Source organism: Salvia splendens, chromosome 13 (assembly GCF_004379255.2).
Source record: "Salvia splendens isolate huo1 chromosome 13, SspV2, whole genome shotgun sequence".
In the NCBI taxonomy this organism is placed as follows: domain Eukaryota; kingdom Viridiplantae; phylum Streptophyta; class Magnoliopsida; order Lamiales; family Lamiaceae; genus Salvia; species Salvia splendens.
The window spans coordinates 31,038,767-31,178,493 of NC_056044.1; the positions used below are offsets into that span (position 1 = coordinate 31,038,767).

Consider the following 139,727-nt stretch of genomic DNA (forward strand, 5'->3'; position numbering starts at 1 on the left):
AAAATTCTATCCCATAACATATCATTTCACCACCACCAATCTCAATCTAAAAAAAATCCAATCCTATAACATATCATGCCACTCTATACTCCAAGCTTCTATATGTGTCCTCTTTGTTCTCGCGTTTCCATTCTCGCGTTTACTATAAACACATGGGTCCTCTTCACTTCTGACAAAACCAAATGATTTGATTGTTCGATCAAAATAAATATTCCAACTCCTCGAAGCTTGCTTAAGTCCATAGATGGACTTCTTTAGCTTGCACACTGCATTCGGCCTTTCTTTCGATACAAAACCTTCAGGATGTGTCATATAGACATCGCCTTCTAATTCTCCATTGAGAAATGCGGTTTTGACACCATTTGCCAAATGTCAAAATTGTAGTATGCAGCAATTGCAAGTAATATCCTAATGGACTTGATCTTAGCAACTAGCGAAAAGGTTTCATCATAGTCAATGCATTCGTGCTGACTATAACCCTTTGCCACTAATCTAGCCTTGTAGGTTTGTACTTTGCCATCTGCATCTCTCTTCTTTTTGAAGATCCATTTGCAACCTATGGGGTAAACCCCATCTGGCAAATCAACTAGTTCCCAGACTAAGTTGAAGTACATCGAGTCCATTTCAGATATCAAGGCTTCAAGCCACTTCTCTCGATCGGTGTCCGACACCGCCTCGGTATAGGTCTTAGGCTCGACATCATCTAAATCAACTTCATTATCTTGGTTCTCAACAATTAGATTCAGTTGCACAACGAATCCTTCTAGGCCTATTGAGTTGGTTTTCTTCTGGCTCGGGATGTTCATTCTGATTGTGAGTAGGTTCAGGAATATCACTATGATCTTCTTCAGGTAGAGGTGATGCAACTATTGTATCATCTTGTCTTTGATGCATCTCATTGTCTTGAGGAGGTTCTTCGAGAGTCCTTCTAAGGTCTCCTCTAATAGTAATTTCCCCTCCCAATAGATCATCAAAAACTCCCACTGAGTTATTGTTCAAACAATTTGACAATACCTCATTCTCAATGTTATCTTGTGGTTCTTGAATTTCTTCAAGATCTACAATGTTGTGACTTTGTTCCTTTAAGACATAATTGTCTTCAAGAAACTTCACATTCTTAGAGATTATCACCTTGTGATCACCAAGGCAGTAGAATTCATATCCTCTAGTTTGTTTAACATATCCCACAAAGTAACACTTCTCACTTTTAGATTCCAACTTATCAGTCATTTGTTTCTTAACAAAAGCTGGACAACCCCAGGTCCGCATATAGTTAAGACAAGGCTTTTAGCCATACCATAACTCATATGATGTTTTCTCAACTGATTTAGATGGAACTCTATTCAGAATGTAAATAGCAGTCAATAAAGCATGGCCGCAGAGAAACAAAGGAAGAGTAGCTAAACTCATCATGGATCGAACCATATCTAATAATGTTCGGTTTCTCCTTTCCGATACTCCATTCATTTGTGGTGTACCAGGAGGTGTCCAGTCTGACTAAATTCCATACAATTTCAAGTAATCAAGAAATTCTCGGCTCAAGTATTCCCCTCCTCGATCTGATCGAAGAGTTTTGATACTTTTCCCAAGTTGTTTCTCAACTTCACACTTAAACTCTTTAAATTTCTCAAAGGCCTCAGATTTGTGTTTCATAAGATACACATATCCATACCTTGTCAAATCATTAGTGAAAGTAATGAAGTACGCATAACCACCTTTTGCTTGAGTTGGAAACGGTCCGCACACATCTGTGTGGATCAACTCTAGCACATCATTAGCACGCATCCCTTTCCCATAAAGTGGCTTATTAGTCATCTTTCCTTTGAGACAGAATTCACAAGCACCATATGATTTAAAATCAAATGAATTTAGATAGTCTAACTTTCTCAATCTCGCTATCCTTTTCTCATTGATATGACCAAGTCTACAATGCCAAAGATAAGTAGCATTATCCGTATTGCATAGCTTAAGTCTTTTATTTTGCACATTGAGAATATTCCGTTTGCATTCAATCATATATAATCCATTCTCTAAAGAGGCATTTCCATAAAATAATCCATTAATAGAAAGCGAACATCTGTTGTTTGCAAAATGGAAGGAAAAACCTTCGATGTCCAACATCGGAATAGAAATAATATTCTTTGAAATAACTGGAATAAAATAACAATTATGTAAATCTAGTCTATGTCCTGAGGGAAGATCTAATCTATAAGTTTCCACGCGTTCGGCAGCAACCTTTGCTCCATTTCCAACACGTAGGTCTACTTCTCTAGGCCTCACTTTTCTGGTGTCAATTAAACCTTGCACATTATTACAAATGTGTGAACCACAAGCGGTATCCAATATCCAGGATTGTGAGTTATTCATAGACATATTTATCTCAATGACAAACATAGCTGAGCTCCCACTCATTGCACCTTGTGCCTTGAGTTTTGGGCAGTCTCTCTGCCACTCCGTGAAATTTGACCTAGTCAATTTGTTTGTTTCCATCATACAATCATAAGATAAGTTTGACATATTATCTGAACAGAAAATAAAATGAAAAGCAAATTAGAAAAGCATACAAAGATCACATTCGCATCACTAATCAAACAAGGGTTTATTGTATTGATTAGCTCCCACTAATTTTAACATATATTATGCCCCCAAACATAAAATATGAATTTATATCAAATAAAAATTTTAGTGGTCCAAGATCCAAGTCTATATAGTTGTAGCCTCTGCGAGGGCTGATGACTACGATAATATCACCAGGTAGGCCTCCAAGCTAATTGTAACAACAATTTTACAATTCTTGGTTTATTAATCTAATTAATATTCGTCCACAAATCATTTGGTTGCGGGGGCTACTCAATATAATTTAAGCAAGTCAACCCCATCACATGATGTCAACTATGCATCTATGAATGAGCCTTAACCTTGTGGATTTAAAGTAAACGCGAGGGCGCAAAACTCGTGGTCAAAAAGGCTAAGAGCATCAAACAATTGTGATGGACGACGCGTTTGTTTCAAAACAAGACTTATATTTTGTGGGGAATAATTTTGTGATACTAATTGTCAATTTAATATCTAGTATTAAAATCTTAAACAATTACTGGGCGCCGCCTACCCAGACATAGTATAACACGGACTACAAATACTGAGCGTCGCCTACCCAGACATAGTATAACACGGACTACACATACTGGGCGCCGCCTTCCCAGACAATAAAACCGTCTCTAACTACTATAGTTAAATAAATAAGCATAAATCAAATAGCATGCTTATTACATAGGATATCAAATAATGCTCAATGAATAAAATCAAATTTTATTTTCTAATTAAATGTGGATTTAATTATATTAATTCTAAATTAATATAATTATACATATCTAATATCAATTCTAAATTAATATTGTGTTGTGGAGTATATATTATCATTTCCAGATGATAACTATGTCCCAATTTGTTAATCTAATTAATGAATTAGTCCAATCTATATTAATTCTAAATTAATAAATTTGTAAATCAAGTAATAACTCCAAATCATCATCAAGCACATATATTATTTATTATTCCAAAATAATAATATTAACAAATTCTCGTTCATTAATCCATTAATCCAATTAATAAATTTATCATCTAATCTATATCAATTCCAAACTAATATAAACAGATATTTAATATTAATTCAAAAATAATATTAAAACACATTTCCTATTATTATTCAAAATAATGATAGTAAATAATTTATTGGCTTGATTAATATTATTAATTCTAAATTAATAACGTGATTTACAGTGACCAAAACCACGATTCGGATCCGACCCGGATCTTCAAAACCAGCTAGAGTTCTGGGAAAAGAACATATGCCCCTCCATGGCGCTGCCTTCACGCCGTATTCACTCCCCTGTTTCCACCACCAATGGCCGCCAACACCTCCGCCCTGCCTCACGACGGCCTCAAATTCTGGCAATTCATGATCGCCGGCTCCGTCGCCGGCATGGCGGAGCACATGGCCATGTTCCCCGTCGATACCATCAAAACGCAGATGCAAGCCCCAATTCCCTCATCTCTCACCACCCTCCCCATGTAGTCCCACACGCCGCGGTAGGGGCTGCCCCTCAACTGGAGCCGCTGCTTCACCACATCCATCAGCATCAGCACCGCATCGCTGGCCACGGTGGCGCACACCCCCGCCGCGGCGTGCGCGGCCGAGCTGCTGCTACGGTTTCTGCAGGAGAAGCTCCGCTTGCATGCCTCATAGACGGAGAAGTAGACGGCGTGCGCGGGGCCGACGTCGATCCCCATGGCAACGATGCCACGGTAGAAGCCGGTGGCGCCATCTGATTTCAGGATGAAACGGATGGCTTGATTAACGGTGGCGGAATTGATCGGGCAGGAACTTAGAGCTTTTTTTCGTCTCTTATAGAACTACTGTGGTGATGAATGCGCCCTTCACGGTGGTGCATTTTGCGACGTATGAGGCGGCCAAGAGAGGGTTGATGGTGGAAGAATTTTGAAATCTTATTTCATAATTTTGATTTCCAAAATCATCCACAAATTAGGAAACAAAATTAATTATGAATCAACCCATGGGCTCGATACCACTGTTAGAAATTCTTGTATTCATTTAATGAGCGCAGCGGAAATTGCAAACAAGAATAACAGATCTTGATTCATAATTATATTGTAAGTTGGGCACGTAATACACAACAGAACTAAATCTTACTTGTTGTGTTGTGTTCTTCTACGATTGTGTCCTGCAAGTTGAATCCACTACTATCGACATCCACGTGTATTCTGATCCGATGCGGGAACAATCCCTCGGTACAATCGCTCAGTAGAAGAAAGCTAGGAAATCTCTTGTGAACGTAGCGCCGCTTTTTTCTCTTAGAAAATTAGGTTTTCTGTATCTTTTGTTCTCTACAATAGAGCATATATAATAGAATAATTGTAACATTGGACCAATCCCAATAAAATTATTTCCTATTAATCTAATCTAGCCCATTAATCTTTCACTATACATAGAACACAATAATCTCCTCCAACTCCAACACTAACAAGAAGAAGAAATAGCAAAACAAAAAAATGTTAGCTCTTCACGTCCTTATTCTCTACCCCATCCTCGCCATCCTCCTCTCCCTCCTCCTCCGCAGCTGGCACGCCGCCGCCGCCACGCCTCCCTCCATCCCCCCCAAAGCTCCCCATAATCGGAAACCTCCATCAGCTCGGCAAACACCCCCACCGCTCCCTCCACTTCCTGTCGAACCGCCTCAGCCCGCTGATGCTCCTCCACCTCGGCTACGTCCCCGTCCTGGTGGCCTCGTCCGCCTCCGCCGCCCGCGAGATCATGAAGGAGCAGGACCTCACCTTCTCCAACCGGCCCAGGCTCAGCTGCCCCGACCGCCTCATCTACGGCTCCAAGGACGTCGCCTTCGCCCCCCATGGCGACTACTGGTGCCAGATGCGCCCCGTCTTCGTCCTCCGCCTCCTCAGCAACAAGCGCGTCCACTCCTACCTCAGCGTCAGGGAGGAAGAGACCTCCCTCATGGTGGAGGACCTCAGGCGCCTTTCGTCTTCTTCCGCAGCTGTCTTGGTCAATTTGAGCCATGTGTTGGTGTCGTTGACGAGCAATGTGATTAGCAGGGTGGCGTTGGGGAGGAAGTATGGAGATGGTGGAGAAGGGAATGTGTGTAGAAGCTTCTTTGAGGAGCTTCTAGAACTTTTGGGGACTTCTCCTGTGGGAGACTATGTTCCTTGGGATGAATTGGATCAATGGTTTTGATGCGAGGAGGGAGAGGGTGGCGAAGGGTTTGGATAGTTTTTTGGAGCATGTTGTGAGAGAGCATAGGGAGAAAGATGGTGATGGAGGTGGGGAGATGGATTTTGTTGACATACTCCTTGAGTTTCAAAGGAGAGAGAAAATAGCTCCCCTATTTGAAGATGATGTCATCAAAGCTCAAATCCTTGTAAGATTCTCGTTACATTAAGTTTTTCTGTTTGGTTTGTAATCGTGGGTCAACAATTTGGAATGGTGGTCTGACAAAAAATTAGTAGTGATTATCGATGATTGCATCTCGTAACTTGACAAATTACTAATTCTGATCGATGTGGTCGAGATGATATATTGAATTTTATTTATTATTATTGTTTATGGCAGGACGTGTTTTCTGTTGGAACTGATACCTCGTCCAATGCTTTGGACTGGATGATGGCGGAGTTGATGAGGAATCCATCGGTGATTAAAACATTGCAGAATGAAGTGAGAGAGGTCGCCGGAAGGAAATGCGACATAGTTGAAGAAGATCTAGTGAAAATGCCCTATTTAAAAGCCGTGATGAAGGAGAATCTAAGATTGCACCCGCCAGTGCCGTTGCTAGTGCCACGTGAGTCGACTAAAGACACGGTAGTACTAGGTTATGATGTGGCAGCCGGCACTCGTGTCTTGGTCAATGAGTGGAAGATAGGAAGGGATCCGACATTGTGGAAGGACCCTGAGGAATTTCGTCCAGAAAGGTTCCTTGAATCAAGCATAGACTTTAAAGGGTTTCATTTCGAGTTGTTGCCGTTCGGGACAGGGAGGAGAGGCTGCCCGGGCATCGCGTTCACTACGGCGGTTTACGAGCTGGTGTTGGCCAAATTGGTGTGTAGTTTTGACTTTGGATTGCCTAATGGAGAGAGGGGAAGATTTGGACATGACGGAAGACTTTGGGATTACTATACATAGAAAGTTTCCTTTGCATGTTGTAATCTCTCCGCGTGTTTGATTTGTTCGTTTGTTTTCTGTATTTCAAGTGATCTTAGTCATATAATGTGCTTGTTGATGCAGTCTATATTTTTAAATTATCAAGATATTAGCAATTAAAAAATAATTATACCATTAAAGAATAATTATACCATTGAGGAGAAAATAATTATATTTTCTCCTCACTCGTCGCTTCGGTTGAGGAGAAAATATTCTGAATGGAATTGAAACGAAAGATCCAAGTGTAAGGCCTATCTATATGATATATTTTGCTACAATATTTATGCAAACTCAAGACTGGCCCATGTAATAAAGGTGGGCTGGGCCGTAGATATTTTGGATAGTAGTATAAAAATACAACCCCTTTGGTTCTACAAGTAATTAATTTTCCTTTTCCACTTTTCAATAGGAGCGATCTTGGACGTTGACCACCATTTTCATTTAGGTACCGTACCACGAAAAAGGAAAAAAGATGAAGAAATCAAATCAACTTCGAATTCTTTATCCAAAAAGAACAAGAATCAACTTTGAAATCATGCCACCACTACCTTAATATATGCGACTTTTATGATTCCCCAACATTCTTAGCTAGTAGTGCTTTCTCATAGAGTATTAAAAAAAACTACATCACTTTAATATGACAAATTATAATAATGACATATTCACAATTTAAGAGTATATAATATATAAAATAATGAATTCAAGATACTTTATTAATATGAATATAGTGGATTCAATATATATATGTTTGCGACTTTGCTCTGAATTGCTTGTGCAAATATTTCAATAATCCAATATACCAAACAAAAAACAGAAGAATAAAAATGGAGGAGAGAAAAAAAGATGGAGGTGTTATGATTTAAATTAATGCTTGAGACTTATGGACCTTCAACAAAACAAATGAACACAAAATAATGAACACAACCCAAAGTAATTTTCACCAAAACAAGAATCTAATGACTCCACAAAACTAACAACATAAGAATTAGAATTGCTACATTAACCTTTAATTTAAGTCCGACAATAAATTGAAATGCAACCACAAAGGATTTTGATAAAATCTTCAAAGAAGATGGGTGCTCATATTTGAGTATTTGTTCTACAATATCGTTCAAAGTTGTCATGGAAAAACCCTAACATGGGTATTTATACTAGAAGTCTAAAAAGAGCAAAATAAAACAAATTTTGGTAAAAAAAATGAGCCCTCTTGGGTAAATCGTCAGACCGGGCGTTTGGCCAGTTGCCCGACACACGCCCGCGCGAACTTTCTGGACAAAAATTGGACTCGCTACTAAAACACTGATACGAGCCTTCATCTAGTTAGATATATTAGGGATTTGAATATCTTTCCATATATTATTTTCTTGTTTGGTAAGTTAGGGTTTAGTATTATAAATAGGGAAGAATGTAATTATTTTAGCCAGTCAATAAATCTATGAAAATATAATTTTGGCTCAAACGACTTGTCTATCAAGAAACATCGTCACCGCTGCCGACGAGGATCTCCCTCGCGCTCAGCATCCCTCCGCCGTCAGCCTTCGCCGACCCAAATCTCTTGGGCGCTCGACTGCTACGGACTCATTTCTTGATTGTTTCACGGCTCGAACGAATTAAGGAAGATGATGAAGGCTCGTATCAAACACCGACTGGGTGTTTTCTGTTAGCAAATCGTCCAGCCGTGCGTTTCTTTCTTAACTATGCGACTTTCATAAAATGACCACAACTTCTTCCTCCGGTCTCCAATTGGGGCGTGCAAGATACTCACGCGAAGCCCCTTTGAAGACAAAGACAATGGTGAGTGGTTGTAGAGTCGAATTTGAATATCGTTTTGATTGACAAACTACTGTTTGAATCAGACTCCAATTTTATTCAACTCCTTGTCATATGTCTACTTCTTCTCGCACCCTAATAGCCTTTAATATCATTGTATTCTATGATCCTGAAACATCCAACTTCACGTCATTTATACTAATATTTCATAATTAAAAATGGGCAATAGTATTAATATTTCATATGCATTGACTGAAGTGAGATAAGACTGATGGCCGCCGCCACCGGTTGCCAATTATACATTTTCAACATTAAATTTTTGCCCCCACAATATTCTCTGTCTCTCCCACTTTAATAAATTGAATTTGATTCCAATCTATATACTCATTTCCTTTTCAAGATTCTTGAATATCCAAAATTGCTATATTCATACACCATTTGAATTTGTACTTTTCTAACACACAGAATCAACTTAAAATTATTAGTTGGAGAAAATCTTTTAAATTATTTTCTATTTTGATTAAATAAATCGAATCTATATTTGGAATTAATTCATCACCTTTCTTTTTGGTCGGCCCCTTCACAGTCCACTATTTTTGCTCTTTTGGTGCGTGATTGGCCGCTTTATCACCACCGCCAATTCTTCACCTCCTCCGCCTCCATATATCCCCACTTTCTTGTTTCTTCCTCTCCATCGCCTCCCACCTCCGCCGTTGCATACCTCACCTCGCTTTTTTTTTCGGAGCTAAAACGCAGGAAATCAGTCAGACCTTTCAACAAACAGTTGGTGGGCAATACAAGCTTGCTTGATTGGTGCGAAGGATGGAAGCATCAGCCATTTCAATGAGTGGCGTCTCTTCATCGGTCTTCTGCAATTCGATGAGCCACATGCCCAGCCCTAAATTCTCCTCGCCGCCGATTGTTAGATGCATCAATTCGCAGAGCTGGAATCTTAATTCGTGTTCTCCACTGAAATCGATAGCAAGAACCGATTTTTCTTGCTCCGCCGTGACCTCCGGCGGCGATACGCTCACCACCGCCGCCGCTAAAGCGAAGGTGCAGATCCTCGTTGAGGAATTCCAATCGCTAACCGATCCGGTCGAGCGCGTGAAGAGGCTAATTCACTACGCGGAGATCCTCCCTACATTTGGCGATTCGATGAAAATCGCGGATAATCGCGTTCCCGGCTGCACGGCGCAGGTGTGGCTGCATGTGGAAATGGACGGCGGCGGCAGAATGAGGTTTTTGGCGGAGAGTGATTCGGAGATAACAAAGGGATTCTGTGCGTGTTTGGTGTGGGCGCTTGACGGCGCCACGGCGGAGGAGGTTTTAGCCTTCAAAGCTGAGGATTTCGGAGCGCTGAGCGTTGCGGGTTTGAAAGGAGGAAAAGGTGGATATTCGAGCAGCAGATCGAATACTTGGCATAATGTGCTGATAAGCATGCAGAAGAGGACGAAAGCGTTGGTGGCCGAGAGAGACGGCTGCCCCCGTGGAGAGGCTTTCCCGTCGTTGATTGTGACTGCTGACGGAATTCAGGCGAAAGGAAGCTACGCTGAAGCTCAGGTTAAATTTCCTTCCTTCTTTCCCTTGTGTGTTTCGTTTTGTTGGAGCTACAGTGTGATTAATTAAACTTTTATTTTTGTTTGTTACGTGGAAAGATTAGTTGACTATATAAAGATTGTTTTTTTATCAATGAGTTTATTCATGTAGCCATGTAGGGTATGAATCATAGATTTTGCTGACAGTGTGTGTTTAAGGAATAAAAAAAGTTGGGTGACTGACAAGATTGTTTCATTGACTCTCTTTATACTGTTAGGCATTTGCTAATATTTGATGAAAATTGTGGAGCTTACTGTTCAAAATAAGTTGTTGACTACTCCCTACGTCCCACAGTCACATTTTGTCATTTCGATCCGTCCGACTCATTTCGATCAGTCCGACAATAAGAGTCACATTTTACTTTGACCATAAATGATAAGTAGTCCCACGTTCTACTAACTCATCTCATTCACATTCTATTAAAAAACCAATATAAAAAGTAGACCTCATATTCCACTAACTTTTTCAACCCACTATTCTTTGCATTTCTTAAAACCCGTGCACACACCAAATGTGGCTCCTATTGTGGGACGGATGAAGTACTTATCAACTAGGAATACTATGTTACTCGGATTTTTTATCCTTACTTTATTGATTGATAGATGTGTAGGTTTGGAATAGCCAAAAATATTCCATATTACTGGCGAGGTAAGGGAGTAATATCAGTCAGTAGGAGAATAAAAGTGAACCATCACAAATCACAAAAACTAATAAAAATGGAGTTTCTATCCATATTCAAAAGGATAATTAAGGGAAAGGTTATCATGAATGGATATTGCAGCAATCAGCAGCCAAGGAAGGAAATGATTTTCTTGAAATGAAATAGAGAGATCCTAATTTTATTGCTGAGAGTGCATACAGGTTTCTCTTTTTTACTATTTCTTGTTTTGCTTGTGCCTGATTATTACAATCCAATGGCTAATTAGATTACATATTGGCTTGATTCCATTCGCTGTTATTACTTGATTTATGGAGTCATGTTTATTTGGTCTAGATTTAGTCTAGCATATGTGATGACCAGAGAATAAGATCCTAGATTGTCTCCGGCATTCTGAGAAATCATGCAGTGTGCTGTATTGTTGGTTCAGGTGTGAAATTTTAACTCGTAAAAAGCCTAAGTTTGCATGTAGTTTATTGCAGGCTAGATTTCTTGTTCCGGATCAGGTAAAAGTTCAAGAGCTAGTGAATTTGCTAGAGGAGAAGAAGATTGGTGTTGTTGCTCACTTTTACATGGACCCCGAGGTTCAAGGCGTTTTAACTGCTGCTCAGAAGCTCTGGCCTCAAATTCACATATCTGATTCACTTGTCATGGCAGACTCTGCTGTCAATATGGCTAAAGTTGGCTGCAAATTTGTAACTGTTCTTGGTGTAGATTTCATGTCAGAAAACGTTCGTGCTATCCTCGATCAGGCCGGGTTTCCCGAGGTACTGCATCTCGCTCAATATTTTTTTCGTTAGTATGAGTGTTGTCATTGTTTTTTCTTTGCCCTGTCATAATGATTGTGTGACATATGAACGTTATTTAGGTAGGGGTATACAGGATGTCGGATGAGCGCATTGGATGCTCCTTGGCTGATGCTGCAGCAAGTCCATCGTACATGGATTACCTTGCGGCAGGTGCATCTTCTGTTTCTTCTCCCTCTTTGCACGTTGTGTACATTAATACCTCACTCGAGACAAAAGCCTACACTCATGAAGTAGTTCCAACCATAACTTGCACTTCGTCTAATGTCGTGCCAACCATTCTACAGGTTGGTGATTCTCATGCTTCATTGTAATGTGGTATTGCCTAGTCTTTTGACTTCATCTTCTTTAAGCTATATCGTGTTTTTCCAGGCGTTTGCAGAAATTCCCGATCTGAATGTATGGTATGGACCTGACACCTACATGGGTGCAAATATCATGGAATTGTTCAGACAGATGACTGAGATGAGTGATGAAGAAATTGCCAGTATACATCCAAACCACAACAGCAGATCTATAAAATCTTTAATGCCCCGTCTTCACTATTTTCAGGTAAAATCATCGTTGCTGAACGAAGTTATTCTTGGTTTGAATCTTCAGCTGTTTGTTAGTATGAAAACTGATTATACTTAATCGATTCGTTAAGTCCCTTAACATGACTTGACAATGTTTATTTTGGCAGGACGGAACATGCATTGTTCATCACCTCTTTGGTCATGAAGTTGTTGGCAAAATAAACAAGATGTACTGCGATGCGTTTCTGACTGCACATTTTGAAGTTCCCGGTGAAATGTTCGCCTTAGCAATGGAGGCGAAACGAAGAGGGATGGGAGTGGTGGGTTCCACTCAAAATATATTGGACTTCATTAAAGAGAGAGTACTAGAGGCATTAGATAGAAAGGTCGATGAGCATCTCCAGTTTGTCTTAGGAACCGAATCAGGAATGGTGACCTCAATTGTTGCTGCAGTACATGAGCTCTTGGGATCCGGGACACCCCAAAATGGAGCTAAAGTAAGCGTAGAGATAGTCTTTCCTGTCTCATCAGAGTCGATAACTAGAACACCAAGCTCATCACTGGACCTCCCAATAATACCCGGAGCTGCAAGTGGAGATGGCTGCTCTCTTCATGGAGGCTGTGCATCATGTCCTTATATGAAGGTTAGCTACACCAACTATATACTATGTTAGCAGCGAAATGGAGTAGATATTTCTACTAAAATCCCAACTATCTAATCTTGGTTTCTTGATTGATTTGCTAGATGAATTCTCTTGATTCACTTCTCAAAGTTTGTCACAATTTGCCTCGCAACAAAGATGATCTTTCGATGTATGAAGCTGGGCGGTTCAGTCTGCAAACCCCAAACGGGAAGCTGATTGCAGACGTTGGCTGTGAGCCTATTCTACACATGAGACAGTTTCAGGTCTGCTTTCGACTTCCAGTTCAGCACTATACATATAACACTTTTCCAGATATAAATCTCAGTCTGCACATTTTCTACAGGCTACAAAGAGATTGCCGGAGATGCTAGTCCAGCAGATCCTCCACAATCCTCACAGCGGAAGATAAAGCTTGCAGCAAAGCAAAGATCACATATCGATCCATTTGAAAAGTGGGCAGACGCGGAGCTGATGGTTTTTTGGTAAGAAAATACGCGTCAAAAGGAACCTTATACCGCGAGTCCTGATGGTTCCGTCATCCACATTATACACAACTTCAATGTTATGGATGCTCAACATAATTTATTTTGTTTTTCGTTTTGGAATTGATATTTATGACAATAGGATGTTAGAATTAGTGGTGCTCCTTGATTGTTCTTTTTATATCTTGCAACTCTACATTCTAGATATGCTGTAATAGAAAGAATGTGATGTTAGTTTGTGACCGTGGAAAGGAACAGCTCCATTTAAGAATAAAAGCTCCATAATATTGCTTGGGAAATTATAATTCCCAAGTTAGAAATTTTGCTACATTTGTTGTACGCTTCGTCACTAAATTTCTCAAACATCACTAAATTTTTTTCAATCATTATATCAGCTTTTAATCAGCAAATTAGCAAATGTACGTAACAAAGTACAATCATAAGTGTCATGACGAATCCATTTTTTAGATACTGACATTACACCCACTTTAATAAATGTACGTAACAAAGTATAATTAAAATTACAATAAAAATCATTTATAATATAATTATGATAATTTTTAGAATCTTACCAACCAAAACATATGGTCATCGTCAGAAGGATTTCCCACTTTGTCTAATTGTCTTCCTCTTTCTATCTCTAAAGAGAGACGATTGGAGCAGAAGAGTAGAGTGTATAAAGAGGTAATGACTTTCGATTCTCTCCACTAAGTAAAGATTATTGCATGCACTGTTAACAAAATCATGCTCTTGCTTTCTGATCTCTGTAGCTCTGTTTTTAATTCACGCAGTATTAGGAAAAAAAAACAAGCCTTTCTCATCGCTCGATAATTGGTTTCAGACTGGGACTGTTCAATTTAGTTCAAGGATTTGCATTGTTTTAGCCAACCTTTAGTAGATAATTATTCGAAATTTGAGCTTGGAAAACTCAGTTTACCACAAGGAAAAATGAAATTGGGGGTGGGAATGTTTAATTTGATGCAAGAATTTGCATAGATCGCTTCCGTTTTCATTATTGGCTGCACCTTAATCTCAATTACCAAATGCCTGTTTTAATTGATTTTCTAAATTTCATGACATTACTGATTTTAGGGAGAATTGTATGAAAATTTGAGCTTGGGAAACACAATTATTACTACTAGTAGCTGATTCATTTGTTCAGATGTGAATTTACTGGACTTTAGGGTTACTGAATTGCATAATTTAATGTGAATGAAGATTTAACCTGTAGTTATAATCTGCTCCATTTCTGCCCAATTGTTTAGGGTTTTTAGGTTTTGCTTCTCAATGAGTTATGGGAATGTGATTGTTAATGCACAAGGGAAGCAGCCTCTTGTTTCCTTTGGGGTGATATCAGATGTACAATATGCTGACATCCCCGATGGCCGCTCGTTTCTTGGCGTTCCACGCTACTACCAGCACAGTCTGCTCGTGCTGCAGCGAGCAGTCCGGAGTTGGAACGAGAAGAAGGTGAAATTCGTTATTAACTTTGGGGACATCATTGATGGCTTCTGCCCAAAAGAGAAATCTTTGAGTGCCACTAAGAAGGTTGTTGGTGAATTTAGCAACTTCAGTGGCAATGTATATCACATGATAGGTAATCACTGTCTTTACAATCTCCCCCGCGAAAAATTGCTCCCTTTGCTGAACATTGATGGCCACGCGTACTATGATTTTTCCCCGGTGCCAGAGGTCCGGTTTGTGGTGCTCGATGGGTACGACATCAGCTCCATAGGATGGCCCGAGGGTCATCCGAACAGATTAAAAGCCATCGACATTCTTAAAGAGAAGAATCCGAATGTTGACAAGAATAGTCCCGAGGGACTTGTTGGGCCGCCTAGGAGGTTCGTTCAGTTCAATGGGGCTGTTGGGGAAGAACAGATGGAGTGGTTGGATCGCGTCCTTCAAGATGCGACAAAGTTGAACCAGAGAGTCGTGGTATGCAGCCATCTGCCTCTGGATCCTCGTGCAACGTCTTTTGCTGCGTTGTTGTGGAACTACGAGGAGGTTATGGAGGTGGTACACCGTTACAGCTGTGTGAAGGTCTGTCTGGCTGGCCATACTCATAGAGATGGATACGTGATGGACTCACATGGCGTACATCACCGGGTTCTTGCTGCAGCCTTGGAGTGCCCTCCTGGGACGGATGCATTTGGCTCGGTTGATATCTTCGAAGACAGCTTGTTCGTGTCTGGCACGGACAGAATGGGAGATCAAGAAATGGTTTTCAATTGATGCATTCATTGTGAATATCTGCTGTTGGCCCTTTGGCTTGGCTGCAGCATAGAAATTAAGAGAAACAAATTCATTATGAAACTCATGTCTGTAATCCCTTCTTTGGTAATGAAGAAGTTGGTCGAATGATGAGATGTCTTTCTCTGTGTTACAAACCTCTCTAATTTTGCTATTGCAAAAGTTAATATCATGTGTAGAAAGAACCAATTTTCCAAGAGTACTATCTAAAAAGTTTGGATTATTAAGTAATTCATTATTAGAGTTGATTACTCCAAAAGATAGGACATATAGTATTAACTTTTTTTAACTTCAATATTTTTTAAATAAAAGTTAAATTTGATTCATTGTATTAGTAGTAAAATTTGCTTTTGTATAAAACATCATCAAGATAACATATTTTTGTTTATGGTACATATTGAGATTAATCATTAATATAAATTCTTTTTCTTAATACAAATGTGAATCTCTCTCTCCCCCGCCAGCCTCTTCCGGTTCTTTTCCAAGAACTTCATTAGAGAATTAGATTTCTCCACTCCAATTTAAGGTACTAAATTTCTCATCTATTTAATGTTTTCTTTTATACCAATTTACTTGTGCGTTCTTGGTCTGGGAAGTTTCAGTAAAATTCAGAATCAAATTTGATTTTATCGTTTAAGCTGTGGAGCTGATAAAGTGGGTCTTTTTTGAAGTACGTAAAGATATGATCTTGTATTGGTTTATGCTCTTTGTTGCGAGTATATAATTCAAATTTAGAACTTGGAGAAACTGTAATTGTGAATGTGATCTGAATGAGAATTTGGAAAAACAACTTTTTGCAACACTTATATTGTTAGTTTCAACTTATCTGATTTAGTTTTGAGTGTGATCTGAATGAGGATTTGGAAAAACAATAATTGTGATTTGTTATCCCAGAGTTTACTAGGATTTGGGTTTCTTGCTCCTCAATGAGCCATGAAAATGGGATTGTCACTGCACAAGAGAAGAAGCCTCTTGTTTCTTTCGGAGTGATAGCAGATGTCCAGTATGCCGACATTCCAGATGGTCGTTCGTTTCTTGGTGTGCCTCGCTATTACAGGCACAGCCTGCTCGTGTTGCAAAGAGCAGTTCGGAGTTGGAGCGAGAAGAAGGTGAATTTTGCTATTAATTTTGGGGATACAATTGATGGCTTCTGCCCAAAAGAGCATTCTCTAGCTGCCATTCAAAGAGTAATCGATGAATTTGGTGCTTTTGATGGCCCCGTGCATCACATGATTGGCAATCACTGTCTCTACAATCTCCCCGCGAAAAGCTCCTTCCCTTGTTGAACATTACTAGTCAAAACAGCCGCGCCTATTATGATTTTTCCCCAATACCAGAAGTCCGATTTGTAGTCCTCGATGGTTATGACATCAGTGCTATCGGATGGCCACAGGATCACCCGAACACCATAAAAGCTGTGAACTTTCTAAAGGAGAGGAATCCGAATTCAGACAAGAACAGTCCAAACGGGCTCGTTGGTCTCGAAAGAAGGTTCCTCATGTTCAATGGAGCAGTCGGGGAAGAGCAGATGGAATGGCTAGACAACATTCTTGAGGATGCTACGAAGTTAAACCAGAACGTCGTAGTTTGCTGCCATCTGCCTTTAGACCCCGGTGCATCGTCTATTGAATCACTGCTGTGGAATTATGACCAAGTGATGGAAGTGATACACAGATATAATTGTGTGAAAGTGTGTCTAGGTGGACACGATCACAGAGGCGGACACTCAGTCGACTCTCATGGCGTGCACCATCGCGTCCTGGAGGCAGCGTTGGAGTGCCCTCCCGGTACTAATGCTTTTGGATGTATTGATATTTTCCATGATAGATTATTGCTCTCTGGTGCAGATAGAATGGAGAGTCGGGAGATGGTTTTCTGTAGTTAGATTCACCCTAAATTGTCGATTTCCGACGCCTGTTCTTAGCTGTTCTATATATTTATGTGCAATCAAGATGATTGAAGGCTTATAACTGGTTATGTCGGATTGATGAATCTTGAATATATGTGAATTTACACAGTTCATTTTGTTGTGTATGATTCTTGATTGAAATAAATCAAGAAACTGATTCTGCTTTTCTGATGTTACTGAATTATATTCCTCTTTCCATATAAGATATTTATTTTGTCTTTTTTCAAATAAATCTACTAAAATGTTGCTGCTTGATGTATGAAGAGTTACTTTCTGAAGACTTTTGTTTTATTTTATTCCTTGATTATATTTTATTATACTTGAAAAACAGACCATTTTTCCCATCCTTGTGTGACTGATTTTGATGCATATCTCTTTCTTGCAGTTTACTTTCCTTTTTTTTAATTAATGCAACGCAGAAAAAAATCATGTAGTTTACTCATTTTATAATCCATTTAACAGTGAGGAGAGTTGAACTTGAAATAATTAAGCAGCTGATGAGTGATGACTGCAGAAATTTTAGGAGTGATCTTGATCTGACATAGCTGGTGACAGCATTGGGAGGTGAGATAATATTTTTTTAACAATATAAGTCAGGTTATTAAACTCAATTTTATATATTTCTGGTCAGCATTCAGCAAATCCATATGATAATTTGACGTTTGGAAAGTGCCATGCACCTCTGTGGCAAAATAAATATTGTATGAAATTTCAAATTTTTTTCTTCCATACATATCACATTGATAAAATAAATATTATTACCAAAGTCCGTATCTTGTCTTTTGTTCATCCGTACATATCACATTGATGATAGCAATCAAGAACTTGATTGGAGTCATCCTTGACATCTATGCATATCTTCCTGATTTTGATTGGAAATTCTGTGAAATAATAATGGTCGAAGAAAAGATAATAAAACAAAGATAAATTGAGAGCATTTCATTTGATTTCTTGAAATCAACAGAAACCTGGTAAATCATATTCATACATGACCATATCCATATGTCCTTATTCCTAGGCCTCATAAGATTCTTGTCTAGCCAAATATGGCATATTACATAACTCTATCTCTTGTGTATCTTAAAACAGACAAGAATCACAACTCAAACATTGCTTGATCATTTTGATGGCTTGCCCTTCCTCTTGTCCATGAAGAAGAATCCAAGCAAGGATAAAATGGAGAAGGCAGAGAAGCAAGCAGAGGCAATGTCGAGTGACACATGGCGTCCGATGATTGCCTCAACCTCGAACAAGTTGGCCGTCTTGTGAGCATCGGTGGTTTGCCCGAAGGCTACCTCCCTACCTGCAGAGTCGAGGGCATAGGCTCGGACAAAGTACGTGGCACCAGGAACATCCTTCCTCACTGTCCAGGTGAAGGTGGTGTTAGAAGAAGTGTATGGCTTTTTGACAATATTGTGCTGGCAAGTCTTGTCCTTAGCCAACTCGTCGACCGTTTTTCTCCACCCGCGGTCCTTCTGGCTGATCGGAGCGTAGCACAGCTCTACTGTGACGTCTTTGTAGGAGTCAGTCCCGGATGGGAAGGTGGTGTTAAGGGACCATGTCAGGGTTATGTTGTCCTCTCCGGCCTTCAAAACTGCGTCGTATTGTGGAAAAATAAGACTAGTTAGACGTGTTAGGTTTAGGATGAGTGAGTTATGTCTCGTATTTTATTTCATCAGTGCATATGAGATATTGAGAAAGGGGAGTTCGTTGGTTACCTTGTCCGGCTTGAGGTGAAGCCGTGAGGATGATAGTTCTCTGGAGAGAAGAGAAGGTGGTGGCATGGCTAGTGGCTAGCAAACATGAAATCCATAGTGAAACGACGAGGCAGGCATTGGTCGCCATTAATTAGACCGTTGAAGAAAGATATGAGTCGAGTCGGGTTGAGCTGAGATGAGTATTGGAAATTGTGGATGGTCTTAAAAGGGAGATTACTTGTGCTTATATTGAGGAAACAAAGGAGTAAAACATAACAAGTGGCTGATTTTTCTAAGCAGACAGCTCTTGCAATTGTTTTTATGTAATGGGAGAGAAATGACCCAAAATTGAGCTCAGAGGGTGGGGTATGTCTCCGTCCCATTAAATATGCAACATTTGGGAATCGGCACGGGTTTTTATGTAGTGTTGTTTTGTGAGTTAATGAAGAGAGAGTAAAGTAAGAGAGATGAAAAAGTAGAGATAGAAATGTTTCCATTTTAGGAAACGTTTCATTTTTAATGGGACAAACTAAAAAGGAAAACGTTTCATTTCTAATGGGACAGAGGGAGTATTTATTAGGTTTATAGTTGACTTGTCTTATTACATTCTTGGATAGTTGTATGTAGTTGAAGATTCAGAACTACATATATTTCTGTATTCATGTCCAGTTTGACACTGTTTTTATAGTTGTGACTTGTGAGGCTATGATGTTGGAGCCAAATGATTGTAGTTCAATAATAGCCAAATGATTGCCTCTTCACAAGATGGATTGTTTTTATCCACTGCTGTTTATTGAAATACTTGAAGTATTATGTTTGGACATTTTGAAATCATTTTCTTCTTCTGTCAAAGTTGATTCCACATGATCTGGATAGACTTGTTCAAGCAAGACCTATGCAAGCATGTTGAATTTCTTGGCTGCAAACTGCAATCATATGGAGTAGTAATACAATCAAAATCAATCACACGAAGGAGAGATCCGCCTGCGTTTGTCTAACCTTCTTGGTGGAGATATGATTGATGGTTTAGTTGTGGTAAAAGACTTGATCATGTCTGTGAAAGAAGACCTTGCAGTTTCTGGAAAGGAGTTTGGTGATTCGAGGAGTTTTTCTCTGCATTTTGATGTTGATGCGGGATCAGCTGATAGGGAGGAGACTTACTGTGCCAAATTGGGTGCAAGTTCAGCGGTCTGCAGACTATGTTGATTTCTGAATTCGATAGCAGTGCTTACCTTTCGTTGAAGTGGCTGCTCGTTTGGTTTCCTAAGCTCATAGCGATGGTGAAGCTTACGGAAGTAGGGATGACAACCATTAAAATTGCTTCCATGAGGACACGGAAGCTTAAGGGGAAGGCATGTTGCGATCAACGAGGCGAAGATGAAGGGCGGAAGAAAGAAGAAAGAAAGGCGGCAGAACAAAGACAGTAGAAGCTGAATCTGTTACTACTGTTTTGTTATTGCATTCTGTTAAGACAGCCACAGCTAGTTGTTAGGAAAGGTTATTTAGTTGCTTTAGCTTGTAAAACTACTTCTTTGTAACAGAATTAAGGCATCCAAAACATGATGATGAATGAATGCTGGGTTTAGTGAGCTGTTCTCAGCAACTACAGCAGTTGAAAACTGCCCTTTTCCTACTTGCTCATCTTAGCAGCAAGGCCAGTCGTCCACGAATGCCCGATTTCAACAGAATTGAGGCCGGATGGATGAGATTGTGCCTAGTGTCCACAGCAAATCTGCACCCGTGTTCACTGTCCTTGCCTGGATTGAGCAAGATGGCTGATGCATTCATCTTCAAATGGCTTAGCTGCTTCGTCTTCCTTCCATATATCTGCTTTGGACTATGTATGAGAGTCTGTATATGTTCCATAACTTGTTGAACTTTGCAGATTGAAAGAGAAGATAACTTATAGAGAAGAGAGATTCAGCTATCAGTATATAAAATGTGAAATGCTGCAAAAAAGATTAACTGGCATAAATAGTTAAGTAAGTAACCAGTCAAAAAAATTACTCCACATAGCTGGCAAAATGGAGAGGTGGTTGTATTAATTTTATTTCTAAAAATCTTGTTAGGAATATGAGAGAATTGATTACGTCACTGAGAGAGGGTGATGAAGTCATGGTGACGTATGTGATGGTCGGCTGGCGCATTGAATGTGTGGGCCGACGCGGATTTAATGGCTCGCCGAGCCGTCATCGGTGGGGTGGGGCCCGGCCCACTCATTCACGCTTCTACCAGCTAAAAACACGCCAGCTGTGTCAACGCCAGTCTTAACCCGCTCAGTTTTTGACTTTTGCCGCCCAATTTTTCTCTTCAAACTTTATCCTATTTTTCTATTTCCGTCTCCCATAAAATTTGTCTCATTTTACTTTTTATTATTTTTAGCAATGAATCTTATATTTCATTAACTCATTCTTAAACAAATTTTATTATAAAACTAATATATAAAATATGACTCACATTCCACCAACTTTTTCATTCACTTTTCATTATATTTTTTAAAATATGTGCTAGATCAAAGCGGATTAATATTTAGTACTCCCTCTGTCCCATTAGAAATAAAACGTTTTCCTTTTTAGTCTGTCCCACTAAAAATGAAACGTTTCTAAAAATGGAAACAATACTCTATCTAGTCTTTCTTCTCTATTACTTTACTCTCTCTTTATTAACTCACAAAACAATACTACATAAAATCTCGTGCCGAAAAGCAAATGTTGCATATTTAATGAGACGGAGTGAGTAATAATCTTATCCATTTCCCCTTTTTCTCTTTTCTCTTTACTCTTTATTTCCCATCTATTAATTGACACCTGTCTCCACTACATACCTCACATTTTCTTCTTCTTTCCCTATAACTTCTTCCAATTTCTCCCACTATATCAAAGGAAACTCATCGACCAATTTAGAGACGAGACTACTGAAGCCGGTGCGTAGATCAATTCTATATTTAAAACTCTAGTGGTTACCACCAAATTCAAGGTGATGCACTAAGTTAAATTCACCTTGAAAAATATAGCTGGATATCTACATCACTTCAGTTAGTTATGATAATACTAATATCTTGTAAATTAACTACAAGTTAAATAATCAAAATAATTGAAATTTTATGTAGTATTTGCAGAATTAATAAAAATATGTATTTCTACATAATTATTTTTAAAAAAATACTATCGTTGAAAAGAGAAAGATGAAGCTAATCCTACTAATACTACTATACAGTAAAATATCATTACATTTTTAATAACACAAGAAAATTTCTATAGGAAAACACAATAAATTACTTTAGTAACCAGATGATACCTTAAACCTTACGTCGGCCAATTTCGGACATTTACCAAAAATATCATAAACTTTCGAGAAAAGAAAAACAAAACTGAAAAACGACAACTAAAACAGAACTATGATCTATCTTTTCCATAAGCAGAAATACAACAAATAAATAAAACTAAATAATTTTTTTAAAAAAAAACAAAAAAGGTTGACTTGGTAAAAGCTGCAAGCCATAAAAACCACAGCTACTCAACTCCTCTAACAAATGTGGGATTTGGATCACCTACGGTGCACAGCACTGCTGTGCACCTCACATGACAATAAAAAAATAATTTTTTTTTTATTATTAAAAAATTCTCATGTGAGGTGCACAGCAGCAGGTGATCCAAATCCACAAATGTGTCTTCACTTCAACTAACAACCGACTCACTGCTCACAAATCATAACCAAGATTAGTGCGTGCTGATTACGTGTGTTCTACTGCGTGTTTCCAACATTCATGTTTTCGTATCCCATAATAGTGTCTCAAGAATTCGACTTTTGAGTCTGGCAATCTTTCCACACACGGCACCACCAAGACTCAACCATCATTGTTTTTATCTAGAGAGAGAGATGGGAAGAATTTAATGAGAGAAAGCTTGAATGGTGGAAAATTAATGGAAAGCACTCGGCGTTGAAGAAAAGGTTTTTCCTTTTTTCGTTTCCTTTTTTTCTTATGAGTTTCTTTGACCTTATTTCTCAATAGCTTCTTCTTTTCACATACTTTGACTCTTTCTTTCTTGATTTTCACTTTATTTAAGCTTTTTATTTCCTCTTCATTACAGTTTGCATTCTTTGGTATTTGTGGAGAGGTGGATTTCTGCTAAATCAAGGTGTGGTTTCTGAATTTTAATGAAAATTTTGATGATTAATGAGTTGATCCGTTTACACTGAAACAGGTTTTGGTTTGACTTTTAACAGAAGAATTTATTCATTCCTTTAACTGCACTGTGAAGTTTGAAAGCTTCTCCCTTTTTTTCTGGGGTTTGTTTATATTTTGGTGTGAATGTGAGTTCTTGGTTCGAATATATTCGGAATGAAATTGAATTTGTTTTCTTCCCATTTTGAAATCTATGGATGAATTTACTGTGTTTTAGATGCTTTTTGCTGTTTAAGCTCTAGTGGTTTAGGTGCATAGAATCTATGCTAAAGATGGATCTTTTTATAAAAGTGTGGTTGTAACTGGATAGATCTGTGATTGTGGAAAGAATTTGGCTGTTTGCTTTTCTTGCTTCTGCTTTCTCGAGTTCTTAAGGCCGAGAGGGCAGACGTTGTGTAAGAGATATTGTTTAGAGAAGTTAACAAAATCTATCTGAAGATGCTTTAGCAGAACTTATGTTTAATCTGCAAACTGTTTCTGAAGATTGTATTGTCTTTCACTGAAGCCTTGTCCTTTTTTTATGCTTTCATATGGTAATACGTAGTGTGTGCTTCGTCGTTTGTGGGACAGAATACCAAGATGTCGAACTACACCATTGATAACTTGATATGAACACACATCCTTTGCTGTCACTTGCTGTTATCATAGAAAACCATATAGTTTTTCTTATCTCAATTGCTGGTAAATTTGGATTCTCGCTTTTAGATGTGGCCTCGTTGTAGTCCTGTGGTGGTGTGATCTACATTCTCGTTGTGTTCTGAATTTCAAGGAAATATTAGGCAAGAACCAGTAGCTTATATACAAGTACAACAGTTCTTATGCCCCTACAGAGTTCGAAGTGAACTTCCCATGATGTTTTAGTCGGATTACTTGTAGCTTCCTTGTGTTCAGAGTAAGCAGAGATTTGGAGTTATCTTTCGTTCGTAGGCATAAAGTTGTATTCATGAGCTTTATATTTGCTCGGGGTTTGAAGTATCGCACGTACATAATATATGTTCTTTGTTTTCGCTACAAGTATTTTGGTCTGATTTTTATGTATAAATGTTTTCTTTGTATCAGAATTTGTTTTTTTGGCACTGTGACCGTTCGACTGGAGTGAAGTACCGGTGAAACATGACTACTCAAGGGAACGTACAAATTCGATTCGTTAAATGCCCAAGGTGCCGGAAGATTCTACCAGAGTTGCCAGAGCTTCCAATGTACAAATGTGGAGGGTGTGGTATTACTCTCCAAGGTAAATGTTACACATATATTCTACTCATATATAGGTGATTCTCCTTGTTAATTTACTTACATTCCTCCTGTGATTCATTGTACGCAGCTAAACGACGAAATCCGGAGACTAACCACACTGAATTACCCTCACAAGAAACAGTTCCTGCAGAAGAAGGCCAACAGGATAATGTTTCAGGAGAGATGGAAGGCAGAAGCTCAAATGCTGATTTAACTGATTCTCCTAAAGTTGAATCTTCGCCAGATGAAGGCGAGATACGACGTCTAGATGATTTTGACAACTCTGTGAAACTCTCTCACAGCAGAGATGCTCTCTCTGGTTCACCCGACATTACTAGTCCTCGGGATGAAGGTTTTTCCTCAGAAGTTCGAGCATCTTTCAGAAACAGCAGAAGTGCTGAAAGACATCGAGGCAAATCTGAAGATGAACATGTCGACTCTGTGGAACTCTCTCACAACAGAGATCCCTCCGACTGTCTTCCTGGTTCACCTGACATTACTAGTCCTCAGAGTGAAGGTTTTTCCTCAGAAATTTTCAGAAACCTCCCGTTGGACAGAAGTCCTGAAAGATATCGAGGTAAATCTGAAGATGAACGTGACGATTCTGTGGAAGTCTCTCGCGAAAGAGGTGCTTCGGAGGGTCTTTCTAGCTGTAAAACTTCTCCCAAAGAAGTTAAAAAATCATCAGAAAAAACTCCTTTAGACAGAAGCCCTCAAAAACGTCGAAGCAATGCTGATGACCATGAGGAATGGACTGCCGGTTCAAACTCTTTGGATGGACTACCTAGCTCGGGTGAGATCAGTCTCGAGGCTGAAGTAGCATATACCCTGGAAGCCAGTGAACATGTAGAGCAAATGAAAGACGGAGAATCAGACCAAGTTTGGACAAAAGGCGACGGCCTTGTTGATGAAGTTCAGAATTTGCCTGAATATGAAGGTCAAGAGAGTGGCTTGACGGAGAGGATTGAGGAAAACAATGCTCTGCCAGAAAATGAAGGAACGACTCGGACCTTCTTAAACGATGAATCTAGTGGCGAAATTAACCATGTCGGACCAACTTTGCCTTCTGCGATGATATCTCATGAAATCAGCATTGCATCAACATCAGCTGAGGTAGCTGGTGATGGCTCCAGAGGCCTTCCTGTTCCTAAAATCCCAAGTACTGAAAGGAGCATGAGTCCTAAAGCCAGTGCTCCGGTTCACGCTCCTAGGAGCCCCTCAAGAGGGAGTCTCGTGTCATTCTATCTTACGACTGATGATGAACAGCTCGATGGTTCTCCAAGAGAAGTTGCACGTACGTTTGAGAGATTTAACTCTACAGACACACTAGGAAGTTCACATCTCGGTGACCATAGCTCCGAGCTCAACTTTAGGCATGGACCCGCGGCTTTTTATCAGAACAGCAGGAGCTACTATGCTTATGATGGTAGTGAATCATCTTATGATGGAATTGATGATCAAGTCCGCGAACATTTTTCACATCCCTCGAGAAAGGCTAACGATGTGGGACATATCCGAGCCAGAGAAAAGCTCAGAAATGGTGGATTTAGTGGGAACAGCGTGGCGAAGAGTGAAGCTGAGAGGGCTTATCGGGCAACTAGTCCCTTGAGCCGTGAAACGCACATCCCTTGGCACAGAGGTCAGAATAGGACGAGACTCGATTCACAAGGAAATGTCTCGAGAGCGCCATTCCCTTCGAGAGATCACACTGCTGGCCGCAGACCTCCAGTTCATCGGCATAATTTGCTTCCACCCCATCCAGCTTTCAACTTACCCGAAAAGTCTTCATACACGGATCCAGAGAAAATCGATCTGTTGAGAACGGTACATCATCTGAAGGATCAGCTTGAGAGGATGCAATTCAATGCTCTTCCTTACTTAGCAGCTGAGAGGGAAATGTATGCAGATGTGAGTCATTCAGGCCCATGCAACAGACGAAACGATCATGCCAAAGGTTATGGTGAAAGATACAACGAGCGAAGAATGGCTTTCTCGGGCGAGGCTGCACATTTTCGACACCAGGCTAGCTGCTCTTGTTTGCACTGCAATCAGCAAGATTGGCAATACCGTAAAAATGGCCACCGTGCCATCCACGCTGACCATAACTGCTGCGGTAGCTCCAACTCCTCGAGCCACCACCGTTACGCCAACTCTGAGCCCTCCTCATGGGGCCGTGAGACAAAGCCTGAAAGGCTTGATGAGATCAGACGGTTGCACTTGAGGGAGAAATACAGCACAGCCAAGAGGCGCCTCCGTCCCATAGCCGGTGGAGCCCCGGTTCTCACTTGTTACCATTGTTCACAACTGCTCCAGCTGCCAGTGGACTTTCTCCTATTCAAGAAAAGGTATCATCAGCTGATGTGCAATGCTTGTCACAAGGTTATGAAGTTTTCGGTCGTAAAGGGAAATCATCTCGTTCCATACGTTGCTGATGCCCGTGCGCCTCCCCCTAGTGAGGCCGGTGACTACAGTGGTGGTAACATCCGGAGAAATATGGAACCGGTGCCCCAATCTATCTCCTGCAAACATGTTGAATCTGTATCGTACTCTGATGAGTACGGGCGGTCATTCTGTAGAAGCTGCTCCACCGAGGGAGAGGCCTCAGCTGATGGAGCCAAGGGAGACTCGTACGACAGAAAGATGTCGTCTGGAGGCGGTTATTATGAGGATCGGAAGCTGAAAGGTGTCTCAAAGGAAGGTGGTGAATCAGCTGGTCCTTCATCAAGAAGTGTGGCTTGGAGGAATGCGACTACATCGGTCTCGGAGATTGAAGAGCTGCCGCCATTGTCGAATTCTCCACTGCATCGGCTAATGGGGTATTCGACACCGAGCAAAGTGTTCAAACGAGGATGAGTGTGAGCTGCTATGTGATGTGTTGTTTGTTGGCTATATTGCTATAGTGTGTTTGAGTCATACTAGTATAGTTATGAAATTGGAGGGATTATGTGTATATGTTTTGTCTCTAGTATATTGCATTATTTATTTATTTGTTTCTCTAGCACATAAATGGATTTAATTAGTATTTCATTATAAATAGTAACAAAGTGAAGAAGGTCGTCGCCAACTCGCTGATGTCGACCAAATACTAGAAAAGAACATAAGCCCAATAGGAAAATGGGAATGGATCCCCTGCTGTGCTCCCACCACAGCAGGGAGTGCTGCCTCTCACAGCCTAATTAAAAAAATAAAATTTAATTAATATTTTAATATTTTATTTTACTAATAAAATATTGTGATGTTAGAGGGGCAGCACTCCCTGCTGTGGTGGGAGCACAGCAGGGGATCCATTCCCTAGGAAAATGGGCTGCTTTTTGCTGAAAGCGAAGTGATAGCAGCCCATTTCCAAAAGAACATAAGCCCAATAGGCGGAGCTATCTGCATCGTCGTAAGATCAACAACATTTTCAAAAGCCGAAACTATACTAGTGAACTTGCGTTCGATCCCCAATCCCATCTCGCTTCATCACCGGACCGGCCAGCGAACCGGTGTCGTTACTGGTTCACTGGTTCAACCGGTTCACTGGTCGAACCATTGGTTGAACCGTAATACTGTTTATACATATATATTTATTTATTTAGTTATAAATAATAAAATTTAATTACATGTTTTATCAATAAATATTATAGTATTATACTTTTAATTGTATTATTATAGAAAACAAGTCTTATATTAGTATATTAGAATATTTAATGACGTTAAGTTTGAATACAATAATAAACTATAATACACAATATTAAAAACTAGTATTAAAGTCTATGTATAATTATAAACTCCTATATTGTAAAATATAGTGATTGTAAAAATATAATTAAAATAAAAGAAATATATTATAATTAACAATTTCTTAAAAGAATATAGAATTAAAATGAATTATCTTAAAAGAATATAAAATTAAAATGAATTATCTTAAAAGAATACAAAACTAATATGAATTATTAGTTTTGGTGGAAAAAGAATTTCAGATTTAATGTATAAGGATAATTAATGTTCATAATATTTCAAAATGATCATGTGGTGGAGTGGTAAAGAAGTTGATATTTAGAGATGAGGTCATGTGTTCAAGTCTTAGCAACAACAAATTTTAAAAAAAAAATTTTTTGAAAAATTGAACAAAATTTAAAAAAAAAAAAAATTGAAAAATTGAAAAACCGGTTTCCGGTTCGCGGTTGGACCGGTCCGACCGGCCGGTTCCACCGGTTCGCGGCGATTCAATGTGCTAGTGGTTTTTAGGGGTGAACCGGACCGGACTGACTACCGGTTCGCGGTTGAACCGGTCGAACCGGCCGGTCCGGTCCGGTTTTTAAAACATTGCTGGAAACTTTATTGCTTCATCCGTGCACAAAAAATATAAATAATTTTGTTTTCATATTTTTGTCTATACATCAAATTTTGATTTTATCTATTTATTGTGAGTTTATGTATGCAAATTTTTTACTTTATTAAATTTACATTAAAATGGATTTAATATTTTTGCCACCGTAACCGCCGTACCGAAAAAGAACGGATTTAGTTAGGGATTTGATTCGTCTCCAAAATATTTACCCAAATTAACGAACTCTAGCTAAATTTCTAGGTTTCACTCAAACTAACCTTTGCTCCACACACACACACACAGAGTTTGTGTATGTGTATATCACGAATTCCTGATATTTGTTGGATTCAATGCTAAAACTGAATTCCGCTTATTCCACGCCATTCCATCGAAGCTTCTGTTTTTATGCTGTTGAGTAAGTGATTGAGTGTTTATTCGTATTTATTTTCTGGCTGTGGTAGTCATGGGTAGGAGGAAGCAGATTCGGCCACGTAGAACTGGGGGAGCGGTAGAAGCACCGCCTTCTGAATCAGAATTCAACAAAGATGGCGCAGCGCATCACGGAAAGGATGGATTGGCTGCAGCTGAAGAACCGTTTTTTGTCGAAATTGATAAGTCTAGTTGGGGTTGTGTGGAGCATTACGATATCTCTGAAATTGTTTTGATGAATTTGGCGGTGAGTGAGGAGTTTTGCGGCTATAAGCTGTCTGAGGAGTTTTACAGCGATTCTAATTGCTTCTTGAGGTTTAAATTGAGCAATGTGAATGAGCATCTCGTTCGTATGAAATTAGGGAATTGGCCGGTTTTGCGGGAGAGTGACATATGCCTGCAGTTTGTGATGAAACGCACGGTTGAGGAAGCGGATACGGATGTGGTGGTGGCGTCCGGAACAGTTGATGGGAGTGATGAAGGAGTTACAGGGCTTGTGCATTTGGCTAGTTTGAAATACTTGGCAGTTAGGCCGGTTTTAGGAGTTGAGTTTTCGAAAGGGTTGCCATCCGTGTCTCTCCGGGTTGAGATTCTAGGGAGTGTGTTTGATGAGTGTGAATCCCTCCTCGATAATACGAGGCAGCTCTGGAAGAAAAGTATGATGAATGTTATGGCGTGGCTGCGGCCAGAAGTTATGACTTCGGAGGCTAGATATGGATATAATGGTGTTACGAATATGGAAGCTGACGAGGTTCTTGTCTCTGATGGTGATGCTCAATCATCAAGACAACAAGTAAAGTTTGAAGTCTCTAGCTTTTATGAAGCTATTAAGCCATCAAAGTAAGTATTTACTGGAAGTTGGACTTTCCTTTTATGATGGTTGCAGTACATCTTTTCTGAAGTTGACCTGATTTATTTTCTTGCAACAGGGACGCACCAATGCTGGAGGATAACCTTCCAGGCTTGCTCCCTGAACTACGACCATACCAGCGTCGTGCAGCTTACTGGATGGTCAAGAGAGAAAAAGGTGATTTTGAGCATTTAGGTGGCAAAGAAAGAAGTCAGATTATAGCTCCTCTATGTATGCCTCTAAATTTGATCGACACATCCAGAAGAATTTATTACAATCCTTTTAGGTACGTTCCTCAGTTCCTCAAAGAACATGTTTGTTTTTGTTTTTGATGCCAATAATAACAAAATCTCGTGATTTCGAATTTTGATTTGCCACAGTTATTAGGCTCTGCTAAATTGTTTTCTTCTTGTTGTTAATAATACTCCTATTATAGTACTAAACTTATTACTATTGTTATTATCCTTATCATTGCTATTACTATTACTACTAGTTATTACTACCACTGACACCCAAATATTAATTGCTGAGACTTAGTAGCCAATTCGTACCAATTCGTACACAGGTGTAATTTGAGTGGGTTTTGTTTTCCCAATCTTTGTATAACTAAATGTCAGAGACTTAAGGATTTTAAAACGTTTGATGCAAGTGATCTCTATATTTGTTAATGTACTACACATGTAATGAATGAGAGATGTTATATTATGCAGTGGAAACGTCTCATTACATGGTACCTGCTCCCCATCATATGTTTCTGGAGGGATTCTCGCTGGTATGTTGACATTCTCAAATTGTTAAATCACAAGATGAACTAATGCTTCTTTACTTCAGTTATGGTTTATAATTTATTTGTTCTTTACTTTTTCATTTTCTTTCTTTACTTTTTTATATGATAACCACACTCCCTCTGTCCCATAAAAATAGCACAATTTGAAATGACATGAATTTTAATGCGCAATTGCTAAGGTAAGAGAGAGAAAGAGAAAAGGTAGTAAAAGTAGTGTTTGTGGATTGTGGGGTCCGCATTATTAGTAGTGTTTAGTTGTTCAAAAGTTTCCTTCTTTCGAACTAGTCTAATTTTAAGGGACGGACCAAAATGACAAAAGTAGTCTATTTTTATGGGACGGAGGGAATACCAAATTACCTATAACTCAGATGAGTTATTTTCCAGATACTTGTAATTTCTGTAAGAAGTTGCCCCCTTGGCCCTTACATTGAGAATTTAAATCCTTCCTCCATTCTCATTCTCTAAAGAATAATATCCTTCTTTTCCATTCATTTATGTATTTTACTATTTTAGTGCTCAATTCAAAATCTGTATGTTTGTTTGGAAAATAAGAATGACTAATGGGTCTGCGCTTGTTGTTGCTAATCCTGAAATATAGATGAGATGGGCCTTGGGAAAACTATTGAGGTGCTCTCTTGTATATTCGCTTATCAAATGCCATTGTCTGAAGCTGCTACTAATTCGGATAACCCAATGCAAGTTGAAAGATCTCAAAAGTGTAACTTGAAAAGACTGAAAAGGGAGCGGGTCGAGTGCTTATGTGGTGCTGTTACGGAGAGCTACAAGTATAAAGGCATGTGGGTGCAATGTGACGTTTGTGATGCCTGGCAACATGCTGATTGTGTTGGGTATTCAGTTAAAAGAAAAGGTTCAAAATCTCGAGGAGCTGATGCTGGAGAAAAATGCCAGGAGGTCTCAGTCGGAAACTCGAGGAAGAGTAGGAAAAGAAAGAAGGATGCTGAAGTAGTGGAAATGGATAAAGAGCACATATGTCAGACATGCTCTTCCCTGATGCAGGCCATAGAATCTCCAATTGCTGCAGGTGCAACTCTTATCGTTTGTCCAACTCCAATATTGCTCCAGTGGCATGCTGAAATTCTTCGGTAACTGTTTTGTTCTTCGGCCCGTGTATGTATTTGAAGTTTGTGCAAAATAACTGCAATTTCTGGGTTATGACTTAATTATGTGTGTTAACGTCACACATTTGTTCTGAAAATGATGCGGTTTACATTACCTAAATTTGTTGCGACACGTTTTATGAGATTTAAGAGTAGTTATTCTTGGTACATGGATGGATGTCTTTCATGTTGAGAATCTGCTTAGTAATTATCCTTTTCACAGGTATGGTTTATGAAAAATGTCTTGATTTCTATATGTTCAGAAAGGTTCTGTTCATTATGATAGTAGCAAAACTTACTAATATATAGAACTATATGTTGGTTCTGCATTTTATTTGTGGCTTAATTGGACGAATTCGTCAAACATTCTAATTAAAAGAAGCTTGGTCTTAATTTTTCTTTCTCATTCTCTAATTTATGTTCATTCAAGTATGCTAAATGTGGATTATTGGCCCTTTTTATCTTGCTTAACATTTAGCTTTGACATTCTGTTTTGAGTTTTACCATTGCTTTGAATTTAGGTGAGCACTTTTACTGACACTTAGTTTGATCCACACTGACTTGCATATATACATATATACTCCACAAGCCAATGTGATTTGATTGAAGTATGGCCTTTTGCCCATGCTAAAGCCAAGTGTATATACCATACACTGAAATCGCCTGAACTGTTACTCTAATTAGTTCAAAACTTAAGTTAATCTTGTTCAATCTGTCTGGTATATCCAAAACTCCTTGGAGCCTGGTCTTCTATAAAAGGTAATGCTATGTGTTGAAGGATTGGGCTGTTATTTTACTCTGCAAAGAAACTGAGTCAGGTGAAGATGTGATATTTCATAATATAACCCATCACTTTCAATATTACTTATTCATAATCCTACTAATTATGAAATACATGCTCATGGAGTTTTAGGATGGTGTACTAGTTTTACTCAGATGCAGGATAACAAAAAATTTCAGGCAATTGATTGTTAATTTGATTTTATTTTGTTTTATGTTGTTGGCTTATGTTCTATTTTGTTGTCTTCCATTGCCTGAACAGACATACAAATCCTGGATCTTTGAGAATATGCATATATGGAGGAGTTAAACAGACATCCTTCTCCGATGAACCTGTTATTGACTTAGATGAACTTCTAAGTGCTGACATTGTCTTGACAACTTATGATGTTCTAAAAGAGGATTTGCCACATGATTCTGAGAGACATGAAGGGGATCGGCGCTTTATGAGATACAAGAAGAGGTAATTTATGGCACAATACTCTCTTCTATGGTAGCATAACCACATTCGAGAGTTTATCTGAAGCTCTATTTCAGTTCCAGAATGTACCAATCCATGTTAACCAACTTAAATGATCTATGATGACATCATCTTGTTGCTTAAAGCATTTATTGCTTAGGATGGTTTTCCTTCTCAATATATCCCAGTCCAGGCCCTCAGCCTAAGAAAATATATTTTCTGGTACTCGTATCATTGCAAGAGGGTGCTATTAATCTTTTGTTTTTGGTAAATAATTACCATCCAATATTCCACCTTGGCCTTCCAAAGTTCCAATACAACCCTCTCTTCCTCTTATTATTCTACCTAACGGCCAATAAGTAAATTTTTATATCTCTCTCTCTCGCTTGCTCGCTATTTTATTTTTCAGAACAGCCTGTGTCTTCTTTTCTGTGTTTAAGATTCCATCCCCATGGCATTACAGTTTTGTTGATTACGTTATTGGTTGGTTTATTTCACAGATACCCAGTTGTTCCAACTCTTCTGACCAGAGTTTTATGGTGGAGAATATGTTTGGATGAAGCTCAAATGGTGGAGGGCAATGCTGCTGCAGCAACAGAGCTGGCATTACGTCTACATGCAAAACATCGTTGGTGCATAACAGGGACCCCCATACAACGGAAACTTGACGATCTATATGGGCTTTTGAGATTCCTTGGATCAAGTCCTTTTGATGTTCTCCGATGGTGGACTGATGTTATATCTAATCCATATGAGGTATGAAACATATGGTGCTTATTCTTCTCAATGAATACTGTTGATATGCGTAACATTAATGCTTTTCCCGTGTCATTCTGGCTACACAATATTTGACACAGATTAAAAATTACTTCTAGATATTTTTAGTCACATTAATAATGCTCATTTCTTTTTTCATGTGTGGCCTTGTATTGTGCTTGGTAGTGTGTGCTTCTTGTGAATATCTCATGGTAATTGTTGTTGCTAAATTGTTTAGTTAATTTTCTCTAATATTGCAGAAGGGAGATGGTAGAGCTATGACTTTCACACACAACTTCTTCAAGCAACTTATGTGGAGGTCTTCGAAAGTTCATGTTTGGGATGAATTACAACTTCCACCTCAGGAGGAATGTGTCTCTTGGCTCTCTTTTTCACCAATTGAAGAGCACTTCTACCAGAGACAACATGAAACTTGCGTGGATGATGCCCGTGAAGTTGTTGAAAGCTTTAAGGATGATGTCAGAAAGAAAAGAACAGCAGGTAAGTAATTTTCTTTTGGATTATCTATATTTCTTCACATATTTTCCCACTCTTTCCAGATTCACCTAACCTGATCCTAATGTTATTCCTGTCGAGATTCCTCGTCATCTGATTCCTTAACTGAACGTTACATCACCAACGTGGAAGCTTCCAAGCTTTTTAACTCACTCCTAAAGCTTCGCCAAGCTTGCTGTCATCCTCAAGTTGGAAGTTCTGGTCTACGCTCTTTGCAGAAGTCTCCCATGACCATGGAAGAGATATTGTCGGTGGGTCAAATATGAGCACAAGTTATCATTTTAGAAAAGGGCCCCTGCCTATATTGCAGTACTGTTAGTCTATTAGTTTGGTTTTCTTTTTGCAGGTTCTTATTGGAAAGACAAAGGTAGAAGGCGAGGAAGCCCTCAGGAAACTAGTTGTTGCATTGAACGGACTTGCTGGTATATCAATGATCAAGCAAGATTTTCCACAAGCTGTATTATTATATAAAGAGGCACTGGATTTAGTTAAGGAGCACCGTGATGATTTCCGCTTGGATCCTCTGTTGAATATTCACATTCATTATAACCTTGCTGAAGCATTACCCCTCACTGATACTATCTCACAGGAGAAGTCTGTTTCACAAAATTGTGAGAAAGTTTCAGCATCTGGTGTTGAAGAGAAAGATAATGATTTTATTGAAAAGGAAGAAATTAGTGGATGTAATCCCTGTTTGGGAGCTGTATCTGATGATTTACTTAATGTTCCGTTGAGCTTATTGAGAAATGGTGAAACAAATCCTGGCATTCAGCCTCATGTTTCACTACATATTCAATTGTTGAGAAGATCTTGCGAGGATCTAAAACAAAAATTCTTGTCGTTGTTTACTTCAAAGTTAACCATTGCTCAACAAGAGTTCAGGAGGTCATATGAACAGGTCTGCGAAGCTTTTAAAAAAAGGAAGCATCAGCAATCAACTTGGTGGCTGGATGCCTTGCATCACATTGAACAAAACAAGGATTTATCTAGTGTGTTGACACAGAAAATAGGAGAAGCGCTTTCTGGGAATTTGAACAAGAAATCAAGGATTCCAGCCTGGTTAGTATTGGTTCCATTCCTGGTTTTACATACTTTCTTTACCATAACCTAGACAGTCTTTCATATTTTTATTGTTGCTTGGGATACTGGATTAGCTGGAAAGTGTGCATCATGAATTAATAATAATTACTTCATAAATTTTCTGTGGATTGATATTTTTTCCAATTATAATTAGAGCTGTTACAGACTGAGTTCATATAACACTAATATTCATATTGTGCTTTCCAACAGCTTCCGCAGCTTAACAACTCTAAAATATTACATTCAAACTGGTATGGATGCATTGGAAGAGTCAAGAGAAACTTTACTTGATAGACTCTTGAAAATTGACCAAACAATGGAAAATCCAAGAGAAGAGGACATTGCACTGGTGAGATACTGTAAGAAGTGCAATTCTAACTTTGATGGCCCTGCATGCACGCATTGCGAGTTGGATGAAATATTTCAGGTCTGTAAATTTTCGTGACTTGTTTCATTTCACTAAAATATTATGGCATGCATTGCCTTGTTACTTCTTTCATAATTATTGCTTCTTATCAGGTTTATGAAGCTAGGCTGTTCCGTCTTAACAAAAGTAATAACGGGGAGGTGATTACCTCAGTAGAAGAGGCAGTGAATATGCAAAAAAAGCAATCTGCTCTGAATCAGTTCTACTGGAACTTGTCACGAGAAGACAAGACTTCTGATTACCAAGACAATGGAAAGAAGAGGGAATTGATGGAGAAAGTGACGGTTCGTAGTTGCATTACTTGTTTTGTCTTGTTTTTATCTGGCATTAATGATATGATATATGAAAATAAATGCCTTTTAAAAAGACTCATGTGAATCCTTGTCCTATTATAGGGGGTCTTAGCTCCTTCAGTCCCTTGCAGTAGCTAAGTAAATCTCGATCATTGACACGTTGTTGTGTACTAAGTGCTTGGCATGGAAATTTTAGTAAGAAATAAGCCTTAAAATTAGCTCTAACTCAATTGAAATTCTCAGACTTCTTTTGATAGGAGTAAAGGCCGGATTCCAACTCAACCAATAGAACACTATGATTTAGGAAATAAGAACTCAATTTATTGATAAAGGACAGAAAGAAAGAAGCAAAAGCAGCGGCATACTCTGGTACTCGTGATCTCACTGTTTTTGACATCTTCCAGATGATTTAATTTAATTGTTCTATACTGACACAGACCATCATATTTTATTGCATTGCTTCATTGACTGTAGCATTACATGGATGCCATGATTTCTATGCAAGTACTATATCAGCATGGAGAGAACTCTTCCATTTTCATCCTTCATAATTTTTTTCTTGCAGGTCTCTAAGTCGCCTTCTGATATGGAGATTGCACTGACAATAATCAGAAACAACTCCAGGGGATTCTTAGGAAGAGACAGCATTTCAGCCGCCAGAAAGCAGCTTGATCTTCTTGAAGTAATGCACACATACCTCAGTTGTCTGTCTAATCTGTGTGATACATCCATGATAGATTTGAAAATTCTTCATTCATCTTTGATGTTTGGAGAACTTTATCTAGATTTTTCTACATATTTTTTGCATAACCATCCCTTTGTTATGGTGATATTTCTCTTTCATAATGTGCACAAAATAAACTTAATCTGGACACCTTAGTATGTTCTGTCTGATTAGGGTTAGGAAACTCATATCTCAAGCTTTCTTTTTATCTGGCTTCTCAGTTACTTCGCAAGGAGTATGCTCTAGCAAGGTCCTTGGCTGTCTCTCAGGCACATGTTCTGCGTGCTCATGATGAAATAAAGATGGCTACCTCAAGGTTGCGCCTTAGAGAAGATGAGGATGATAAGTCTATTGAGGCTTTAAGTCCAGAAGAGCTGGATATGTCTAGTGTTGAAAATTCTGGTGAAAAATTTCTAGCTTTGGATGCATTGTCACGTATAAAAGGACAGCTAAGGTATTTAAAGGTAGCTACAGAGCCTTGCTTTCTGGCAGCATATTGGTTTTTTCTCCTTGTTCCTACTTTGATGATTTGATGATCAATTTCCTAAAGCAAAACTGTTTTGTGGATGATTTCCTTACAAACATATCTAAGCATCAGATACTCAACAACACAATGAGGAGAGGAGCAACATAATATACTTGACATAGCTATTACATAAGCAAACATATGACAAACTCACTGTGCCATATTGGATTTCTTATTGATAGAAAGCTAATGTATATATTTGCTATTTGCTTGACAGGGTTTAGTACAATCTACGCAGAAAATCGAGCCAAAATGTGTTAATGCTTCAACTGTGGCTGAAGTAATAATACCTTCAGAAAATGGATTCACTAGAGAATCATGCCCAGTTTGTCAAGAGCAGCTTGGTAGTCAAAAAATGGTGTTTCAATGTGGCCATGTCACTTGTTGTAAATGTAAGTCTGCATCAAACATACTCCTCTTTTGTTGCGTAAATAATGTTCATGTAAGAATGATGATTGCCTTATCACATCCTTGTAAAGTATTATTCCCCTTTTCATAATCTGTGACATGCTTAGAACAGGAAGTAATCTAACTACCTCATGACTAATAAATGAGTTAAATACTACAAATGGAACTTTACTAATCAATAGATATCTACCAGGTTTATTTGTGATGACGGAGAGAAAGCTGATTTCACCTGGTAAATTTAATCATGATGATAGGGTAATATGCCCATCATGCCGGCGTGCCACTGATTTCGGAAATATTGCATTTGCTGATGATAGACAGGATGTAAAACGCCACACTTATGACAAAACTGAAACTCTTATTACTGTCCAAGGTTCATACAGTACGAAGGTAATGTCATTTATAACCACCTTGACTGATATTAAACATGCCTGTCAAGCTTGTGGTTGATTTGGCCTTGTAGATGCAAAATCTGCTTTTTGTTTCTTCGGTAATTTCTTTCAATTTCATTTTTCCCTGACAAAGCATCACTGTCTTTAAAAGATTGAAGCGGTGACAAGGAGAATTTTGTGGATCAGCTCTACAGATCCCCGGGTAAAGTTTCTTGTTTTTTCCAGTTGGAATGACGTCCTTGATGTGTTACAGCATGCCTTTGCTGCCAACAACATAAGCTTTGTCAGGATGAAAGGAGGAAGGTAGGTGCTTCTCCATGTGCTTTTTTAGTAAAAGCTGGTTTTGGGTAATTCGAGCTATTTGATCTTATGCACAACATGATTTGTCATTTGGTAAACCTATAGCTCGGTCGCATTTAATCTTTGGCTTTCTTTGTATCTTTTGCATGTCTGGAATCGCATTTAAGGGAAATAGGAGTTTTATCACATCATTTAGATGAAGCTCTTCTCTCATGCCTAAGATGACGATTTCTTAAAGTTTACACAGTTACATTAAAACAGGAAAATCACTTGATTACTTTCTCATTATAAATTATCTTGGTGTGACTCTAGGAAATCACAAATTGCTATCAGAAACTTCACAGGACAGAAGAGCAATGCTATAAAAAGCAATAAGGAGGCAGGGGATAATACAGATACCGAGTCCCCCAAAGTGCTGCTACTCTTAATCCAACATGGAGCGAATGGGCTAAATCTTTTGGAAGCTCAGCATGTAATTATGGTAGAGCCGCTGCTTAATCCAGCAGCTGAAGCACAAGCAGTTGGTAGAGTGCACCGGATCGGACAGGAGCATAAAACACTCGTGCATCGTTTCATCGTATGTGCTTTATCTTCTCTTATATTCGATATTTACAAAAGACAAGTCTATTTCCCTATTGCTGACCCTTCTTGCTTACTTATGGACAGGTGAAAGACACCGTTGAGGAAAGCATATATAAACTGAATAAGAGTAGGAATACGAGTTCATTTATCAGTGGGAATCGCAAGAACCAAGATCAACCTTGTTTAACGCTCAAGGACGTGGAGTCCCTTTTCAGAGTAGCGCCTGCTGCCAAGAAAGAAGACGAGACACTGGCTGGAAGCTTGAGTGATCTTCCAGCTTCGGTTGCTGCTGCCATTGCGGCCGAAAGAAGATTAATGGAGGCAGAAAGATAGCATCTGTAATTGTGAAGTTGAATCCATCCAGATTAGCTACGAAATCATGTGATTTTCTATCCCAATTGTTTGAAGCTTAAGATCACATGTTTAGATTGTTTATATGGTAGGCATATATGTATTTAACATATTGTAGGAATTAGGAAAGCTCAGATCAATGTTAGAATACCATTGTTTGTAATGTTAAATTTGTACAAATAGATGATGATGATGATGATGATGATGATGATGATGATGATGATGATGATGATGATGATGATGATGATGATGATGATGATGATGATGATGATGATGATGATGATGATGATGATGATGATGATGATGATGATGATGATGATGATGATGATGATGATGATGATGATGATGATGATGATGATGATGATGATGATGCCATATTTTAGCATGTTGTAATTAAACTATGTAGTGCATGTTTTAATATAAACTATATATTGATTTATAAGAAATTGTTTTTATTCTACTTAATTCTTTTTTAGTTTATCGATGTAGAGACATCTAAATAAATGGATATGTTTTGGACCGCTTAAATTTGATGACTACGTTTAAATTCCATTAGATCAGAAGATTATTATATTTAATTATCTTCAATAATACAGTAAATTGTATGTGGATATTATTAATTCATATAAATTTATATATCAAAGGACCGCTACCATTTAGGTCTGGTAAGTCTATATATGGACAATGGATTAGCTACCATTTATTCAAGTAATGAAAAAGATAGTTTAGGCGATGGAGGTGCACTGAAGCCACCTGGAGGCGAAATACCAAGTTGTCTTGCCATAAACTCAATTCAAGATAGGCTTGGTATTAGGGAGGCGTCATGCGGGAAGTGTCCGCCATTGTGGCGGTCATGTACATGGACATTAGGGAGTTCGAGGGTGCCCCCGAGCTCGAGCCCGAGCCCGCCTGGCTTGATTCGGCTCGGCCCCTCCTCCCTCTAGCCGCCTTCACCGCATTTCTCTCTTGCGGCCGACGGCGCCCACGGGAGGACCCCCCGGCATCGTCTGTCGTGCCCTCAACCTCCTGCGAGGCAAACTCTTGTGCGGCGCTGCCCGAACCGCCCTCACTAGACGAGTATTGGCCACCCGCCGTGTGCTTCGAGGTCGAGCCCGAGCTGGACCGGACACCGCCGACCCACCTTTCCTCGTCTTTGACGACCTCCCAAACATCGACATGTTTGAATTGTTTGGCGGTGTCGTCGAAGTAGACTCGCAAAGCCGACCTCATAATGTCGGCTCCCGTTGCTCCGCTTTGGTAATGAGCCGCTTCACTCTTGTAGATGGCGCAGAATTTTTTGACCTCTCTGTCGACTCGGTCAAAGTTAGCGCGGAGCATCTTAAATGTGCGGCGGCGGGACCCCTTTGGCTTAATCTCGTGGTAGGCATCGGTGACCTTTTCCCAGAAGCACTTCCGGGATTGTTGATTCCCGACGATGAGATCGTACGAGACGCTGATCCAGGCGTTGTACACAGCCACCGTTTCCTTGGGGCTGTACGGATGCCAGCCTAGATCCTCCTCCTCGTCCGCCTCCGGCTCCGCCATGGAGCTTCCACCGCCTCGGCCTCCTTCCGGAGTGGGTTCAACCGAATAATCCTCCTGAATCTGGGATAATCCCTGCGAATACCTCGGGGCGGAGGGACGGGCGTATGCATCCACATCAAAATGGGGTGGCCGGTACCCGGCCAGCGTCGATGAACCGGAACCACCACCCAGGACATTGTACATGCCCTCCAGTCACCGAATGCGTTGATGTCAAACCCGACGGAGTCGCCACCGCCAGAGTTTCCGTCACCGGACATTTTGTGATGAGAGGTCAGATGAAAATTGGAGAGGAAATGGAGATGATTTAGGAAGAATAGATGTGTATTTGTGTGTGAAATGAGGGTGAATTAGGAGTATTTATAGAGTAAAAAAATAAAAAAATATATAAAAATAAAAAACAGCCGAAAAAACGGTAATATTACCGTTTTTTTGATTTTTTATTTATTTATTTTTTTCTAAATTCGAATTTTAAAAAAATTTATTTATTGCGTCAACGTAACGATGCCCACTCGCAGGCCGGCGAGTGGGCGTCACGCATGGCGCCGGAGCGCGCCACGTCGCGCGGGCGCGTGGCGAGACGGCTCGCCATTCGTCTCAGCGGGATGGGACACTCGGCGGGCTAGGGAAGAGACGGGACGCTGCAACGCGTCTCACCGCCGTCTCGTCCCGGCGTGACGGGTTACGAGCCACCCGCGTGATGCGTTGCGGGTGGCCTTAAGAGCATCCACATCGGCGAACAGGGATGCGTCCATCCGTGCCAGCGGCAAGGAGACGTTGTCCGCCGCTGCGCTCGCGCTGCTGGCACGGCGCTGCTCGATGCATCGAGCACGTCCGTGCCAGCGAGCAGGCGACGTGGCGCGTTCTGATCGGCCAACGGCATATCCATTGGAAAATATTTTTTTAATTTTTTTTTAAAAAATAAAAAATAATACCAAAAAAATTATATTTTCACAATCCCAAAAAATGACCATTTTTTTTTGCCCGTTTAAAAAATAAAAAATAATACCAAAAAAATTATATTTTCACAATCCCAAAAAAATGACCAATTTTTTTGCCCGTTTTTCTGTATTTTTTTATTTTCTTTTCCCCAAAATCATATATAAATACACACATTCATCGTCCATTTTTCACATCAAATCATCTCCCATTCATCTCTCATTCATATTTTTCATACAACTTATCTACACCTTCATCTCTCACTCAAAATCTCAAATGGATTTCATTCATCTTAATTTATAATATTATTTCGGGTATTTTTAATGTATTTTAATTTTGTGGAAATGTTTTTATTTAAATTGAATAATGGAATGGTGGGACCCTTGTGCTCGTCCTTGCGGAAGAGCACGGATGTGGGTGTTGTGCTCTTGCCTAAGAACAGGCAGAAAAAGTAGGTCCGGACCCACATCCGTACTCGTTGACAAGAGTACGGATGAGGATGCTCTAAGTAACATCAATGAATAAGAGCATTTCCAATGTCTTTCGCCCATCCATAGCCCAGCCACAAACTCCTCCTGCAACATCATCAGCACTAAAATCCTCCTGCCACATCATCAGGACAAGCAAATAGCCCAGCAATAGCCTAGCCACATCACCCCTAATTATATAAAACAAATAATTGACAATCACACAAAATACGGAATTAAATGTACGACACAGATACGAGAAAATTTAATAATATTATTTAAATTAAAAAAAGTACAATAAAAAATACATTAATTTAAAAAAATACATTATTAAAAAACACGACATCCGCCTCACTCCTCGTCTCCGCCGCCCCCCTCGCCACCGTCGCCGCCCCCCTCCGTATCTGCCGGAACCCCCCGGTGCCCCCCCGGTCTTCAAATCGTCACGCATGTTCACGAGCATTGCGTGAAGAAAACTCTTCTCCTCGGGGTCCGTCGCCGTCCACCATTCGGCTAACGTCTTGGCCATCTGAGCGCGCGTTTGTTGACGCACGAATAATTTGAGATCCTCCGACGACTGGCCAAGGGGGGATGCCGACTGTACCTCCTGGGACCCCCCGCCCCCCCCCCCCCTCTCCTCCCGTTGCGCCCGCCTTTGGCGAGCGAATGATGGAGGGGACGGGAGCTCCTGAGGATCCTCGGGGAGGTCGTGGGAACCACCGCTGCTGCCGCTGTAATCACCGGTATAGTTCAGTCGTTGCTTCTTCGGCTAGCCAGCTTCGACACCTGCCCGGAACTTCTCGGAGTCCATCAGCACCTCGTAGCAGTTCCAGTAGGTGAACTCCTTATACAACCCGGGCTGGGGAAGGCTTTCTCCGCTATCCTCCTGCAGTCATCCTCCGTTTGGCCACTGCTCTGCATGCGGAGGGCGTTGGCGTACAAGCCCGAAAATCGCGAGACCCCAGCCCTGATTCGGTCCCACCCCTTCCGACAATCCTCCCCGGTGCGCGGCCTCCCCTCCGGGCAAAATCTCATGTAGGCTGCAGCAATTTTGGCCCACATGTTGACGATCCTCTGATTGTTCGAAGCCAGAGGATCATCACAGACACTCACCCATGCCTTGGAAAGCGCGATGTTCTCCGCGTCCGTCCACTTCCTCCGCACCGAGGGGTCGTCCTCAACCGGCTGCGACGACTGGCCGACCCTCTTATCCTTCCCCTTGCCCTTCTTCTTTGCGGGCCCCGACCCCGCCCTACTCCCCCCGTTTGAACGGGAGTTTCCGAAACACCGAGAAGATCAAACCCCAACTCCTCTAAGGAGAAAGTCTCATATTGCGTGAATTGTGCCTCCGTTGGGGTCGATGTGTGCGAAGAATCAGTCGAAAAATTAAAACTGAGGCGATAGACGTTTCCCCCCCTCCCTGGCGTCCCCTGCGTCGCCGGTACCTCCCCCCGCGGCGTCCCCTGCGTCGCCGGTACCTCTCCTGGCATCATCTGCATCCCGGGTGTCCACCCCAGCATAGCCGGTAAACCCCCCGGCATACTCCCCCCGGGTGCCATCCCGGGCATCATCTGCTGCCACGGGTACATGTTGTAGTACCCGGGCATCGGACCCCACCCACCTCCCACGGGTACCGGGGGAGTTTGAGACTCGCTCGTCACTGGAGTACCTTCGTTGTTGTTCTCCATTTCGCGTTATTGATGTTGTACAGAAATTAAGATAGAGAGAGTACTTGTTAAAACAAGTGGTGTGAATGAAAATGACGTGCAAATCGCGTATATATAGTGTTTTGAAAATAAAAAAATATTAAAATTCGCTCGCCGGTCCGCCGCCTACAATGGCGGTGAGCGGACCGGCAAGCGCTCGCGGATCGGCCAGCACTACCCGATTTTTTCGCCGAAATAGCGCTCGCCGGTTCCAATGGTTCGACGAGCGGACCGGTGAGCGCCGGAAATCGGCTAGCCGGCCCGCTCACCGCCATTGGAGAGGGTCTAATATTACACCAAAGTCCAAACAAAAGGTACGAAAAGTAAATAATCACCCAATGCGTCACGCATCAAAATCTTCAAACTTTCAATATTAAAATATCAAAATCATCCCTTTTAAATATGGAAGCAACGTGTCAGCTACACATAGTGGCGCGTGCCCCGCCGCCACGCCACCTTCCCAATCCCAAAGCTATAAATAGCCATGACTAGGGTTCCCATTTCTCACTAAATCCTTCCCCAAATCTTCAATCTAGGTCAATTCCATAACTTCACATCTTCAATTTTCGCAAAGCAACAGCCATGGAAGCTGCAGTTTCTCACCCTAGAGCAACATATCATCACTTTTCCGCCTTCTCGCCCAAAATTGGGGCATTTCTCCCTAACGTCTTGCCACTCACGGTTCGAATCAATCAGAGGAGTAATTTGCAAGTGATGAAATGCGCGAAGGCAGATTCAGTTCCTGCGGCGGAGCAGAGACTGGTGCTGGGGAATGAAGAGGTGTCGGATATGGAGGAGGAGTTGAGGAAATTGAACGGGAAGTGCGGAGGGATTGGAGGGATAGTGGAATTGATGGAGTGTCTAGAGAGAGAGGCGATAATGGGAGACGATGAGGGGAGAGAGCCGACTGATTACAACCGGAGAGCCCTCATTTTTGACAGGAGTTCTAGAGTGTTCCAGGCGCTCAAACAACAGTCACAAACACTTGACACCACCTCTGTTTGAGTTCACCACCTCTTTGTTTCGTCTTCTTCTTTTGTGTTGAAGGAATGATGCTCTCTGTTTCTGTCTCATCTTGAACTTCAGTGTTTAGATAATATGATCAATGAAAAATGTGGGGTAATTGCACCATACATGCAAAATGTTTCACTAGTGTTTCAAACCCGTTACTTTTTTTTCTTATTTCTCATCCTCTTCACTCCAAAATTATGCCCTGCAAAAATTCCATGGAAGAGGATAATCTTCAGCTTGCCAATCTGGGCAATAGTCACAAATAATTTACAGTATGCTCTTTATGTACTCATGAATTGGCTTCCAGTTAGGCCTCAACAGTAGTCTTCAAGAAATAAGATGATTACTTATCTAAACATATTTCTGTTCTCAAATATTGGTGGGATTATGGCGTATCACTTGATTACCAGGAGAATTATGTGACTAAAACTAAAAAGCTTTTAAACACAGTGGGATTCAAGGTGGCATCGTGGGCGTTGATTTTTCTTCCCTTATTTGGAACGGAACGCTAATGGGGTTGTGAGTTCGTCATGCTCTTGGTTTCTTGGTACTTGGAAGAGTTGGATTCGCCGTTAACCATATGGATGTGGCTCCAAGATACACAGGAATTGAAATTTTTGTACTCATTTGAAACACTAGTGAAACATCTATTAATCCTGAAAATTTTTCTACTACACAAGTTCAAGATTAATAGAGATAATTGAGTAAAATATCAACGTCCATCATTTTTAAAATTTGAGATTGAAAAAAAATTGACCAAATTTCCTGATAATTTATCCTTCGTAAGTAATATAACTCCATATTACATGATCTGCACTGAATAACAATACTGCATTACACAAAGAAGAGAAATTCAGAATCCTGATTAATTATGCAAATACAAACATTATGCTACCAAAATTAAGGTCCTAATAATAACGCCGTCTCCTACAACAAATGAGCTCGGTTCTAAAATAACAAAAACCTCAGATATAAAACAATTAAAGATCAAATCAGCAGAACTTCCAGTGGTTGTTGCAGTTTACACAGGTGACAAACGTAGTCATGGGCTCATCCGCACTCCTCGTCTGCATCTGATAGTAAGTGCATTCCTTCTTCTTGCACCGGCCGCATCTGAACTCGTTCGTGCTAGCTTTCGGTGCAGCTGCTCGTTCGGTGTTGAACATCGCCTTCTGCTTAATCACTTCGTTCTCCATCTGCCTTGCGTCACTAGCCATTTGCTCGGGTGTCAGTTCCAGAATCTCTGGGGGTGAGAACTCCTCGGTCAGGACTTTCCTCCGGAAATCTGGGTTGTTTTGATCCTTGATGTTGAACATCACCGACCTGTACTTGAACTTGTGCTGGCCATTGGACTTGCCCCATTTCTCAAACATGGCGGTCTCCACTTGAACAGCAACTCGGTTTGGGTCGTGTTGATCAATGCTTTGTTTCAAATCTGCGTCAGCCTCACTATATACTTTGCACAATGCTTCTGCCAGAATTTCCCGGACTTTGTCCCTCACTGGGTCTTTGCAGGATACAGGAGAAGACAGTTTTGGCGGTGGTTTTTGCATTGAAGTACTGAATTTCTGGACTTCGGCTTTCTCAATTTTGGTGCTGGAGGAACTTCCTGACTTTGTGGACTTATCATAATTGTCCACCACCAATTTCTTAGGCGCTGGAGAGTTTTCAGATTTCATTGAGTTTGTCCTTTGGAAATTCTTCGCCTCATCAGCTTCTGGACGAGACTCGGTTTTCGTCGAATCACCATTTTCACTATTGCCATTCTTCTTGTTTTTCATTGTTTCTTTGACAACTATGGCTTTCCAAATCTCAACCACATCAGAAGCCAGCGCTTTGATCTTGCCACTTCTATGTTTAGTCAGTTGGCGGAGACGTTTACCCACCTGAAATAAGTTAAATAATGTAAGGGAATCAAACTAGATATCAATACCTATTACCAAATAAACAACAAGATCCAATGAAGCTCTAACATCTAATCAGTTGCTAAAGGAGTAATACTGCTCAATCAATAGGTTGAAATCAGACAACTCAGAATCACCAACCTCACCATAATCTGCTGTAGATGTGTGCGAGTAAAACTGAGAGCAATTCAAAATCACACCATGTACCAAATGCATCAAGAAAAGAGTGCACAGAGAAAATAGTATAGGGTTTCGATTCTGTGTTAATTCTGTTTTGGGGTCACTGATGCTCGAAACTTCATGGGTTTCATTTAAAGTGGTGGTTTCTATAGAGCCCTGAGGAACTAAAAAAATCAAGAATGAATGAGGATGTACACTTACTTAATACACACTACTCTCTCCCAATCTAGCACTCTACGCTGCCTCTCTCACTCAATCCCACGCTCTACTCTCTGCCCCCCGCCCAAACACACACTATCCTATACCTCTCTGGTGACTCAACTAATCAACTTACACCTAGTTATGATTTTTACATGTTTCAACCCATGCGTAAAATCCTCTATTTAATGGCGAAACTCTAAAATAGTCACGTGCCCACCAGATAGTTTTGCATAGGATGATTATGATTCCACCCACGGACAATAGTTAAATCAACTTTTTAGATATATATGACTATATTGCAAGGAAACATGCCTATTGAAACTTGATTTGGATGGTTGATTAGTTGTAGCCTATAGGATATTTGGAAGGAAGGTTCTGTGTGATGCTTTCTAAAGTTTTTTTTTTTCCGTAGATGCTTTCTAAAGTTACATTATGCAATTTTAAAAAAATCAAAACACCACCAAGACATACTCTGTATGTATTCACGGAAAAAAACTTACATCTAAAATCACAATGGTACACTAGAGGACATAGGTACCATGTATGGGTTGAGTAAGGAAGTCTAGGTATGAAGGCAATCAAAGCAATAAATGTATCTGCACCCTCTAATATTTTACAATTATTGAATCATAATGGAATAAATCAGGTCACACTAGCTAAGTCTTTTCTTATTACTGAATTTTGCCAGAAGGAAATGGAAATAGTCATTAAATTTATCCTTCCATCATAAAACTTGGGCCAAAAGATAACATAAGTAGGTCACCTTTATGTTTTAACTAATTGAACGTATCTTGTCAGATTAGGTAGTGAATTGGAAAGATATTGCCATCAGAGAAATATCAGCTACGATAGTATAACAATCACGATGATGTCTAGATTCATCTCACATGTGATTAGAACGCCACATTCTAAAGTCAAATTGATATATTCTCAAAATATTCACAATATGAATCCAGGGCCACCAGGGGATAACATATTTGAGTGCTGTCCATGTTTGAAGACTAATAATAAAGGAAACTAACCACATTCGGACCATCTAATGTTACCCTCAAATTTTTACACATTGCATGTAATACAAATTGCAATCAAAATCAAATCTTTGGGAGGATTTGAGTTTCAAAGCAATATGAATGGGACTAGATTAACAGCACAGGATTCCAGGTGATAAAACAAAAACCCACATAGAAACGCATGCAGTACGATTCACATATATAGTTTTGCATTGACATGATAATCGCAACATGAAAAACAACATTACCAAATACATAAAAATAGTTAAAATACCTGTGTTGATACAAGGACTTGATAATTAACAGGGAACTTCTTGAGTTGCTTTAATGCATCAACGCATCGATCCACCTCCGCGGGAGAGTTCTCAGCCCCATCCGCAGCTCTCTTCACAGACTCGAAAAGCTCAGTCAGCTCCTTCTCCATTATCCCTATCTATCAGATGTCAAACAGCAACCATATCAAATTGTTCTTCTATAAAATCAAATAAAATAATTAGACAATCAAACTACAAAACAAAAAAATAAATTATTTTACATAAAATTCACACATCAAAAAGCATTCTAGGGTTAGGTAACAATGTCAATATATCAATTTAAAATTTTCGAATTCCGTGAAGAAGTTAATAACGAGAGATAAGAATCCGTTCCTGCAAATCACTAGAGTCCGTTTCCATTCCAATTTTCGTTTTTTTCGAAACAAATAAGATAACGAAAAACGGCACCTAATTTCCTAGGCAAAAGAGATTTACAACGAGTAACGGAAGCGGGAAGAGCGCCTGAATACAAATTGGCAGCTAGCCCTCGCTGGAGATGGCGTCGATAGCAGAGTTTTGAAGGCGGCACCTACGTAAATTGATGGAGCAGCCTCTTGACAATGTCAGAGCGGCGAAGATGCGTTGAATGATGATGAAGCTGTTGATGATAACAGAAAAAGGATTTTAGTTTTAAAGTGGAGCGACCGACCGCAATATTGGGCTTGGGCCACGTTTAATTTCTTCTTTCAATAATGGGCCTATATCTATTCTTACTAGGTCTTAGTTATAAATTTTTCGTAGCCGAATGTCCTGTCTACATATATTTTCATGTCAAACATTCTATCACATAATATTTTCATAAACCACATTACACTTAATTTTACCAAAATTATGGATTATAAAACAATTTAGAAAAATATCAAATAGTGATTTTTCAAAAAATTTCAAGATTGATCAAAATTGACCGAACTTTGAAAAAATTTCTGCACAAATTCAAACTATAAGACAGTTGAGAAATGAGATTGACAAAATATTGACCAAATTTCCTCATAATTTATCATTAGTAAATAATAAAACTCGATACTACATGATCTGCACTTAATAATAATACTGCATTACACAAAGAAGAGAAGTTCAGAATCCTGACTAAATTATAGTACAAATGTAAACATTATGCTACCAAAATTATGGTCCTGATAAAAACACCGTCTCCTACAAACAAATGAGCTCTGTTCTAAAATAACAAAAACCTAAGAAGTAAAACAATTAAAGATCAAATCAGCAGAACTTCCAGTGGTTGTTGCAGTTTACACAGGTGACAAACGTAGTCATGGGCTCATCCGCACTCCTCGTCTGCATCTGATAGTAAGTGCATTCCTTCTTCTTGCACCGGCCGCATCTGAACTCGTTCGTGCTAGCTTTCGGTGCAGCTGCTCGTTCACTGTTGAACAACGCCTTCTGCTTTATCACTTCGTTCTCCATCTGCCTTGAGTTGCTAGCCATTTGCTCGGGGATCAGTTCTAGAATCTCTGGTGGCGAGAACTCCCCAGTCAGGACTTTCCTCCGGAAATCCGGGTTGTTTTGATCCTTGATGTTGAACATCACCGACCTGTACTTGAACTTGTGCTGGCCGTTGGATTTGCCCCACTTCTCAAACATGGCGGTCTCCACTTGAACAGCAACTCGGTTTGGGTCGTGTTGATCAATGCTTTGTTTCAAATCCGCGTCAGCCTCACTATATACTTTGCACAATGCTTCTGCCAGAATTTCCCGGACTTTGTCCCTCACTGGGTCTTTGCAGGATACAGGAGAAGACAGTTTTGGCGGTGGTTTTTGCACTGAAGTACTGGATTTCTGGACTTCGGCTTTCTCAATTTTGGCGCTGGAGGAACTTCCCGACTTTGTGGACTTATCATAATTGTCCACCATCAATTTCTTAGGCGCTGGAGAGTTTTCAGATTTCATTGAGTTTGTCCTCTGGAAATTCTTAGCCTCGTCAGTTTCTGAACGAGACTCGGTTTTTGCGGAATCACCATTTTCACTATTGTCATTCTTCTTGTTTTTCATTGTTTCTTTGACAATTATGCCTTTCCAAATATCAACCACATCAGAAGCCAGCGCTTTGATCCTAGCTCTTCTATGTTTAGTCAGTTGGCGAAGACGTTTACCCACCTAAAATAAGTTAAATAATGTAAGTGAATCAAACTAATATCAATACCAAATAAACAGCAAGATCCTATGAAGCTCTAACATCTAATCAGTTGCTAAAGGAGTAATACTGCTCAATCAATAGGTTGGAACCAGACAACTCAGAATCGCCTACCTCACTATAATCTGCTGTAGATGCGTGCAAGTAAAACTGAGAGCAATTCACACCAATGTACCAAATGCATCAAGAAAGAAGTGCACAAAGAAATTACTAGCACATATGCAGGCGAGTAACTCGCATTTGGGGTTTTGATTCTGTGTTAATTTTGTTTCGGGGTTATTAACAACACAGGATTCCATGTAATAAAACAAAAACAAACACAGAAACGCATGTGGCACAATAATTCATATATACCTTTGCATTGACATGATAATCACAGCATGGAAAACTACATTACCAACTACATAAAAATAGTTAAAATACCTGTGTGGATACAAGGACTTGATAATTAACAGGGAACTTCTTGAGTTGCTTTAATGCATCAACGCATCGATCCTCCTCAGCAGGCGAGTTCTCAGCCCCATCCGCAGCTCTCTTCACCGACTCGAAAAGCTCAGTCAGCTCCTTCTCCATTGTTCCTATCTATCAGATGTCAAACAGAAACCATATCAATTGTTTTTCTATAAAATCAAATTTAAAAATTAGGCAATCGTTTCTACAAACAAAAAAAATGATTTTATATAAAATCCACACACGAAAAAGCCTAGGGTAAGACAACTATGGCAATATTTCAATTTTAAAATTCGAGTTCCGTGAAGAAGTTAATTATAACGAGAGATAAGAATCCGTTCCTGCAAATCACTAGAGTCCGTTTCCATTCCAACTTTCGTTGTTTTCGAAACAAATAGGATAGCAAAAAAACGGCACCTATTTTCCTAGGCAAAAGAGATTTACAACGACTAACGGAAGCAGGAAGAGCACCTTAATAGAAATTGGCAGCTAGCCCTCGCTGGAGATGGCGTCGATAGCAGAGTTTAGAAGGCGGTACCTACGTAAATTGATGGAGCAGCCTCTTCACAATGTCAGAGCGGCGAAGATGCGTTGAATAATGATGAAGCCGTTGATGATAACAGAAAAAGGATCTGGGCTTTGGCCGAGCTACTATGTCTTATTTCTTCCTTCAATAATGGGCCTATATCGAATCTTACTACTAGTTCTTAGTAACCTCTTTTCATATTCTAAGCATATTTATTACATTTGCCTTTAATCTTTTTATTGGATGAAAAAAATTCAACTTAATTGGTAGAGATTTTTCTCCAATCGGTGGTTCAAGTCATTATGGTCTCGGGACAAATGTACAACTAAAAAAACAAAAAAGTACTCCAAATATTTATTGACCTTTCCTTTCCTTGGATGTACACATTTTTTAAGTTCTTCTAATCTTAAGTCACTATTAATTTCTCAATAATTAGCTTTAATTACAACCGATGAGGTCTCTTCTAACTTGAGGTACCGCGTCTCTCTTTCACAAGTCTTTGATTGAATTTTCTTTTTAGATAGTGGTTAATAGAGCTAAATGAGAAGATGCTAATATTTACATAAAACTAATGAAAGTTAGCTTACAGTTGGAGCGTATGTATAGTTGATGTGGAAATTAAATTGTTTGGGAAAAAATAATAGAATTTCATATTTTAGTAGTGGCCGTGATGTATCACCTAGAATTTGAGATTTTAGTAGTTGCGGCAGTGATATAGCACCTAAATGCTAATATTGCTAAAATAACTCAACAATATGATGAAATCCTCAGTATACCAAAGTATTCAGTGTGAGAGAGAGAGGGAGAGAGGGGAGAGGGGAGGGGAGGGGAGGGGAGGGGAGTGGAGGGGAGGGGAGGGGAGAGAGACTTCCTCTCTCTCTCTCTCTCTACGTTCTCTTCGCTCTCTCTCCTATCTCTCTCTCGCTCTCTCTCTGCTCTTCTCTCCTCTCTCTCTCTGCCTCTCTTCTATCTCTCTCTCTCTCTCTCGTCTCCTCTATCTCTCTCTCCTCTTCTCTCTCTCTCTCTCTCTCTCTCTCTCTCTCTCTCTCACTCTCTCTCTCTCCTCTCTCTCTCTCCTTCTCTCTCTCTTCTCTCTCTCTCTCTCTCTCTCTCTCTCTCTCTCTCTCTCTCTCCCTCTCTCTCTCGTCCTCTCCTCTCTCTCCTCTCGCTACTCTCTCTCTCTTCTCTCTCTACCTCTCTCTCTCCTTCTCTCTCTCTCTCTCTCTCTCTCTCTCTCTCATCGCTCTCTCTCTCTCTCTCTCTTCTCTTCTCCTCTCCTCTCTCTCTCTCTCTCTCTTCCTCTAGCAAGAGAGAGAGGAGAGAGGCTTGTGCAAATTAATCCAAAAAAACAAGTACAGTGTAGCTTTTACTGGGAAAAGCATGATTACATAAAATCATTATTATTATTTCATAATCTCTGCTCAGAGTTGCATCAGAAAATCATTACAAAAAGGTTGGATGAGCGATCAAACGCTGCTCTTCACTTCTCTTCAGGCTCAGGTTTCTCAAAAAATGTCTTCCTAATCCAGTCAAAAGGCTGCTCAAATCCCAAAAACCAAGGAAAATAAGATCACATTGACCAGAACTTACAAATGAGTATGTCAAAGAAATCGTAGTATTTATTCAATTAAAAAAACATAGATGTAAATCTTCACATCTTGTACATGCCGGACTGGCAACTATCGGCACAACAGATTTCCAAAACAAGATAGTAACTACTTGGTTATGTAGGACATGTAGCAACACAAATTTGATCACAATATTTCCAGTCCAAATAGAAGTTTTTCAATCAAATTGGTCTCATGAGATTCATCATTCAGGCATTTACACTTTAGTCCAATTCTGGCCAGAAACATGACAATATATCACCATGATCATGTTATGTGCTTGTAGTAGCAGATTGTCAAGAAACTTATCAGATAATGCAACGGAAGGGCCAAAAGTAACTATGATTTCTCCTAAGAGGCTAACTATTGGCAATAGTTGAGACAACAGTGACAAAAGTGTAAATAAATAAACACTATCGTGTTAAGGTAGTTTACTAACACATCATGCTGCAGATGGCTGTTTTTACATAGAAGTAAAACTGCAAAGGGAATTACTAATCAATGAGCGTGTAGAATACTAGTTGCGACAAGTGACCTGGTAACTTGTAAAATAATCGTCTATAAGAGCTGGACATGATATTTTTCTTCTATCATTCGAACTTTATGAATCACAAATGATTTACCCTACAACTAAAGATGCCAGTGATCTCAACCCAGAGCTTACAAGGCAGACTTGAGATACACTTTAAAGACTAAGTTCAATTTCAAACCCCGCCACTACATGCAGCCAAGGGTTAACCAAAACAAAAGAACCAAGTGACACTGACAAGTAACAAACTAAAGAAACAGCCACATGTCATGACCAGTAAGATATATCTGTGTGGGAGTATACCACAACTAGCATACTCTTTCATCACTGGTCATTTTGCATTTTGGTTTTCATATTACACTTTAGATAACATCATCGGACTCATTGAAATGTACAGACCAGGTAATGAATTAAGCACTACTTTTATCAATACAAATACATCCAACCATCTTGTATGGACTTATTCCTGGACCTCAACAGGAGAACGGATATACTCCTACTTCTTATGTACAGGGAACGGTAGAACAGATATTAGGATAAAACGAAATGGTAGATTAAAATAGGGAAGCTTGTTCAGCTTAGAGCATCTCCAATGGCGGACGTCCGGTCGGACGGGCGCGACGGGCGACCGGGACGTCCACCATTATGGCAGGGGAGGTCGGATACGGACGTCCCGTGAGGACGTCGGGTGTCCTCGGACTTCGGCACGACAGGTGGGCGGACGTCCGCCATTGTGGCGTGGGTCGGACGTCCGGGTCGGACATCCGATTTTTAAATTTTTTTTAATTTTTTTTAAACTCTATATATACGGCTCGTTGAATTTTATTTCATTCGCACCACTTGTGTTAACAAGTTTCTCTCTCTACATCTCTAATTTCAAGTATATCTAAAATGTCTAGTGACAGTGATAGCGAGAATGAAGTTGTTAATTTTTTGTTTTATTACTATGTAATTTTTTTTTCAAATCATGTATGTTTGTTTTAAATGAAGTTGTTAATTTTTCTCGTTCGTATTCGTGTTGAAATTTTATTTCCGTAAACGTAAATTGTTTTATTTGTGATTTTTTTTATTGCGGGAAGTCCTAGTGGGAAGGGCGGATTGTGAAGGGGATGTCCTAGTGACGTGGCAGTGAGATGGGAAGTCCTAGTGACGTGGCGGGAGGTGTTTTCGGGATGTCCTAGTGGATGTCCGAGTGGGACATCCGCCCACTGGAGATGCTCTTACTACATATTGAAAGCCAGAAGATGATAACTACCCAAAAAAATCTTAACATATTTCATGCTCTATATTTTACAAAAAAGATCAGTCTATTTGCATATGCCTTTCTTATTATTTTCATATGTCCGTGCTCACATTTCATTTTTGCATCTAAAATGAACAATGGCTAAGAAGTCGTAAAAATTTTAAACTCATAGCATCAGAGACAAATTAAAGCTACTCATATTTTCTGCATCCACGGATATGGGCAGATGCAAAGCATGAGGATCGAGATCTAATTCAAATGAAAAATAACACAAATGACTATATTCTAACACGCGATTACACCTTCTCCATAATAAAACACGCGATTACAGGATCAAACAAGAAATCCACCAGTCGCATATCGTAAATCACAAAAAAAAAACAGGGATATTGAAATATCGGTACCTGAACAAGGTAGATAGCGGCGGTCCCGGCGGTGACGCCCCAAAGAGCGGCGGCCTGTACATCGGTGGGGTGGAGGCGGGGACGGACAAACTTGGATAGACCCGATCCTGCAGCTGGTGGCGCCATAATCGAAGAATGAGAAAACCCTAGATCGATTGAATTATCAAATTGAGATGGAATGTTGAAGCGCAAAAGCGGCAATAGAAAATGGAGTTTATATTCAATGGAATAAACTTAACTAGGTCGTCGCTCAACCATTTCCCCAAAAATATGATAATACTAAAAATAATTAATTCTACATTACTGTTATTTTGATAAATATACATTAATTGGTTCTAAATTTACAATCGACAATTACATGGAGTATTAATTTTAGATTAATCGCAAAATCTAAAACAATTCAAAAAGTCGTAATTTTAAAAAATCGTGTTTCGTATTTAAATTGATACTCAATTGAATCATGGGTGAAACTTTTTAGTACTATAAATTCATCAATATTTTCAATCATTAAATGGAATGGAACTTTTGGTTGCATTTATGGCAAATGAGAAAAAGATTTCGATCACAATCATCTTACAAAGGAAATAAAAGTATAAAACCAATGAATCCATTTACCGCAAAAATTTCCTACACAGTTTGATGGAAGGTCTCATATTGAGCTCGACATTTGGTTGCTCTTACTCTCAGGAGTTTGAGCCGTTTTGATCGGTTTCCGGCCTTTGTGTGGGCCCCCAATGATGCCAAACCTCTCGAACTGCCTCTGCCTTGCCCTCCCCCTCTCCTTCTCCTCTTCCGACTTAGAAGAGTGGCAATACGGGCAGCAGACTCCGTACTCCCATTCCGGAGCTTCCATGTCCGCATCACTCACCGGTTTCTTGCATCCGTAGCAGAGTTTGTACGTCCCCTGCACCAGCCCGTGCTCAACAGACACTCGTTTATCAAACACGAAACATTCCCCTTCCCACAGGCTCTTGTCCTTGGGGACTTCCTCGAGGTATTTCAAGATTCCACCTCGTAGATGATAGACCTGGAGCATTTCAGCTCGAGTAAGAAAGACCTAGTAACCTGCTATATCATCGTATTTCAAGAATATCGATATCTAACCTCTTTGAATCCTCGGCTCAGGAGGAAGCTCGAGGCTTTCTCACACCGGATCCCACCAGTACAGTACATAGCCACCCGGGGCATCTTCTTCTCCGTTTGCTCATCTATGGTCTGTTCTGAATCAGCTTGGCCTACGGCATCATCTGGTTCGTTAAGTTTGAAACTGTCATCCACCCACGTAGGGAACTCTCTGAATGCAGTTGTACAGGGATCAACTGCCCGCTTGAACTTCCCTATTCTGGTTTCATAATCATTGCGTACATCTATCACCACCTGGATAGTGCAAATTTATGCAAAAGAAAAGATCGAGTTGTGAGAGATTGATGCATAAAAGAGCAGAAATATGTATTACTATGGCGGAGTCGAAACTACAAAATGCTAGGAACCAACTTCATCTGCAACAACTTACAACGAAGAATAATTTACCAACTATTATTACATTCAATAGATAATACTCGAGGGTGAATTAAGACCACAACTGATAACTGGACAATCTTTTTGGGTGATCTCTACTGCTCCACAAAGGCCAACGTTTGGTCGTTTACATCTTAACAATTAGGTTGGAAGAAGTATGAACATGTTTGGACCAGGGGCACGACTCCAAACTACAGACAATTGGTGATAAATGATAATACTTGGTATGATGTCACAATTATATACTCTGGCAAGGAAAATCATCGCAACCAAGTTAACCATACTACTAAACATGCAATAAAGATATTACCGTATCTGGATCGCTGATCAAGTTATTCCACTCCACGGGGCTCACATAGGTACCAACTCTCTCAGTTGGTGATACAGAAGGCATTCCTAGCGTCACTATCTGCAAACAATGAGCAAAAAGTTGTAGCTAGCTTCTAGTAAAAGTTTTTTTGAATAACAATTAACAAGCAAATATTTGGTCACCTCTTTTTTCAGCTTGACCCTCACATGATCCCATCGGAAGGGAGCATCTTCCCCGGCAGCGAGAGGAGAACTCTCCATATGTCCGTGGTGAATAGCTTCTTCCTCGGGACTCACAGGGGACTCAATGCACCTCAGCCCCTTTAACCGTTCATCAGCCTGGATGAAATTAAGCACTTCTTCTACAGAATCACAGGTTCCGCATATACTTCCGTTGATCCCTTCTGGTGCAAGTATTATGCCCCCTGACACACGCTGAGGGCATCAGCTTAGTGAGGCATGACTCATATAAAAGGATATTTCCATTATACAGGTAACTCCAAATATGCCATGGGTAAAAACCTTGTGTGCCTGTGTCGAGTGGGGTGCTAAAGCATGCATAAAGGACATGAACGATCTAACATTTTTATCGAAGTCACTATGCCTAGATAGCTCATTGCACAATCAGCTTCTTCATCAAAAACCACTTGACAGCATTTTATGTTGTAAAATGGTAGGCAGTGAGATCACACAAACTCAAGGAAAAAAATAACTTACAACGCAAACTAACTAATAGCTAGCAACAAGAGACTTATTTTGAACCTCGACATATCAATATAACAATCAAACACATGGAATAACTTGTACATATAGCATGAATTATCCATTATCCTCAAAATTGGGCACACATATAGTTAGTATCTTCTCCAACTATCCTCCCCCAATTATCCGCAGCAAGGGTTTCACAAACGAACATTCGATTCAACACATTTTAGAACTCAGTATTTTAGCAATTAAAGTTCAAAAGAGCACATGAATCACATTAAAAAAAACACAAATCCCGCGTATCAGTAGTCTATAAAAAGCAAAACGCCCTAACAAGAGAGAGAGGGAGATTCTACCAGCCGCTCACAGAGCTCTTTCAGCGGCTTCCGTAAATCAGCATGGTCCGGGAAATCAGCAAACTTGTAGAACGAAACCACCACCAATGGACACTCCAAGCTTTCTGCAGCGTCTGGGGCAGTCGCGCCAATTGAGAAGCTTCTAGTAGCGAAGCTTTGAGAGCGATGGATAGTAGGTGAGGGGAAAGGGGGTTGAGCAGAATCAGGAAAATGAGGAAAATTTGTAGATTTGGAGGGTAATTCTGCATTGGATTTAGTCATGGCGAGAGAAGGATTTGGGATAATTGAAGTGGTGGAAGAAGATGAAGATAGCATTCTGAGCGCCGCCGCGGAAGCAGTTCTTTTGTTGAAGATGAGAGAGTGAGAATGTATCCAAACATGGTGTCCTATTAAAACCACTAGTGTTATCACCCGTGCTATGCACGGTACAAAAGATTTTCAAATAATAAAAATATATTAACAGATAAATATATATTAAAATAAAGAATATAGAGTAAATAATATAAAAATATATTTACAGATAAAAATATAAACTATTATAAAAAGTATTCATAACATTATAAACAATCAAAATATTATAAACAATCAAAATATTATAAACAACAATAAATATTATAAACCCACTGTCGTCTTGCCGCGCTCGTCATCCATCGTCGGAGCTATCGCCGGATTCCAAGAGCTTTGCTCTGCTGCAATCAAAATAAAAAAATCAGAAATCAGTCTACATAAATATTGATTCAGCAATTAATGGTGGTGTATTTATATAAATATTTAATCTTTTTTGAGAAGCTACTACTATATTTCATTATACCAATTTTTTTTGTCAAATAATATTATTTTTGCCAAATAATATTTGTCCCTCCCTCTAAGTTTCCCTCTCTCGGTCTCTCTCTGTCACAAGCAAAAAATTGCACACTGCTCTATGTCGTCAGACTTTTCTAAGAATGACAAAAAGGGTAAATAAAATAGGTTTACATTTTCCCGCCAAAAAGGGTAATATTGTCTTTTTAATATCTAATAGTATGAGTGTAGTAATATTAAATAAAAGAAATAAGAACAAAATAGGAGATGTGTGGATGAAGTAGAATAATATATACAAATAAAGAAAAATGTATCACTAAATCTAAAAGATAAAAAAACAAATAATTTGAACAGATAAATAGATCTTAATTTCGTTCGATCAACAAAACATATGCATTCATAAGTGCAAACAAAAAAACTTATAAAAACAATAGCAGACCGGTAGTTTATAAATTTTGAAAAACTTATTTGTAAACAACATTAACAGTAGAATCACTTCTACTATAATTTCATCTCCACAAACTAAAATCTTCAAACCTTCACGACTCATGACTCTAGATATAACAACATACAGTTTGTCCATGACTAAACACTGATTTATTCAAAAATATTTACATGATGTGTTCAATTTCAATTCGTTAAGTTTTATTATCATCGATAGAATTTTATATTCTTAATTTAAAAAAAATCACAATAGTTCGAAATATGAAATATTATTATCATCGATACTTTTATATTCTTAATTACTACTCCTTCGGATCCATAGTAGTGGAGACATTTTTTTCCAACATGGAGATTGAGAAAAAGACGTGTGAAAAAAGTGAAAGAGAAAAAAGAAAAGTAAGAGTGAGAAAATGTGTTTCAAAATGAAAAATGATTCTACTACTATGGAATGGAGTAAGTAGAACTTTATGGATCTAAAAGAGAAATATGAGTAATTGTAAATCAAAGTTCTATGAATTTAATTACTTAGTAAAAAAGATTCGAAAATTTTATTTTCCCTCTTGAGTTAAAGTAATACCAAATGTACTATCTAATAATATCAAGAAAATAACACATAATATGTGTTCGTATTAATAAAAATTTTAATGTGATGCAATATTGTTCTTATTTAATAATGACATTAGTTTAATTTCACTTTATCATTATTTATTGGTGTTTTAAATTATTATTTGATTTATCTAAATTTAAGTTCAATTTACACAGTTCAATTTGTGAAGTCTAAAAATAGAAATATGAGTTAACCAAAGTCAACTAAATTCTGACTATATACTATAAATTTAGTTAATTAATGAAAGAAATTTTAATTTATCTCCACAAACTAAAATCTTCAAACCTTCACGACTCATGACTCTAGATATAACAACATACAGCTTGTCCATGACTAAACACTGATTTATTCAAAAATATTTACACGATGTGTTCAATTTCAATTCGTTAAGTTTTATTATCATCGATATAATTTTATATTCTTAATTAAAAAAAATTCACAATAGTTCGAAATATGAAATATTATTATCATCGATACTTTTATATTCTTAATTACTACTCCTTCGGCTCCATAGTAGTGGAGACATTTTTTTCCAACATGGAGATTGAGAAAAAGACGTGTGAAAAAAGTGAGAGAAAGAAAAGTAAGAGTGAGAAAATGTGTTTCAAAATGAAAAATGATTCTACTACTATGGAATGGAGGAAGTAGAACTTTATGGATTCTAAAAGAGAAATATGAGTAATTGTAAATCAAAGTCAACTCAATTTTCATTATATACTATGAATTTAATTACTTAGTAAAAAAGACTTGAAAATTTTATTTTCCCTCTTGAGTTAAAGTAATACCAAATGTACTATCTAATAATACCAAGAAAATAACACATAATATGTGTTCGTATTAATAAAAATTTTAATGTGATGCAATATTGTTCTTATTTAATAATGACATTAGTTTAATTTCACTTTATCATTATTTATTGGTGTTTTAAATTATTATTTGATTTATCTAAATTTAAGTTCAATTTACACAGTTCAAAATTTTGTGAAGTCTAAAAAATAGAAATATGAGCTAACCAAAGTCAACTAAATTCTAACCATATACTATAAATTTAGTTAATTAATGAAAGAAAATTTAATTTAAAAATATATATTATATAAAATCCAATATATTCGAGATCCAAATTAAAACTTAGCTTAAAATATAATAATAGAGACAACACTCAAAATAAAATTCTATTTAACTAAAAAAGATGTACAATACGATAAATTGAGTGCATAATTTTATACCATTATTTGAAATCTAAATTATACTCCAAAACACAACACACTAAAAGCCCATTAAACATTAAACTAAAGTCCAAACAATATACATTGAATTAATATTCCTCAAACCCTAAAGCTAACATACGACGCCTCCATCTCTCTCAAGTCTCTCTCTCCCTCCCTCATTCCTTCCTAATAGGCAGCGGAAATCAGCTCCCGGCCAGAGCACCGCACCTTCCTCACCCGCGTTGCAGCTCTGCCTCCTTCTTTACTCGCCCACGCCCGTCGCCCCACCGTCAGCCCTGCCTTTCGTTTCACGGATATGCCGCCTTGCTACCGGTAAAGATCGGATCTTTGAAGTGGCGGATAGAGATGCCATGATAGGGAGGCTGCGAAGGAGGGACTTGACGGAGGAAATTGAAGGTTTTGCGGAGGATTTGGTGGGTTTGTAGCCGCCACCGGTGCAGTACATCTCTCTCTACTTCCTCTTCTTTTTCATCTTCTCACCTTTCGTCCCTATCTCTCTCGCACCTGATCCCTCACTTTCTCTCGGCCAACCGTCGTCTTGCCGCGCTCGTCATCCATCGTCGGAGCTGTCGCCGGATTCCAAGAGCTTTGCTCTGCTGCAATCAAAATAAAAAAATCAGAAATCAGTCTACATAAATATTGATTCAACAATTAATGGTGGTGTATTTATATAAATATTTAATCTTTTTTGAGAAGCTACTATTATATTTCATTATACCAATTTTTTTTTGTCAAATAATATTATTTTTGCCAAATAATATTTGTCCCTCCCTCTAAGTTTCCCTCTCTCGGTCTCTCTCTGTCACAAGCAAAAAATTGCACACTGCTCTATGCCGTCAGACTTTTTTAAGAATGACGAAAAGGGTAAATAAAATAGGTTAACATTTTCCCGCCAAAAAGGGTAATATTGTCTTTTCACCAAACTGTCACTTTAGATTAGTATAGATTCTATTGTTTGGTGAATACAATTTGCAGTCATGGGATGGATATATAATAGTCGCGTTTTGGTGATTCCCCTTTGCTAGTATATCGCGTTTTGGTGATTCCCTTTTACAGTGCATTATTAAGCAATTCATTGGGCTCATTTAGGCTAAGTAAGCCCAATTTATTCACTTATAGTTGACTCAATTATGGATTTATTAAACCATCTCAGGGTCAAAGCCCAACTGATAAGAAGCCCTTTTATTATTAGAGCATCAGCAATGGCGCCCGTCCCGGCTAACGTCCGCCATTGTGCAAGGTCGCGACGGATACGGACGTCCGCTGCGGACACCATAGTTCCGCGGCGTTCCGCGGACGTCCGCCATTGCGGAGACACGACGGACGTCCGTGCGGACGTCCCGTTTTTTAATTTTAATTTTTTTTTGTTTAAAAATCTATATATACGGCTCGTTGAACTTCATTTCATTCGCACCACTTGTTTTAACAAGTTTCTCTCTCTCTAAATTTCTTTTATATATCCGTAATGGCTGGTAGTGGTAGTGGTAGTGGCCACTGGCAATGTACGCATGAGGATACCCCATGACGATGTCGATCGAGTTCGTGCATTTGCCAACATGCGCCAAAAACAAGCTCATGTTCGACTCCAGAACGATATAATTGAAGAAGTATGGCAGCGGAGGGGTCGTCATTGATGTAATTTTTAATTGTTGAAATGTATTTTTTTTATTTTGGTGTAATGTACTTTTCTTTTTTTTAATTAATGAAAATTTTATTTTGTATTCGTTTCGAATTTTTAATTCCGTAAATTGTTTAATTTGTGAATTTGTGATTTTTTATTAATGTGGGAAGTCCGTCGGGATGTCCTTGGGGATGTCCGCCACTGTGCAGTGGGATGTCCGTATGACGTGGCATCCGCAGTGGGAAGTCTGTATGACGTGGCAGAAGGTGTTTTTGGGATGTCTGCGGGGATGTCCGCCGGGACATCCGCACCACTGCTGATGCCCTTATGTTTTACAAATTACAACCCTAAATACATGCCACGTCTTCTTCTTCCTCCTGTAAATGTACTTCTTCACTTTTTTTATGATCCCATTTTCAAAACACAACCAAAATTAGACATCGATGCGATTTTGAAAATATTTTGCATTTGAGAATATAGTAAACTAGCATATAAATCATGGTGCATCTTCAAATAGAATCTTATGGCAATTATATTTCTATTTTCTTGACTAAAGTTAACGTGGAATTGATAAAAGTCATTAAAGTATTCCTTCCGTTCCATAATAATGGGGGTGTTTCTTTTCGGCACGGAGATTAAGAAAAATTGTGTTAAGTAACTGGAGAATAAAGTGGAAAATGAAAAAGATAGAGAGATGGAGAGAGTAAAGTATGTGTGGAAAAATGTGTTGATTTTTACTAAAAAGATAAATGATTATATTACTATGGAACGTACCAAAATAATAAAATGATTCTATTATTATGTAACGGATGGAGTACTAGATAACGGTTTTTTAAGGGCATTCTAGAATGTAGATAACGGTTTATCAAGGGTGTTGTACTTTGGGGTACAACAATGGGTCTCACTGAATTAGTTGTCGCCTTTTAGCTTATGTCACTTCGTTAATCATGTTACAAATTCCATTCATTAACTAGAGAAGAAATTGTTCAATTAGTAGTTAGTGCTATCCATCTGTAATATTGATGGCATGTTGCTAGATTAGTGGCGAGTAGCGCTAAGACGACAAAGTTGTGCAATAACTAGTTGGTACCATAGTTATTTTTTGTCTAATGAGTTGCAAGTATATTCACAAATATTAATATGAATGAATAGTGTAAGCTGTTTAAAATCATCTTAAATGGACTCGTCAAATTTATTGTGACAGAATAGAACAATTGTGTAATCGAGACAAACAGAAACGTAAAGAGACACAGAATTTACGTGGTTCACCAACGTTGTGTTGGCTACGTACACGGGCAGAAATGGAGAACAGATGTTATTCACATTGTTTTCATATTATAGAGTTTTGTGCCCTACCCCTATATAAATAGGCACACATAGAACCTCGTTCGACTAGCGGCAAACTATACAGATTCAAGACATACTAACAAAATTGACATGTAATAACTTGACAATAGTACTATAAAAAAATGGATCAATTCATTCCCCACGAAGTACTACTACTGAAGTAAAGCAAACCTAAACAACCATTTCAGTAACTTTATCAAAATCTCAATAAAAACTGTACAAAATTTAATTACTAGTGCAAACAACTTCCATAGTTTGGTACCATAGTTATTTTTGTTTAATGAGTTGCAAGTATATTCACAAATATCAAATTGACATGTAATAATACTTTTAAAAAATGGATCAATTCATTCCCCACGAAGTACTACTGAAGTAAAGCAAACCTAAACAACCATTTCAGTAACTTTATCAAAATCTCAATAAAAACTGTACAAAATTTAATTACTAGTGCACACAACTTCCATTTAGGAAGGCCAACATTATTACATCCCAATGTAATAATACACTGGGGGGAGAAAGAAAATAAAAAAGCTCAATACATCTGATCAAAATACTTGAAATTCTGTATGTCGCAAAGCTGATCAACTTCCATATCAAGCCCATGCAAAGTAGCAGATTCGACTTCATCTTGGTAGGGGGCCCACACTGGCTCGTAGTCGAGCCCAGTGAAGTCGTGCCACGGGTCCTCCAACGTAGATTTGGCCTCGTTTGACATGTCCTCGCTCACACACTCCTCACGTTTCACCGATGAGACAACCAAGGGTTTTTTGGTGGAATTATTGCAAAATTGGCCATGTTTGTCTTGTTCGGATGGGTTGCTTGTCTGAAAGCTGATCAGGTTCGGGTCAATCGGGTCGGAATCCACCACGAGTGGAGGGGCCCTTAGTGTCTCATTGCATGTGTGGTGGTTCAAGTATGTGGTCTGGTACATGACTTCATCTCCTTTGATTCTTTGCACTTGTTTTAAGGCTTTGCAGCCTTCTTTCTTGTGGGTGCACCTGAAGTAGCTCCTGGTACAACACAAAACAACATACAATCAAGTCTTATGATTGTGGAAGAAAAACTAGAAATGTCAAGTTCAAGAAATGGAAACTAATCATGAACAATTATCCGTCCCTATTGTCAACTTGTTATCTCATTTCATTTGGTGGTATTGATTATAGTTTATTCCTTTTTCAGCAAATGAATAAATAAATCAATGGATGATGGAAAGAAGCTAGAAGGCATGCATAATGCTGTGTGCACAAGTTGCACTATTATGGTACACACAATTATATACATATATACATAAATGAAAGCTAGTATTATTCGTTAATTCTTTCATCCACATGATTCTATAATAAAATCAAGATATATTTGTTATTTAACTAAGATTTAAAACTAAGATTTGAAGAATTAATTACCTTGGATAGTCGGCACCAAAGATGGCCTTCTGTCCATATTTTCTCCAAGCATAATTATCTTCCATAGATGGAGATAGCTTTTCCCATGAATCTGAGGTCCTTCTGAATCCAACATATAAAATCGTTAATCTTCCAAAAGAATATGATAATCAAACAGATCAATCATCACGGATAACTTTTTTTGGTAAGTACAGGGTAAAAAAATCTAGTGGAAAGTGGCAAAAAAGCAGAAAAGCATACACCGACCTCTATTATTGTTGTTTTCTACTATCAAGTTGCTAACGCTATTCATGAATGAGCCACTCATCAAGTTGATGATTACTCACAATCAACGTCACACAAACATGTATATAGATAAATTAAATTTGTAGATTACTTATACACATTAACGCTTTGATTAGCTTAGTTTAGTAAAAAAAAGAGAGTTTATGATGTTCATTAATTATGGCTCACGCAAATCCAGCTCAAATAATTTGAAAAAAGAATAATTAAAAAACTTCTACTCAGATAAATCTCAACCCTAAAATTGGAATTAAACCAAAATATATGACACAAATTTTAGGTTATTTTTTAAGTATTATACTATAATGTTAAATGATTTATCTACACTACCAAACTGTGATAAATATAATATATAAATAAATTACTCCATATTTAATTATTTATTATCCTCACCTCCGTTTGTAGCAGCCCCGCCGGTCTTTGACCGCGCGCTTCTTCTTGTTGCCGGAGTCGCCGGAGGATGCGGAGGCGCCGCCGTCAGCGGCGGGGATCTGGTCGGAGGTGCAGGAGCTGAGCTCGGAGAGAGAATCGGAAAAAGATCTGTAGATTTGGAAGGCGAGTTTCTCCGCGGAAACCGGTCCGCGATCTCGGACCGGTTCGCGGAGAAGGGTCTGAAGCTGGACCGCAATCTCCTTCCCTTTAACCAGCTTCACCATAGCATTTCTCTTCCTTGCATGAAAATTATCGAAACTCAAGCTATCCATTTTCTCTCTCTATCTATATATATTTCACGCAGAGTGCGTGTTGTGGTGTGTTGTGGTTTGTGCTATTTTTGTGTATGAAGGCTTAAAAAGGGGGGTTAGGTTAATTTTGGAGGAAGGAGAGGGGAAGAGTGGTGGAAAAAACCCTCAAAATATCAAGGGTTTGGATATATATAAAATGGGGTGAGAAAATGGGAAAAAATGGAGTGACGTCATTGTTGTGACGTCATTTGGTGACATTGGGGTTGGAAGTGATCTGTTTTTGCGGGTTTGGGATTGGCGTTTCAGAGTGTCGGCTGAGGAGTGTCCATCATGGCCGTTGAGGGCAGCTGTGGGCACTGAATCAACGGTGGAGATGTGGAGTGTCGGGATTGGTGTAATTAAATACTTCAAATAATGTAGAAGGAAATTGGGTAGGTTTGAAATTTATTACGGCATCCTTTTTTGTGTAATTTCATGTGTGACCGGACTCACTTATCTAAAAATAATGTACTCTTTTTTATATAGGAGTATTAGTTTTTAAAAAGAATTAGTAGTAAAATAGAATTGTTTTTTTTTTGTAAAGAAGAATGACACAAATAGTTTGAAATTGTCCAAAATAGAATACGATTCAAGTAATGGAAAGAAGAGATATATAGTAGTGGAGTAAGATTTAATCATCTTTTGGATTCTTAATGCATCCTTTTTTTGTGTGTAATTGCTATATAGTAGTGGAGTAAGATTTAATTATCTTTTGGATTCTTAATGCATCCTTTTTTGTGTAATTGCATGTGTAATAGTAGTCTGTCTTAAAAGTACTATAATACTACCTCTGCCCCCAAATATTGTCCCACTTTGACCCGCACGGGTTTTAAGAAATGTAATGGAAAGTGAGAAAAAAGTTAGTCGATTGTGGGTCCTACTTTTATATATTAGTTTTATAATAAAATGTGAATATGAATGAATTAGTGGAATATGAGGTCCAATGGAAAGTGAGTTGAAAATTTTAGTAAATTGTGGGTCCTACTTTTATATATTAGTTTTATAATAAAATGTAAGTATGAATGAGTTAGTGGAATATGAGCTTCACTACCAAAAATGGTAAAAAAATTGACATGGGACAAACTTTGGGGACAGACGGAAATGGAAAAATGAGACAAACTTTCATGGACGGAGGTAGTAAGATTTAATTATTGTTTGGGTAGGTTTGAATTTTCTTACTCATCCTAATTTGCGTTATTGCATAGTTGCATTTGTATACTATATAGTATTAGTAATTTTCTGAAAATTATAGAATTTAATTATTTCTTATTCTTCAAATGTATAACTAGAAAAGATTGCACGATGATGAAAATAAATACTCTCTCCATGACTCCATTATTATAAATAAATCATCATTTTTAGGGATGTCAATTTAGCCCGCAACCCGTGGGCTGACCCGAATAGCCCGCCAAATTTATAGGGTTAGGGCTGAAAATTTCCAGCCCGATAAAATTACAGCCCGATTAGCCCGCACCCGATTAACCCGCAACCCGTTAGGGCCAGACCCGAAAACCCGATGGGCTAGCCCGGAAACCCGATAAAAATTTATATTGTTCTATTTGTTTGACTCTAATTTGACACTTCATTGATTATTTTATAATACAGATTACTGAAAAAAATAACTTTCCATTTTATATATTAAATATATAAATTATATATCAAGTTTTTATTAATATAATAATAGATAAATGAATTAGAAACTTCAAATTCACTAAAAATATATATTTAAATTTCTAAACATGCTTTAAAATTTCTTGATGTTTATGTTTTATGTGGCATAAATCTCAAATATTAGTATTTGATCATGTTAATATTTGAGTTTACGCATATATCTCAAATTTATCATAATTAAATATTTTACATTTTATAAATATAACTAATTTTCACCATTATTTATTGGATTGATCGCATGTTAATTTTATCGGTAGCAACCCGATTAACCCGATGGGCTAGCCCGAAACCCGAGCTTTTAGGGTTAGGGCTGAACTTTTATAACCCGAAAAAATAACAACCCGATTAGCCCGCACCCGATTGACCCGCAACCCGAATAGGGTTGGCCCGAAACCCGGTGGGCTGGCCCGATTGACATCCCTAATCATTTTTTTCAGTAATCGGCAAAAAAGAGTACGTATCACTTTTTTTTTTTTTGTCCTTTCTTGCACCCACATATAGTTTATCCTTCATTTACTCAAAACACTTTTATAATATGATTATTTATTAGTGAAATTTACGCTGAACTCAGTAATATGCTTATATAATGAACGGAGGGAGTAGGAGTAACTAGTTTATGGAATAAAGAAATTAAAATAGGACTCATTAAGATTCGGACATTGATGTTAAGAAAAGAGTAATAATAAATCGGAAGAGAAGATTATTTGATCAGTTGATAGTATATTTATCAAAAAAATAAGTGAGATAAAGATTGGTTTCAAGTAATAATTGAAGTAGAGGAGATGAAGAAAAAACAAGTGGTGTTAAATAATGACTAATGAGTTTTTTTTTTCATTTTTATAATAATGACTAATGAGTTATCTTGTGTTATTTGCAATGTAGTAGTGAATTTATACTATTTAGACAGTGACTTGTTGAAATATGGCGGCGTCCAAATAAGAAAAGTGATTTGGGACGAAGTGAATTGGGTTATTTGTGATGCAGTAAATTCTATTTTAAATAGTGGTTTATTATATATAAAGTTAACCTATTGGTTTTGGGATGTATGGAATTATTTGGGACGTAGACTATTTAAAAATAAATCTAAATAGTAAAGATAACTTTTTGTTGATATTGTATTGGTCAAGAAAGTTATAAAGAGAGGAAAAATCATTTTAATTAATAAAGTACTTAAAAGAAAGTAAAATAAACAAGTGAGCCAATATGACATGTGACGTAAATAAATAAGCTCCATTAGATTGATGGAGTATTAATTTGTTATAAGGTGAATTTCTATTTTGCTTATATAATGATGTATTGAAATCAAAGTAAGAAAAAGGTGATCTATTAGTTTGGGATTGAGTGACTATCAAATTTGATATATATTTTCTCATTGTAAGCATAAAAAAACATATACAGTATTAAATTAAAAGATTAAAATAATACTTAGTTACTTTTAAAGAGCAAGTTGCGTCTATATGGCATAGTTAAAGATCAATTTACGTCTATATCTATTCCTGGTCGACGTGATTTAAAAGATAAAATATATAGTGTAAAATTATTATTTTATTTTTCTATATTAATATTATTTTTCATTTTTAGTGGATATGATTACTCACTCAAATTAATTCTAAGAATGCAAGTACCACCCACCAATGTATCTTGTGCTTTCCTTAAAAGGTGCATGCTCTCTTCCACTTGCACAAGTTGGAGCTATCGGCAGCCTAACCACATGCGACTATATATAAATTGTATTTTTATTTTTTTTGTTGTTTGATCATGAATACTCCACGATGTTTTGTATTCAAGTTAATGGTGTATGTGATGCTCAATTCAAAATGTTTGCACGATATATTTCTTTTATATGGTAACGACATTATTACACACAAAAACACTAACAGCAGATAAAATACGTATCAACAATATTAGTAATGCACACACATAAAATAAAAGAAGCCAGGCACCACTAAGAGCATCCACAATGGCGGATGTTCCGGCAGACGTCGGACCGGCGCGCGGGACGTCCGCCATTAGGCAGCATGCATACGGATACGGACGTCCGCTGCGGACACCGGAGTTCCGCGGCTTTCCGGGATGTCCATCGGGACGTCGGCCATTGCGTTGACACGACGGACGTCCCGATTTTTTTATTGTTTTTTGTGGATGTCCGCCGAGATGTCCTTGGGGATGTCCGGCATTGTGCAGTGGGATGTCCTTATGACGTGGCAGTGCAGTGGGATGTCCTTATGATGTGGCAGGAGGTGTTTTTGGAAAGTCCGCCGGGACATCCGTCCCATTGTGGATGCCCTAAAAGCAGCAACGATGAATCACATCGAAAGACTCAAAATTAAAGAATGAAGCCAATTCACAAATAGGAGATAGCACGTATCACAAATGAGTACCACATGACATCTAAACAAAAGATGAAGACATACATAAGTCAGTAATTAAATCCACAATCAATAGAGTCGTGGAAATATTTTTTAGATGTGTATATTTATATGAAGGTTCTGTAAAATACTAGTACTCCACTATATGCGAAGCAAATGTGAGGAGCTCGGATTAATTTAAGTATTATGAAAAAATTTAAATATAAGCTACTTAGTTTAGTATATGTAGGGACTATGGAGTAGTCATCTAGTTGACTAGTTCGATAAACAAACCAATCACGAAATATTGGACAGATTGTCTTAAGTAGTGCTTAACCGGTCTCATTAGTACAGCTAATCCTTTGCACAACTTGCTGCCTAGCTAGTTTATAGAAATGCTAGTGGCATTTATGACTTAAAAACTAAACCTTGGAAAAAATAGTCAGAAGATTACTGGTATTTGATAAGTGGATTGTTTTCAATTATATCTTTCAGCTTTAAAACTACTTAAATTACCTATGCCAATAAAATATATTTTGGTCCGTCCACTAACAAAATTAGTACCAGTATTTGTTATGGAATCGAAGATGATGATAGAAGTTGTGTGTTTAATTTTGCAAAGAAGAACATGATACCATCAACACATTTTTTCTGATGCATGGTACACAATAATATTTGGTACTGTGCTACTATTGTTGTGAGTGTTTTTAAGGAACGACACGACTAGATTCAGAAAGTTCGATAAAAATATGTGGATCTCTATGCGATTATGTGGTAGCATGCTCTATTTATCCAAAAAACACCTTTCAGATAGCTACATCCCAACATGAAAGACGGAGATTAAACTCTTATTCTCGTATCTTGGTAATTAGACTAGAGGTTGGTGCTCGAACTTCCCATTATTGTTGAAATCTGTGAAATAACTTGCGGCATGAGGATTAGGCTACTATTTTTTTAATTGCTTTGATTTTTATATTATACCCTATTACTATATTTTATCATTTATGTAATATTATTTGTAGTAGAACTCATACTTCAAATAAAAATATTCTTACTTTTTTTAATTGTTTTGTTTTTTTTATATTATACTCTAGTATTTTTATTATTTTATATAATACTCCCTCCGTCCCCAAAAAATATGAACTTTGGATTTGACACGAGTTTTAATGCAAAATTGGTAAAGTAAGAGAGAGGTAGATGGAAGAAGTAATTAAAGTATTGTTAGTGGAGAATGAGTCCCACCTCTTTAGAGAGAAAAGAGTTTTCAAAATTGGAAAGTGCATATTCTTGTGGGACGAACTAAAAAGGAAAGAGTGCATATTCTTATGGGACGGAGGGAGTATTATTTTTAATACAACTCATACCTCAAATAAAAATTCTTGGTATTTACAATTATATTTATATTTAATGTAATTTTATTTATACCGTGAGTAATTATTTGTTTTATAATTCGTACCCACAAACCATAAATCATGGATCCGCCGCTAAATCATGGATCCGCCGCTGCATGATGCAACAATATAACATTGGTAAGTTAGCTTCACTTTCTTACTATGCGTTTAGGGGCTTATTATCGCATATGTTCAGATGTTGGTTGGGGATTCTGCTTTGTTATTGGTTTGTTGTTGGAATTCCCTCTTTTACTTCTATTAGTGTTTAGATTTTTTACTTTTATACTAGTGTATGTTTTACTATTGGGATTATATGTAGAGTCCAACATCTTAGTTTTCTATCTTTCTATTTTGTTGAACTTCTAATTAATCATTTGATATGATGTTAACATTGTTTATTGTCAAAAAGTACGAGTGTAAACAATTGATTAAGCTAATTAATTTATGTATGAACAATGGAGTAATCCTTACCCACTTGACTACTTCCATAAACCAATGACGAAACAATATTAGTAGGAAAATTGTCTTAATATTGATTAGTGCTTGTCCAGTCTCATAAATACAGCTAATCCTAGAACAACTTGGTATAGGCTTATAATTATAGCTAGTTTATTGAAGGGCTAGTGGCATTAATGCCTTAAATATTCCGTTATATAAATATCAGAAGACTACTATTCGATGTGATTTATTAATTTGAAATTAATCTCAATTTATTATTGAAGCATGAAGGCTTTTGGAAGGACGTTTACAAATTTCTTAAATAACAAATTGTCCAATGGTTACATAGTTATAAATTAAATATCCATTACAGCCTTATCACGTCAAATGAGCATTTTATAGTTAGTAGGGTTATTCTGCTATTCATTTTGTTTGTTCTCTTATCAATTTTGATGAACTATTTATCAAAGTAAATGATTCCATAATTTATAATAATATAGTGTTCCACTCCCATCCCTGGTTAAAAGAAATAACAAGTTTTCTTTTCTCAAAATCATTTCAACACCACTAACTTGAGGTTGTTATGCGATTTCTTTAGGCAACTCGATCCAATAGTCTCAAATCAATCATAATTTTGTTATAGGAGCAACCTCATTCCAATTTCATATTTATTAAATATTTAGATAAATTCAAAATAAAATGACTAAAATTTCCATAATCTTATCCTGAATTACATAAGTCAGATTCATAAATTATACTACTAAGTATTATTTAAGTTCTAGAATTATTTAAGCAGAAGTAGTATAATATAACTTCCTAAATTAAATGAGCGAAATTCCTAAAAAAAATCATAAGGACCTTAATCATGAATCATGATTCGTACGTTGGCGCTTTTAGTATGGGTTTGTGGTCCAATATTTACAAAAAAAAATGTGACCAATAGGAAAAATAGGAAAAATATGGACCAAGATATGGCTCTACGCTAGGGGCATGTTACCTAATATCGTACTTATTAAATTGTTTCAAAACTTTTACCAATTCTTTTTATCTTAAATAAGGGCAGATGATAATTTCATCTTAAAACGAAGTGTGAAAGGATAATTTTATCTTAACACAAGTGTGAAACGGCCCATAAGTCTAGTAAGAATACAAAAGTAATTTTCTTCATTATTGGTAAAAGACAAAGATTACAAAACTGAATAAATCAAATCAAATCAAATCAAATCAGAGTATACAACAATACAAATGAGGGTAGAAGACAATTTTTGTGACAATGATCAATTTCCGATCAATCAAATATAATTAGCCCAAATTAATTTCGTTTTTTTTTGTCAATTAAATCATAGTAGTATTTCATCAAAATTGAATTAACCTTTCTTGACCTCAGAATCCCACTTGTCATCCATGGAGGAGAAGATGAGATCCATGCTGCTGCTGCTGCTGCCGGAGTTGAACATGGCGTCGGCCATGTCCGCCACCGGAAGCTGGCAGTCCGCGGGGAAACGGGCAGCGCTGGTGCTGGTGCTGGCGCCGGCAGTAGTGATGTGCATGGAGAGCCAGTGAGAGGTGTTGGCGAGGGAGGAGGAGAGGGGGAGGGAGGTGACCGGCCGTGGGAGGGTTTGCTCCGGCAAGGGGGTGGGGGCGGAAGGGGCGGTGGAGGACAGGTGGCAGGTGTGGGTCCCGCGATAGGTGAGCTCGAAGGTGAAGGGGTCGTGGTCCAAACGCTGCACTTGCTTCTTTGCCGGGCAATTGTAGAATTTTTGATGGGTGCATCGGTAGTAACTCCTGCACAAAAAATAGTCTCATTTGTGACTGTAAGAGTTTAAATGTGTAATTAGTAAAATATAACAAAAAAAAAGAAAATATGAATAAAGTAAAAAAAAATGATAGAGAAAGTTTTTATAAATATAAATGAAAATAATTTTGATGGACTAATCAGAATAAAAAAATGATATATATACTCCTACTATTTTTTCCTACACGGATGAAGTATTTATTTTCAATTGCACAATTAATTTTAATGTTCTATATTTAGATCGAATTTGCATTTATGCAAAAAAAAAAGTAAAACTGAATATGCAAAACCTATAAGTAACATATTGGGTAATGGATTCATGTAACACATCATAATTTTATCTTTCTAATTGTTACTTTCATTTTTTATGATATATCAAAATAATTAAGAATCACGGTTCACATTCACACCAACCTCACAACTTAGGAAATGGAGTTGCAAGAATTTACTCATGAAGTTTGGTGAGAAATTTATATGTTAGTATTAGTTTCCTTTTTACCCATAATACCCTAATATTGTATAAGTAACTTAATTATCAATATACGTTCACTTCTTCAATAATGACTGGATTTAAGAACAATAACTGGCCCAGCTACCAGTTAGAATTAAATGATTATTGAAATATAGTCTATAAAAAGAATGAAAATATAAATGATAGGGGTAGAGAATTAATTAAGTAAATGAAAAAAATTCAAACTCGTGCTTGAAAAGTCAGACTAATGAGATTTCCTCGACATATTCTTTTTTTACTAACCCTAAAGACTTCTTCAATACATGCTTCGCTTTCTATTTTTCTTCAATTTTCATTTGAATTATCAAAGTCAATTCCTAGTTCATTCAATTCAACAAACGTAAGTATCTTTCTTGTTTAATTTCGTGCACCACGACTTGAATTTTTTTTTCACACACAAGAAGAGGTCATGGTGCCTAGAAAATTTTATGGATTCATGCCCCCATTAGACACTTTCAATCATTTTGCATTAAACACCCAAAAAAAATTCATTTGTTTTAGAGGTGCAAGAAAACAATATCAATACAATGATTACCATTGATTAAATTACAATATTTAGTCAACTTATAGTTTTGATTTCATTTTTAGAATAAATACCCAGTCCTTATTTTTATGATTACCTTCTTACCTTTTATGGTAACCTAAACCTTTGAATTTTCAGTGTTTCAAGATTCTAGGTTAAAAAAATCTATGTTTAATGGACACAAATAGAGGAATACTTGGGCAATATATAGGCCAAATGTTCAATAATAATTGCCAACAATATCGAATTTTGATGTCTAGTATAATGAAAATTGTCCCAGGAAAATTCATCATTATAAGCATGCATTGAACGCCAACTCACGTGTCACAATATTCATCTTTTCGAGCCCAATATATAGTTTCTCAAATCAAGAGGACTGAATATGAAAGTTTCAAAATCTGAATTGCTATAAAGTTTCAACTGCAAAAAATAAAAGATTAAGTACTTGTTTTCTCTCAAATCAAAATTTTGATTTGAATTATAATTATCTCATATACAAGTATATATAATATCAAAATATAAATTTTCCATATTAGAACTTAATAGTAGTAGTATTACTTAGGAGTTGAGATACATGATTACACATTTTTATGTCTAGTCCGTATATAATTTTATCAAGAACTCTAATTTTTAAAGCATTATATACGTCAATCACACTCTCACACGTAGTTAGAAATAATTATCAACCAACAAAATAAATATGGTGATTGTGAAGTTTAATACTTCATCCGTCCCACTTTAGTAGTCTCATTTGAGTTCGGCACGAGTTTTAAGAAATGTAAAAGAAAGTTTGTGAAAAAAGATAGTGGAATGTGGGTCCTACTTTTTTATATTAGTTTTATAATAAAACGTGAGTGAAAAAAGGTTAGTAAAATGTAGAGCCTAATACCATTTATGGAATATTCCAACCGGGACTCCTAAAGTGAGACTCCAAAAAATGGTAAACCGGACTCCTAAAATGGGACGGAGGGAGTAGTAAATAAATATTACCTAGGATATTTTGATCCAAGGATTTCCTTCTGCCCATATTTCCTCCATGTATACCCATCTTCCGGCGGAAGATCCAGATTCCCCATTTGCGGCGCCGCCACCGTCGTCACAAACTTACCACCTTCATCCTTCCTATTAATTCCATTTTAATAAAATCACTATCAACAAATTATTTTCTAACTATACATAAGTACTAGGAAATTCTCACCTCCTCCTTAGATTCCGCGAAGGCGAAGTTCTGATGGAATCCGTTGCATTAGTAGCAGGCTGGACCTCGCCCCCGACTGGTCCAGCCCTGCCAACGTCCCTTCCACCGCCAAACATAAAATCCAGACTCGGCATGTACTCGTTGAGCTTGCTCCGGTCACCGAGCATCGTCTGGGCATTGATCAAATCCAACGGCTCACGAGTCGCGCTAGTGCCACCAGGGCCGCTGCGACCGGGAAAACTCATCGAATTCGCTCGAGACACGATAAGTCTCTCCTTAACGCCGTTAAATATGTTAATTATTTCTTCACAAGAGGCAAGAAGAGCTTCAGGCTGATTGGCCAGCATTGGAAGACTCTGTTCCATCTCTTTTGCCAATTTACACCCATATAATATCAGATTTTCCTCCATTTTTTTACCTTCAAAAACTAGTAATAGTAATGTTTTGTTTTGATGGGATTTTGGTGCAAGTGGATGTGGGGTATATATATGAATGTAAACAAGAAGGAAATCAAGAATATGGAAAATGAAAAAATTCAAAGTGTTTATGCATGTGTTGAACACGGTGAGTGGAAGAAACTTCAGAAATATAATGACTTAGTCAGGGTCTAAATTCTTGGCAAAAAAATTTCATTTTTCAGTCTACCCCATGCCAGTAGTCCACGAGAAGACTTCGCCTCATTGAAACCAAAAAAATTGGACCATGAATTTGAATCTATGACTGATTAAGCATGAACTAAATTTAGTTTACTTATACTAAATTGGTTTGGTCCATAGTTCTAGAAATGGATTTAATTAGTTACATTCATGTTGGTAAATAGTGGCACAATAACTGATAATTGCATTTCCTAGTTGTTTAGTTAGTTGGAACATGTCACACTCTCATCATGCAGGAACATGTATGTATTTCACCCCAACTATTAGTGGAGAAACATTAACTTGATAATAGATTAATAGTGTATAGATAAAGAGAGAAAGAGCACTTTAATTTGATGTTTTGCTTAGACATCTCTGTAGGTAAGTAACGATAAATATCAATCCTCTGTTTTTTGGTCAGTAAATCATGTACTGTACTATTTTTTAGTGAGTTAAGTACTTCCTATTTAGTTATGAGTTGGTCATGTCACCATTTTTAATTAATTAAAAACGTTAATTTATGTTTTAAAAACATCACCAAAACTTCAAAAAATATCTTCAATCTTATTGTCCCAACTTAAAGTAAGGAATGAAATGAAAGCCTTTCAAAAAGCAATAGATTAAATTAAAGTATAATGAATAATTGAATCCTCAACTTAATGACATTTTTATCTGCGCCATCAATTTTGATCATTTAAAAAATCAACGCAAGTAATTGCGTCTCTAATTCCGTGTCCTTCGAACATAAGTTTCTTGTAGTACGACCATCAACACCATGCCAACGGGGCACACTTAAACAAGTACTAATAGATTTTATTATAAATTTTACAAATTTCTCAATTATCCTATGGCTAAAAAATTTGGCGTTCGACATGTCTTAATGTTTTTTATGTACTTTTATACTCATTAAGCAAATTTTCTTACCTTGTAAGTTTATCCTTGTGCATTTTAGTAAAAAAACACATCAAAAAATGAAGATACATGGGATGTTGAATTCTTTTGTTAAATAATTAAAAAAATTATCAAAGTTATGATATAATCGATACTTTTTAAAATTATGAAATTCATTATAATTTGACCTCTTACAATTTCCCAATTTTGTTATAGGAAGTTCACAAATCATAGATTGGACTAAAAGAATCATATATTCATAAGGTTGTACTAAGTCCGACGTGTGGTCGACCTCAAAGAAGATTTTGTCTTCTCTTGACCTTCTCATTCGAAAACTAAACTAAATGGAGTACAATATATTTAAAAAATATAGATATAGATTAAATGTCAATAATACTCACGAAGACGAGCGATTTTAATATAGTACTATAAGGGATTGGTTATTCTAAAAACACTTAAAAGTATAGGAGAATGCAACATGACATATTATGATAAATGATCAACTAATACATTTACATCCTCATAGTGCTATTATACCATAACACAAATTCACAATCCTAAGTTTAATAGCTCACGAAGAAGCGTTTAAATTCAGATTGGTTTGTGTCCTCAACATTCGTTTATTCAGAAAATAATTAACATGCATGTATGGTAAATGGGCTTTCATGAGTTCATGGGTTTGGTTCAGCCCAACCAAAGTGTTTAGTCCATTTCGATTGTTCGGTTGAATTGGGGAAGGCCTGAAACCAAAAAAGCCCATGACTAAAATACCCCTCTTTTTGATGATGGCCAATTTCCGTTCCTCACTCCCAATTTCATAGAACCAGAGCTCAAAAATGACTCACTGCACATATTCAGCAGATGCACAAACCGGATAGAATTTGTCAAACAATTCAGCAGATGCACAATCTCATGGCCAATTCGAATTTGTCAAACAATTCAAAATCAAGTAAGCAAGGCAACCAATTTCAAATGCAAAAATTAAAGCTACGGATGCAAAACATTTTTTCCTCCAATTCTCCCAAATCAATCACGGCCGGCGACGACCAAATCGAAGTTGATAAAGCAAATCAACAAACAAGAATCCATAAAACGCCGCAAATCGAACCCATAAAACGCCGCAAATTGACACTACAAACAAGAATCGAACATTCGAATCGGAACTTACCCGGTAATTGGTCAGCCGACGAACGACGAACTGAACTGAGTCTTGTGCAGGGGAGTCACGAATGGAAGCCGACGAACACTGCTCGGAATCGAGTCCAACAGGGGAGACACAAATCGACGCCGACGAACGCCGATCTGAATTGATTCAGGGGAGATACGAATCGAAGTCGACGAACGCTGATCGGAGTTGAGTCGAAGTGGCCTCGACGAAAATTGAACCACCAACGGTAACAAATTGAAGAATTCGGAGGGCTAAATCGCACAATTGCTACTACGCCTGCAAATTTAGTCCGCGGGTTTCGGGTATACCCGATCCCGACCCAATACCCCGATGGGTTTTGGGTACCTGAAAACCAAAATTATGGGTTCGGGTACGGTTTTTTTTTTTTTTACCATGGGTTCGGGTACGAGTTTGGGTAGTTATTATTAGGATTTTTCGGGTTTAGGGTAACCGAAACCCGTATTAGGGTACCCGACTAATACCCGATTAATTATGTATTTGTGATAAATATTTTTATTTAGTATAGGGCCAATGGCCCATAGGGTAAATTTATTTAATCACATGTAGATTTATGCCAAAAATTTCTTTATTTTATAATTAAGTAGTGTCTATTTATCTAATGTCTATTATATACTCCATTCATCCCATAGAAATATGTCATATTTACTTTTTTGTCTATCCCATACAAATAGCCCATATCTAATTATGACAACATTTTTCTCCTTCTCTTTACTTTATCTTTTTATGGGTCCCACCATTCACTATATGATTTCAACTATTTTTTCTCATTCTCTCTTACTTTATCAATTATGTATTAAAACTCATGTCAATCCCAGATGGTCTATTTCTTTGGGACGGAGGGAGGGTATATATATAGTCATAGAATCATAATCTAGAGAAAGCTAAAGCATTAGAATCGAAGTTTAGACTTTTAATAATAGTCAATAAATAGTATTATTGGTTATTTTTAATAATTTATATTTTCATCACAATATAATTTATATAAGAGAATAAATTTGAAATATACAAATTTCGGGTTTATGGGTACCCGATTAGTTAGGTTCGGGTACCCGCACCGGATATTAGGGTACCCGAATTCACGTACAGGTCGAGTATTGGGTATGATATTTTTGAGATTTCGGGTTCGGGTACCCGCGGATACCTGAATTTACAGGCCTAATTGCTACGTTTTCAGCCAACTCCTGAAAAGCCCATGCCTTATACCTCCTCCACACCGTGATAGAGTTCACACAATCTCGCTGATAGTAGTAGATATAGGCTGGAAATCCGGTGGATGTATATCGGGTCGCTAGAAACGTTTATCTGCTACCAAACGCGTGAAAGGAAGTGTGGAAGAGGGTGTTTCACGCCATTTTCGGCATACCAGACGAGCCCTAAGAGTTGAGACATTTCCCGAAGCATGTTAAAAATTGGGGACATTTTAAAAATCATAGCGAAAATTGAGGACACAAGATGCTATTAATCTGTCTTACTATATTTTTTTTCTGGAACGATGAAGTTTTCTGTGTTAAGGTGGGAAAAATATTTACCTTAGATTATGCTAAGATGAATCAATTTATATCACTAAAATTTATCTAGCCGTCATTTTACAAAAAAATACTAAAAAATCGAAAATATAAAACACCATTAATTTATTTAGAGTATATATTTGAAATACAGTATAAAAGCACTCACAATAGAAACAGTTCTTCCCATAGATCATCTCCAATTTCCTCCATTCACATCATCAGCCTATCTCACAGTCCATTTTCAGCCCTTCCAGCCGGTCTCAGCTCATCTCAAAGTCATTTTCAATATCTCTATATAGTTCATTTTAATTGTTGGAGAACACAACAAAAAACAATATAAATTGAAGAAAAAGACATAATTTTTTTAAAATAATTAATTTTAAAAAAAATTCGATCAGTCACAGGCAATAGGGTGCCGATCGAGCGCCTATATTTGTCCAACTATGCCTGCCCCAGTGGCGCACACCAAGCGTCGTCCGACGACTACCTCCGCAATAGGCTCCGAATGGGGTGCCGATTGAAGGACGTCGCGTCCTAAATGATATAAGATTTGATTCTTGATCATGGTTTTATGAAATGTTTTAGTAACATCTAATCATATTAATAATATTAATAAAGAGAGAACATCTTTTTAAGTTCACGAACTTTGGCAAAGTATCATTTTAGGTCGGTGAACTTTAAAAATATCATGTTAGGTCCGTCAACTACAGACCTAAAAGAATACTTTGGCAAAGTTCGTGGACCTGAAAAGAGATTCCCCTAATAATAAATTATGAAAATTAGATATGGGAAAGTGTTTTGTTAAGGCGAGGAAAATATAGATGAAATTATTATTGAATTACTAATTCTCTGTGAAGAACAATTTTATCCCCTGTTTCGCAGTCTGTTACCGTAGTGTACACCTCTTCTTCCCCGCAAATCTCCCTTCAGATCAACTCTCTCTCCCCTCGATTGCGCCGGGAAGATGCTAAAATTTCTGAAAGGAGTCGTCGCCGGATCGGGCGCCGGCCTCAAGGATCTGCCGTATAACATCGGGGAGCCCTACTCTTCTGCGTGGGGCTCCTGGGTGCACTATCGCGGAACCTCTAAGGTGATCCTCTCGATTCCGTTACATCCATCGAAATTCTGTTGTTTTTACTAGTTGGATTGGCTTCACTTTCATTGTTTGTCATTTTGAATTTCCTCTCATTCCTCGAGATCAAGGTTGCTTGTGCAAAGCTTAATAGTTTTTTCGGGGATTGATTTGCTTGTTATGTTGGAAATTGGTGAGTTAGAGCTGGCTGTGGAGCTGGAACGATTGAAAAACTTTGACGTTGATTAGATTGGATTTGCATTGTCATAAAATTAAGCTTTTTAACATATGGATTTCTATAGGACACTGGATTGTATATATTTTGGAAGTATTAAGATAAATTGCAGAAAAAGGTTAGAGATTCGGAGTTCTAGGCTCTTCTGAAAATTTTCATACATTCCTAGTTCTATAAGATCTGAAAAAGTTGCAGCCTATTTTGACTGGACCATGCTAGTTTGTATTAGATCATTTTTAGTTCCTAGGCTTTGCTCACTTGATAGAATGTTATTAGTTCTTTATGCTTGTAACTGGAGGCTTGCTTTTGTTATGAAATTAGAATACCTTTGACACAAAAGAATTCCCTTTTTGCTGTAGCTTAGTTGATTAAGGGCAAAAAATAATACTCAATATATTGGCATCAATATAATAGTCGATCACAGAAGGTACTACCTTCATTTTGGTCGACGAAACATAAATTAGTCCCAAAACTATCCAGATAGCTTTATTTCCAATGATGGTTTCTTGGTGTTTGATGATGCATATATGAGATGCATTCAGATATTTGGTCTTGCACCATGGATTGTGTGGAGATGCGATTCTTATTTGGTGATGGTGGTGTTTGTATATTTCAGTTAGGAAAACACTATATTAGAACAAGGGAAAACACTAATAATTTAAGAAGCACCACTAGTGGCTTAATGAACTGATAATGAAAGGCCACTGCAGAGTAAATGAGTGTGGTGCAATTTTAAGTTTTTCTATGTGTAGCTAGTTTAGTAACTTGAGGCTTCAGAGAGAGAGGTTGTAGCTTCAGTGATGTCTCAGACCAAGGGCCAAGACAAAAGTATGTGGTAATATTGAGCTATATCATGATTGAACAACAAATATAGTTAGAGTAGTAATTTTTCATAAACTATTGATGATAAATTCATCTCTTGCTTTAGAGTCAGACCTCTTTGATGCTTGGGTAATTTGGTTTCTCCCAAGTTAGATACCATAGTTGATTGTATATTATATCTTCTGATTCTGGTTGTTGAAGCATGTTCTTAGCCCTGGTTAGGACACAGCACACATACACAAAAAAAAGAACAAAAAAGGAAAAACGGATAGGACAAGAAAAATACTACTATTTGAGAAAACAATTTTTTCTGAAGAGGAGAGAAAATGACCAGATGTTATCAGTTTGCTGATCAAACTTTATAGTTGTGATTATCATAATCACTTTTGCTTCAGAAACAAGTTTGATTTTGCATTTCCAGTACAGCAGATGTGGACGACCAACTCGTATAGTGTTTACAGTTATTTCTGACGTTTGCCAGTGTTAGGGAATTAGTTCTTATTGTCGTTAAAATTTGTTTATACTTTCTGAATTATCACTCTCAGTAACCATTAAGATTATCTGTAATATGCTCTATTTATTTGACAGGATGATGGAGCACCTGTCTCAATATTTTCTCTTACAGGGAGCAGTGCGAACGATGGACATTTAGTTGCTGGCCGTAATGGTGTTAAACGTTTGCGAACAGTAAGCTTCTGATGGACATTTCTGTTTGATGTTACTAATAGCTAATAAATGAATTGAAGCTTGACAATTTAAATGATAATTTGATGATATAAGCAAAAACGTTAATTACAGATGAAAGATAGATGATGTGCTGCCTGAAATTTGACTTGAAAGTTATTTTCCTCTGTTAGTGCTTTGCATGACTTTAACCCATATTGTGAAAACCTTTCCATTTAGAAGAGAAAAGGGGGGGTATTTGAGCTTATAAGCTCTTTAAAACAACTTATAAGCTGTGTAAGCTCTTGGAAAGTGCTTGACAAACTAGCTACTAAGCAACTTATAAGATCTAAAATTAAGCTCTAACAGCGCGTAAGCTCCTTAAAAAAGTTTATCAACCCTATCTTATTTTTCGTGATCTTATCGGCAACAATTAATTACAAAAAGTCAATAATAACCCTATTATGTTTTGCTATTTCCAACATATACTCTTACCATTCTATTTATCCCCCTCTTTAACTTACAATTCTCTCTCTCTGACTCACATTCTTTCGCTAACTTATAAGCTCATTCCTCCAAACATTAAGATAACTTATAAGATCTTGCGTTATTACATTTCATGAGCTATTGAAATACTATCTTATAAGTTATAAGATGTTGGAGCTTATAAAATGTCTAAAATAAGTTTAGTCAAACTCCCTCTAACAAATGAAATAAAATATACCTCAATTACCCATCGATGGTATATTTACAATTTGGAAGCCATTACCTATGATTTTTCTCAATAGAAGATTGTGTAACTTAAAATAAGCTCACATAATTTCTTAACAATAATTTCTTCATTTCTACAATATCGTTCCATTTCGCTGAGTTTGTAGAATGGATGTGTTCTGCTTAGTGCTTTCCTTAGCCACTAATCTCATTTTGACTTTTTTTCTTAGTTTTAACTTTTTGTTTATCTTCTTTCAGGTCAGGCATCCAAACATTTTGTCATTTCTGCACAGTACTGAGGCTGAAACTTTAGATGGTTCTACTACTAAGGTGACCATTTATATTGTGACCGAACCTGTTATGCCACTTTCTGAAAAGATCAAGGAACTGGGGCTGGAAGGTAGCCAAAGGTGAAAATTGAATCATTCTGTTAGTTGCAGTTTCAAAAGTTTTTTATATTGATGTTGTTTCTTTTGTTTGAACTGATGATTAGTAAATTGTTTAAACTCTTATCTGATGTACCTTGTGCCATGATTTTGGGAAGTGGGAAAATGTAGAAAGTTGGTTAACTTTTATATTGTTATTGTTATAATCACTGGCCTTTTTATTTTGAAATTTTCCAAAGTGTTGAGAACCTATGTTCTGTTAAAGATATCTACTTGAGTACATCCTTAGGCTCTGTCTTCATGTTTTCTGAAATTAAAAGTTGAGAGACTTTACTCCTGGCTTTGTCAGGGATGAATATTACGCATGGGGACTGCACCGGATATCAAAAGCTGTGAGCTTCCTGAATAACGATTGTAAATTGGTAAGAATCTTAAATGTTAAACCTTATCATATTTGTTTATCATTTTTTTCTTTGTAGACATGTTCAGTTCAAGTAAATATGATTTGATATTACATGAACAAAAACTCTTTGGGGATGAGTCACTTTCCAGTTATTGGCAGGATTTAATTTATTCAAGTCAAGCATGATATTTTGTTTGTTGGTTGCTTCAGATCCATGGTAATGTTTGCATGGCTAGTGTTGTTGTCACTCAAACTTTGGACTGGAAACTCCATGCGTTTGATGTTTTGTCCGAATATGATGGAAACAATGAAGCCGCAACAGGACCAATGCTCGTGAGTTCTCAATTTAATCACTCGTTTTGCCATTCTATGTCTACAATGTGTTGGACATCATTAATTTTGTTTGGCCTAGTGAAGGGAAAATTAGAACTGATTGCTAGATATTGATGATGTTATGACAAGACCATCTTATCAAAAGAAGCTGTATCTAAATTTTTTTAAGTAAGGGCTTTACTGACATCCTTTATAGTTTATTGAGTTTAAACATGTCCTAATATACTGTTTCGAGAGTAGCTCAAGATTCAAGATCAATATCTAAGACTGCAAAAGGAAAAACTGACCCTTGCATATAAATGCATTAGGTGAAACACATAAAACTTATGGCTGAAGGAATTAGCTTTAGTTGGCTTCATTTTACTTTTGGTTCTGTGTTTCATGGAGTTGATAATTTCATATTTTGGCCGAATTTGTAGAAGTCTTTTTAAAAAATAGTTCCAATCTCTTACCAGTCATTTCCGAACATCCTAAATTCTCTTCAGGGAATACTTTTTGAAAATAAACAAAGCTAATGAAATTTCGAGCTGAAAAATATGAAAAAGGTTCTCACACAGATGTTTATATTTCCTTATCAATTATGATTGGGATTCAATTTTGAACTTGTAGAATTGTTACCGGAACCTGTTTATGATGGTTATTTTTTTTCTTTTTCCTTGTTTACTTTTCTTTCTTGTATTTTTACCGACCAAAAGTATGTGGTGTCTTCTAATCTAGTGTTCATATTTCTCTTAGTGAAACTTCATTGCTGCTGTTTCTGTTTCTTTTTGACTGAAGTCTGTGTTAGACGATATAATGGTTATTTATGCTTTCTGTTTCTGCTCAATTTGGGACACAGCAATATGAATGGCTTATTGGTACACAATACAAATCAATGGAGTTGTCAAAATCAGACTGGTCAGCTATCAGAAAATCTCCACCTTGGGCTCTAGATTCTTGGGGTTTGGGTAAGTATGTATTTTGGACTCTTGAATAGGCATTATAGTTATATGTGACTAAGAGGTTCTAAGTTATGCAGCAAGAATCAAATATAATCCGAGTCTGTCTTTGCACTTGTAAGATACAGATGTGATTGTTACTCTTTACTATGTCTCATTCCTCTATATAAGAAATGTAGTAAAGGAAACAGTTATCCTAATTCTTGTAATCATTAATTGATGGTGATGAAAGCTTTATTTCAGCTTAATTATGGGTTTGCTGAACTATGATGGTATTTGAACTAAAGTCTGCTTCTGTTTCAAGATATAAGTTTCTGCTTTTTACTTTTAATAAATGGGAAATTCATCTGAATAAAGTAGACGCACAACTTATTGTCATTCTCAAAATCAATTTCCAAATCACTACCATTTCAATAATTTCACGAACTTAACAGAATTATCTTGTATACTCTCGTAGTCTCATTTGCAAACCTCAATCGAATGCATCTCCATTGTTACTGGAAACCTCTTGAAAATATTTTCAATGACTAGCAATGCGGGATCTATAAAAGTTGGTTTGTAAATAATCCCAAGAAGCTGAAGGGGCCACCTTGTGGAATGATCTTCCAGTGTATAAAATTCATCAACTGGTTACACTTCAATCCCTCCTTATGAGTTCATCTGTTTACTTCTGTTATTTGGAACCTACTCCCAAATCTCTAACTTTTTTCTTGGATTATCTGATTTTCTTTCACTATGCAGCTATCTTTTTCTTTTCATTTCTCTTTACACAAAATGTTAAGTTCTATTGGATTATCTGATTTTCTTTCACTATGCAGCTATCTTTTTCTTTTCATTTCTCTTTACACAAAATGTTAAGTTCTATATTGATCCTTAAAATATTATACTTTTTTTTCTTGGGTGTGTTAGGCTGCCTAATATATGAGCTCTTCTCTGGAATGAAATTGGGTAGAACTGAGGAATTACGGAATACAACAAATATTCCAAAGGTGAGATAGCTTATTTACCTTCCCATACCATGATACCATATCATATTTCCAATTTCAGTGCCATTTTGAAATTCCTTTAGCCATAGGATATCTTCATTAAAAGGCAAGACTTATATGAGTTTTCTCAGTAACCATTTGATTTGATAATTTCATTTTCATTTAGAAATTGTTTATTCTTCTTTTGATGACAGTCCTTACTTCAAGATTATCAGCGTCTCTTGAGCTCTATGCCTTCTCGCAGGTTGAATCCATCAAAGCTTCTAGAGAATAGTGGTGAGTTATGGGTTTCATCCTATTATAAGTAACTTGTCCTGTTATAATTTAAGCTTGTCTTATTTTCCTTAATACTCGCATGTTGGCAGATGCATCACCGTTTTTGCTCTCCAATATTTTGTTATCTCATGGGAATAGTTACATTTTCCTTTTCTGCTTTCATTCTCCCTGTATTACTAGAGTTTCCAACTAAGCCGAAAAATGTATTCATGGAATGTCCATAGCAATGCCGTATCATTTTTGTGGCTTATTCTTTTCTTCTTCTTTTCTTGCAACATTAGGAGTCCTAATTATATCTATAAATTACTCAGTTTTTTCTTGCAACAGAGGACATTCTTATTCATGACTTCGCAATGTAGAATCTTTTTTATGGACTAAAGTCTGGCAATATGTTTTGACAGAATATTTTCAAAATAAGCTGGTGGACACAATACAGTTTATGGAAGTACTTAACTTAAAGGATAGTGTAGAAAAGGATAACTTTTTTCGTAAGCTTCCAAATCTTGCCGACCAGCTGCCCCGCCAGATAGTTCAGAAGAAGGTATCTCATTAAGCCTGAAATTTTTAGCAGTTTAATCGTATCCCTGCCACTCCTAACTTACTGCATTTTCGTTTTCTCTAGCTGCTTCCTTTGCTAGCATCAGCATTAGAATACGGTTCTGCTACTGCACCCGCTCTGACGGCATTGTTAAAAATGGGCTCTTGGCTTTCACCAGAAGAATATGGTGCTAAGGTTACTATTTCCATAGGGCCTTTGTGTCCTGCTTTTGTTTGTGTGAGCTGTATTGTCTATAAATGGGGCACACACAATTTCTTGTTAATTGTTATTGAACTTATTATCAACTATATTTCTTTTTAGATATTACCAACAATTCTCAAACTTTTTGGTTCAAATGACCGTGCTATTCGCGTCGGTCTTCTTCAACATATTGATCAATATGGCGAGTCATTATCTGCACAAATGGTTGATGAGCAAGTAAGCTTTTATGTGATTCCTTATAATCTATTAACTCAATATTCTTTGCAAGTGCACACAGTTCAAATATGCCATCTAGAAGATTGGGAAGTGACAAAAATTGTTTTTCTATTATAGGTTTACCCTCATGTTGCAAACGGCTTTTCCGATACATCTGCTTTCCTAAGGGAATTGACACTAAAGTCCATGCTTGTCCTGGCTCCAAAGGTAAGTGAAACTTCTATTTAGATGGTTCAGTCATACATAACTATGCTCTGTTCATAGTGCCTGGTACATGTAGGGTCTGTTTAAGGTTAATCACAAACTTGTGGCAATGCATATTCCCTATCGTGCTCATTTACTGCTATTTGATGACTTCATTTCTGGAATAGGAGTGGCTTCTCCTGTTCCACTCTTGAGTAAATACATTACCCTGAAGTCCATGATAATGCTTGGTTGTTGAGAAGTCTTGGTTGAAGCTAGATTGCTATGCAGTTAAGTTGTATGAATTTTTCATATACTCCCTCCATCCACTACCAGTAGTCTTAGTCTTGGTAGTGGACTGCATGGGTTGTAATGCAAAATTGGTAAAGTAGTAGAGAGATGGAGGGAAAATGTGGTTGAACTGTTGAAGTATTGTTAGTGAAACAGGGCCCCATCTCATTAGAGAGAGAAACTTACCAAAACTAGAAGGGTACTAATTTTTTGGAACTACCCAAAATAGAAAAAACAGGACTATTGGTTGTTGACGGAAGGAGTATATAATTTGATTTTCTCAGCAGTTTAACATGCCAATATGAGGGTACAATGGTTTTCCATTTAAAGTGCATCGCAGACATGCTGCCATTAGTATGCTAATATTAGATGGCATAGATGAATCAATAACAATCCTAATCCTTACAGTAGTTAATAACTTAAAATGGATAGGCTGATAGTACGAGTTAAACACTTTTTATTTCCTTTCCATGATTCATTGCCTTTTCCCACTTAGTAATTTATTCATCTACGATCTATTTTCTTTGCAGCTGTCGCAGAGAACAATATCAGGGTCATTGTTGAAGTTCCTTTCGAAGTTACAGGTGTGCACTTTATGTGTAGTTTCTTCCCTACTTTTGCCTATATCCTATGATATTGGTTTTAGAGTGTTGGGTGGGACCGTGAGATTTCATTTTCTGTATTCGTTTGTGACGCAGGTTGATGAAGAACCTGCCATTCGTACAAATACTACCATACTACTTGGAAACATTGCCAGTCACCTTAATGATGGGGTGGGTACTAAGTTTTCCATCCTGATTATCCTTATGTTGATCTCTAAGAGGCCACACCTTACTTTCTGACCATTTTATTTGTTCTGAGATACCATTGTTGATTGAAAATTTGTTGCAAAGCAGACAAGGAAAAGGGTGTTGATAAATGCATTCACAGTTCGAGCTTTGCGTGATACTTTCTCTCCAGCCCGAGGAGCAGGTAAAGCCTTACTTGTTTTTGTTGACCTTATGTTATCTGGTCCTGTAATAAGGCAACTTTTAAGTTAGCCTCTTCATTGTATTTGTCTTTAGCCTTTTGGCTAAGTCAAGTTCCTGCTCAGCATGTTCATACACATGGAGCTAAGGGTCCCCTCTTTCTGTTCTGCCCTCTTTCTCTCCATTCATGCTACTTCTTTTCTTGCCAGGTATTATGGCTTTAACTGCCACTAGCTCTTATTATGACGCAACTGAGATTGCAACTCGCATTTTGCCAAACATTGTTGTCCTGACAATTGACCCTGACAGGTAGTATTCCCTTCTAAGTGATTAATCTATTTGTTGGACCCTCGATCAGTATCGTTCACCCAATCTCTACAATATATTGCTGAGATTCTTTCATCAATATCATACCCCAAGCCTTGCTGGGGTTCATGTCTTGATATGATTTAGGGTTCCATTTCCAAGTGATTCTGTCTTCTACTCTATGGTTCACCTAAATGAAGCATCCCTGAAACCTTTTGTGGCTTGTAATAATGTCACGTCTTCTTCATTTTCCTATTTTTTAATTACATTTTTTTGTAATCAAGCTATTTATTTGCCTGCCACAGTGATGTCCGGTCAAAAGCATTCCAAGCTGTTGAACAATTTTTGCAATTAGTGAAACAATTCCATGAAAAGGTTTGTAGCTAATCACCTCTTTTATACAGTAGTATAATATTTTTTAAAAAAGGTTTTCGAAATATAAATCACTCTTGGCTCTTCCTCTCCTCCTCCTCCTCCTCCATTAGATGCATTTATTGAGTATTTATTTGCTCTGTTGATTCTTTGTAGACATCTGGGGATGACACAGGTTCAGCTGGAGCACATTCATCTATGCCTGGAAATGCTAGTTTACTTGGGTTAGTGAGCTTTACTAAATCTCTATCATTTAATATATCAATGATCCTGGGACCACCTTTTGTGTGTCTGATGATAAGCATCAGCTCCTATTAAGCAATTGAAGGTTATTCCATCTTTTCTTATCAAACATCCCTTTTCTCTTATGTTTTTCTTGAACCTGGAGTTGCAGAAGTGCATAGTGACATAGATGTATACTGTATAGACACATCTAAGTATTAGAAATTAGTATGGATATACTAACAGATGAATAGTTTTAATTGGGTTCTGTGAACATAGATGTATAGACACGTATGTTAATGCAAGCTTTGATTTTGAATATGTAGTCTTATTCGTCGCCTCTAAGCTGGTACTCTTCTAAGCATATGTAAATTAAAATATCTACATGTTCGTCTTTCCCCTGCAGAAATTCTTACCTAAAGTATATTTATGTGTTTATACTCGAACCTTATAGTCATTAAATATGGTGATGCAGATGGGCGATGAGTTCTTTAACTCTGAAAGGCAAACCTTCTGAACAGAGTACCCTTGCTTCAACAGGCTCAGGCGCGCCTCTTTCGTCTTCAATCTCCAATGCCAGCTCTGGTCCGTGAACTATTGGATCATTTTCGCAATTTTTTTCTACTTAAGCATATCATTGTGCATTTCTTGGATGATATGGCCGTTGCTGATATCTGTGTTTGGATGCCACAGTGACGGATGAAGCAAATGTAGCACAAGTCCGAGTAAATTCCAGGACAGATTTAGCTGATTTATCTGACAACCCTCCACCCGCATCACCTACGTCGACAGATGGGTGGGGAGACCTTGATAATGGCATTCGTGGAGAGCAGGATAATGACAAAGATGGGTGGGATGACATTGAACCACTGGAAGAGCCCCGACTGTCGGCAGCTCTAGCAAGTATCCAAGCAGCTCAAAAACGGCCTGTTTCTGCGCCAAAAACACAAGGTACCATCCTCATCTCTACATCCATCATAGACAGATGAAAATATCCGAAGTAGAGCTTATCGACTCTATCCCATCTCCACGCGTCTCTCCTCCTAAACTCTGAGAGCATTACAGAATTTATACTTACCAAGTATGGTATTTTGGTCCAGCTTCAAATTCAAGACCAAAGAGCACATTGAAGGCGAGTAAAGATGATGACGATGACTTGTGGGGCGATGCAGCTTCGAATACGAAATCCAGCAAAGCAGTCGACGAGGATGATCCTTGGGGCGCGATCGCTGCCCCCGTCCCAAAATCATCTTCCAAATCATTGAATCTGAAATCCAGTGCCTCTGTCGGCGATGATCTTTGGGCATCCATTGCAGCGCCTCCACCTACAGCAGGAGGGAACAGGCCACTGTCGGGTGCACGAGGCCGAGGAGCTAAACCTGCTGCCCCTAGACTAGGTGCTCAAAGGATAAACAGAACGTCGTCAGGTACAAGTTAGGTGCCTCAGTTTATAGACGAGTCTGTAAATTTTTTGACTAAAAAAACACGCAGTAACATTTCGGACGATTTTGTGTTGTATTTGTCTGCTATAACCATATTTGTCATCTGTAACAGAATGCATTTCAGCTAAAGCACATATTCTTTTCCCTTTGATAAAACTTGTATTCTTTTCGACTTGAGGTGACTTGTCAAGTAATGTAATATTTTCTTTATTTTCTTGACTCTATTATGTGTTTCTACTCATTTAAATTTTTGTTTTTTTTCTCAATGTTTTATGATGTAGCGATAAAACCTTCTTCGAAAAGTATTTTAACAATATTTACGGTAAAATTAGTAGATGCAAACAACTCTTTTTCTATCCATATCAACATTTCGTGTAGAGGTTACCATTTGAACATAAATTTCATTATAATTTGGCATTGGCTATTCTTGATTTGATTAAAGGACATCAATTTCAATATTGGATTTTTCAATTGCAAGAGATCGAGAATCCTCAGGGCATCCATTTTCCAGCCTGGGACGGTCCCGGTGACGCAGTTGTGTCCCGGGGGTCCGTCCCGTCCCAGCATTATGCGTGCCCGGGCCGCCGCTGCCGAGTCCCGACCCGGCGTTGGAGGTGCTTCGGGCCGGACCGCAACCCCAATTTCTGATATTTTTTAGTTTGGAAGAGGAAGAAGAGAGGGAGGCACATCGGAAGAGGGAGTGATTTTTTTTTTATGTTTTCAATTTTTTTTTAAATTTATGCTAGTATAATTTATAATTATAACTATATGTTTGGAAATTTTTTATTTTCGAATTAAAAATAAATTTCTCGTGTTATAATTGCTCGACGTTTTCAATTTTTATAAGCAAAATATGTTTGAGTTGTGAATAGTGCAATTTAATAGTTGTGGTTTGGGATAGAGTCTGCAGGTTAGAGGAGTTGTGGTCTGAGACTCAAATTTAGGGTATGATGACGTGGAGGGGACTTGTGGCCTGAATTGGGGACGGGGTTGGGGACGCTCTCACCAGTCCGATCCCGGACTTTCTTTGCAACATATTTGACTTTCCAGCCACAGTTATTTAGGTGGTATTCCGAGATTGAAGATCTCGAATTCCATTGAGAGCACGAAAGAAAGGGTTCCTATCAACTTGTTCCGACCACCTTAATCCTGACGATGGTTTCATTAGATATCACACAAGTAAAAGTAAACAAGAGTAAATTGTGACTTATAGCAAAAATAACTAATTCACAATCGAGAGGATTCAAGATTGTGAAGTTAGTAGATAAAATATAGTAATAATAAAAGTGGATAGTACTCTTTTTTAAATAAATGGGAGTAGTTTACTTTTCTTATACCTATTGTCTACGTAGTTTGGTCTCAATTCGCACTATTAATACAATCAATAATAAAAGTAGCGTTAATAAAAATAACACTCTTCAGTAGCTTGAATACTCATAGAGATCTTCGTCTTCTTCCTCCATCCTCTGCAAATTCCTAAATTTTCCCTTTTTTCTGTGTATTGTTTCTACATATTTCGCATTTAATTCTCTCATACTAATTCCTATTTCATTTTTCCATTTCCTTTTAAAAATCGCCTATCGAGAAAGAGAGAGAGTTGGAAAAGGGGGGAGAGAGGGGGGAAATGGTGTTAAGAGGAGGCATTCAGTGCGATCTACTGTTGGCCATTGGAAGAAAAATACCAATGATTTTTGTGCTGTTGCTGCTGATTTTAGTGAGTGAAAACGGAGTGAGAGCGTCGATCCACGAGTATAAGAATGAAGCTTTCATCCCTCGCTTCAATTCCTTCTTCTTTCACGGTGGCAGTGAAGGGCTCTATGCTTCTAAGGTTCTCGACCCTCCCAAAAATACGCCCACTGATGATAATAATAAACCCCTCAATGGAAAATCATTTATCAGGTGGGCACTGTGCAAATTGAGTGTGAAAACACTGCACTAATTTGGGACCTTATTTTTTGGTTTTTGTGTTGACATTTTTGTTTAGAGAGATCTTATAGAGTTTTGTTACTAAGTATTTCATTAATTATTTGGTCACAATTAGAGAAGACATGGATGGAATGGTTTATCTTATCTTTTGTTCTTGACTGTGTTATGAACTTGTGGTATATATAGGGAGAGCTCTGTTGGTTCAAAGTGCCTATGTTTCTCAATTTCTGTTTCGAAGGGGTACACTGAGTTTTAAGGAATATAGGTTCACTATTGCATAACTACCGATTATTGTGGCGTGATAATAAGTTAAGACCAAAAACTCGTGGATGATCGATGTATAATGTAATAATCAGTCCGGTCCAAGGGAAATACTATGGAACACATGTTTAATCTAAATTTTGTCTCTTAAGCTGAACTAGGCTAAAAACTTTCTCAGCTGTCGAGTCTTTTGCTGCAAATTTGACTGCAGGGAGGGGCATATGATCACCTGCATGTTATGTAACTTATGTCTTCTGGGCCAAAGCACTCCTTGCTTATTGAGCTAAATCATGATGCTTAATGAACTTTTCTATGAGCCCGATTTGTTTTTTTTGTAGTTGCTTAGCTTCTAATGGTTTATAAGTTGCTTGCCTGAAATGTTGATAATGCCTGTAATAATGGAGTGCTCATTTCAGTTGGAAGAAGCTCGGCTAGAAAGGAGTTCGGTAAGCTCGGCTTACCGAGCTGGAACTAGCCTGGAACTAGCCGAGAAGAAGAAGGCAGAAGTCGGTAAGCTCAGCGGTAAGGAAGCTCGGTAAGGAAGCTCGGTAAGGAAGCTCGGCGTTGAGCTGGAATGAGCCGAGAAGGAAGAGTTCGGTTGTAAGCCGAGAAGGAGTTCGGTTGTAAGCCGAGGAAGGAGTTCGGTCTTGAACCGAGAAGGTAGAAGCAACCTAGCCGAACTAGCCGTTGGAGCAGCAGTTAGTTAGCTGAGATGTAGCGGTTATTCTTCTTGCTTTCTTGATTCTTCTTGTAGTTAGTTAGTAGCAGTTGCTACTTGATTATAGAGCTTTAAATAGCTCACCGTGTATGTAGTTTAGAGAGGAGTTTTAATCAATAAAGAGTTTTCCAGTTTTCTCTCCAAGTTTATCATCTTCAATACTCAAAGTGTGAGTGTGTGTGTTTTCTGCATTGTGTGATCTCATACAACAGTGAGTGTGTGTGTGATCTTATTGAGTGTGTGAAAGCCTTGTGTGCACGAATCCTAACAAGTGGCGCCGTCTGTGGGAAAGGGATATTGAAGCTGATTTGCAGAGGATCAAACGGTTTCAGAGATGGCAGCAAGGCTTGATGCAGAAAAGTTCACAGGCAAGAATGATTATGGCCTGTGGAAGATGAAGATGAAGGCGGTTTTAATTCAACAAGGCTTGGCGGCAGTTCTTGCAAAACCAGAGGAGAAAGGAAAGGCTCCAGTGCTTGATGAAAAAGCTCAGGCAAAGATGGAGGAAATGCAGCTCAAGGCACACTCTGCAGTGATTCTGTGCCTTGGAGATAAGGTCTTGAGGGAAGTTCAAGAAGCCAAGACTGCGGTGGAGATCTTGGACAAGTTAGATGAAGTTTACTTGGCCAAATCCTTGGCTAACCGGCTGTATCTCAAGAAGAGGCTGTATGCCTATAGTTTTTCTGGAGATAGGTCCATCATTGAGCAGCTAGAAGAGTTCAACAAGATCATTGATGACCTGGGATCTGTTGATGTCAAGATCTCAGATGAGGATAAGGCCATTCTCACATTGAATGCCTTGCCTAGCTCGTATGACCAGCTAAGTGATGCAATTATCTATGGAAGAGATAAACCTATCACCTATGCAGAAGTCTATTCAGCCTTGATGGCCAAAGAACTCCAGAAGACAGCCAACAGAGGCTCTGCAAGCTCCAATGTTCAAGCTGCAGAGGCCTTGAATGTGAAGAAGTTCAAGAAGCAGAACTTCAAGAAGAAGTTTGAGGGCCCTAAACCCTCAAGTTCTGATGCTCAGAAGGAAACCAGAGCTTGCTATTGGTGCAAGAAACCTGGACATTTGAAGAAAGATTGTCATGCATGGAAGAGAAAGATGGCCTCTGAGGGACACAATCAATCTGATTGTGTGGAGAGTGCTGATCCCCCGGCTCAACTCATGAATATCAGTGATAGTGGGGTCAGTCATAGGTGGATAATGGACTCGGGGTGCAGCTTCCATATGTGCCCAAATAGAAGCTGGTTTCATGATCTTCAAGAAGCATCGGGTACGGTTGTTCTTGGTAATAATCACATTTGTCAGATCAAAGGAATAGGGAAGGTAAAGCTAAGCCTACAAGATGGCTCTATAAAGATCCTAACTGGGGTGAGGTATATTCCAGAAGTAAAGAGGAACCTCATCTCATTGGGAATGCTGGAACAGAAAGGGTTCACCATATTGATGAGTCAAGGAAAATTGTTTGTGAAATCTGGAGATGCAGTGATGATGGAGGCTGACAGAGAGCATATTCTCTATTATCTGAAGGCTAAGGCTGTTGATGGAGAAAGCAATGCAGTGTCAGATGATTCCATAATGCTATGGCACAAGAGATTGGGCCACCCAGCCGAAGGAAGCTTGAAAGAACTCATCAAGAAGGGTCTGATCTCTGGAGATTTCAACAAGATGGACCCCTGTGAGCAATGTATACTTGGAAAGGCTAAGAAGGCACCCTATCCTACAGGTATTCACTCTTCTACAGCCCCTTTAGACTACATACATAGTGATCTTTGGGGGCCTTCACCGGTGTGTTCAATTGGTGGAGGAAAGTATTATCTAGCTATCATTGATGACTATACAAGAAAGTTGTGGGTATATATTCTTAAAGAAAAATCTGAAACACTCACAAAGTTCAAGATATGGTGTAAGGAGGTTGAGCTAGAGAAGGGTAGAAGTGTTAAATGCTTAAGGACAGACAATGGCCTAGAATTCTTGTCTGCTGAGTTTGATCTGTTTTGTAAAGAGAAGGGTATGAAGAGGCACCGGACTGTTCCTGGTAATCCTCAGCAAAATGGTGTTGTGGAAAGGATGAATAGGACAATCCTAGAGAGGGTGAGGTGCCTACTTCTTGGGTCTGGTTTGAGCAGCAGATTCTGGGGTGAGGCTGTGTATACAGCAGCCTATCTCATCAATAAATGCCCATCTACTGCCCTGAAATCTGAAACTCCTGATTACATGTGGTATGGAGCTCATAGTGACTACTCAAAATACAAGGTGTTTGGGTGTGTGGCCTATGCTCATGCTAGGCAAAGTAAGCTTGAAGCTAGGGCTCTGAAATGTATCTTGCTGGGGTATCAGAGGGGTGTTAAGGGGTATAGGCTCTGGTGTATTGAGCCCGGTAAGCAGAAGGTCTTGGTGAGTAGGGATGTGGTGTTCTTGGAGGATCAGATGTCATACCTGAAAGATAAGCTAGACTCCAGTGAAGATGAGGGTGATTTCTTCAAGGTGGAGCCTGTGGGGGTTGGCCTAGGAGCAGGTGGAGTTATTGACTCAGGGAGTGAGTCTGATTCAGATAAAGAAGAGGCTCCAACTCAGGGCAACCAGGCTGGTGAGTCTATATCAGACTCTATCAGAGACTATCAGCTTGCAAGGGACAGAGTTAGAAGAGAAACAAGGCCACCAACAAAGTTCTCTGATGTTGTGTATTATGCTCTGTGTGCAGCTGAAGGTATTGATGGTGCAGATCCACTCACATATAAAGAAGCTATGCAGAGTAAAGATAGAGAAAGATGGATTGAAGCCATGAATGAGGAAATAGAGTCTTTACTCAAGAACAAAACATGGATTTTGGTGGAAAAATCCAAGCTGAATACAGATGGAAAGGAGGGGAAGCTGATCAGTTGCAAGTGGTTGTTTAAAAAGAAGGTAGAAACCACTGATAAAGACAGAATCAGGTTCAAGGCAAGGCTGGTGGCTAGAGGCTTTACACAGCAGGAGGGAATCGATTTCAATGAAGTGTTTGCACCTGTTGTGAAGCACACTTCGATTAGGATTCTATTGGCTGTGGTGAATCAGCTTGACTGGGAGCTACAACAGCTTGATGTGAAGACAGCCTTCCTCAATGGAGATCTAGAGGAAACTATCTTCATGGAACAGCCAGAGGGCTATGTGAAGATTGGAGAAGAAGGCAAGGTGTGCCTGTTACAGAAAAGTCTTTATGGACTTAAGCAAAGTCCTAGACAGTGGAATAAGAAGTTTGATGCACAGATGAAGAAGATTGGCTTCTCCAAGTCAGAATATGATGATTGCATCTACATCAAGAAGGCAGGCAGGACTCCCGTTGCCTACCTATTACTCTATGTGGATGATATGCTACTTGCATGGCCTTCTATGACAGAAATTCAGAAAGTTAAACAAGATCTGAAGTCAAGCTTTGAAATGAAGGATCTAGGAGAGTCAAGGAAGATCCTAGGCATACATATTCAGAGAGATAGAGGCTGCAAGAAGCTGTGGATGCTGCAAACTTACTATATTGAGAAAGTTTTGCAGAGATTCAAAATGGAAAATGCAAAAGCTGCATCAACTCCTCTGTCCCAGAGCTTTAAGCTATCAAAGGAACAAGCCCCTAAAACTAAGCAAGAGGCTGATGAGATGGAGGCTATCCCTTATGCTAGTGTGATTGGAAGTGTTATGTACACTATGATTTGTACAAGACCAGATTTGGCTCATGCTATCTCAGTGACTAGCAGATACATGGCAGACCCGGGGAAGGAGCATTGGAATGCTCTTAAGTGGATACTGAGGTACATGAAGTCAACTAAGGACTGGGGGATTGTGTTCAATGGCTGGGAAGGTGAATCTGAGGAGGTTGTGCAGGGCTATTGTGATGCAGACTATGCTGCAAACCTGGACAACAGAAAGTCCCAAACAGGTTATCTTTTCACCATGTTTGGAACTGTAATCAGCTGGAAGTCAGGGTTGCAAAGTGTTGTTGCTCTCTCAACAACAGAATCAGAGTATATAGCTCTCACTGCAGCTGTACAGGAGAGTTTTTGGATTCAGGGAGTGATTTCTGATTTTGGTTTTGACCAAAAGACAATGGTGATTCATTGTGACAGCAGCTCAGCTATGTGCTTGGCTAAACATCCGGGTTTTCATGAAAGGAGCAAGCACATAGATATAAAGTTGCATTTCATTAGAGATGAGATTGAAAAGGGGAGAGTGAAGGTGATTAAGATTAACACCTTGCACAATCCGGCTGACATGCTAACAAAGTCTCTAGGTAGAGACAAGTTTGATCATTGCAAGAAATTGATCAATGTTTGTGCAAGAACTGAGATGAGCCCTCAGGTGGAGAATTGTAATAATGGAGTGCTCATTTCAGTTGGAAGAAGCTCGGCTAGAAAGGAGTTCGGTAAGCTCGGCTTACCGAGCTGGAACTAGCCTGGAACTAGCCGAGAAGAAGAAGGCAGAAGTCGGTAAGCTCAGCGGTAAGGAAGCTCGGTAAGGAAGCTCGGTAAGGAAGCTCGGCGTTGAGCTGGAATGAGCCGAGAAGGAAGAGTTCGGTTGTAAGCCGAGAAGGAGTTCGGTTGTAAGCCGAGGAAGGAGTTCGGTCTTGAACCGAGGAAGGAGTTCGGTCTTGAACCGAGAAGGTAGAAGCAACCTAGCCGAACTAGCCGTTGGAGCAGCAGTTAGTTAGCTGAGATGTAGCGGTTATTCTTCTTGCTTTCTTGATTCTTCTTGTAGTTAGTTAGTAGCAGTTGCTACTTGATTATAGAGCTTTAAATAGCTCACCGTGTATGTAGTTTAGAGAGGAGTTTTAATCAATAAAGAGTTTTCCAGTTTTCTCTCCAAGTTTATCATCTTCAATACTCAAAGTGTGAGTGTGTGTGTTTTCTGCATTGTGTGATCTCATACAACAGTGAGTGTGTGTGTGATCTTATTGAGTGTGTGAAAGCCTTGTGTGCACGAATCCTAACAATGCCGACCAGACGATAAATTTAGATTGACCTGTCTCATCTGTCCTCAAAATGTGAATCAGCATGCATCAGTTGAGAATGAACTAGGTTTTTTGGAATACAAAGATTGGCAAAATCTGGAGTTTCCATTACTTTCTAGAGTTATTTGATAGGGCGTATGCTATGCTGCATTCCTCTTAACAAAAAGATGTAGATTTCGTTACAAGCTAATTAGTGCTTACTGTGCTGTTTGCATAATAATGTGACATGTAGGTTGTGAGTCTCTATGAATCCTAAACCCAGCATCAAGTAGTGGTTCCATTACAACCTTGTTATCACCAATTGTGTAAGTTATAGTAGTAGTTAATATTGAAATTCCTACTGCCTAGTGTAGTAGTGTGTTGTTGTTTTTCATTTGTGTTAGTCTTTTCCATCTTCACATTATCGCTATTCGTCTGAGCAATAAATTAAAGATTCTAATTGTGTGGATGAATTTGTTGGATACCAATGTTGTCTACAAACAAAATTTTACTACTACTTGTACAGCTCAATTTATTCCACGCTGTCAATGCAAACATCCATGTGGGTGTCTATTGAGTTTCCTACTAAGTTAGTGGAATGAAGTTTTATGGTGATATCAGGCACGGTTCTTTTTGTTTGTTGTCTAAAAAAGTTTTAACTGTCACTTTATTCTATCCTGTTTTAGGTTTGAATCTGTCACGTTTAGGAGACCTACAGAGGTTGCCCAAAAGCAGAACGATTATCAGCAGAGTACTGGAGTGGTAGAGGCGATTATAGTTGAGGTTAAAGACAGTGATAAGATAGGAAGAGCGTATATGAACTCCAACGCAATATGTTGCAATCGTACACTTGCGAAGGAAGGGGTCTGCAAGGTTGGTGAGGTCATTATCCGTAATTCTCCTGATAACCCTGAGTGGCCAAAGAGGCTTCAGGTTTCATTCGAGGGCGTCAATGAAGAGGCTAAGATGGACATCCAAACTGTTGAGATTAACAAAATTGGTATGTACTTCCTATATTTTGTGGTCTGTGACCCAGAGCTGAAGGGCACATTAATCAGTGGAAGAACTGTCTGGAGAAACCCAGAAGGTTATCTGCCTGGGAAAATGGCACCAATGATGACATTTTATGGTTTTATGTCCCTTGCGTATCTTATTCTTGGTCTCTTGTGGTTTCTGCGGTTTGTACAACAGTGGAAAGACATAATTCAACTGCATTACCAAATCACCGCTGTGATTGGTCTAGGAATGTGTGAAATGGCTCTTTGGTACTTTGAATATGCAAACTTCAATGCAACTGGCAGCAGACCGATTGGGATTACACTATGGGCAGTTACATTCACTGCTATAAAGAAAACAGTCTCCCGCCTTCTGCTGCTCGTGGTGTCAATGGGTTATGGTGTTATGAGACCAACCTTAGGAGGAATAACTGCCAAAGTAACTCTTCTCGGCATGGTTTATTTCATGGCATCAGAAGCGCTGGAGCTTGTTGAACACTTAGGAAATATCAATGACTTTGCTGGAAAAACCAGGCTCTTTTTGGTACTACCAGTAGCACTTCTAGATGCATGCTTTATCGTTTGGATATTTTCATCATTATCCAAAACATTGGAGAAGCTCCAGGTTATTTTCTGTCTTCCTTTGTCAAATACGAGAACCATTTTAAAAATCTTCTTTCAAGGTTGTTGTTTTACTGTTAGTGGGAAGGATGTAGCAGTATACCTTGACCCTTTACAATTGATGAATGAGTAATTTTTGTATCTTACCCCGATATGTGAAATAATACATGTGAACCAATTGGTGTTTCGAGGATTATGCGTTTTTACCTGATCCTCGTGCCTGTAGAAATTAGGTTCTATTTAGAATGTCTGGGTTTTCCAATTTATGTGAAATTTAGAATCATCATTAAAATGTACCTGCTCAAAAACTACTTGGTATACCATGTTGATTACCGTTCTCTTACATGTTGTGTCGGAATTTTGCTAGCCCTTTTTATTCTAGATATAGAAAAACACAAAGTGCTTAGATATTCTTTATACTTATTTTATATTAGTGTGATTTGTCAGGAACCCCTGCTTTATATCTCAAAGTATTTACTCACTCATAACTACTTAATAAAGTTTAACTCTGTGTTTGGGATCAGATACGGAGAAGCATGGCAAAGCTTGAGCTTTATAGAAAGTTCACCAATTCTCTGGCAATATCCATTCTGCTCTCAGTAGCTTGGATTGGCTACGAGGTAATTCTACACCCCTAGTATATATTTGCCCAAACTTTCTATCTTTTGCTTAGCTGCTGGTCGGTGTTTCTTACTTATATAGCTGTATCATCCCACAAACTTGACACAATGTGATTTGTGAGGGGGAATGGCTGTGGGTTTTACTATAAAATAACATTAAGCTGCCCCTTTCTGTTAGCCCTCAGTTTCAACAAGAAGCTCTATCTACGATCTTAGATACTGACAGCAAAAGAATTATAGAAGTTCCTTGCATTTGTTTCTGTGCTTAATTGCAAAAAATTGACATGACTTTTTGCTTGTCAGTTGTATTTTAATGCCAGTGACCCCCTTAGTGAATCGTGGCGAAGAGCGTGGATTATCCCAGCTTTCTGGACTTTGCTTGCCTTCATCTTGCTGGTAGTCATATGCATCCTTTTCGCCCCTTCTAATAACCCTACCAGGTAACTTTTATATACTCTTGTGGGCTTTCCAACTCTAATTCAATTGATTCCATCAATGTCACTTTCTTCCATAATGATAATGAAATTTATCCTGATTTGTTGACTGGCATTTGTAGTGCAGGCATGGAATTTGATAGTTGACTTATAACATGACTAACTATTATAGTTGCATTTATGATTTCAAATAATCTGGGATTAATATATTTGGCCGTGTTGTCAATTAGTTGGTCGCTTCTTACAAAGAAACCAAACTTCAAGTTTTGCTAATGTGTCAAGTTTTGTGAGTCCGACTAAGTTGTTCGACCCAGTGATGCCACATGCAGTAACTTCACAACTGCAAGAACTTGTGCATCATTTAACCAAATGTCTAAAAGGCAATCTGGCTGAATCATATGTTGAGTTGACACTCTTGATCAGTTCACAAAAGTAGGCCAAGGCTTGGAAGCTATTGAACAGTTGAATTGATTACATGATTGTGATCTAATCTCTGTGAACCAATTGAATTCTTGTAGGTATGCACATGAGACTGGTGAAGACGAAGAAGAAGGCATATCACTGACCGGTGCTGGAGTCGTAGTGGGTGGAGAGTTGGCATCGAAAGTTGAAAGGAAAGAAAGGAAGGCGTCGATCACATCGGATCATGTTTTCGGTTTAGGGGAAGATGTTGAGGAAGACAAAAGAGAATGATGATGGCAGCTTATGGTTATATGTGCATATACCTACAACAAAACATCCACTCTCTGTAAACACTACTCAGCTAACTGAATTTATACAATCTAATAAACTTTGCAAACAAAAATTCCTTATCTTGTTTTTTTTTCCTGGAAGTTTATAATGCGTCTTTTCTGTCAACCAAAAATGTGGAGTAAAACAGTGAGAGATTTTTTTTTTTGGTAATTACCAAGGGTATCCACTGATGGAGGCAGTGATTATTCTCTGCGTTGATTTGTAGGCACTTCAATGGGTGGGACAACTGTCCCAAGGATTTAAGACTACTCCATGCCCAAAGGCAGGAATGATGGGTTATTTTTTGATAAATACACAAACTTAATAATTTTTAGTTTTCTCTCCAACTTTTATTTTTGAATATAAATACATGGAATTTTGATTCTCTTTGATTTTTTCCATGAAATTACCTTTTCTTTAAATGGAAGCTGACGTGTTCGTTAGCCAATCAATTATAACTGCTTGACCCAAAAAATGGAGTTATTAATAAATTAAGCTCTATTTTTCTTTCCCATCATATCAACTAGTCAACTACTTCTATACTAAGATTTATAATTTCTCATTCCACTAAATTTAAGACAAAACAAGTAGGAGTGTTCATTAGTAATAGTGGCCCAATTCACGCGTCTCGAATTTTATATACAAATAATATATTTCCACGTTTTCATTTACACTAGTTTTCACATGAATCCCATAAAAATGTTGATCTAGATCTACAAGAACTTCACAAGGAAAATAGCTGACTTTGAGAAAACTAGGTAAGTTCATACTACTTTTTCTCTCATGTTTCTAAACAAAATGAGTTTATTGCTATTGTTTTGTGATGGTTAGGTTGATTTTGAAGCAAAAATGGGACATCACCATCACCACCACCACCACCACCACGGCCACGATAATCCACTGGTGGCTTGTTGCTGCTGCCCTTGCATCCTAGTTGCATCCGTGTTCAAAATGATCGGACGGTGCGTGTTCGTCGCATGCTATCCTTTGCTGCAGTGCTTCGGTTTCGATGAACACGGCCACCACCACGGCCATCACCAACATTTTTACTGATTATCTTTACTATGTTGATGTTTAAGAATTAAGATGATGTTTGCTATACCATATTTCATATTGATTATTTTAGGTTTATGAAAGTGTTCTTTGTTTGATTGTGGAGAAAACAAAAGAGTTCACTTGTTTCCATCACTTAATTATTTGTTTCTTTACTTGTTTCTGGCATTCTTGTGTTTGTACCTACCAAAATATAATTAGAATTTGAGCTTTTGGTAGGTAAGGTCACCAACTAATAGTTTCTCAATTTGTGTGTTTGTTTATGTTATCACTATAATCTATCAACTATGCAAACAAAATCATCACTTCTATGGTAAAATAGAAAACAAAATAGATAATAGTATAACTTTTTGGACATCAAAGATTTGAAAAAATTAGGACTTGGTTTATACAAACATGTATATGGGGGGCATTTGAACTACTCTGCCTACCACACTACTACTATTTGATGCTTCCGTTACGAATGGAGGACGAGCACGATCCAGAAGAAGTCATGAACGGGATACCATCAAACGTCGCGACACCCTTTACATCGGTGAAAAGATTCTGCACGCACAAGAACGTTATAGAAAGTTGGGTGAAATTGTTGAATGGGAACAAAGAAAGAGAAGCCCTAGTATCTGTATTTCTAGTACAGATACTAGAAAAGAGAGGCCTTGCTTTATCTGAACATGAAAAGCGCTTCTACAGCCACAAACGTCGGAAAATCATCAGAAAACCAGGTAAACGAACAACTTCAACAAACATCCAGGCTCCAGCAATCGTTATTCTAGTAACGCTATCAATGCAAAACCTTCTCAGTTCTTATGTATTCTCTCTGCTCACTAGCTAACAGATCATCATCGATACGATATCCTTAATACCGGCCTCAGTCAATGAACACGCACAATAAGGAGAAAGCATACCACAAAGGAGTGTAATTTCGCGTAGAGAAAGACATCGGCAAGGCATGGTTTGAGTCCATCGCCTAGTAAAACGGACCTCGTAGCCCACTCTTCGTCCAACTCCTCAAGCGCCTTGAGCTGCACATCATCAGCATGTGGATTCTTGAAGAAAGGAGCAAAATCTAACCATTTCAGTACCTGCCACCACCAAATTACAACTTTCAATTTACAGAAAACGTTGATTCTTGAAAGAACCTCATTAATGCTTGAAAATTGAAATACCACATTTGTCATTTGATTCAATATCCCATCATTACCTATGGACTCTGCAAGAATCAGTGGGAACACAACTCACAATTAATGCCTCAAAATCTCCTTTTTCATTAAATACCTCTGAAATTTTAAAGGAAAGAATGAATACACGATTTGGAATCAAAATTGAAAATTGAAGGGTTACTAGTTTAGCTAAGAGCTTGTTGATCACATTGAGCATATCGAGCATTGAATTATCCAAAATCATCCGATGCCATAACTTGCAGAAACTGAATCTCCAAGTGTTTCTACTGCAGCTGATGAAAGCAGTTTCTTCTATGGTTCTTGAATTCTTGAAATTTGGCGCTTCTTTAAAATGGGGGGAAATTAAATGGAAATGCTTCTTTTATTTATAGTTTATTGTAAGGGCTTGTTTGTTTTGCTAAAAGGAATTGAGAGAAACAAACAAGAAACTTAATTGTTTAAATACACTAGAATCACCACTTCTAATTTTAAGGGTAAAGTAGAAAACAAAATAGTCAATAGTATATAACATTTAGACAAAGATTTGAACAACACAGCATCAAACAAGGCCTGCAGAATAGGACTTGGTTTATACAAAGCATTTCAACAACTCTGTCCTACCACACTAGCAATGCTGTGTCTAATGATTCTGGAGAGTAGGATCACTATTTGATGCTTCCGCTGGGAATGGAGGACGAACACGGTCCAGAAGAAGTCATGAATGGGATACCTTTGAACGTAGCAACACCCTTTTCATCGGTGAAAAGATTCTGCACCCCACAAGAATGTTATAGAAAGTTCAGTGAAATTGCTCAATGGAGCACAGAAAGAGAGGCCCTAGTATTTGTATTTCTAGTACAAGAACAGATCATAATGTGATACTAAGGTAGCAGAATTTGCACGTATTAAATCTCATCAATTATTTTGTGTAAGTATACGCTGTAATAGAACCAATGGGGATAACATACCGGAGTTATCTTGTCCAACTGCTTCTTTTTGGGGTTCAACACCTCCTCTGGCTTGCCGTCAAGTCTGGGTACAAGATTTCCTCTAGTTAATATATATGATCATGTCGAATAAATCAAAGAAATAGCTAGACCGGGAACAACAGAGGCAATGGAGAATGTTTGACAGCGAAGGTTAAAATTTAGATGGAACATTTAAGGCAGAAATTGAAAGATAATCAGCCCTAATAGTGATCGACATTACCCAGAAAATGTAACACATTCTCCAACTTTAGCACCATCTGGAGCAATAAGAGGCTCTACGACTGTGTGATCTTTATTTGAAGCACACAAGACCTGCAGGTTAGACGCAATGAGATATAACAAATTGCAGACAACAATGCCCAACAAGCTGAAATCAACTTAGAACTTATAACAGAATAATGAATCTCTGGTAAACTAGAAAAGAGCACAGGCATAAAGTATGAGCTAAGACAACATCCATGCATACAGTACTACCATTGAGTGTGACAATGGCACAAATGACATAAACCGAGTGGCATTGAGTAGGAAACAGCAATAAATGAGAAGGGCACAGAAACACGTGGAGAGCAATAAGATGAAGAAGTATACCAGTCCCTCAGACATCACATCTCGTAACTTCCCTGGTTTTACATTTGTTATAAGCACCACCCGGCGGTTCTGGGCGAAGCAATACAGTAGACAGATGAGTTGAAAACAAAGAGCAGCTCACTTTACATTTAGAAGGACCAAAGTTATGTAATGTTTCCTACCGTTAATTCTTCAGGGGTGCAGAACTTTGCTAGGCCACTAACAACTTGACGACATTTTGCTTCTCCAACATCTATCTCCTCAACCAACAAACTGAATTACATACAAAATCACAGAGAACAGTTTTTATTTGGGACCTCAAAACCCAGAGGAAAATACTAATTCCTTTTTAAAGCCAAATAATTTGTGGAAGGAAAAAAAGAAAGAGGAGCAAGAAAAGCATTGGTGAATCAATTATACAAACAAACCTTTAAGAAATGTAAAGATCAAAACCCACTTAAGGTCTATTGAAATAATATTTTTCATGCTTTGAACAGACTGGATACAGCAAATAAATTCATTTGACATGTACAAACAACTCCCAAAAGAGCTTGAGGCATACTTAATTTGTGAGACAAGCAGTCATCTTACCTGTCAGCTGATGGATGTTTCCATGCTTTACGAATGTGGCCAATCTGGATTTTCAGCAAACTAACGCTAAGTTCTTCATCTTTTTTCTCCACCTCTTTTTCGGGAAGTTTCTTCTTTACTTGGCTAGCCTGACTCTCTTCAACTTTTTTCTTTTGTTTGTAGAAGAAATAAAGGAGCGATATTCAATGTGCAGTACTAATATTGATGGTACTTCATATAATATCAAATTCCAAAAGTTTTCAAGTAAGAAATTAAGAATCTCAATTAAAATGCTTTTCAGAAGCTGAACATAAGTATAAGCTTTTGTTCTTTACTCTACAACAAGATGAGTAGCTCTAGACTTGCACCCATATCATCATGATGGGAGTTGCTTCGCTTATATGAATTCATATATTTAAGATTCCAAAGCATGAAAGCACATATGAAGTATAAGTGCTTACAGTATCAGCAGTCTTCTTTACTTTAGGGACAGTCTCTGACTTTCCAGCCTCTTTCGTCTCTTGGACGGTTTTCTTTGGAGTGGAATCTTCGACCGTTTTTACAGGTTTTGAAACAGGTTTTGAAACCTGCAGAAGGTTGTTCGGAAATAAATGCATCAATCTTCAAGCTGATGCTTGTTTGCCAGAGTTAATCAACATAAATCAGGTAATAACTTCAAATAATGGTATGCCAAAATGCTGCCAGCAAGGAAAACCAACAGCGTACTAGGCTAACAGGAAATGGTTAATCAGCAAACATGAGAATGGATGCCGTCTCTGGCATGCCAAAGCCAAAGTTGTTAAGGGGACTCTATTTTCATATTTTACTGTGACCCCTCTCTGAATTTTATGGTCTCTTCAGCAGGAACACACAATCGCTGATTGGAAATTCACAAGTCTCATTGTGATATTACAAACAATCCAGTTGCCTACCTCTCACTCCATGCTACATTCTTCTGAGTTTATCATATTACTGTACCTAGAGCTTAAATTTTAAAATAATACTAGTATATTAAGTTCTGAATGTAGTTGATTGATTCAGTCTTGACAGTAAATAGAAATGTGATAATAGCGTAAAAATTTCCACTAATGATGTCGACCCATATCCCCCACCCCATCCTCCCAATTCCGAATTTATCCAGCTGCCTTCATACAGTAGACAAATTTCCTTACCGATACATTCGGCAACAAATAAGTATCTTTATATGTAACTATGAAACCAAGTAGTATATTAATTTGCAAGAATCCAAAAAAATGTAAATGGCTTTAAATTACTCACAGGGGGCACAAATTCAGCATTCTCTACAACAATCTTATCCAATATTGGAGCAATATCGTCCTGATTCTGCACTTCAAAAAACCCAATCATCAGTGAAACTGCATAGTGTGGTGTGATGCAATCTATCTAGTTTGCATGGATCTTATACTTCTATATTTTAAGCACCTACAAAGTGACAGTGTACAATGAAAAGCAGCTGATGCAGCACATTCAATGTTATCAAATAGCGGATATGGCGGCGCCATGGCGCTATGGCATGACATTCGGTGGTGGAAACGCCATAGCACCATGTCGCTGCCCTAGCATCGCCATATCCGACATTTGACAACATTGCGTGTCTACTGCATTTAGGAATAGGGCATTATGAAAGAAACACGATGGTTAGAGTGGTTTATTAATTGTTTAAAGTATTTTAGATGTTATATTTTTAATATTGAATTTTTGAATTATATATAAATATATAAGTATTATTTTATTTATTTAATTTTTGACCGCCATATCCGCCATACTAATACGCCATATCCCTGTGGCGGTTTTTAGGCAAACCGCCATAAGCCGCCATACGAGATTGATAACACTGAGCACATTAAAAAAGACTTAATTTTTAACAGATTTTGGTTATGTTTTTTTACTATTATAGAAAGAACACATTATTGATATTTCTTGCATATCAGATTTCTCAGAAAGAGATTTGAACTTCAAAGAAAATGCAAAACCTATGTTTACAAGATAGACTTTTCTTACCTGGATGTAATCAACCCACCTCAACAAATGTGGCAATCTTGATTTATCTGAACTTGAAAGGCGATTCTAGAAACACAAGCAATGGAAAAGCATCAGAAAATTAGGTAAAAGAACAGCTTGAACAATTTTCCCCAGCCAATTCTATAATCCAATGAGCATAATTAGCATCACTCTATTATCTCTCAGCAATCTTATTTCAAGCAGCGCTATCTGTGTAAAACATTCTCGATTCGTCTGTATTCTCTCTGCTCGCTAGTTAATACAATACGTTATCGACAATTAAGCAGGTATATGCTATCTCACGCACAATTCTACATAGTGGCACCATCATGGAAAAAGCATACCACAGATGAATGCGCCGTGGCATAGAGATACACATCAGCAACAGATAGTTTGAGTCCATCGCCAAGTATTACAGACTTCGTAAGCAACTCTTCATTCAACTCCTCAAGCGCCTTGAGCTGCACATCAGCAGTTGGATTCTTGGAGAAAGGAGCAAATCCTAACCATTTCAGTATCTGCCACCACCAATTACAACTTTCAATTTACAGAAAACGTTGATTCTTAGAAAGAAACATGCACAAAAACATTAATGCTTGAAATACCTCATTTTTCTTGGGATGCACTTCCCCATCATTTGACGAGCCCAACAGCTTCTCCACGTCACTAACCAATGGACTCTGCAATAATCAGTGAAAGCACAACTAACAATTAATGCTAAATCCCTTTTTTTCGTTAAAAAACTCTTGCAACACTGAAATTTGAAAGGAAATAGTGAAATACACAATTCGAAATTAAAATTAAAAATTGAAATGTTACATCTTTAGCTCCGAGCTTATATATCACAGTGAGCATATCGCGCATTGCAGCATCCGTTGTTGGCGATGCCATAACTTCGTTTCCTTTGCAGAAAAATTGAATCTTCAAGGGTTTCAACTGGCAAGTGATGAAAATTGAGCACTCAAAGTTTCTTCTAGGGTTCTTCCTGAATTCTAATGGGATGGTATGAATTGGGCCATAGCCCATTTTCTACTTTTATTTGTTTTATAATTTATTTCACTTTAATTTTCTAAAATGATGACGTCACTATCCGATTTCATTTTGATGCCATTTGATTTTAATTTTGTTGAGTAATTTCGTTATCATATTACTACCATTTGGAACTATCTCAATCATCAATTGACTATTAACGACAGCACAAACATACACACAATATACATTATCTAATATAATTAAAAGGTCTAAATAGGAGTAATAAAATTAATAAGCGGATCAGATAGGAAATATTTTACCCCTACAATTAAATTATGTATGGTCTTGAATGTTCCCCGCGAATTTATCTTAATTATGGAGTACATATATATTTATACCATTATAGTTTGAATTCATTGCTAATCTTGACTAGATTTATAGATAAATCACCATATAAGAAAATGGCATTTGGATGATTATGTTCCACTTATAAAATGAAAAAGGAAGTGTCGTTTCATTAATTAAGTAGAATTTGCATCAATATGACCACACCACATGCTACTAATTTTATGTATAAAATTCTTAAGGTGTTTGAACATCTTTTACAAAATCCAGGGCAATTTCGTCTATATAATTTTGTCGGATATTTTAACCTAAAGTAAAACATTATTTGTAATTACTTTTAAAGAAAAAATATTTTTATGAAAATGCTAAAATAATACTATAATAGGATGGATATAGGAGGAGAAAGCAAAATCTTACTCCTATTTAACTTACAACTATTTTGGAAAAATCATTATATATTACTAATAAAAAATGATTAATATCGTGTTATTGAAAATTGGAAGGATTTGCATTTACTTTAATACTCTTTTTGGCAGATATTTTCAAGAAAGAATTCAGAAGAGGAAATAAGCTATAAAAAGAAAATTTTCTGCTGCCTATTAATTGAAATTAGAATTCACTCTATGCATGCACCAGCTGTCGATCTCATATCAGATATGGTCATATGGTTGTGGCTCAAGTGGTGTTCAGGTATTCATCGTTCTCACCAAGATCTTAGAGCATCCACAACCGTGCTCTTGCCAGCGAGCACGGTTATGGGCCCGGCCCCACTTTTTCTGCCTGCTCTCTGACAAGAGCACAACACCCACAGCTGTGCTCTTCCACAAGGACGAGCACAATTCAATTTAAAATTCAATTAAACAAAAACATTTCCATAATATGAAAATTCATTAAAAAAACCGAAATAACATTACAAATTACAAATAAATTTAAAAAGACATAATTAAAATCCTAAAAATTAAAAATTACATAATTAAAATCCTAAAATTAAAAAAACCACTACTCGTTGCCGAATTTCGCCCATATGTGTTTGATTGGGTCTTCTTGTAGCTCAATGTGGGTTCGGGTATCGCGCATTGTGTGCCTTGTCTCGACCCTCTGGCCCACCGTCGTATGCACACCTCGGCGTGGGGGATACCTCGCGGTTGAGCTTCTGGCTTCATCCTCGTCGTAGAAGCTAGCCGTCCTCGGTCCTTCGTCGGCTATAATCATCTTGTATAAAATAATACACGTGAACATGATGTCGGCGATATTATTCACGTACCACAGCCGAGCCGGGGCCTTCACAATGTTGAATCGGGCTTGAAGGACCCCGAAGGCTCTTTCGACGTCTTTCCGCGCGGACTCTTGATGCTGCGCAAAAAGAACTCGTCTCGGGTCGTGCGGGTTGCTGAGCGTCTTCACGAAAGTCGACCACCTTGGGTAGATACCATCGGCGAGATAGTAACCCATGTGGTATGTATTTCCGTTGATGGTGAAGTCGATCGCCGGTGCTACACCATTCATCACATCATTGAAGAGTGGTGAAGAATAGAGCACGCTCAAGTCGTTGTTGGATCCGACAACGCCGAAATATGTATGCCAAATCCATAGGCGGTAGTCGGCGACCGCCTCAAGGATAAGTGTTGGGCCGCTGCCTTTGTGACCGCTTAAGTGTTGCCCCCTCCAAGCAGTCGAGAAATTCTTCCACCTCCAATGCATGCAGTCAATGCTGCCAAGCATTCCGGGAAAGCCATGGACTGATTCGTGAAGACGAAGCAACCTTTGGCAATCATCGGTGGTGGGTACCCGAAGGAATTCATCACCGAAGGCTGAACGAACGCCATCGCAAAAATTTTTTAGACAAAGGATTCCAGTGGACTCACCGATATGCAAATACTCGTCGAAGAGGTCGGCCGTTTGCCCAGTAGCGAGTTGTCGGATGGCACACGTACACTTCTGCAACGACGTGATACTTTGCCGGTCGGTTGCATCTGGACCTGTTTGGAAGAATTCAGCACGTGCGGACAATGTGTTGACAATTCGCATAAACAAGCGCTTTGACATGCGAAAACGGCGCCTGAAGTAATCTGCCGGAAACCGTGCCTGGTCGGCAAAATAGTCGGCAACGAGCCTTTCGTGGGCTCCCTCCCGGTCACGATGGATGTAGCGGCGAGTTGATCTAGTTCGTTGAGGAGGAGGAGCGGGGGTATTCGCCGCGACATATGCTTCGTAAGCGGCACGATGTTGTTCGTAGTATTCTTGTTCTTCGCGCTCCGCTTCCGCCATAAGATGGGTGAAATCCATTTGAGGTTTTGAGTGAGAGATGAAGGTGTAGATAGTTTGTATGAGAATGATGAATGAGAGATGATTTGAAGTGATAAATGGATGATGAATGTGTGTATTTATAGATGATTTTGGGGAAAAATAAAATAAAAAAATTCAAAAAAATTCAGAAAATGAGAAAAAAAAACGGCCATATTTTTGGGATTCGGAAAATATTTTTTTTATCGATTTTTAAAATTAAATACCGAATTTTTAATTAAAAAATATATTCATAGCCGTTGCCCAATCGCTGCTCGTCACGTCGCCTGCTCGCTGACACGGACGTGCTCGATGCAGCGAGCAGCGCCGTGCCAGCGGCGCGAGCGCAGCGGCGGCGGGTCTCGTTCTTGCCGGCGGCACGGACGGACGGACGCCGTCCATCGTCCGTACGTCCACCGTTGTGCATGCTCTTAAGCTCATGATTTTTCAAAATGGTAGCACTGTACTAGTAAGCATGCTATAATTAAACCTATGTGTAGTCTGTGCAATGACATAGAAATTAAATCACCATCTCAAATGATAAAGATTAATAGCTGTAATTAAGCAGATAACTAAACAAAATAGGAGTATGTAAGAAGCCCACAAAATGTAAAAAAAAAAGGCTGATGTTAGAAAAATTCGTGTTGTAGCCATTCAACCTTTTCAACATATTTCTAGAAAATTTAAATCATGTTTTAGAAATTTATATATTTTTTTAATAAATTTGAAGTTTTTAATTTATTTATCTATATTAATAAAAATTTAATATATAATTTGTATATTTAATATAAAATTGAAAGTTATTTTTGTAGTTATCTATATTATAAAAATAATCAATAAAGTGGTGAATTAGGAGTCAAATAAATATAGGAGGTTGTGCTTGTTTGTTTGGGTTGGGGGCTATGGTTATGGGTTGGGTTTGAAGGCTGTGGTTGTTGGGTGGGGTTTGAATGCACTTGTTGTTGATTATTGTTGATTGTGGTTTGAATGCATTGGTTGTTAGTTGGGTGGGAGTATGTTTGTGTGGGTTGGAGGTTGTGTGCATTAGTTATTGCTGATATGGGGTTGTTCCCTATGATTGTTGTTGCTCATATATGTGTTGATATTGAGATGATGCTAATTGTGTTGCAGCTAACTGATCTGTTCCATGTGATACTCAATTGAATGTGTTGGGAATGTTGACCTCATCCCTATGATGATTTGTTGTGTCTTGCTTTTACTGATATGTATTGATTACTAAGCCACCCCTCCTGTTAGGTTAGGAGGCTTATTTGTGAGTTGATATAAACACCAATATCTGAGGGAAAATGTTTCATAAACCATACACATTCATTAAAAAAGCCACCCCTTTACATGATTATGAGGCTGTTTTGTTAGTTAGGCAGCCTTAGAAGCCACCCCATACACATGTATGGTTTGGAGGCTGCCTTATGATGACAAGTTTATGAGGGATTAGGATTTTAGAAGCCACCCCTACACATGTAGATTTGGAGGCTTTACAAAAGATGACAAAAAACAGTTGATAGCATAAGCCACACCTAATCTTGAGGCTTCCACACCCAACTGTCAAAAAATGCTTCCTACTTACTGAACTTAGAAGCCTACAGCTCTACCGATACCTGAGATGTCATATGATGTGTTTACATCATTTTTTGGCTGTTGGAGGTATGCTACTGCAGCCTTCACAATCTGTTCTTCAACCTCCAAAGTGTTTGGAAGTATCCCCAACCTTGATAACCTCTCTTTGTTCATGTGTGCAGTTTTGTAGCCATTTCCCCCTTAGACCTTCCATATCTATGTTAAACAACCCTGGAGAGTCAGAAAAACATTGTTGAGTGTTTGTGCACTTAGTTCTTCAAAAGATCTTTGCACATTACTCAACAACTCATCCATTCCCCTAGACAATTAGTCATCTTGTATAGACTGGATGGCTCTGAAAAAACCTAAATCCAACACATTACAGTCAGGGGAATTAGCTGGTTGGCAAATGATATGGAATTTGAACCCATCTGTGTTTGCAATTGACTGAAATTCAGCATCATTGTGCATTATATGAGGTCTGGCATTGTCTTGTTGAATGAATATCTCCTTGCTTATATTCTCTGGCCATTTAGCCTTGATTGCTGGTATGATCTGCATCATTGTTGCTTGTGTGAGGTCTGGAGTATAGTGATGTGTTACAGTGGGAAAAAATGGAATAAAAAACAGTGTACCTTCTCTCATGACTTCATTGTTCACTGATTGAATGTGCTTGGTCTCCAAGGTGCCTCTTGGTCTCCAAGGTGCCTCTTGGTCTGTTCTTTTATTTTCTCTTTGCTGGCTCTTGAGTTGTGAATGGAAAGATGTCTACTTTTCCATCAAATATGACATCTCCATCTTCTGCAAAGTATGGTTTACACACAGCACACATAAACATCACCTTTGTGATGAACCTCTTTGACTTACATGATCTATATGGCTCTTCTTCATCTGGCAGCAGGTAGTATCTATCCGTACACTTAGTCATGAAAAACCATTTTTCATCAATGTGCACTACATTGTGCATTGTGTAATATTTGAGCATACCATTGTACGCCACAGGCTGAACATGAGTGAGACCCCATTTCATTCTTGCTAATTTTTTTGCGGCAGTAAGTATGGGCTTCACAACATTTGTGTGTGGCCTGAGATGATTTGCTTTCACCATCCTGCCTACTGTACTCTTACTTAAATCAAGTTTTGCAGCCATCTTGCGGATGGTCCCTCTTTCAAGGACTGAAAGAGCTCTTACCCTGTTAACATCAAGCTGAATTTCATCTTTGCGCTTGAAGCCTTTAACACGATCTTTTATGCTGACAGGTACTCCACTCTGGATCTGTTTTCTAGCCTCTGCCCAGATTTTATGCATTGTCTTCCTATTCACTCCAAATTCCTTTGCTGTCTTGACAAAACCTCCATATGGTACTAACCATATCATGTAATGAGAATTTCGAGAAACACAAAACAATAGTTGGTGGTACTAACCATATCAGTTAGAGTAGTTGATATGTTATTGAATTTCAATTGTTTAGTTAATTCGATAACTGATTAGATTATATAGTAGATGATCTTTTATTCTCATGCTTCCGCGGGAATTTAATATCATTGAAAATTAGTTTATCGAACATTTTCAGCTGGCTGTGAACCATGCATCGTAGACATGTTCAGTGCAAACGATTAGATTGATATATTAGTCTCCAAATTTGAATTTGAATTAAGTGTTGGATGATCCATGGTTTAGTCTAATGAATGTTTGGAGTGTCAATTCTTCTTCTCATTTGTGAAATCTCTAGTTTAGATTTTTAAGATTTCAAACTTATTTTTTAAACCCTTCTCATTTAAACTAAAATCAAATTTTACTTGCTTTCATATTAAATAATCTAGGCCTCTATGAATTCGACACTCTAAATATTACAACTATATACATATGTATTTTGTAGTTAAATTGTAGTTTTAGAGTTATTAGAATTAAACTTGAGTTACAAATACACGTTAACTTAAAAGATCTAAAAACACACGTCAACTAGAAATACTTGTACGGTTGTAACCATCTTCTTATTTTAGCATCCACAGTGGTGCGGACGTCCCGGCGGACATCCCCGCGGATATCCCAAAAACATCTCCTGCCATGTCATAAGGACTTCCCACTGCACTGCCACGTCATAAGGACTTCCCACTGCACTACCACGTCATAAGGACTTCCCACTGCACAGTGACGGACATCCCGACGGACTTCCCACAATAATAAAAATTCACAAATATAATTCACCAAATTAAACAATTTACGGAATTAAACAATTTATGGAATTAAAATTTCGCAACGATTACGGAAAAAAAATTTCATTAAATAAATAAAAAAAAGAAATGTATATTTTTGAAAAAAATATAAAATAATCGGGACGTCCGTGCGGACGTCCGTGGGGTCAACGCAATGGCAAACGTCCGCAAGGACGTCACGACGGACGTCCCGGGAACGCCGCGGAACTCCAGTGTCCGCAGCTGACGTCCGTATCCGCGTCACTGATGCACAATGGCGGACGTCCAGCGCGGAACTCGGCACGCCGGCCGGACGTCCGCTGGGACGGGCGCCATTGTGGATGCTCATTTGAATATCTTATGCAATTGTTTGTATTCTTAATTCATTGGTCAAATAATTTACATCAATGAATTAGAAAATTCTTGTATAAATAATATAGTAAATACTTATTAAAATTATATGCAATATAAATAAACAATATTCTCATTGATTATTTATATAAGCATATTAATTTATAATAATCTAGTCTGCGACAGGGCCACATGGCATACAAGTTGTGAAGAATTTGTGTAATTGTAAAAATATGTTACAGCGATGGCTGGTGTTACTATAGAGGGGAAGAAAAAGAGTCGATTTTTGGTTCACTTTCGTTACGTCCATAATTTGCTTGATAGAGGTTGTGGAGGCAGGCACTTTATAGCGACAGTCCAGTTAATTTGAGTAATTATGGATAGAGTTTCTTATATAATAAGGATTATTGAAGTACAGATTGGGTTTGTGACTGCCATACCAAAACTACACTTAGTAAATTTAATAATTTAAGCACAGATAAAAAGCTTTTAGATTTCATGCTTAAAGCTATTAAACTTTTAGTGGATTCAATCATTTAATTAGGATTGAACATAGCAATTATGATCCATGCACTACATTATGAGGATATGATATTGTGACAACTGACGAATATGAATGAGAAAAATATAAATGATTAATAGCTTTATATATTGCTCATGTATTACGCGTTACAAATAAAATTAATTCTATCAAGACTTTTACTATTAACAAATTAATAAAGTTCCACGCATTATCTCACCTCACTATCTGTCCCTTCCAACGATATACGCCATTTCTCACCATTTGAATCTCGGTAATTCTAAAAGATTTGGAATTTCGTTTTTTTATTTTAATTTTTCTTTACTTGTCATACTCTGATCTTTTTTAGATTCATTTCAAAGTTTTATTTACTTTGATGTCATTTTTCTAATTTTCCCAGATAAATTTTATTTATATTTTGTTTTACTTTTATTTTAATTTCTAATTTATATTTATAGAGAAATGCTATATATATTACATACTTTATGTGAGCATCATCCTTAAATACCACACTCTCATTTCATGCACGTAAAACATTGTTTGTTTTCCTGTATAGATTAAACGAGCATATTGTATGTAGTATACCATATCTCTCTAAAGTAGTGTTTTTTCTTTGAATTATACATATATGACTATAATTTTGTTACGTACTCCATCGTCTATTTTTAAATGTCTTAGGTTAGGTTGTCATGAGAAATTAAAAATTAAATGTCTCATTTCATTTTTACTATATTTAGGTAAAATAGAGTACCATATTCCATTATCTAATTTCTACCCATACATATTTCCTTAGTATATTTTTTTTAAACTACATGGATCCCAAATAATAAGAATAGATGGAGCGAGTATTTAATAATCCTAATGGAGCTTTTCTCGTTTTAAATCCTGCTTAGATGATGAATAATTGAAGATTAAGATTAGTAGTACTATGGTTTTTCAGTCTTTTATAAGATGCTCATGATAAATTTAATGAGGCTGAATACCGACTAATTAATTCACAAATATTTGCAATAAATAGATTATGTGTGACTCTAATTTGGATTTCAGATATATAAAAGAAAATCCAGTTATGAGTAATGTGTGACTAGACTTATTATGTAACTAGCATAAATAACCAGACTATAAAATAAATTTCTTTATTTCCTGTAAGCTTGGGAGGATAATGAGATTCGATACCGTAATTAAGATTTTGTCAGTACAAACTTGCCTATAATTAAACTAACGATTTTATTGGAAAAATCACAATATAATTCGTAGTAAATTAGGCGAATACTTAAGTAAGTTGATGCCGGAATGTGAAATGGAAATAGGATGATATAAAGGAAGAAAGAAAACAAACCAAATTATCTTGTTAAGATTTGTTATAGAATAGTATAAATATTGTTACAACAAAATGTGGCTGCAGTTTAGTGGTGTGGAGACCTGGGCTAAATTTGCCACATCCTTTTTTGCTGTTTCAGTTTGTTTGCAAAAAGTTACCCGATATTTTAATTTTAGATTACAAAATTTGTACTAAATGTTAGGTGCGTTTTTGCAACTACTATGTGTGTGAGACATTCTTGTTAAAAAATTAAAATAACGTGATAGAATACATATTTTCATTTATATGTCTCATCTTTCTAATAGGATTACTTGAAATTTTTTACATATACTTGTGGTTACTAAAATTTAAGAACAAAATCTATTAGTATTACTAGGAGGATTACTTAATTGAACTATGCTTTAAAAAAAAAATCTTTATGCCCAATACTTTAGGGCTTCATTTTTTCGTACGATTCAATTGTCTGTGTGATGTTGAATTAAATCAAATTATTAGTATATTTTAAAGAATTTTTTGTTTGGTGATGGTTATTACTTTTTGAATTAAATTTAGTGGAGAAAGTTATTGTTGGTGAATTGGGCTTTTGCCTATAACTCGAAATAGTTGCATATAATCAAATTAATCAAAGGTCATATCGGTGAAAAGAAAATAACATACTACTACAAATTAATCGATAATCTTAAGTTTTAAAGCTCTTGGAGCAACAAAATTTGATAATATTTAAAAAATATAAGTGAGGGCATGCTTTTCTTGCAAATGGGAGTTTCAGATGTTCCTTAATTGTTGCCATTAGCATGTCTAATAGATTCTTAAAGCATGTTTATTGTATATGACAAGTTGCTTGTTTCATTTCTAATTGTTTATTCCATGTCCTCAATTAATTCTATATATAGTTGTTTTGTTTTTTAGCGATCTACTCTGTTATAAATAAATGTAAGTGGTCTCACTTCCTCATGTATCATTTTCATTTTTTGCATAATATTTTTTATTTTATTTTATACTTAATATCGGTAATTTATTGTACTCAATTAGAACATATGATTACTTTTTAGAATTTAATATGCTAGTAGTTTTTATTGAATAAAATTGATTAATGTGGTTGATGAATGAGCATGCATGAAATGAGACAACCTAACGATGACGTTGGTTTCATGTGGGGAAATGAGAAGAATTTGTACTCATTTTAATGTTTTTTTTGTGCAGATATTTTCAGGAAAGATTTCAGAAGAAGGGTTTGAGGCTATCAAAATGAAAGCTTTTCTGGTACGTATTTTAAAAAATTAAAATAAGAATTCTATTTCAATTTTTGTTTAAACATCTAATGTTCTAGAAACCAAAATCTATAACTTTTATGCAAATTAGTATACAACTAATAAAATTTATGGATTTAAGTTGTAAAATTTAAAATATATTATTTTCATCCACCATTAATATTTTGCATTTCATTTTTATAACTTTATGTACGTGAACCACACATTTCATTAACTCAATTTTATGTATATAAAAATAGGATATATATTCTATTAACATTTTCAAACAATTTTTTAAACTTATATCTTTTCAATATGTTATACTATTTATTTTTGGACGAAAAGTATTTAATTAGGCTAATGTATATTGGCTTTCAGGCCATACACAATTTTGCCCCGTATGGAATAATTGAAATAAATATTAAAGATATAACATAGTAATTGACTATTTAAAAAATTATAGGATTAATTTAAAATTGACCAAATTTCATAATTTTTAACCATTTGTTCAAACTTAAATACTACAATTATGCAACATAAGATGTTTTAAGCTATATATAATCAAGACTCAATAAAAATATAAAATGTACTTCCTCAACCTTAGAGCATCCACATCATTACTCTTGTCAAGGAGCATGGATATGAGCTCGCATCCACATCATTACTCTTGTCAAGGAGCATGGATATGAGCTCGGACCCACATTATTCATTTTTAATTCCCTACTCTTCTGCAATAGCATAACACTCACATTCATGCTCTTCCGCAAAAGCATGCTCTTATACCATTCAAGAGTCTCACCGTTCTATTATTCAATTTAAATACTTCAATTGCTAAAAACATTTCTACATATTAAAATGCATTCAAAATACCCGAAATACTATTACAAATTACTAAAAAGTTAAAAAAATTACATAATTAAATCCTAAAAAATAAAAATTACATAATTAAAATCCTAAAAATTGATATTGAGAGAGTTTTCTGGTGTAGTGTGATTTTTTGTGTTGAAATGGGGATATTTATAGATGAAAGTGTGAATTTTTGGATAAAATTAATGAAAAAATAAATTAAAAGTGTGGAAAAAATGGATATATTTTATTGGGAAGTGGAAAATATTTTTTTATTAAATATGAATTTTTCATATTTTTTGAATTTTAAAAAATAAAAAAAATAAAAAATGATAATCAACGGCATTGTTATTGGCCAACCAGAGCATGGCACGTCGGCTGCTTGTGCTCTTGCCGTCGGCAAGAGCACCGATGCGGATGCTCTAAAGGCTAAAAGTAGTTTTTTTATTCATTCATCAAAATTGGTTCTTTTATATATTTATAAACTTTTAACGTCATATTATTTTTAATTTACACCACTAAGATCCATAATTAAACTTAACTAAATACGACTCTCATTTTCAATACTTCTCTCATAAGTGCCCTTTAAAGACGGCCATTAGGAAAAGAAAAGCAAAGTGTGAAAAAAAATTAATTGAAAATTCATAATATTGACATGACTCGACTTGATTCCTTTGAATGGCCTCTTATCTTTTGACTTTTCCACTGTCACCTAATTTTATTTCTCATTTTTGGCATGAACACTTTTTTTTCTTATTTTTTCCCACTATGCCCTTATTTTATTTCTCATTTTTGTGTACGAGTATTCCACGCTAAGTATTAAAATTTTCAATTAATTTTCACCATATATACATCTTTTTAATGGAGTATCTCACAATTTCCATAACAAATTAAAATATTTTTATTATAATTTTAATATATTAAAATTATTTATAGATTTTGCATAATTGAATATATAAAATATAATATTAGATAGAGTCATAGTTATCAATGTGAGTATAAATTATACTATTAAATTAAGGATTATATATGAAAACAAGAAAATGAATAAAATTTTATTAGATTGTGTTAGCAAGTTATATCAAGGAATCCCAATATATTCTTGCACATCAAAGAACACGTCCGACAACAAAGATGTTATTTTCATTTACAAAAAGTAATCATTAGTATATTCAATTATTTTTCACTTCTTTCATTATTATTCTAATTGCTACTACTCTTTATATTAATAAATTGAACTATATTTTCTTTCTCCACTTACTGAAGAACACTTCTAGAATCGAGTGTCCTAAAATAAGTGAGACATTGAGAATATATAGGCAACCCTTAAGCCAAATTAATACTAATGTTTCGTTATCTAATGCCTACTTAACTTTTTGGACACTAACCTGAGTTTAGAAGATGAAGACGGCATCATCATCGTCCTTGGAGAAACCAAATTGTCGTACATTCAGTCTAAGCGATATCCAGTCGGCCACCAAAAATTTCAGTGATTTAATAAGTGACGAAGGAGGTTTTGGTACAGTTTATAAAGGTACCATTGGCAAGGAGAAAACACCGGTGGCGGTGAAGAAGCTAAAGAACACTCAAGAGATAACGGGGTTCGATGAGGAGATTGCAGCACTAAGTCAGATCCAGCATCGTAATATAGTCTCTCTCGTTGGTTATTGCAGTGAGGGGCGCGAGAAGATTCTTGTGTATGAATTCGTAGAGAATAGCACACTAAAGGATCACCTCCACAAAAGGTTACGCGACAACCACAGTGAGCTCGGGTGGAATACACGACTCAAAATCTTAATTGGAGTTGCTCGAGGTCTGTATCACCTTCACCACTGCATCCGGGGAGGCTCATTTATACATCGAGATGTGAAGAGTGCAAATATCCTCCTCGATAAGAATTACGAGGCTAAAGTTGGAGATTTTGGCTTAGCCAAACATGTAGCCTTGGATGACCCACGTAGCCATTTTTCGACGAAGGATGCAGGCACATTTGGGTATTGGGATCCATACTATATTATATATCATAAACTAACAAGGGCTAGTGATACGTATTCTTTTGGGATGATGATATTGGAAGTATTGAGTGGTAAAAAAGCTTTAGATCAAAGTCGTGAAGAACCCTTGCTCTCCAATTGGGCTTTGGAGAAAAAGCCTTATGAGATTCTAGACCCAAGTTTACATGAAAGCAGCTCAGAAGAGAGCCTCTGGATAATATGCAATGTTGCTAAAAGATGCTTGCGCTTTATACCAAAGGAACGACCAGATCTGGGTGAAGTTCTGGCCATGCTTGAGCTAGCCCTACTCAAATCCAACAATGATTCGGGCAATAAAGATGTGTCGCCAATTAGTCATCTTGCCATTCAACTACATATTTTGGAGCGAGACTGTAAAGAAATAGGCTATGCCGTTGATAAGGGATCTAGAGAAAGTGCTGTTTATTGGTCATACACCCTTCGTCCTGGAAGGAATGTTGCTATTAAAAAGAAAAAATGCCAAGTTCCAGAACAAGTATTTCTAGCACAGGTTTGACATAATTTGCCTTGGTTTAGATACATGCATGCATGCATGTATTTATGTATTTAATTTTGTAGGTTTTAACAATGTCAAGCCTGGATCATGAAAATGTGCTAAAGCTTGAAGGTTATTGTATGACTGATGATATGGATTACTATGTGTATGAGTATGCTTCCCGAAGGTCCCTACATGCCATTCTACACATTAAGCATAAATATGGAAAAGAAAATATAATATCATTGCCATGGTCAAAAAGAATTGGAATTGCTGTTGACGTTGCTAGCGGCTTGTCCTACATTCATGACATGAAAGATTTGATTCATCGTAACATCAAATCCAGCAATGTTTTAATTTTTGAGGATGGGACTGCTAAGATAGCTGATCTTCATATATTCAATCCATGCTCTTGTAACTTCCCGTCTCCTATTCGTGGTGGGAGGCCGCCATGCGAACTTTATCATCCACCAGAGTATGTTATCTTCCCTAGAGATGAAGTGTAGTATTATGGTGAATTTGTAGCATGCATCACTTATGCTATTGTATTATGCCAGATTTTCAAAGGACGGCGATAGCAAGGCTGGTGACGTTTACAGCTTTGGTGTAGTTCTCCTCGAACTATTGACAGGTAAGCAGCCAATTGTATTGCCGGAGGGAATGAGCCTTGTGAGTTGGGCAAAACCACATCTACGTAGTGAGGGAAGCATTCAAACGGTTGTGGAACTCGGGGAAGACTACCCTCTCGTGGCAGTTAAAAAGGTAATAAAACCAAAAGCAGTTGTGTTTGTTCTATTGCTTTGACTCATAATTATGATGTTTTGCTCAATACAGATGGCTAAAGTTGTTGAGTTGTGTCTTGAAAATGAACCCAGATACCGTCCAACAATGGGCGATGTTTTGAATGATCTTAAGAGTGCTTTCTACGAAACACAAATTTATTACCAAAAACAAAAGGATCCCGAGGGCCCCATCTTGGACCGACAGAATCAGCTTAGAGATCGTGACCGTCATCTCTAATTCATTATATAATGTAATCGAATCGAGTGATTTATAAACTCCTTCTCGGGTTTTCTTTGTCGGTTCTTTCCCGAGTCGTGTAAATTAAGTCGAACCGCATAGGGTTGGGCTAGTTAAGTTGAATAATATTGTGATTGATTACCAATGCTATATGTATATCTCACTAACTAGCTTGTTGAAAATAAGACTATTATTTTTCATTAATAATGTTAATATATATTTCATAAAATTGGTTGATTAATTTTTATGAGGAGATAAATTCATGCTTTACCTATTTTTTCCACCGAACAAAATATTCTTAATGATGACGTTCCTGAAATACTTAATAAATTACACCCAAAGGGAGGAAATTACAAATAAACTCCTATACTAGGAGTATAAGAAATAAACTCCAAATGGAGGAAATTACAAATAAACTCCTATACTATAGAATACTATAGATCTATAGAATATTATAGATAGAAGGAAATCACAACTGATAAACTCCTATACTATAGATGACGTTCCTGAGAAATAAACTGTGACGTTCCTGAGAAATAAACTCCTATACTATAGATAGAAGGAAATTACAACTGATGTCAAGAGGGCTCGGACTCGGCACCTCATGTAATAATGTCTAAGCTCCTTGCCGCTAGGACAAAGGCTCTGGACATTCTAATACATTTACTTAAATATGAATATCAATCCCAAATCTAATTCATGTCATCAACAATGTCACATTTCTAATTTCTAAATCTATAAATACCATCCCGATCATCTAATTCATGTCACCAACAATATCACATTTCCTAATTCATGTCATCAACAATATCACATTTGTCTTGTATTCCTCCGAAAATATCATAATCCACCCAAAATATGAGTTCTGGTTCTGACGAGAAACCATCTGTAAGAACATTATTAAAATGTTCACAGAGGCCATGCCTAGTCCCTACAATCCAAGCCGAAATAAACAACAAGGTTGCTCGCTATAAAACGGGCGCATAACAAAGTATGCCATGTAGTCGGACGTATATCCATCGAGAGCGTAAGGAAGCTGCTCTACGGCTGTTTAATGATGATTTTTCAAGAGACCCTCGATGGAGTTATCAGACGTTCTGTAGTGCGGTTCCGGATGCGGAGACCATAGTTCCTGTGCATCCATCGTGACCAGTAAGTACTATTGGTTCTGGATTACAAGAAAACTAAACCATGTGCATACAGAATAGAGAATTGAAACGAAATTACAATGAGGAATTCGAAACGATAAACCGTAAAACACTTTAAGTCGAGTCGAGGAGGCCTCTGTCTGTAAGACGAGATACGCCCCGGTAGTTTAGTGGTAAGAATTCTACGTTGTGGGCCGTGGAGACCTGGCCAAAATATTTTTTTATGTAGTACTATAAATTTAAAAGAATTATATATCTCATAGTGATTGATTTCAGGTGTATCATATGAGTCTTTTCCATTTTATCTTTAATTATTAATTATCAAGGATTTATTGCACGTACATAGCATATATAATTAAATTTTAAAATCCTAAGAGCATCCGCAGCGGTGGCGAAAGACGCCACCGCCGTCCGCGCCGTTGGCAAGGCGCAGGACCGCCGCCGCTGCAGCCGCGCCGCTGGCACGGCGCTGCTCGATGTATCGAGCACGTCCGTGCCAGCGGACGCACACGTGGCGCGCTCCCATTCGTCAACGGCATAGCCGTTGTGTTTAAACTTTTTTTATTTTTATTTTTAAAAAATCGGTATTTAATTATAAATAATGCTAAAAAATAAAAAAAAAATATTTTCCAAATCCCAAAAATATGGCCGTTTTTTTCCCGTTTTTTCTGAATTTTTTTGATTTTTTTTTTTTTTTCCCCAAAATCATCTATAAATACACACATTCATCATCCATTTATCACATCAAATCATCTCTCATTCATCTCTCATTCATAATTCTCATACAAACTATCAACACATTCATCACCCACTCAAAATCTCAAATGCGCGATACTCGAATCCACAATCAACTACAAGAAGACCTAATCAACCACATGTGGGCGAAATTCGGCAACGAGTAGTGTCATTTTTAATTTTTAGGATTTTAATTATGTAATTTTTAATTTTTAGGATTTTAATTATGTAATTTTTAATTTTTAGGATTTTAATTATGCAATGTTTAATTTTATTTGTCATTTGTAATATTTATTGTGGGTTTTAAATGAATTTTAATATTATGGAAATGTTTTTGTGTAATTGAATTTTATATTAATTGTGCTCGTCCTTGCGGAAGAGCACAGTTGTGGGTGTTGTGCTCTTGCCAGAGAGCAGGCATGAATAGTACCGCCCGGGCCCACAACCGTGCCGCTGGCAAGAGCACGGTTGTGGATGCTCTAATACTGATAGTACCATTTTCACGGTATTAAGTAACATCGCTAATAGATCCATTTTTACACACTTAGATGTATCATGATTGTTAAGAATGTTTCATTAGTTACCTTCTGTATAAATTAGTAGCAATTGTAATAAGTTAGTCAAATTATACATCCTATATGAATATGATCACCATGCAAAAGTGAGGGAATCATCTTCCAATATGATCAGCGTTCCCTGGCATTGAACTTGATGAATCATCAATTTCACGAACAACAATCACAAACAATGTCAACGTAACGCTAGCTAGGCCTAAAGATATTTATTTCATAGTTAATTGTAATTGTTATATTGAGAATGAACATATACTATTTCTTATGGTTTCCAGAAATTTATCTATTATCAAGGATTTATTATAGTACCTAGTTTATGATATAGGAGTACTACAATATAATTATTTTTTAGAATTTAATGTCAATTTTATTAAATAAAAATTGATCAAATGGGTTGACAAGTTTCACTTTTGTCTTGACTGTATTTGACTTTTATTTATTTATTTATTTTAATACTACTCCATGATTTAGTTTATAGTATCGTAGGAATATTATTTATGTTTAATTTCATCTCGAAAATTCTTCTAGCCCAAGATGATTTTTAGCTTCAATTTGGAACAACAAAATCGGATAAATAATTTTAAAAAATATTGAGGGCATGCTTTACGTGCAAATGTGAGTTTCAGATGTTCCTTAATTATTGTTGAATCATGTCTTGCAAATCCACCCCTTCTCCGTCGTCGAACAATCTCCAGGAAGCTTTACACAAAACACCAAGATTATTACCGGAAAATACGGATGTCAAACCACAAAGCCCATGCACCGCAAGTCCAGCCGCAACACCTTAGAGATATTATGTCGAGCTTCGGTTTATTTAGTATTAACTTGCAAGTGAGTTGAGTGATTTACAAACTCATTCTCGGGTTTTCTTTATCGGTTCTTTCCCGTGTTATATTAAGAGTCGAACTGCATGGTTAGGTTGGTTAAGTTGAATAATATTCTGATGGATTGCAATAATTACTCCCAAAATAAATTTTAGTAAAAAAACAATTTAATCTTTCTCCTCAATCGTATATATATAGTTTTTTTTTTTCATTTATAACCTCCGATTTTACTCTGTTATAAGTATACATGGATTTGAAGGCTTAACTGAGATCACTCTTGGTTTATCAACATAGTCTTGTAAAATTAATGATTATGTTTTAACTGTAATTTGTATTCAGATATATTTAACTAGCATAAATAAACAATTAAATAACCCGACTAATAATATAAAATAAATTTCTTTATTTCCGGGTGGATAATGAGGATTGATACCTTAATCAAGATATTTTCATGACAATTTCTCCTATAATTTGATGCAGTATATACTTGACATATAAAAATAAATAAAAACTAATTAAACTTACAATTTTTTTATGGAAAATAATTTTTTAAATTAGGCATATACTACTTAATTTCATGCAGGAAAATAGAAAAGAAGTAAAAAAAAAAAAAATGTAGTACAACTATGTGGTTGTAGTTTAGTGATAAGAATTCCATCGTAATATAAAATCCAGCAATGTTTTAATTTTTAATGGTGGGAAGTGATGGCTGCTAAGATAACTGATCTTCATATATGCAATCCATGTAGTTGTAACTTTCGAGTTCCTATTCGTGGAGGAAGGCCGCCATGCGAACTTTATCATCCACCAGAGTATGTTATCTTTCCTAGGATAGGAATGAAGAGAAATAGTATTGTGAATTTGTAGTTATAATATTACTCGTATTATATGATGACAGATATTCAAAAGATGGGGATAGTCGATGTTTACAGCTTTGGTATAATTCTACTCCAACTCTTGATCCTACATTGCCGGAGGGAATGAACCTTGTGAGTTGGGCAACACCGCAACAAATGGTTATGGATGATAGAGTATCGTGGCAGTTAAAAAGGTAATAAAATGATACGAATTTCAAAATTAGTTGAAGCTCACATTGTGTTTGTTCTATACATTTAATTACTTTGTTTCCTTAGACCATCCGCACGGGCGGACGTGGGCGTCGCTTGCGGACACCAGAGTTCCGACCAATGGCGGATCCAGAAATTAAAAATGGTGGGGTCGGACGAGAAAATTAATATAAGGAGTAATATTTAAATATATAAAATAGTAATAAAAATACATTGCAAACGAAATATCTCTATTTTATATTAAACGCGATAATTGACTTCTACGAGTATTCATGTTTTGAAGCTAACTTAAAGTTATGTCATTGGAAATAGCTATGAATATATTTTTTAGTCGTTGTTCGTGTTCAACATTAGTACTAGAAGAACAGATGAAAGCGCTAAATCTTTATAAAAGAAATGTATCCATTAATCTAAATGAAAGTAATTAAAATCAATAATCAAAAGTAATTATTATATTTATTAAAACTAGATAAAAAATTTATCAGTTACTACTTCTACTAGTTTAAAATAAAAGTAAAATATAATAAAACAAGATTAAAAGATAATCAATAAACTACTAAAAATAAAACTTAAAAGTAATAAATCATGATTAAAAGATGATCAATAAACTAGAAACCGAGAATTCTTATTTATAAATAAAGTTTAAACACTTATATAAAGATAAAATTGTTAAAAAGAAAAGTATTTATTGTATTTTTTAATTAATAAAAAGCTCCAACCTAAGCCAAATACATAAAAAGAAGGGAAAAGCTGCGTTGCTTGAGGTCTGAGGATGAATCGTGGGGTGGAGTTCCGGATGCCGTGGGGTCGGGGGCTGTTGGGAGGAGTCTTCCGGCGGTTCTCCGGGGATGGCGGTGGGGTCGGCCGACGCCGCGCGACCCCACCTGCATCCGCCGCTGGTTCCGACGACGTCCGCCATTGCGGGTTCCCGACGGATGTCTCGATTTTTAATTTAAAAAAAAAACTCTATATATACGGCTCGTTGAAGTGAGTGAGACGGGGGCCGCATTTGTCGAAGCTTGAGGTTGTTTTTTTACTATGTATTTTTTTATAATAATTATGTATGTTTTTTGTTTTAAAAAAAGTGGTTGCATTTTCTCCGTATTCGTGCCAAATTTTAATTCCGTAAATTGTTTAATTTGGTGAATTTGTGAATTTTTATTATTGTGGATGTCCATCGGGATGTCCGTCATTGTGCAGTGCGATGTCCTTATGACCAGTGGCAGACACAGTAAGGAGGGAGGAAGGGCTTGAGCCGCTCCCAACAACTCTTTTTGTGTTTTTTTCTACTTCAATTTTTGGAAAATATTTCGTATACACTCTTTAGCCCTTCCCAAGTATATATTATTGAAGAGTAAATCATCAAAATTGGAATGGTAGAAGGGGCTGAACTTTGGAATCAAAATTTTTCAGAGGTAAAATTACACAGATGAAAATGGCTCCTTGTTTGAAGGAAGAAGAAGACGTCATTTTTAAAAAAAAATTTAATAAGTGGAATAATATAATATTATTTTATTCTAAAAGTTTCCTCGTGAATAGTGTAGAACATGTGGACTAGTTGAGCTATAATAATTAATAACTACACTGTTAATATATTCACACATAGATTAAAAGTACAATCAATTCATAAATTTAATTTCAAAATATTTTTTTGTAATAATAGTGTTGCTATTAAAATGTTAACTGTGTTCAATTTCCATTTAGGTAATGTAATAATTCTAAATTGATAATATAGCTTTTAGTACTATACCATTAATCATTCTGAAAGTATATACAATGTACCAAAATTTCAATTTAGTAGTCAAATTTTTGTTGTTAATAGTTACATCAATGATAGGCTATAGTAATAATTTACTAGTAATTGATATTTACTCTATTGAATATCTTATAACCTTGTGTCTAGACAACAGAACATTTCATTATTTATTTGCAATAGTAATTTACAAAAAATTGATAAGCCTAATTATAATAATATACATTAAAACTTTAATTTTCTTTAGATAAATTGGCCGACTATTATTTGATTTGAGTTTAAGATGTTAGAATTGGAGTTTGGTTCAAATTAGATTCATATATTTTTCTATCTTTTTTTATATATATTTGCAACATAGTAATATATTGATTTATGCATTATAATAATTTTTTATAAATTTTTTTTATCATTTTTATAGTTGTATTTGTGATTTTTTTAATATATTATTAATTTTTATTATATTTAGTTTTTTATTTATTGAATATAGTATATATATATATAGGGTATAATGCAGCCCCTACCAATAATATTTTCTTCGTCCGTCACTGCTTATGACGTGGCAGTGCAGTGAGATGTCCTTATGACATGGCAGGAGGTGTTTTTGGAAAGTCCGTCGGAATGTCCGTCGGGATATCCGTCCCACTGTGGATGCTCTTAGAAGAATAGCAGGGGAATGGTGTTATGCATTGATTCATGATTTTGATGTTTTGCTCAATACAGATGGTTGCAATTGCCATATCATGTCTTGCAAATGAATCCATTCTCCGTCCAACGATGAACGAGGTTTTGATAGATCTCCAAGAAGCTTTACATGAAACACAAAACTATTGCCGGAATCTTGAGCAACGAGCAAGGCTCTGAACAACTCTTGAATTGATACGGATCCGACTGCAACACCTTAGAGAATATGTATAAGGACCTTATCTTTAAATTATTTAGTATTGTAATCGAGTCTAGTGATTTATAACTCTTCTCTACTTTTTTTTTGTCGGTTCTTTTCCAAATCATTTCAAGAGAATCGAACAACATCGGATCAGTTTACTTAATTGTATATATTTCTTTAATTTGTATTTTAATCTGCTTTTTAATTTTTTTATTTTCTATTTTCAAATCCCTCAAATGGTGCACGGAGCAAGAAATTGTTCATAATTTAAATGTAAATAGTATTGAACTTTACATTTTCTACAATATAACTCTTGAGCATCCTTTTTCTTTGTTTGATTGGATCACTGCATTGTGTTATATAATTCCTCAAAATTTCAATAGGTAGAAGTCACTTATAACATTATTTAAAACTTTCAGTAATTCTCTTACACCAAAAAGAAGAAAAATTCACATTGAAAGACAAAAAAATAGTAAAAGATGGGCCTGCAGTCGATACTTCCCTTTCAAGAATGAATCTTTTATTTTTTTAGCCTAGAGTTTGCAAGAAAGACAAATTTCTTGAGCCCATCATTTTTCCAACCAAATGAAAATAATTCAGACGACTTTTTTGGGGAGAATTTTCGTAGACTTCTTGTAGGGTTTTCAAACAAAATTGGTCAATTGTTGGGAAAGCTGCTAAACTCATCAATTTTCATACTAAATTATGATACTACTAACGAATGAAATGCAATAATAAAGAGGTTCTACAATAATAGAACGTTACAGCGTCACATAGGAAAGTTCAACACAGATATTTCTGATAAAAATTTAGATGAATTTGATGTTTGCTTCTTCTAATGGCGCAATTCAAATCACATGACCTCTAAAATATTAATTTTGACTTTCTATATTATGGTGGACTTTTTTAAGGAAATCATTATGGGATATAAATCATCAATGAATATTGGCAATTTTTATTTATAAGTACAAACTATGATTAATGTAACATTTAGGTGCATTCCTTATCTCATACATTTAAGATAAGATCACATAGCTTTAAACAGCACCTAATTAAACTTGGAGTCAATTGTAACAAAATAATTCAAAGCTTATAACAATCAATCTTCGTAAGTATATAGATTACTAATTCTTAAATTTTTGGAATCTTTATAATCCAAGAGCAAATGTAAGAGCATCTTCAATGGCGGACGTCCAATCGGACGTGCGCGACGGGCGACCGGGACGTCCGCCATTGTGACAGGGGAGGTCGGATACGGACGTCCGATTTTTAAATTTTTTTTAAACTCTATATATACGGCTCGTTGAATTTTATTTCATTCGCACCACTTGTGTTAACAAGTTTCTCTCTCTACATCTCTAATTTCAAGTATATCTAGAATGTCTAGTGACAGTGATAGCGAGAATGAATTGGAGGTCGCTGTGGAAGGTGCGATAGATAGGCTGCTACAGCAGAGGGCGCAGCGGCGGCAGCAGGCTGCGGTACCTCGGCCGATCCATCGTCGAACTACAGTACCACGTGACCACATTGCTGCACATATTCGGTTGTATGCACGACAGTGGTATATTCCCAACATCAGCGATGTCATGTACGCATGTATCATAATGCACAACATGATTGTCGAAAATGAAGGTGTGGAACTGACTCAGTGGACCAATGAAGATGATACGGGTGCAGGTCCAAGTCACGGCGTGGTCACCGCGAATGTGAATATGGGGGTACCTCATGGAGAGGTCGAGCGGATGCGTGCATTTGCCGACATGCGGCAAACAGATGCTCATGTTCGACTTCAGAACGATATTATCGAAGAGGTTTGGACGCGGAAGGGTTGACGTTGATGTTAGTACTTTTTTTGTTTTATTACTATGTAATTTTTTTTTTCTAATCATGTATATATTTTTTAAATGAAGTTGTTAATTTTTCCCGTTCGTATTCGTGTTGAAATTTTATTCCGTACACGTAAATTGTTTTATTTGTGAATTTGTGATTTTTTTTTATTGTGAGAAGTCCTAGTGGGAAGGGCGATGGGAAGGGCGGATTGTGAAGGGGATGTCCTAGTGACGTGGCAGTGGGATGGGAAGTCCTAGTGACGTGGCGGGAGGTGTTTTCGGGATGTTCTAGTGGATGTCCGAGTAGGACATCCGCCCACTAAGATGCTCTAAAAATAATTAAAATAAAAAAATAGAGGAAAAGTTGTGTTGGGAGTGGTGGACCTCTTTAAATTGAATGAGAATTTAAAGCTGAGAGCAGCACTCACTATACAGGCAAAAGCTTCACTCAATAAATATTCTTTACTGCCCCCACCAACCATTTATCATTTTCAACTAACTTTCATTTGTTTGCATCATTTTAATTATTATTATCATCATATTTAGGTATTTCCAATTATCGAAGTTTATGATGGAATGGTGAATTGCATGTGTTGGTTTTTAATGCATAATGAAAAATGTGCATTCTTATCTCATTAATATGGTAAGTAATTCTTTTTAGGCAGTCCAATTAAGCTTTTGCTGTAAGAAATAAAACCTCCATTAATTACCTTTTTCCTTTTTTACAAATTTATTTAAATTATTAGAAAATGCAGTTTGCCCATCTAAAAATTTGTAAAAATAGCTGAACTTCTAGTTTCCAATTCTACCAAATAAATAAATAGTAAGTACTTCAATATTGACTTTTGAGTGCTACAGTAGTATTAATTTTTGCACTTGATTAAGAGAGACTAAAAAGGAAGGTAGGGATGAAATAATGGAATAAAGTCTACACATATAGAGTAGATAGAAATGAATGAAATATGCTTTATTAACTGTAATTAATGTAACAATATCTATTAATTGATTAATTCCCTTTATTTATCTGGCTCAGGTGCTTTGTAGCCTTCATAGGTAAATGCTGTTTGAAAATGATCCCATTCACTTTCTCACCCAAATCAATCAAATGAATAATAATTATAATATAAAAATTTTGAATTATATAAAAACTAGTATTTTGCTATAACATAACTCTAGAAGCTTATAAAATGATCAAATAAATCAACCATTGCATTTTCTAATTGATTTAAAAAATGCCAAGAAAAAATAAAGTCATGAAGATGACAGAACTAATATTTTTCAACGCAGTAGTATTATTTTATTTATATATCTCTATCTATATAAAGATCGTATAGTCCACGCTGGAAAAATAGTGACCTGTAGAACTAAGCCACGTGTCCAACCTAATGAAAGCGACAGCCCGCCTTCTCTCCTTGCTTTTTACCACTTTATTTTTTTCCCGTTGATAAATGCATGACTCTCTCTCTCTCTCATCTACTCTGCAATAAAGTTTAGAGAGAGTGAGAGAGAGAGAGAGCTTGCCGGAAATCTCGCACTCAATCCCCGTTTCCGGCAGGTTTATCCGGTAAAACTTTGCCGCAGCTACTCCAATTTTTTCTCTATAAGGCTCAGGCGAAGTGTTTTCTCGCATTTGAGCTTTGTCATTACCTCTCAGATCGAAATAACTTCTACTCCTACACCAAAATCCATCTTTTTTTCTCTGACCTCAACACATAAATTCGCTCTCTTTTCCTTATTCCTTTCCTTCGCTTTTAGCTTTCGGACAAGCGCTTATACCTAGTGTGATTTGGGGGCTTCCTGTGTGTGTGTGTTGCTTTTGTTAATGTCGGTTTTAGGTCTGGTTAATTAGGGTGTTTTTATTAATTACTTGTTCTAGGTTTTTCTGCAACTCAAGTTTTAACCGTTCAGAGGTGAAATGTGGCGAAGCGCCACTTTTTCTATCTAAGTTTTCGAGGATTTGGGTTGTTAAGTGTTTTAAGTTTTAACGGAATTGAAGAATTAGTTACAGTTTCAGCTCAATTTCAAATTCAGCTTATCGGTTGTTTATTAGGTTTCCTTTTTTCGAAGGGAGGAATTCAGGGGTTGTTTTGTGTTGAGTTTTTGTCAATGCCTTAACTCGTCCGATTTCTTCGAAAATGAGGAGTGTTGTAAGCCTTGTGTTTCTTTCGTTTTTCATTTGCCTATCTCCGCTGTTAGTGAATTCGTTGAGTCCGTCATTGAATGACGATGTTCTGGGATTAATTGTGTTCAAAGCTGATGTTAAAGATCCTGATGGGAAATTGGATTCGTGGAATGAAGATGACGATAGCCCATGTAACAATTGGGTTGGAATCAAATGCAACCCCAGATCCAACAGAGTCTCTGATCTTGTCCTTGATGGCTTCGGCCTCTCGGGCAAGCTCGGGAGGGGTCTTCTTCAATTGCGATTTCTGCGGAAGTTGTCGCTTGCAAACAACAATTTTACCGGGAGATTGAGCCTCAACTTTGCTGAGCTCTCTGATCTGGGAGTCTTGGATTTGAGTGAGAATGGTTTGTCAGGGGAGATTGCTAGTGATTTCTTTAGCCAATGTGGATCTCTAAGATCAGTTTCATTGGCTAAGAACAGGTTTTCAGGGCCTGTTCCTGAGAGTCTGGGCTCCTGCTCAGCTCTTGCTTCGGTTAACCTCTCGGGTAATCAGTTCTCCGGGGCTTTGCCAGTGGGGATGTGGGCGATGACGGGGCTTAGGTCGCTTGATTTGTCTGATAATATGTTGGATGGTATAATTCCCAAGGGGATTGAAGGTTTGAACAATCTGAGGGTTATAAATCTGAGGGGTAATGAGTTCTCTGGTGAAGTGCCTTATGGGATTGGGAACTGTATGTTGTTGAGGTCAGTAGATTTGAGTCGAAATTTATTCTCTGGTGGGCTGCCAACAACAATGCAGAAGCTTTCATTGTGCAACAATCTAGCTTTAGGTAGCAATGAGCTGACATGGGAGGTTCCTGAGTGGATTGGGGAAATGAGAAGCCTTGAGAACCTGGATCTTTCGGAGAACAATTTTACCGGCCAACTTCCGGTTTCTCTGGGGAAGCTTCAATCGTTGAAGATTCTTAATGTATCTAACAATGCCCTCACAGGGAGCTTGCCTGAATCCATGAGCAATTGTATAAACCTTCTGGCTTTTGACATTAGTCATAATGCCTTTTCGGGCGGTGTCCCTTTATGGGTGTTCGAACTTGGTTTGCAGCAAGTTCTGTTTTCAGGCAACAGATTGAGCGGTAGCATTCATAATGCCTTAGCCTCTTCACCAGAGAACTCTCAGAAAAAGCTTGTGGTCTTGGATGTCTCAGGAAATGTGCTATCTGGCTCAATTCCAGCTGCCCTTGGGAATTTTGGCAGCTTGCAGTTAGTAAATTTGTCCAGGAACTCACTCATTGGCGGGGTTCCATCAAGTATTGGACAACTGAAATTATTAAATTTTCTGGATTTGGGTGAGAATGGGTTGAATGGCAGCATTCCTTCAGAGATTGGAGGACTAACATCCCTTGAGGAACTAAGACTCGAGAAGAACGCACTGGGGGGCAACCTTCCTTTGTCAATTGGAGATTGCAGTTCACTTGCATCCTTGTAAGTGTTTTTCTTGGTTTCATAATCTATCATGCTACTTAGTTTGTAAATTTCCTGCATGTTCTTGCTTTTTAAATATCCTCAAACTTGATTCTCATTTTAGCACACTTCTTATAATTGCTAAATGATCATTTGAGAAAACTTATGGCTGGTTTTGCTGTTTTACTGTCTTAGTTTATGATGTACTGTGATTTTCCTTAAATGTATAGAGACGTGATAGAGATTTGATGTTTGTAAGGTGCTTACTGATATTGAGAACAAATGCATAATCCCATTAATGTAAGAAATAAAGAAACAGATGTGCCTTATGACTTGGCTCATAAAATAATAAAATCCACTACATTTACGAAAATATGCTGAACTTATGAAGTCTGTTAGGCGATCATATATTCATATATAATTTCTGCTATTCTGCGAATGTTCGTTCATACTCTGTTTAAATTGCAGGTATCTCGCGCATAATGAAATAACTGGTCCTATTCCTGCTTCCCTTTCAAAGCTCTCTAACCTTCAAGCTGTTGACCTCTCTTTCAACAAACTGACTGGAGCCCTACCGAAGCAGCTGGCAAATCTTGTGCGCCTTCAGTTATTTAACGTTTCACACAACCAGCTACAAGGTGAACTTCCAGCTGGTAGTTTCTTCAACACCATTGATCCATCATCTGTATCAGAAAACCCGTCTCTTTGTGGATCGGCTGTCAAAAGAACTTGCTCCAAAGTCCTTCCCAAACCTATTGTACTCAATCCAAACTCTACTGATGATACAACACCTACTACCGTTGCTCCAAGCTTTGGCCGTGGAAAGAAGATCCTCAGCATTTCTGCCCTAATAGCTATCGGTGCAGCAGCTGCCATCGTGATTGGTGTTATTACCATCACTGTTCTTAACCTTCGTGTACGTTCTTCCATGTCTCGCTCTGCAGTAGCTCTTACTTTCTCTGGTGGGGATGACTTCAGCAAGTCGCCTTCCACGGATGGAAGTTCTGGGAAGCTCGTCATGTTCTCAGGTGATCCTGACTTTAGCACGGGGGCGCATGCTCTTTTGAATAAAGATTGTGAGCTTGGCCGTGGAGGATTTGGGGCCGTCTACCGGACTATGCTTAAGGATGGACGCTCTGTTGCCATCAAGAAACTCACTGTGTCTAGTCTTGTCAAGTCTCAAGAAGAATTTGAGAGGGAAGTGAAGAAATTGGGCAAAGTTCACCATTCCAATCTTGTTGCACTTGATGGTTATTACTGGACTCCCTCATTGCAGCTTATCATTTACGAATTCGTCTCTGGAGGGAATCTGTACAAGCATCTCCACGAAGAAGGCGAAAACTACCTGTTGTGGAATGACAGGTTCAACATCATTCTTGGTGCTGCAAAAGGGTTGGCTCATTTGCACGAGATGAACGTGATTCACTACAACTTGAAGTCGAGCAACATACTGATTGACAGCAACGGAGAAGCTAAGGTTGCAGACTACGGCCTAGCAAGGCTGCTGCCAATGCTGGACCGGTATGTCCTAAGCAGCAAGATCCAGAGCGCTCTTGGTTACATGGCGCCCGAATTCGCATGCAAAACTGTCAAGATTACTGAGAAATGTGATATCTATGGTTTCGGCATACTGATCCTGGAGGTAGTGACCGGGAAGAGGCCGGTCGAGTACATGGAGGACGACGTGGTGGTGCTCTCGGACATGGTGAGAGGAGCGCTCGAAGAG

The 139,727-nt window shown here is 37.6% G+C and overlaps 16 protein-coding genes, 2 long non-coding RNA genes and 2 pseudogenes across 21 annotated transcripts in view; 11 read left to right on the top strand and 9 right to left on the bottom strand.

Annotated features, from left to right (window-relative positions):
• Positions 1 to 4,424: 4,424 nt before the first annotated feature.
• LOC121760878 lies at positions 4,425 to 6,749 on the top strand (annotated as a pseudogene).
• A 2,239-nt stretch (positions 6,750 to 8,988) lies between these two features.
• Positions 8,989 to 13,529, top strand: LOC121761778 (quinolinate synthase, chloroplastic-like). Its single transcript, XM_042157447.1, has 7 exons — positions 8,989 to 10,060; positions 11,237 to 11,521; positions 11,623 to 11,847; positions 11,933 to 12,112; positions 12,243 to 12,719; positions 12,821 to 12,982; positions 13,063 to 13,529. Exons 1-7 carry the CDS (start codon positions 9,320 to 9,322, stop codon positions 13,126 to 13,128), a joined length of 2,136 nt encoding a protein of 711 aa, XP_042013381.1. The 5' UTR covers positions 8,989 to 9,319; the 3' UTR covers positions 13,129 to 13,529.
• A 207-nt stretch (positions 13,530 to 13,736) lies between these two features.
• LOC121761779 (manganese-dependent ADP-ribose/CDP-alcohol diphosphatase-like) lies at positions 13,737 to 15,570 on the top strand. Its single transcript, XM_042157448.1, has 2 exons — positions 13,737 to 13,885; positions 14,467 to 15,570. Exons 1-2 carry the CDS (start codon positions 13,752 to 13,754, stop codon positions 15,434 to 15,436), a joined length of 1,104 nt encoding a protein of 367 aa, XP_042013382.1. The 5' UTR covers positions 13,737 to 13,751; the 3' UTR covers positions 15,437 to 15,570.
• A 171-nt stretch (positions 15,571 to 15,741) lies between these two features.
• Positions 15,742 to 17,471, top strand: LOC121761780 (annotated as a pseudogene).
• Positions 17,472 to 17,940: 469 nt separating this feature from the next.
• On the bottom strand, positions 17,941 to 19,504 carry LOC121761781 (high-affinity nitrate transporter 3.1-like). Its single transcript, XM_042157449.1, has 2 exons — positions 19,082 to 19,504; positions 17,941 to 18,957 (listed from the first exon to the last, which is right to left on the bottom strand). Exons 1-2 carry the CDS (start codon positions 19,206 to 19,208, stop codon positions 18,482 to 18,484), a joined length of 603 nt encoding a protein of 200 aa, XP_042013383.1. The 5' UTR covers positions 19,209 to 19,504; the 3' UTR covers positions 17,941 to 18,481.
• Positions 19,505 to 22,714: 3,210 nt separating this feature from the next.
• LOC121762077 (protein ENHANCED DISEASE RESISTANCE 4-like) lies at positions 22,715 to 27,465 on the top strand. 3 transcript variants are annotated; one of them, XM_042157839.1, is made up of 4 exons: positions 22,716 to 23,011; positions 23,152 to 23,199; positions 24,306 to 24,480; positions 24,568 to 27,465. In XM_042157839.1, the coding sequence occupies exons 3-4, from the start codon at positions 24,360 to 24,362 to the stop codon at positions 27,330 to 27,332; spliced, it is 2,886 nt and encodes a 961-aa protein (XP_042013773.1). In that variant the 5' UTR covers positions 22,716 to 23,011; positions 23,152 to 23,199; positions 24,306 to 24,359; the 3' UTR covers positions 27,333 to 27,465. The 3 variants fall into 3 exon arrangements, with proteins under 3 accessions (XP_042013774.1, XP_042013773.1, XP_042013775.1); XM_042157840.1 differs by lacking the exon at positions 23,152 to 23,199 and having other exon boundaries at positions 22,715 to 23,011; XM_042157841.1 differs by lacking the exons at positions 22,716 to 23,011; positions 23,152 to 23,199 and adding an exon at positions 23,231 to 24,138.
• Positions 27,466 to 28,977: 1,512 nt separating this feature from the next.
• On the top strand, positions 28,978 to 40,030 carry LOC121761078 (E3 ubiquitin-protein ligase SHPRH-like). Its single transcript, XM_042156671.1, has 18 exons — positions 28,978 to 30,060; positions 30,150 to 30,356; positions 30,781 to 30,842; positions 31,456 to 31,960; positions 33,018 to 33,218; positions 33,716 to 33,971; positions 34,232 to 34,472; positions 34,569 to 34,738; positions 34,834 to 35,546; positions 35,778 to 35,994; positions 36,087 to 36,278; positions 36,853 to 36,969; positions 37,233 to 37,475; positions 37,755 to 37,929; positions 38,139 to 38,335; positions 38,489 to 38,640; positions 38,950 to 39,214; positions 39,304 to 40,030. Exons 1-18 carry the CDS (start codon positions 29,255 to 29,257, stop codon positions 39,550 to 39,552), a joined length of 4,968 nt encoding a protein of 1,655 aa, XP_042012605.1. The 5' UTR covers positions 28,978 to 29,254; the 3' UTR covers positions 39,553 to 40,030.
• A 6,017-nt stretch (positions 40,031 to 46,047) lies between these two features.
• Positions 46,048 to 49,453, bottom strand: LOC121761900 (transcription elongation factor TFIIS-like). 2 transcript variants are annotated; one of them, XM_042157604.1, is made up of 3 exons: positions 49,280 to 49,453; positions 48,805 to 48,963; positions 46,048 to 47,121 (listed from the first exon to the last, which is right to left on the bottom strand). In XM_042157604.1, the coding sequence occupies exons 2-3, from the start codon at positions 48,952 to 48,954 to the stop codon at positions 46,228 to 46,230; spliced, it is 1,044 nt and encodes a 347-aa protein (XP_042013538.1). In that variant the 5' UTR covers positions 48,955 to 48,963; positions 49,280 to 49,453; the 3' UTR covers positions 46,048 to 46,227. The 2 variants fall into 2 exon arrangements, with proteins under 2 accessions (XP_042013538.1, XP_042013537.1); XM_042157603.1 differs by having other exon boundaries at positions 49,253 to 49,453.
• Positions 49,454 to 49,877: 424 nt separating this feature from the next.
• On the bottom strand, positions 49,878 to 52,099 carry LOC121761901 (transcription elongation factor TFIIS-like). The gene is made up of 3 exons (XM_042157606.1): positions 51,915 to 52,099; positions 51,417 to 51,575; positions 49,878 to 50,956 (listed from the first exon to the last, which is right to left on the bottom strand). The coding sequence occupies exons 2-3, from the start codon at positions 51,564 to 51,566 to the stop codon at positions 50,063 to 50,065; spliced, it is 1,044 nt and encodes a 347-aa protein (XP_042013540.1). The 5' UTR covers positions 51,567 to 51,575; positions 51,915 to 52,099; the 3' UTR covers positions 49,878 to 50,062.
• Positions 52,100 to 53,293: 1,194 nt separating this feature from the next.
• On the bottom strand, positions 53,294 to 59,031 carry LOC121760270 (rhodanese-like domain-containing protein 7). The gene is made up of 6 exons (XM_042155918.1): positions 58,641 to 59,031; positions 57,763 to 58,014; positions 57,581 to 57,679; positions 56,857 to 57,129; positions 55,753 to 56,779; positions 53,294 to 53,506 (listed from the first exon to the last, which is right to left on the bottom strand). The coding sequence occupies exons 1-5, from the start codon at positions 58,953 to 58,955 to the stop codon at positions 56,402 to 56,404; spliced, it is 1,317 nt and encodes a 438-aa protein (XP_042011852.1). The 5' UTR covers positions 58,956 to 59,031; the 3' UTR covers positions 53,294 to 53,506; positions 55,753 to 56,401.
• Positions 59,032 to 61,759: 2,728 nt separating this feature from the next.
• Positions 61,760 to 62,876, bottom strand: LOC121761394. Its single transcript, XR_006041976.1, has 2 exons — positions 62,440 to 62,876; positions 61,760 to 62,317 (listed from the first exon to the last, which is right to left on the bottom strand). It is a non-coding gene; the product is annotated as an uncharacterized LOC121761394 (long non-coding RNA).
• Positions 62,877 to 65,062: 2,186 nt separating this feature from the next.
• Positions 65,063 to 67,205, bottom strand: LOC121762730 (WRKY DNA-binding transcription factor 70-like). The gene is made up of 3 exons (XM_042158706.1): positions 66,768 to 67,205; positions 66,093 to 66,194; positions 65,063 to 65,699 (listed from the first exon to the last, which is right to left on the bottom strand). The coding sequence occupies exons 1-3, from the start codon at positions 67,076 to 67,078 to the stop codon at positions 65,222 to 65,224; spliced, it is 891 nt and encodes a 296-aa protein (XP_042014640.1). The 5' UTR covers positions 67,079 to 67,205; the 3' UTR covers positions 65,063 to 65,221.
• Positions 67,206 to 74,201: 6,996 nt separating this feature from the next.
• LOC121761820 (WRKY transcription factor 55-like) lies at positions 74,202 to 80,244 on the bottom strand. Its single transcript, XM_042157497.1, has 4 exons — positions 79,666 to 80,244; positions 76,972 to 79,341; positions 76,764 to 76,895; positions 74,202 to 74,729 (listed from the first exon to the last, which is right to left on the bottom strand). Exons 2-4 carry the CDS (start codon positions 77,379 to 77,381, stop codon positions 74,312 to 74,314), a joined length of 960 nt encoding a protein of 319 aa, XP_042013431.1. The 5' UTR covers positions 77,382 to 79,341; positions 79,666 to 80,244; the 3' UTR covers positions 74,202 to 74,311.
• Positions 80,245 to 82,030: 1,786 nt separating this feature from the next.
• Positions 82,031 to 93,003, top strand: LOC121762492 (probable inactive serine/threonine-protein kinase scy1). Its single transcript, XM_042158378.1, has 21 exons — positions 82,031 to 82,284; positions 83,912 to 84,010; positions 84,956 to 85,107; positions 85,433 to 85,505; positions 85,697 to 85,819; positions 86,658 to 86,766; positions 87,667 to 87,746; positions 87,938 to 88,019; positions 88,421 to 88,560; positions 88,642 to 88,752; positions 88,879 to 88,995; positions 89,113 to 89,202; positions 90,000 to 90,053; positions 90,168 to 90,242; positions 90,366 to 90,441; positions 90,647 to 90,746; positions 91,049 to 91,118; positions 91,272 to 91,339; positions 91,813 to 91,922; positions 92,031 to 92,288; positions 92,438 to 93,003. Exons 1-21 carry the CDS (start codon positions 82,159 to 82,161, stop codon positions 92,773 to 92,775), a joined length of 2,451 nt encoding a protein of 816 aa, XP_042014312.1. The 5' UTR covers positions 82,031 to 82,158; the 3' UTR covers positions 92,776 to 93,003.
• Positions 93,004 to 94,180: 1,177 nt separating this feature from the next.
• LOC121759927 (transmembrane protein 87B-like) lies at positions 94,181 to 104,126 on the top strand. The gene is made up of 5 exons (XM_042155505.1): positions 94,181 to 94,678; positions 101,338 to 102,271; positions 102,792 to 102,887; positions 103,191 to 103,327; positions 103,840 to 104,126. The coding sequence occupies exons 1-5, from the start codon at positions 94,404 to 94,406 to the stop codon at positions 104,012 to 104,014; spliced, it is 1,617 nt and encodes a 538-aa protein (XP_042011439.1). The 5' UTR covers positions 94,181 to 94,403; the 3' UTR covers positions 104,015 to 104,126.
• Positions 104,127 to 104,610: 484 nt separating this feature from the next.
• LOC121761481 lies at positions 104,611 to 105,261 on the top strand. The gene is made up of 2 exons (XR_006042000.1): positions 104,611 to 104,811; positions 104,885 to 105,261. It is a non-coding gene; the product is annotated as an uncharacterized LOC121761481 (long non-coding RNA).
• A 1,505-nt stretch (positions 105,262 to 106,766) lies between these two features.
• On the bottom strand, positions 106,767 to 111,423 carry LOC121762644 (aminoacyl tRNA synthase complex-interacting multifunctional protein 1-like). Its single transcript, XM_042158603.1, has 12 exons — positions 111,234 to 111,423; positions 111,020 to 111,094; positions 110,759 to 110,932; positions 110,415 to 110,480; positions 109,671 to 109,736; positions 108,854 to 108,979; positions 108,414 to 108,562; positions 108,005 to 108,095; positions 107,844 to 107,912; positions 107,476 to 107,567; positions 107,235 to 107,298; positions 106,767 to 107,036 (listed from the first exon to the last, which is right to left on the bottom strand). Exons 1-12 carry the CDS (start codon positions 111,303 to 111,305, stop codon positions 106,932 to 106,934), a joined length of 1,149 nt encoding a protein of 382 aa, XP_042014537.1. The 5' UTR covers positions 111,306 to 111,423; the 3' UTR covers positions 106,767 to 106,931.
• A 4,893-nt stretch (positions 111,424 to 116,316) lies between these two features.
• On the bottom strand, positions 116,317 to 116,970 carry LOC121760879. The gene has a single exon (XM_042156475.1). The coding sequence runs from the start codon at positions 116,968 to 116,970 to the stop codon at positions 116,317 to 116,319; it is 654 nt and encodes a 217-aa protein (XP_042012409.1).
• A 3,987-nt stretch (positions 116,971 to 120,957) lies between these two features.
• On the top strand, positions 120,958 to 125,819 carry LOC121761232 (proline-rich receptor-like protein kinase PERK13). Its single transcript, XM_042156862.1, has 6 exons — positions 120,958 to 120,990; positions 121,184 to 121,243; positions 123,475 to 124,599; positions 124,668 to 125,059; positions 125,142 to 125,346; positions 125,419 to 125,819. Exons 2-6 carry the CDS (start codon positions 121,229 to 121,231, stop codon positions 125,602 to 125,604), a joined length of 1,923 nt encoding a protein of 640 aa, XP_042012796.1. The 5' UTR covers positions 120,958 to 120,990; positions 121,184 to 121,228; the 3' UTR covers positions 125,605 to 125,819.
• A 10,060-nt stretch (positions 125,820 to 135,879) lies between these two features.
• Positions 135,880 to 139,727, top strand: part of LOC121761994 (probable LRR receptor-like serine/threonine-protein kinase IRK) — a 4,267-nt gene continuing 419 nt past the window's right edge. Inside the window, exons 1-2 of the mRNA XM_042157714.1 lie at positions 135,880 to 138,022; positions 138,470 to 139,727. The exon at positions 138,470 to 139,727 is cut by the window's right edge and continues 419 nt beyond it. Coding sequence (XP_042013648.1) covers positions 136,551 to 138,022; positions 138,470 to 139,727 — 2,730 coding nt within the window. The 5' untranslated portion in view covers positions 135,880 to 136,550. The remainder of the gene's footprint in view (positions 138,023 to 138,469) is intronic.

Coding starts and splice junctions, on each gene's coding strand:
- LOC121761778 (XM_042157447.1), top strand. CDS start 9,320: ATGGAAGCATCAGCCATTTCAATGAGTGGCGTCTCTTCATCGGTCTTC. Junction 10,061..11,236: donor GAAGCTACGCTGAAGCTCAG/GTTAAATTTCCT, acceptor AGTTTATTGCAG/GCTAGATTTCTTGTTCCGGA. Junction 12,720..12,820: donor CATCATGTCCTTATATGAAG/GTTAGCTACACC, acceptor TTGATTTGCTAG/ATGAATTCTCTTGATTCACT.
- LOC121761779 (XM_042157448.1), top strand. CDS start 13,752: ATGATAATTTTTAGAATCTTACCAACCAAAACATATGGTCATCGTCAG. Junction 13,886..14,466: donor AGAGTAGAGTGTATAAAGAG/GTAATGACTTTC, acceptor CCAATTGTTTAG/GGTTTTTAGGTTTTGCTTCT.
- LOC121761781 (XM_042157449.1), bottom strand. CDS start 19,208: ATGGCGACCAATGCCTGCCTCGTCGTTTCACTATGGATTTCATGTTTG. Junction 18,958..19,081: donor TTCACCTCAAGCCGGACAAG/GTAACCAACGAA, acceptor AATACGACGCAG/TTTTGAAGGCCGGAGAGGAC.
- LOC121762077 (XM_042157840.1), top strand. CDS start 24,360: ATGACTACTCAAGGGAACGTACAAATTCGATTCGTTAAATGCCCAAGG. Junction 24,481..24,567: donor GTGTGGTATTACTCTCCAAG/GTAAATGTTACA, acceptor CATTGTACGCAG/CTAAACGACGAAATCCGGAG.
- LOC121761078 (XM_042156671.1), top strand. CDS start 29,255: ATGGGTAGGAGGAAGCAGATTCGGCCACGTAGAACTGGGGGAGCGGTA. Junction 30,061..30,149: donor GAAGCTATTAAGCCATCAAA/GTAAGTATTTAC, acceptor TTCTTGCAACAG/GGACGCACCAATGCTGGAGG. Junction 33,972..34,231: donor TTATATCTAATCCATATGAG/GTATGAAACATA, acceptor CTAATATTGCAG/AAGGGAGATGGTAGAGCTAT.
- LOC121761900 (XM_042157604.1), bottom strand. CDS start 48,954: ATGGAGAAGGAGCTGACTGAGCTTTTCGAGTCTGTGAAGAGAGCTGCG. Junction 47,122..48,804: donor AAGTCCTTGTATCAACACAG/GTATTTTAACTA, acceptor AACTTATTTCAG/GTGGGTAAACGTCTCCGCCA.
- LOC121761901 (XM_042157606.1), bottom strand. CDS start 51,566: ATGGAGAAGGAGCTGACTGAGCTTTTCGAGTCGGTGAAGAGAGCTGCG. Junction 50,957..51,416: donor AAGTCCTTGTATCCACACAG/GTATTTTAACTA, acceptor AACTTATTTTAG/GTGGGTAAACGTCTTCGCCA.
- LOC121760270 (XM_042155918.1), bottom strand. CDS start 58,955: ATGCTATCTTCATCTTCTTCCACCACTTCAATTATCCCAAATCCTTCT. Junction 57,680..57,762: donor GGGTCAAGCTGAAAAAAGAG/GTGACCAAATAT, acceptor CATTGTTTGCAG/ATAGTGACGCTAGGAATGCC. Junction 57,130..57,580: donor TGATCAGCGATCCAGATACG/GTAATATCTTTA, acceptor TGCACTATCCAG/GTGGTGATAGATGTACGCAA.
- LOC121762730 (XM_042158706.1), bottom strand. CDS start 67,078: ATGGATAGCTTGAGTTTCGATAATTTTCATGCAAGGAAGAGAAATGCT. Junction 66,195..66,767: donor CGGGGCTGCTACAAACGGAG/GTGAGGATAATA, acceptor TGTTGGATTCAG/AAGGACCTCAGATTCATGGG. Junction 65,700..66,092: donor TTTGGTGCCGACTATCCAAG/GTAATTAATTCT, acceptor GTGTTGTACCAG/GAGCTACTTCAGGTGCACCC.
- LOC121761820 (XM_042157497.1), bottom strand. CDS start 77,381: ATGGAGGAAAATCTGATATTATATGGGTGTAAATTGGCAAAAGAGATG. Junction 76,896..76,971: donor TCGCGGAATCTAAGGAGGAG/GTGAGAATTTCC, acceptor TGGAATTAATAG/GAAGGATGAAGGTGGTAAGT. Junction 74,730..76,763: donor CTTGGATCAAAATATCCTAG/GTAATATTTATT, acceptor TTTTTTGTGCAG/GAGTTACTACCGATGCACCC.
- LOC121762492 (XM_042158378.1), top strand. CDS start 82,159: ATGCTAAAATTTCTGAAAGGAGTCGTCGCCGGATCGGGCGCCGGCCTC. Junction 85,506..85,696: donor TGAATAACGATTGTAAATTG/GTAAGAATCTTA, acceptor TGGTTGCTTCAG/ATCCATGGTAATGTTTGCAT. Junction 88,753..88,878: donor CAGAAGAATATGGTGCTAAG/GTTACTATTTCC, acceptor ATTTCTTTTTAG/ATATTACCAACAATTCTCAA.
- LOC121759927 (XM_042155505.1), top strand. CDS start 94,404: ATGGTGTTAAGAGGAGGCATTCAGTGCGATCTACTGTTGGCCATTGGA. Junction 102,272..102,791: donor AAACATTGGAGAAGCTCCAG/GTTATTTTCTGT, acceptor GTTTGGGATCAG/ATACGGAGAAGCATGGCAAA. Junction 102,888..103,190: donor TAGCTTGGATTGGCTACGAG/GTAATTCTACAC, acceptor TTTGCTTGTCAG/TTGTATTTTAATGCCAGTGA.
- LOC121762644 (XM_042158603.1), bottom strand. CDS start 111,305: ATGGCATCGCCAACAACGGATGCTGCAATGCGCGATATGCTCACTGTG. Junction 110,481..110,758: donor CCACGGCGCATTCATCTGTG/GTATGCTTTTTC, acceptor TTGTGTTTCTAG/AATCGCCTTTCAAGTTCAGA. Junction 109,737..110,414: donor GGTGGGTTGATTACATCCAG/GTAAGAAAAGTC, acceptor TTTGAAGTGCAG/AATCAGGACGATATTGCTCC.
- LOC121760879 (XM_042156475.1), bottom strand. CDS start 116,970: ATGATATGGTTAGTACCATATGGAGGTTTTGTCAAGACAGCAAAGGAA.
- LOC121761232 (XM_042156862.1), top strand. Junction 125,060..125,141: donor GAACTTTATCATCCACCAGA/GTATGTTATCTT, acceptor GTATTATGCCAG/ATTTTCAAAGGACGGCGATA. Junction 125,347..125,418: donor CTCTCGTGGCAGTTAAAAAG/GTAATAAAACCA, acceptor TGCTCAATACAG/ATGGCTAAAGTTGTTGAGTT.